The 135,377-nt window shown below is 53.8% G+C and overlaps 38 protein-coding genes and 2 non-coding genes across 40 annotated transcripts; 19 read left to right on the forward strand and 21 right to left on the reverse strand.

Annotated features, from left to right (window-relative positions):
• Window positions 1–5,103: 5,103 nt before the first annotated feature.
• On the forward strand, window positions 5,104–6,612 carry J4E92_007937 (uncharacterized protein; the record flags this gene model as incomplete). Its single annotated transcript, XM_051499297.1, has 2 exons — window positions 5,104–6,432; window positions 6,481–6,612. 2 exons carry the CDS (start codon window positions 5,104–5,106, stop codon window positions 6,610–6,612), a joined length of 1,461 nt encoding a protein of 486 aa, XP_051350546.1.
• Window positions 6,613–7,367: 755 nt separating this feature from the next.
• J4E92_007938 (uncharacterized protein) lies at window positions 7,368–10,571 on the forward strand (the record flags this gene model as incomplete). The annotated part of the gene is made up of 1 exon (XM_051499298.1): window positions 7,368–10,571. One exon carries the CDS (start codon window positions 7,368–7,370, stop codon window positions 10,569–10,571), a length of 3,204 nt encoding a protein of 1,067 aa, XP_051350547.1.
• Window positions 10,572–15,514: 4,943 nt separating this feature from the next.
• Window positions 15,515–17,786, reverse strand: J4E92_007939 (uncharacterized protein; the record flags this gene model as incomplete). The annotated part of the gene is made up of 2 exons (XM_051499299.1): window positions 15,515–16,800; window positions 16,859–17,786. The coding sequence occupies 2 exons, from the start codon at window positions 17,784–17,786 to the stop codon at window positions 15,515–15,517; spliced, it is 2,214 nt and encodes a 737-aa protein (XP_051350548.1).
• Window positions 17,787–18,722: 936 nt separating this feature from the next.
• On the reverse strand, window positions 18,723–21,675 carry J4E92_007940 (uncharacterized protein; the record flags this gene model as incomplete). Its single annotated transcript, XM_051499300.1, has 6 exons — window positions 18,723–19,603; window positions 19,651–19,835; window positions 19,883–20,787; window positions 20,834–21,101; window positions 21,152–21,392; window positions 21,567–21,675. 6 exons carry the CDS (start codon window positions 21,673–21,675, stop codon window positions 18,723–18,725), a joined length of 2,589 nt encoding a protein of 862 aa, XP_051350549.1.
• A 1,540-nt stretch (window positions 21,676–23,215) lies between these two features.
• Window positions 23,216–24,719, reverse strand: GSK1 (Glycogen synthase kinase 1; the record flags this gene model as incomplete). The annotated part of the gene is made up of 7 exons (XM_051499301.1): window positions 23,216–23,355; window positions 23,403–23,607; window positions 23,662–23,855; window positions 23,904–24,258; window positions 24,313–24,396; window positions 24,445–24,617; window positions 24,674–24,719. 7 exons carry the CDS (start codon window positions 24,717–24,719, stop codon window positions 23,216–23,218), a joined length of 1,197 nt encoding a protein of 398 aa, XP_051350550.1.
• Window positions 24,720–28,443: 3,724 nt separating this feature from the next.
• J4E92_007942 (uncharacterized protein) lies at window positions 28,444–29,789 on the reverse strand (the record flags this gene model as incomplete). Its single annotated transcript, XM_051499302.1, has 2 exons — window positions 28,444–29,625; window positions 29,748–29,789. 2 exons carry the CDS (start codon window positions 29,787–29,789, stop codon window positions 28,444–28,446), a joined length of 1,224 nt encoding a protein of 407 aa, XP_051350551.1.
• A 2,675-nt stretch (window positions 29,790–32,464) lies between these two features.
• On the reverse strand, window positions 32,465–34,287 carry J4E92_007943 (uncharacterized protein; the record flags this gene model as incomplete). The annotated part of the gene is made up of 2 exons (XM_051499303.1): window positions 32,465–33,384; window positions 34,158–34,287. 2 exons carry the CDS (start codon window positions 34,285–34,287, stop codon window positions 32,465–32,467), a joined length of 1,050 nt encoding a protein of 349 aa, XP_051350552.1.
• Window positions 34,288–37,290: 3,003 nt separating this feature from the next.
• J4E92_007944 (uncharacterized protein) lies at window positions 37,291–38,394 on the forward strand (the record flags this gene model as incomplete). The annotated part of the gene is made up of 1 exon (XM_051499304.1): window positions 37,291–38,394. The coding sequence occupies one exon, from the start codon at window positions 37,291–37,293 to the stop codon at window positions 38,392–38,394; it is 1,104 nt and encodes a 367-aa protein (XP_051350553.1).
• Window positions 38,395–38,830: 436 nt separating this feature from the next.
• On the forward strand, window positions 38,831–40,288 carry J4E92_007945 (uncharacterized protein; the record flags this gene model as incomplete). Its single annotated transcript, XM_051499305.1, has 2 exons — window positions 38,831–39,440; window positions 39,489–40,288. 2 exons carry the CDS (start codon window positions 38,831–38,833, stop codon window positions 40,286–40,288), a joined length of 1,410 nt encoding a protein of 469 aa, XP_051350554.1.
• Window positions 40,289–40,689: 401 nt separating this feature from the next.
• On the reverse strand, window positions 40,690–42,255 carry J4E92_007946 (uncharacterized protein; the record flags this gene model as incomplete). The annotated part of the gene is made up of 2 exons (XM_051499306.1): window positions 40,690–42,181; window positions 42,236–42,255. The coding sequence occupies 2 exons, from the start codon at window positions 42,253–42,255 to the stop codon at window positions 40,690–40,692; spliced, it is 1,512 nt and encodes a 503-aa protein (XP_051350555.1).
• Window positions 42,256–42,490: 235 nt separating this feature from the next.
• J4E92_007947 (uncharacterized protein) lies at window positions 42,491–44,628 on the forward strand (the record flags this gene model as incomplete). The annotated part of the gene is made up of 2 exons (XM_051499307.1): window positions 42,491–42,631; window positions 42,745–44,628. 2 exons carry the CDS (start codon window positions 42,491–42,493, stop codon window positions 44,626–44,628), a joined length of 2,025 nt encoding a protein of 674 aa, XP_051350556.1.
• Window positions 44,629–46,736: 2,108 nt separating this feature from the next.
• Window positions 46,737–47,070, reverse strand: J4E92_007948 (uncharacterized protein; the record flags this gene model as incomplete). Its single annotated transcript, XM_051499308.1, has 2 exons — window positions 46,737–46,781; window positions 46,843–47,070. 2 exons carry the CDS (start codon window positions 47,068–47,070, stop codon window positions 46,737–46,739), a joined length of 273 nt encoding a protein of 90 aa, XP_051350557.1.
• Window positions 47,071–48,924: 1,854 nt separating this feature from the next.
• J4E92_007949 (uncharacterized protein) lies at window positions 48,925–50,265 on the reverse strand (the record flags this gene model as incomplete). The annotated part of the gene is made up of 1 exon (XM_051499309.1): window positions 48,925–50,265. The coding sequence occupies one exon, from the start codon at window positions 50,263–50,265 to the stop codon at window positions 48,925–48,927; it is 1,341 nt and encodes a 446-aa protein (XP_051350558.1).
• Window positions 50,266–56,595: 6,330 nt separating this feature from the next.
• J4E92_007950 (uncharacterized protein) lies at window positions 56,596–58,458 on the reverse strand (the record flags this gene model as incomplete). The annotated part of the gene is made up of 3 exons (XM_051499310.1): window positions 56,596–57,195; window positions 57,247–57,830; window positions 57,909–58,458. 3 exons carry the CDS (start codon window positions 58,456–58,458, stop codon window positions 56,596–56,598), a joined length of 1,734 nt encoding a protein of 577 aa, XP_051350559.1.
• A 3,329-nt stretch (window positions 58,459–61,787) lies between these two features.
• On the reverse strand, window positions 61,788–62,957 carry J4E92_007951 (uncharacterized protein; the record flags this gene model as incomplete). The annotated part of the gene is made up of 4 exons (XM_051499311.1): window positions 61,788–61,935; window positions 62,000–62,125; window positions 62,173–62,682; window positions 62,731–62,957. The coding sequence occupies 4 exons, from the start codon at window positions 62,955–62,957 to the stop codon at window positions 61,788–61,790; spliced, it is 1,011 nt and encodes a 336-aa protein (XP_051350560.1).
• A 263-nt stretch (window positions 62,958–63,220) lies between these two features.
• On the forward strand, window positions 63,221–64,107 carry PRE3 (Proteasome subunit beta type-1; the record flags this gene model as incomplete). The annotated part of the gene is made up of 4 exons (XM_051499312.1): window positions 63,221–63,251; window positions 63,302–63,347; window positions 63,462–63,737; window positions 63,786–64,107. 4 exons carry the CDS (start codon window positions 63,221–63,223, stop codon window positions 64,105–64,107), a joined length of 675 nt encoding a protein of 224 aa, XP_051350561.1.
• Window positions 64,108–64,869: 762 nt separating this feature from the next.
• On the forward strand, window positions 64,870–66,239 carry J4E92_007953 (uncharacterized protein; the record flags this gene model as incomplete). The annotated part of the gene is made up of 2 exons (XM_051499313.1): window positions 64,870–66,012; window positions 66,063–66,239. 2 exons carry the CDS (start codon window positions 64,870–64,872, stop codon window positions 66,237–66,239), a joined length of 1,320 nt encoding a protein of 439 aa, XP_051350562.1.
• Window positions 66,240–69,057: 2,818 nt separating this feature from the next.
• J4E92_007954 (uncharacterized protein) lies at window positions 69,058–73,789 on the reverse strand (the record flags this gene model as incomplete). Its single annotated transcript, XM_051499314.1, has 2 exons — window positions 69,058–73,489; window positions 73,542–73,789. The coding sequence occupies 2 exons, from the start codon at window positions 73,787–73,789 to the stop codon at window positions 69,058–69,060; spliced, it is 4,680 nt and encodes a 1,559-aa protein (XP_051350563.1).
• An 821-nt stretch (window positions 73,790–74,610) lies between these two features.
• J4E92_007955 (uncharacterized protein) lies at window positions 74,611–76,888 on the reverse strand (the record flags this gene model as incomplete). Its single annotated transcript, XM_051499315.1, has 2 exons — window positions 74,611–75,739; window positions 75,792–76,888. 2 exons carry the CDS (start codon window positions 76,886–76,888, stop codon window positions 74,611–74,613), a joined length of 2,226 nt encoding a protein of 741 aa, XP_051350564.1.
• Window positions 76,889–78,228: 1,340 nt separating this feature from the next.
• J4E92_007956 (uncharacterized protein) lies at window positions 78,229–79,370 on the forward strand (the record flags this gene model as incomplete). Its single annotated transcript, XM_051499316.1, has 4 exons — window positions 78,229–78,336; window positions 78,410–78,695; window positions 78,742–79,193; window positions 79,245–79,370. The coding sequence occupies 4 exons, from the start codon at window positions 78,229–78,231 to the stop codon at window positions 79,368–79,370; spliced, it is 972 nt and encodes a 323-aa protein (XP_051350565.1).
• A 660-nt stretch (window positions 79,371–80,030) lies between these two features.
• J4E92_007957 (uncharacterized protein) lies at window positions 80,031–81,530 on the forward strand (the record flags this gene model as incomplete). The annotated part of the gene is made up of 2 exons (XM_051499317.1): window positions 80,031–80,289; window positions 80,350–81,530. 2 exons carry the CDS (start codon window positions 80,031–80,033, stop codon window positions 81,528–81,530), a joined length of 1,440 nt encoding a protein of 479 aa, XP_051350566.1.
• Window positions 81,531–82,100: 570 nt separating this feature from the next.
• On the reverse strand, window positions 82,101–83,319 carry J4E92_007958 (uncharacterized protein; the record flags this gene model as incomplete). The annotated part of the gene is made up of 6 exons (XM_051499318.1): window positions 82,101–82,322; window positions 82,388–82,568; window positions 82,654–82,925; window positions 83,036–83,060; window positions 83,108–83,145; window positions 83,212–83,319. The coding sequence occupies 6 exons, from the start codon at window positions 83,317–83,319 to the stop codon at window positions 82,101–82,103; spliced, it is 846 nt and encodes a 281-aa protein (XP_051350567.1).
• A 1,308-nt stretch (window positions 83,320–84,627) lies between these two features.
• On the forward strand, window positions 84,628–86,893 carry J4E92_007959 (uncharacterized protein; the record flags this gene model as incomplete). Its single annotated transcript, XM_051499319.1, has 2 exons — window positions 84,628–85,708; window positions 85,773–86,893. 2 exons carry the CDS (start codon window positions 84,628–84,630, stop codon window positions 86,891–86,893), a joined length of 2,202 nt encoding a protein of 733 aa, XP_051350568.1.
• A 12,174-nt stretch (window positions 86,894–99,067) lies between these two features.
• On the reverse strand, window positions 99,068–99,487 carry J4E92_007960 (uncharacterized protein; the record flags this gene model as incomplete). The annotated part of the gene is made up of 1 exon (XM_051499320.1): window positions 99,068–99,487. The coding sequence occupies one exon, from the start codon at window positions 99,485–99,487 to the stop codon at window positions 99,068–99,070; it is 420 nt and encodes a 139-aa protein (XP_051350569.1).
• Window positions 99,488–102,834: 3,347 nt separating this feature from the next.
• On the forward strand, window positions 102,835–105,360 carry J4E92_007961 (uncharacterized protein; the record flags this gene model as incomplete). The annotated part of the gene is made up of 1 exon (XM_051499321.1): window positions 102,835–105,360. One exon carries the CDS (start codon window positions 102,835–102,837, stop codon window positions 105,358–105,360), a length of 2,526 nt encoding a protein of 841 aa, XP_051350570.1.
• A 263-nt stretch (window positions 105,361–105,623) lies between these two features.
• J4E92_007962 (uncharacterized protein) lies at window positions 105,624–106,835 on the reverse strand (the record flags this gene model as incomplete). The annotated part of the gene is made up of 4 exons (XM_051499322.1): window positions 105,624–106,242; window positions 106,302–106,466; window positions 106,522–106,721; window positions 106,782–106,835. 4 exons carry the CDS (start codon window positions 106,833–106,835, stop codon window positions 105,624–105,626), a joined length of 1,038 nt encoding a protein of 345 aa, XP_051350571.1.
• Window positions 106,836–107,078: 243 nt separating this feature from the next.
• On the forward strand, window positions 107,079–108,359 carry J4E92_007963 (uncharacterized protein; the record flags this gene model as incomplete). The annotated part of the gene is made up of 7 exons (XM_051499323.1): window positions 107,079–107,295; window positions 107,382–107,463; window positions 107,522–107,601; window positions 107,653–107,717; window positions 107,765–107,967; window positions 108,038–108,093; window positions 108,151–108,359. The coding sequence occupies 7 exons, from the start codon at window positions 107,079–107,081 to the stop codon at window positions 108,357–108,359; spliced, it is 912 nt and encodes a 303-aa protein (XP_051350572.1).
• Window positions 108,360–108,553: 194 nt separating this feature from the next.
• On the reverse strand, window positions 108,554–109,461 carry J4E92_007964 (uncharacterized protein; the record flags this gene model as incomplete). Its single annotated transcript, XM_051499324.1, has 2 exons — window positions 108,554–108,940; window positions 109,141–109,461. The coding sequence occupies 2 exons, from the start codon at window positions 109,459–109,461 to the stop codon at window positions 108,554–108,556; spliced, it is 708 nt and encodes a 235-aa protein (XP_051350573.1).
• A 1,304-nt stretch (window positions 109,462–110,765) lies between these two features.
• J4E92_007965 (uncharacterized protein) lies at window positions 110,766–111,904 on the forward strand (the record flags this gene model as incomplete). The annotated part of the gene is made up of 4 exons (XM_051499325.1): window positions 110,766–110,895; window positions 110,985–110,998; window positions 111,059–111,115; window positions 111,167–111,904. 4 exons carry the CDS (start codon window positions 110,766–110,768, stop codon window positions 111,902–111,904), a joined length of 939 nt encoding a protein of 312 aa, XP_051350574.1.
• Window positions 111,905–113,031: 1,127 nt separating this feature from the next.
• J4E92_007966 (uncharacterized protein) lies at window positions 113,032–114,249 on the forward strand (the record flags this gene model as incomplete). The annotated part of the gene is made up of 5 exons (XM_051499326.1): window positions 113,032–113,076; window positions 113,151–113,261; window positions 113,314–113,401; window positions 113,454–113,916; window positions 113,964–114,249. 5 exons carry the CDS (start codon window positions 113,032–113,034, stop codon window positions 114,247–114,249), a joined length of 993 nt encoding a protein of 330 aa, XP_051350575.1.
• A 667-nt stretch (window positions 114,250–114,916) lies between these two features.
• Window positions 114,917–115,752, forward strand: J4E92_007967 (uncharacterized protein; the record flags this gene model as incomplete). Its single annotated transcript, XM_051499327.1, has 2 exons — window positions 114,917–115,287; window positions 115,347–115,752. The coding sequence occupies 2 exons, from the start codon at window positions 114,917–114,919 to the stop codon at window positions 115,750–115,752; spliced, it is 777 nt and encodes a 258-aa protein (XP_051350576.1).
• Window positions 115,753–116,843: 1,091 nt separating this feature from the next.
• On the forward strand, window positions 116,844–119,029 carry J4E92_007968 (uncharacterized protein; the record flags this gene model as incomplete). Its single annotated transcript, XM_051499328.1, has 4 exons — window positions 116,844–116,889; window positions 116,939–117,427; window positions 117,476–118,238; window positions 118,288–119,029. 4 exons carry the CDS (start codon window positions 116,844–116,846, stop codon window positions 119,027–119,029), a joined length of 2,040 nt encoding a protein of 679 aa, XP_051350577.1.
• Window positions 119,030–119,244: 215 nt separating this feature from the next.
• J4E92_007969 (uncharacterized protein) lies at window positions 119,245–120,799 on the reverse strand (the record flags this gene model as incomplete). The annotated part of the gene is made up of 4 exons (XM_051499329.1): window positions 119,245–119,999; window positions 120,057–120,321; window positions 120,379–120,729; window positions 120,788–120,799. The coding sequence occupies 4 exons, from the start codon at window positions 120,797–120,799 to the stop codon at window positions 119,245–119,247; spliced, it is 1,383 nt and encodes a 460-aa protein (XP_051350578.1).
• Window positions 120,800–122,617: 1,818 nt separating this feature from the next.
• Window positions 122,618–122,691, forward strand: J4E92_007970. Its single transcript has one exon. It is a non-coding gene; the product is annotated as a tRNA-Ile (tRNA).
• A 451-nt stretch (window positions 122,692–123,142) lies between these two features.
• J4E92_007971 (uncharacterized protein) lies at window positions 123,143–124,888 on the reverse strand (the record flags this gene model as incomplete). The annotated part of the gene is made up of 1 exon (XM_051499330.1): window positions 123,143–124,888. One exon carries the CDS (start codon window positions 124,886–124,888, stop codon window positions 123,143–123,145), a length of 1,746 nt encoding a protein of 581 aa, XP_051350579.1.
• Window positions 124,889–125,700: 812 nt separating this feature from the next.
• Window positions 125,701–126,713, forward strand: J4E92_007972 (uncharacterized protein; the record flags this gene model as incomplete). The annotated part of the gene is made up of 3 exons (XM_051499331.1): window positions 125,701–126,046; window positions 126,161–126,469; window positions 126,517–126,713. 3 exons carry the CDS (start codon window positions 125,701–125,703, stop codon window positions 126,711–126,713), a joined length of 852 nt encoding a protein of 283 aa, XP_051350580.1.
• A 571-nt stretch (window positions 126,714–127,284) lies between these two features.
• Window positions 127,285–128,835, reverse strand: J4E92_007973 (uncharacterized protein; the record flags this gene model as incomplete). The annotated part of the gene is made up of 1 exon (XM_051499332.1): window positions 127,285–128,835. One exon carries the CDS (start codon window positions 128,833–128,835, stop codon window positions 127,285–127,287), a length of 1,551 nt encoding a protein of 516 aa, XP_051350581.1.
• Window positions 128,836–129,252: 417 nt separating this feature from the next.
• On the reverse strand, window positions 129,253–129,340 carry J4E92_007974. Its single transcript has one exon. It is a non-coding gene; the product is annotated as a tRNA-Gly (tRNA).
• A 1,195-nt stretch (window positions 129,341–130,535) lies between these two features.
• Window positions 130,536–132,725, forward strand: J4E92_007975 (uncharacterized protein; the record flags this gene model as incomplete). Its single annotated transcript, XM_051499333.1, has 4 exons — window positions 130,536–130,981; window positions 131,030–131,724; window positions 131,775–132,023; window positions 132,085–132,725. The coding sequence occupies 4 exons, from the start codon at window positions 130,536–130,538 to the stop codon at window positions 132,723–132,725; spliced, it is 2,031 nt and encodes a 676-aa protein (XP_051350582.1).
• A 242-nt stretch (window positions 132,726–132,967) lies between these two features.
• Window positions 132,968–134,533, reverse strand: J4E92_007976 (uncharacterized protein; the record flags this gene model as incomplete). The annotated part of the gene is made up of 1 exon (XM_051499334.1): window positions 132,968–134,533. One exon carries the CDS (start codon window positions 134,531–134,533, stop codon window positions 132,968–132,970), a length of 1,566 nt encoding a protein of 521 aa, XP_051350583.1.
• Between the last annotated feature and the right edge of the window lie 844 nt (window positions 134,534–135,377).

Below are 135,377 nucleotides of genomic sequence, written 5' to 3' on the forward strand. Positions count from 1 at the left end.
TTCCCATTATGTTTTCTGGCAAATGAAGGAAGCGTTGTGGGAGAAGGAAGCGACGGTCGAGGTGGTATTTATATGCATTGCAAGACCAGAGGAACCTTGCACGTGCCAGGCCTCGAGTGGAGTTTCTTGGAGGAGAGACCAGCATAAGACGCGATGATTTGTCATTTTGAGGAACGCAAACATGTAGAGCTCGATGTGTCGTATTTATGGTAGACGGAATTGCTGTTGATGAATACTACAAGAAGCTGGATGGTAGCTTTGTATCGACAGCAGAGCCCGGAGAACACCACATACGTGGATACGTGGCTGCGTTGTAGTTTCGAAAGGAAGACACATGGTATATCCTGGCCGAGTTTTGGAAACATAGACATGAGCGTACTTGGTATTGATTTTTGGTAAATGGGAAATGCTTTGTTGAAGAAAGCGATATTGAATGTCGTGACTTTGTACCCAGAACAGCGCCAAGAGGGCACCGTATCAAGGGCTGGGTATCTGTCTTGAAAGACAGGATCATTTCGAAGCCATATTCAGCTTTCGAGAAGCAGACATGCAACAGTTCGTCTCTATATTTGGTTATAAGAGCGTGCTTTGTTGAAGGATGAAGAAAGGTTCGCGACTGTTGCTGTATATCGACAGCAGAGCTATGAAAGCGCCGTCATGGCTCTGGTTCCCGTGGTCTTTGGAAAAGAGGAATATCCCATAGGAGTGAGGCGATTTTGGAAGCACAGGCATGTGCCAATATCATCATGATTTTTGGTAACGCGCAAAAAGGTGTGTTGAGGAAGGAAGTATCGTTCGAGGTCAAAGCTTTATATGGAGGTCCAGCATAGCCAGGAGAGCGCCGCATCGAGGGTTGTCATGTTGATTTGGAGAAGAGATTCATCCTACAAAAGTACCAAATCTTTGGCGTCACAGACATAGCTTGGTGAGGTTTGCATTTTGGTAATCGTGAACGATAGGTGTTGGCTTGGTAAGGAACCGACCAACCGACACATTCTATGCACCTGCGGCGATTTTGGAAAGGCGAAGAACATAACCATAGTGAGTGGGGATTTTGGAAGGCCGCACACATGCCCAAAACCGGCGCCATTTTGATAAGACACGGCGTGTGTGTTGATGTAGGAAGCAGGGTGCTGAAACCGTAGCTTTATAGAGATTATGGAACTAGACCAGCAGTCCATAGTTGGGTTTACCACCATTTCCGGAAGGGCGAAAGACATGGTCGAGCGTGACACATGTTTCAGAGACTGCAGACATGTTCCGATGTCTCACGATTTTTGAAGAAAGACGAAGTGCGTGTTGAGGCAGGAAGAAGAGTACTGGAGCAGTGGTTTTATACTGATCGCCATGCCGAGGAGAGGTCCATGACGATGAATGCCAGGGACTTTGGAAGAGGCAACAGCGAGATCATCCCGACATCAGCGAGTGTTTTTGAAAGGTAGAGCCATCAATGAGGCATAGCCCAGTTTTGGTGAAACTGCAGGAATCAGTGGTGATGAGAAGGAGTGGTCCGCAAGCCCCGGCATATTTATAGCTGTCGGAACACCGGGAAGGCGGCGCATCAGAGCCCAATTAAGGCCTTTTGGCAAGAGGGAAGAACATTCATCCGAATTCCACGTGTTTTGAGCTTACGCCAACATGGGTTGAGAGCATCTAACTTTTGGTAAAGTGTGAAGTGTATGTTGATAAGAAGCAGCGCTGTGCCGAAGTGGAGCGACCATATATGTTAAAAGACTCAGAAGCGAGTCATGTAGTCGGCAAGGCAGTCTTTTGGAAGTGGAAGCGACATTTGCTTTGCTTCAAAGCCTTTTGGACGGACAGAGATTTGTCATATTCGGAACTGTTTTCGGAGAAGGCAGACATTATAAACCAGATCTTTGTTTTGGTAAATGGAGGAGAAGTAAGTATCGATGAGGAATACGCGCCCAAGCGGCAGGTTTATATATGTCGCAAGACGAGCGAGAGCGGGTCATGTTTCCGATTTTGCCCAAATTTCCAGACGGCCATTGATTAGCGGCCAACATCTTTTGTTTTGAAGCCACGGCTGCGGAGGTACTCAGCCAGGGAAAGACATGGGAGGGGGAATATGCAACTTTGATTTGGAAGATACAGGGCTATTCAATGATAGAACATGAGTCACAAAACACTCGAAACCACCCATGGCGATTGAATACGTCGATTTTTCGAAACAGACAAAACATCGGGCGGACCCGAAAGATTTTTGGAAAAAGTGAAAGATTTTCAGGCGCTCAGCCAGGAAAAGACATGAGATTCACCACGAGTGATTTTTGGAGTTCCCGACGGCTGAGAGAGGTATTTGGAAGATGTGTGGAGTAGAAGACGCAAGGTTTTATATCTACTAGATTCTACGCTAACCCTGAAGCTGTGCAAGCGTCAGGATCGTCGTTCATAACTGATACATGTATATGGCCATGTGTAGAGTATCGCTGTGCTGGATGACGGGGGAAAGGAAGTAGCTGCACATGGCGCTTCCATCAGCTCTTTTGAAGTTAAAGAACTTGACGATGCGAACGGAGTAGTCGTTTGCTATCATGAGGTCATGTTCCATAGAATCTGAATGGGGTACTTTTGGAAGAACATCTGTTGGTATGAGTTGATCATACAACACGTCGTACTTCATCGCCTCGTCCCGGTGTCTGTTTATGATGCTCGTCAGACTGGAATAGCATGAAAGGTAACTACCAAACTACGCAACAGAGTGTGCTGAAGGCTGCAATCAAACCGTGAAAGACGATGAGAATATGCCAAAAGCTGTGTTGTTTGCTTCTTCACCGACCTCCATGATTGTCGATCGCTTTCTCCCAAACGTGGTCGTTGTCTCTACCACCAGCCACGGCACGTGGAGCAATCCATCCCTCTCGAGGTACCGGCCCTATGTCAGGGCACTACCCGCTCAGCCGGATCCGAAGTTCGCGTAACTCGCGGTCAGTGTGATGAACCAGCATCTAACGAACGTGCGGGTACTTGCGTCGCGTGTGAGAAATCTATCCCTAGAGCCAGATCAACCAATCACCGCGAGTTCAGCCGCCACGAGCAGCAGACGTCGTTTCGAGTCGCGCAGCAAGTCAGGAACGCGGTCGCAAATCGCCCGCTTACCCGGGCCGAGTCAATCCACACAAGAGCCTGGTCGTGTGTTACCTGACGGCAGCGGGTGAAGTGCCAACTGGTGCTTGCTGACCGTTGAGCGCTCAGCATGGGGCGAAGATCTTGGCCCGATCATTGCCACGAAGGTCGATTTGAGCGCATTATTGTTCCGAGCAGTGTGCCTGAGACTGCAGGGCGAAGGAACAGCAAGACACGTTACGAAGCCGATCACGCGCATGCCAACCGCAGCCCAAGATTACGGCAGAGAAATGACGAGTGCGCGGTAATCCGCGTAGCGTGGCCTCTAGGAAGGGCAGTTGAGACGACTCCAGAATATACGCCGCGACCAATGAAAAGGGTTCTGGCTAGATGCAACCTTGTATTGTGTAGATCCGAGTGAATGGTTCCTTCCGTCGTAGAGGGCAATAAGAGGTCAGTGCGAGGATGGAGCAGCTGTAGCCGTTGGTGCATAATGGCTTGCAGGATGCAGCGATGTTGCTGCACGACAGCTCGCCCTTTGACTTGGAGCGGCAGCTGCGGTATTTGTTAGTGGTCGGGAGGGGTACCAGGAGTGTTGTGATGCATGGGGCTGGTGTAGCGAGTTGCGGTGTGCATGGTGAAGTGGATTGGGAGTGGTGGGGAGGAGACGATGAGGGGCGCCATCTCAGGTTGCTGCATGGCTGCAATGCGGGGCACAAGGTTTGAGGAAGTGCCCCTCTCCTTGTGTATCGCGGAACGTAAATAATAGTTGGTGAGATGTAAACAAAGGTTTCCAGGCTCTGTAATTCGTGCGGTCCTTGGAAATTGCTGCATGAGATGACCTCTCCCCATTGACCAGTGTCGAGAGTGGCTGACCAAGCATTTGTGAAGCTGTGCGGGACAGGACCGAGGTGCAGCAGCGCTTGATGGAATTAGCTTGGGCTCGACGATAGTATTTGCCGGCGCATGTTTCGGCGGACCTCGGGAATGGAGAAATGGTGACAAACGGGATCATGGAAGGGGCCCTGGTGGTGCGTCACAGTGCTTGGTGGAAGCAGAAACCAGTCAGATGGTAGTGGGAAGATGTCATGCTCCGGATTGGGAATATGTCTCAGGACGGGTTTGATGGTAGCCCTACGTCAGCGGAGGAAGGCAAGCTGGCAGCGCTCCACTGTATAGCTCTGTGTGAGCTCATGGATGGGATGGATTCTATTGTTGAAGCAATTATTAAATCCAGTATTGTTTAGTAGAGACAATAAAGACAGCTAAGCATGTGCCGTTTCTTGTCATTGCTAGGACAAGGCTTCTTCGCCGATGGCCCGCACACTTGTGAGATTGCAGCGGTCAACTGCGACGACTGGCGTACATGAAGAAGATGAAAATCGCGCAAGCCAGGCCTGTTGCGTCAAGACGTACACGGCTTCGAGGCAGTGCACACTGACCCATGGGTTACCCCTCGCACACCTGAATATTAGTTGAATATTAGACGTCAGGCCTCGTGAAGAGATTCCGAGATTCCTAGTCCCCAAGCCCGCCGCGCTCGCTGTCGTGCTGCCCATCGCGGATACCGGCCACGCAGCCCTCGCCCAGCCCAGCCCACGACATCATCTGCCGCTGATCCGCATTTGCTCGGCACGCGTGCACAGCCACTCTGCTGTGGCTCCGGATCCCGTGGTGGACGCAATTTGAAGCCGCCCCAGACCTCACCGCGACGGCGTTTGTCAGCCCGCCCACGCCTTTCACACTGCGCGCGCCTGCCCGACCTGCCCGCTCGCGCCTGGCGACGACTCCTTCACAGTCACCGTGTTTCTGCACTACAAATCGCCCCACGCGCGCCTTCCGAACCTCATCTCCACCACCACCCGCCGACGCAGATACGCCGTTTTGACCGCCGTACAATAACAGCACCTGGGCTTTTTGCCCGCGAGACACCTGCGTCTCCAAACCCATATTCCCCATAGAAAAGACCCACACCACTTCCTAGCCGCGCCGGCCAGCGAGAGACGAAAAGCAGGGAACATGGCGGCTCCCACGACCAACAACCCACCCAGCACGGCGCTCAAATCTGCGGGCTCGCCGTCCGCCTCCGCCTCGACGGCCTCTTCAGTGCACTCGCAGCCCGACACCACCGTCGTCCTCCCCCAGCCCGTCGTCAACCAGTCTGGCGCCAGCAGCGTGCAAGCCGCCGCCGAAGCGCTGCTCAAGCCCAAGAAGCCCACCATGACGTCGCGCCTCAGCAGCATGATGGGCATCAAGACCGCCCACATGGACAAGAACGGCGACGTCAAGGCCACCAACGGCACCTCGCCCAACGGCCGCCCCCAGCCTGTGCGCCAGGGCTCCGTCACGCGGAAGGAGGGGCCCGGCGCGCCCTACAAGCGCTTCTGGCTCAACGACGACGGCTCCCACGAGCACGTCCTCAAGGTCGCCAAGCGCCAGGAGAAGCTGTCCGACATGTTCCAGAGTCTCATGCTCGGCAAGAAGAAGGGCGACAATGCCGAGGACCAGCCCCTCAGTCTCATGTCAAATTGGGTCGACGTCATGCGCAACGAGAAGGAGAAGCTCGCCGAGCAGAAGAACGCCGTCAACGCCCTCCCGCAGACGCTGGTCCAGAAGTACGGCAAGTGCCAGGAGGTCGTCGGGCGCGGTGCCTTTGGTATCGTCCGCGTCGCACACAAGCAGGACCCCAAGGACTCGAAACGAGAGCAGCTCTACGCCGTCAAGGAGTTCAAGCAAAGACCCGGCGAGTCGGCCAAGCGATACCAGAAGCGCCTCACATCCGAATTCTGCATATCCTCTTCGATGCAACATCCCAACGTCATCACCACGCTCGACCTGCTCCAGGACGAAAAGGGCACATACTGCGAAGTAATGGAATACTGCTCTGGGGGTGATCTGTACACGCTCGTCCTCGCAGCGGGCCAGCTCGAGGTGGCCGAGGCAGACTGCTTCTTCAAGCAGCTGATGCGCGGTGTAGAGTACATGCACGAGATGGGAGTCGCACATCGTGACCTGAAGCCCGAGAACCTGCTCCTCACCACCCACGGGTCGATCAAAATCACAGACTTTGGCAATGGCGAGTGCTTCCGTATGGCCTGGGAGAAGGAGGCACACATGACAGCCGGTCTCTGCGGCTCGGCCCCCTACATTGCGCCTGAAGAGTACGTGGACAAGGAGTTCGACCCCCGTGCCGTCGATGTGTGGGCTTGCGGTATCATCTACATGGCCATGAGGACCGGGCGCCACCTCTGGCGTGTGGCTCAAAAAGGCGAAGATGAATTCTTCGACCGCTACCTCGAGGACCGGAAAGAGGAGGAGGGTTATCGACCCATTGAGGTTTTGCGAAGAGTGAGTCTTAGCCTAGATCATTTCTGGGATTTTGCTAACAACTCCCAGCGACAATGTCGTAATGTCATCTACTCAATCCTCGATCCTATACCTGCCCGCCGCCTGACTGCGCACCAAGTGCTCGCTTCTGAATGGGTCTCCGAGGCCAAGGTCTGCCGTGCAGGCAACGAAGGCTTTTAGGCCCCTTGATTACGGCTGGACCTCCATATTCTTAGCCTTCGTCCTCGCTCACACGACACGGATCTTGAGCCATTTGTCTGGATGTTTGCGTTCGTTTCTTGACTTGGATTTCTTATTTTGGACATACCCCCTTTACGCCCGATGCCACAGCATAGCGAGATTTTGGGCATCGGCAGCTTGTTGCACTCTCGTATGGCGTTTTCTCCTCTCGGCATCAACGGATCACCATAACGATACACACGAGTACTAGATGATGGCGTATGACGTTGCAGAGCGATGGTGGCGGACTGTACGGTTTGGGTGTAGACCTTCGCTCGCTTGTTAATGGGTACTGCGGCTGCATAGGGTAGAGCAGCTTCATGAAATTCTATACGAAAAGCACGCATCTTGTATATGAGCGTGCCGCGTGCCACGCTATCAGTCATGACCCTGCATACGTCTACCATGCATTTACACATCTGAGCAACTTTAAAACATGACGTGCAGAGTGACATGCAGATGCAAACATTCCAGATAGCATGTGATGGACGTGAGTCAAGTATGGCGGATGTCTCTATCTCTTGGCAACGTCATCGCTTAAACATTCCAAGGTTGGAGGCGCCGCAGCCATTCACTAGGCAAGCGGTGAAACAATCAAACGTGTCTTGAGGAACGCGAACGCCTGTTCACGCCGCGCCTGCAACCCCAGCTCCTCCTGGCCTACCCCATGTTCCTCCTCGACTTCACTGGGCGGCTCGAAGAAATGCAACCAAGCAATGCTCACGACTGGCACTCCGCTCCGTAATTGGGCTCTCTTCCTGCTGCTATGCAGCGCACCCGCGTCCACCCTCGCTGAGGCAGCGAATGAGGCGTCTACCGTCGAATCGAGCGCTACTGCACACTCAGGTGCCACGACGCAGCATACCTCTGCCCCCGCGCCTTCGCCCACGCCCTCGTCGTCGCCGTCGTCGTCACCGTCATTCGTCCGGAGATATACCTCGAGTCACAGCACGTGTCCGTATCGCACTATAAACTACATCACGCATACGCTCCCGCAGCAATGCGCAAAGACGAGCTGGTCAGCGCCCGCCGAGGCAGCTGCGACCAATGGCACGGGCGCTGAGGAAGGAGCTCTAGCTGGTCTACAGACTCCAATACCTGGTTTAGATGGAGGAATAGAGGGCATTGCAGGAGATAAAGGCGCGACCCCAGTAGCCACCCAGGCCGATCCAACTGGCGCAACCTCAACTGCACCCAGCAGCGACACAGCAAGCGCAGAGCCGGAGCTTGACTTGGAGGCCGACTCGCCATTCGACAACGCCAACTTCCTCTCCTTTGACGAGTGGAAGAAGAGGAACCTGGCCAAGGTCGGTCAATCGCCAGAAAACGTCGGACAGGGACGGGCAGCAGGCACAGACCAAGCCGCACGGCGACGACCCGTAAACGTCAACGCCCTAGACTCGCTCGGTGACGAGGGCGAGATATCTATCGACTTTAGTGGCTTTGGGTCACCGGACGACGAGAACATAGCGAACAACTTCCAGCACGGCAAACAAAGCGCTGATACCTCAAAAGCTGCTGGTGGAGAGGGCAAAGTCGCACCAAACTCGTTCGCCCTCAGCAAAGATGCGGGCAAGACGTGCAAGGAGCGCTTCAACTACGCCTCGTTCGACTGCGCAGCTACAGTGTTGAAGACTAACAAGCAGGCGAAGAGCTCGTCTTCCATCCTAGTCGAGAACAAGGACAGCTACATGCTGAACATATGCTCCGTAGACAACAAGTTTCTCATAGTAGAGCTCTGTGACGATATCCTGGTGGACACCATCGTTCTCGCTAACTACGAGTTCTTCTCCTCCATGTTCCGCCATTTCAGGGTGAGCGTGTCAGATCGCTATCCTGTGAAGATGGAAAAGTGGCGCACACTGGGCACGTTCGAGGCACGGAATTCCAGGGACATTCAGCCTTTCCTCATTACCGAGCCGCAGATCTGGGCGCGGTATCTGCGTGTGGAGTTTCTGACTCAGTTTGGGAATGAGTACTATTGCCCGCTTAGCGTTTTGCGTGTCCATGGTACGACGATGATGGAGCAGTTCAGGCAAGAGGAAGAGGAGGCGAGAGGGATAGACGATGACGAAAACCTGGAGGCGGAGGGCGTTGAGGTCAAGAAGGCGGCTGAGGATAGTGGGCCCTTGCCGCCAGAGGAGATACCGATCGAAGCGGTGAAGGAGCTCAGCACTAATTCGGAGGCCTCAGCGGCGAGCGACGTTGCTCAGCGAGATATCGCTCCAGATGTCAAGTCTGAGTCGCCTCGTAACGACGTGCCATATGGGAGTCCTCCGTCGCCTACTGCCATGGTAGAGCCAGTGATCGATGATCCCCAGCATCAGCCTGTGCCAGACTCGACGACCATCTCATCTCCGTCGGTGACAAGCAATCACGAAGTCACCAACGACAACAGTACAGCTAGTGGAGAGACAAAGTCACTGGAAGTTCCTTCGCCAAGTCCGACAGATTCCACCCCGCAGGCTCAGAGCCCTACTTCTGAAGCCTCTACGATCAACCCTTCAAGTTCTTCGTCTCGAGTTGACAGCGCTGCAACGCAGACCGCGAACACCGTAGGCTCTTCTTCGAGCAGTCCAGCAGCAAAGTCATCGAACAACGGCACTGTTGCAAATCTGCCATCGCAAGGACGAGGATCATCTACACAGCCAAATGCTCCAGCACCCTCAACGCAAGAATCGTTCTTCAAGTCGATACACAAACGTCTCCAATACCTCGAAGCTAACAGCACGCTCTCATTACAATACATCGAAGAGCAGTCTCGCGCTCTCAGAGATGCATTTGTGAAAGTGGAAAAGAGGCAACTGGCAAAGACAGAGAAGTTCTTGGACCATCTCAATAGTACGGTCATGTTAGAGCTCAAGAGTTTCCGCAACATGTACGACCAGCTGTGGCAGAGCACAGTCATCGAGATAGAAAGCATGAAAGAGCGTCAGCAGTCTGAGATCGGCGAGATAGGCACTCGTCTAAGTCTAATGGCGGACGAACTTGTCTGGCAGAAGAGAATGGCTGTCGTGCAATCTACCCTTCTACTCCTCTGCCTGGGTCTGGTCCTCTTCGTCAGATCGGGAACTCTAGGATCCACAGCCGATGTACCAATCGTACAGCAGCTAGGCAACAGGTACACCAGTTTCTTCGAGTCCTCGCCTCCGCGCAGCCCACCAGATACATCAGGCATGTCGAGACAACGCCGTACTTTCCGCAACATGTGGAAGAGTGACGCGACTACACACCTCAGCGACCACCACCACAATGACAGTGACGGCGGCGGTCAACACAATCTGTCCGACGCCGAAACCGATGGTCTGAGAAGTCCGGTACAGATTGAGTATAGTCCACCTACGCCCACGACACCTACCATTCATTCTACCATACACAGAAACGGCGACCATCGAGACGAAGACATATCAAGTCCACCTATCCGCGTAAACGGTATCCACAATGACCAAGACAATCCTGAACACGACGATAGAAAAGAGAATATCCCTCCAACACCTACCTCGGCAGTATCAACAGCAGAAGACCAAGCCGCTCGAATCCAAGTCCTAGAGACACAATCCGGGCCTGCGACACCGAACGGAACAAGGGATAGTAGACCGAGTTGGGAAGAGGTGGATCGTGCGATGGACTTGTTGAAGGCTGAGGAAGCAGGGCAGCAAGATAATGCGCAGGGACGAGGAAAGGCGGAGGAGATGGTGTCGCGAGGTTCCTTAGATTCGCCACGCTCGCCGGGTTCACCGGGGAGTATAGGGAGTCCGGGGAAGAAGAGGAAGAAGAAGGGTGGGAGCAACGGGAACGCGCATGGCGGTGGAGGTGGGCTGGGGAATGGAGGTGCGAGCAGTGGACAGGGGAAGAAGAAGAGGAGTCCGCTGAGGAGGAGTCATAGTAACTTTGATGGGGCAGGTGGGAGTGGGGAGTGATGTCTGGAACCTGACGGGTGCACGATATTCTTTGGTTTTCAAGAAGAGCGAGTTGGTTTTGCATCGTTGGCGCATAGGGATGATGGCGTTTGTAATAGCATTGCGATACTTCACTCGAAGCAGAGAATGAGGTGGCGTATATCGTGGTGTTCGGATATAGGCATCGTCGCACACTTACACCTCGAACATGCTCATGATACATCATTACATGTCTCTCGCGGCTTGACAACATTTTCCATCCCATCTCACATGAAACTCCTTCCTAATCTAGTAACTTGTCAAGAACCGTGGATCACGGTTTCACTCTCCTGTACTCCAACCACTCCGTACGCCTTCTCCTATTTACTTTCCAACGCAGATGCGCATGTCTATACTTCTGGTATGTGTACATCTGATACTCTATATTTATTGACTATTCACGAGAGTTAGAGCTTAAAGTCCCGCGGGAATGGGATTGTTATAGCGCTGAGCGGTTGAGATGGTAGATAGAAGGGAGTTCGCGGTCGTGGTGGAGGTTTGAGATGCTGCCTAATCGGGTAAGTTGGAGAAAGGTGTGGATGACGGTGAGCTCCCACGGGCGCACTGGGCGGGCTGGGAGCGAGATGGGAGCGACCTGGGCGTGCTGGGGCGAGCCGGGCGGGTGGTGCGAACGGTGCAAACGGTGCAAACGGTGCGTATCTGGCGAACCGCGCGAATTGTGCGAATTTCGCGGACGCCGCGTCTTGAGCGAACCGCGCGAACATCGCAGATTTGGCGACCATGGCGGCCAGCGCTGCCATGGCAAACCTCGCGTTGGCGACGGCAAGGTCGAGCAGGGCGTCGAGGGCGCGCAGCAGCACGAAGACACTTTGCCATAATCCACACTTGATCCAAACCTTCCTAATCGGGTAATTTGGATGAGGTTCGCAGGGGATGGGAGGTTTGTTGCGCTGGAGGGTTAGGGTGATGTCCTTGAATTTGATGTTCTGTGTCTTTGAACGGATAGGCAACGTAATCGTAGAGGTAGTGGGAAGCTGGAATAGGTAGGTGTCGATTGTAGGTGTATATTGTCTACCAAGATGTCGCCGCGCCTACGACCTCCAGATACATTACCATCTACAGTCCCGATCAGGCAGGTTCTCTAGAGCGTGGATCACAGCAACTTTCACAACCCTCCTACCACCAGCACCGTTGTCATCTGAACATGGTTTTGTGCGGCACTAGAAGTTGGTGTTGCGCGCTGTCTGACGTACAAGCCGCATTAGGCAGGTTTTCAAAAGCCGTCGATTGCGGCGTCTGCAGAGTTACCACAGGCCCTCGTCGTCTGAACTTGCCAAGACATCAACAGGTCTTCCGCGCTAGAGATTGCAGTGCAATTTCGACATGTGTTGGCTCTAACCTACCAGGTAAAGTCTGCAAAGAGCCGCTTCCGCGCATACGTCTGCCCTGTCTGCTGTCGCACAACAAGGCTAAGATCCGCCCTCGTCGTTCCACCTGCTCTTCCGCGCTAGAGATTGCAGTGCACCTGCACACTGCCCCGCTCAGTACCCATGTTCCTCATACGGCACTGTTCGCTTACCTCGTCCATCACGCTAGACATTGCAGTGCAATTCCCAAAGTAGATGACCGGGCACGTCTTCGTCCCATCCCCCGCTGGGCAGTCTTTCTCCCACTTCTTCCTTCGTTGCGTGAGGCTGGTTTCCAGTCCTGCTTCTAGCAGAACTTCTGCGCTAGAAATCGCAGTGCTGTACCAGATATGGTTTCACCAGGAACAAGGTCTGTACCTAAGTATACTTAAGCCGTTCGCTTACTTCCCTCTCTACGCTAGGAATTGCAGTACTCACCAGTTGCCATGCACTGTTGCCTATCGAGCTGCTCTTCAGCGCTAAGAATTGCAGTGCATGAAAGCTGTCGTCCAATTGCTCATGTATGAGCCCAGCACTCGGGTACCATCCAACTAAACGAGCTAGCTCAGGACCTTCTCATCTTCTATCATGCATACTGCCCCGTTTTTGACTGCTCTTCCGCGCTAGAGATTGCAGTGCAAAATGATGTTTCAGACCCCACGGAAACACAGCTGGCACATGTATAGCCTTCCAGTCTCGTCTCTCTGGCATCCGGGCTACACTGAATATCGCAGCACAATTACTACGTGCCACAAAGAGAAGAGAAACCTGAAAGCGTTCTCCGAAATTTAGCGTCGAACACTCCACTACACAACTGCTGCAGAGACTATTATGAAATGCATAGCCATGTACAAACAACCTCGCAGCGATTTCCGGCAGCTATATCGGTGACACTCGTCCGGATGTTTCTGAAGCTCTGGTCGCATTCAAAATTCAATTCTCAAGGTCCATGGCGATTTCCTGGCACTGAGTATGCAATGTGGAATCTCACATGTGGGTTTCACATGTATTTCCAGACTTGGTCTTTCAGCCTCGTCCGTTCAGCTTTTCCTCCACGTTAAAGACTGCAGTGCAGCCCATATCTCACATCCCTTCCGCAGATTACAGTGATGAAGCGCTCACTATCGGCTACAGCCATATACACAGCCTGGTGTGTATACCCTCAGACTGGTTGCCTGCGCTAGAGATTGCAGTGCTGCTCCATGCGTCTCGGAACACTCAAGCCTACTAGCTCGCTAAGGATGCTTCATCTTCTCTCATACACGATTCCCTGTTCTCGGCTGCGCTTCCGCGCTAGAAATTGCAGTGCAACACCGGGCTGAGTGGGGTACCCATAAGACATGCGTGATTGGTCACCTCCTTCATTACTCCTCATCCATTCAGCCTGGTATAAAATCCCCATGACTACTCGTCCGCACTACCTAGGTAAGAATTGCAGTGCAGTGCTAGGCTTATGCCTAGCAGAGAAAGCGCGGTATCCAACCACATACAACATCAGCCTCGCGTGAACTGCTCTTCGGCGCTAGGAATTGCAGTGCAGTGCGCGAGGCTGGGGTTTAGATCGCGACAGCATTCCGGTGAGAAGGCTTCAGCGAGACCTCGAGAGCGTTCCAAGGTTGTTATTGGTCACATGCCCACATGTCCGCATGCGCATAGCCAATGATAAGCATACATCTTAACAGCTCGTTCACGCTAGAGATAGCAGTGCACTCGTTTTTTGTCCACCCTCTGCACAGCCCCAATTCTGGACTGCTCGTCCGCGCTAGAGATTGCAGTGCAAATTCGAGTAAAGGGGCCAGAAGTATGGGGGCCGGAAGTGTCATAGGATTTCTTATTCATCGTTGCCTTCATCTGATAGTCTGACTCCCCTTCATCTTTCGTCCACACAACATATCAAAATGGAACAGTATAGATGGCTGAACAAAGCGCTTCCGACCTCCACACGTCTCTAGAAGACGCTTACGTGAAGTCTCTGTTGACCACCCGCCGCATACGAATAGGTCCGTTTCAACATGACGACGTCTACGCGAATTATGACAGGCTCTCGAGATGTCTTGAGGCATGATATGGACTTCAAATCAGAGCGGTCAACAAACTCACCTGATCGGTATCATTTCCAGAACATTGCCGCCAATTCGCCAGGGAACGGGTACAACTTAGAGTGACAAGGCCGCGGATTTGCACGACTGAAACATGCAGTACGAGCGTAGCATTCTCAGCCCTGTGGCCTCGTCTAGTCAACTCCTTATCCGCGCTAAGGATTGCAGTGCAATTTCACCGACCTTTGAGACATAGCGGCCGGTCTACCAGTCTACCGGTCATGAAGCGTTAGCTATTGGTCACCCAATATGCACAGCCTGGTGTGAATGTCTTCGGGCAGCTCGCTCACGCTAAAGATTGCAGTGCAATTGCCTTACCGATGGAGGTAGATATTTTATCATGGTCTTCCACTCCCACGCATTGTGTCTTAATGCAGCCACATCTGATGAAGTCATACTAATTTGCGCCAAACTTCAAAGTGTTTTTGAACGTCTTAGCTTTTTCTTTATCTGTTTCAGAAAAGCCGTGTACTGTACTGTCCAGCACACCAGTATACGCTGCAGGAACAGCCGACGCACAAGTTTTTCATGCAGTCCGTTTCTACCGTTGCGAATGTCTCTTCTTCGTGAAACAGTCCACCAAAAAACCTTCCCATCACAACACTTTCCATCACGCTACAACGTGACGTCCAGACCTTCTGAAAAGACGTCGTCCGCACTGGAGATCGCAGTGCACAATTGCAAGGATGGCAAGTCCAACGTCTTTCCAGCCTCTCCGATTCTTCCGCATAAAGGCATCCGCGATTAGTCACATTCCTGCTGTCCTTCCTCCAGAAAACCTGATGTAGAGTCTCTGAGACTGCTCTGCCCGCGCTAGGAATTGCAGTGCAAACTGAAGGACTGTCTGCTAATGTTGCTGACACTAAAAAGTGGGTATCGAATTACATACAGGATCAGCCTTGTGTGAACGGCTCTTCAGTGCTAAGAATTGCAGTGCAAAAGCCACGGAATCCCAGTGCACATCAATGCATATAGCCAATGATAGGCATACATGGTGACAGCTCGTCCACGCTAGTGATTGCAGTGCAATGTAGGTACGTGTCTTCCACACAGAAAACCCAAGGTTTGGGTGGCCTGTCATTCGTCCACATTGCTCCCGGTGTACCCGTCGGTCACCATCTGTCCGCTCTGATGCACATAGCCCCAATTCTGACATCTCTTCTGCGCTAGAGATTGCAGTGCAGACTGTGGCTTGGATGGAATTTGTCGTATTCTGTACATCCATGTCCATCCATACACCCTAGTCATTAACCCTCTCGTCCGCGCTAGAGATTGCAGTGCAAAATATGGGGGCCACGTTTGCCAAGTTTGCGACCTGTGCGAACCATCACTAGCGCAATCGCCTTCAATCAGGCATTCGTCCAGTCTGCAAAACTTGTAGTAAAGAATAATCCGCATGGATATTTCAACATTCAATCATTACCACCGTCTACACCCTCCCACCCCTCTTCCGTTATGATCACCTCTCCACCTCACTCTCCCGTCTTCCCTCCTCAGCCCTCATATCCTCCCGACTCCCCTGTCCCCTAATCCCCCTCCAAAGCCCACTCAGCGTACTAAGCGCACTCAAACTCCTTCCTCTACCCACTCTCCTCCCACCACCCGGCGTCCTCGCCCCAGCATTACCACCTGCACCATCCTCACCATTAGCACTATCCCTCGTCCGTCTTCTACTCAACGGCTCACCAACAACCAATCCCGCACCCATCATACCATCCTCTCCATCTCTAACATCTCTATCCCTCGCAGCCAACGCAAGCAAACTCTCCCTCCTCCTAACACCACTCCCCCTCTTCAAATCCTGAACCATAGTACTCAGACTCGTACTCAGTGGACTCGCTAGCAGCGGACCCCCCGCAATACTATTCCTCGCACTTTGAACCCTATCACTCGTTCTCAATCTCCTGAGCCCCATACCCGATCCCGGCGTCGTGGGGACTTCATTCGACGATTTCCCGCGCGTAGGCGTGCTGGGCGGTGGGAGATGCGTGTCGGAGACTGAGACTAAGGGCGCGGGTGCGGCTTCAGAGGGGAGGACGGGGGTGGATGTGTGCCGGTTTAGGGGTGGGGTGCGGTGGGTGGGTTCGTTGGGGTGGGACCAGGGGTTTGCGACGAGGGAGGAGATTATGTCGGCGGTGGCGGGGCGGGTGGGGTTTGGTGGGGTGGAGGGATCGGTGGTGGGGGTGAATGTGATGTTTGGGGTTGAGGGGCGGGTGTCTTCTTCGGTGTCGTCTTGGTAGCGGCGTTGGACGGATGCGGGTGGGGAGAGGGCTCGTGTTGTTGAGGAACGGCGTGTACTTCCAGTGACTTCTTCGCTGGGCTCGTTGATAACGTCTGTGTAGGTTTCGCCGGCTAGATGGATGGCGTCTTCGGGTTCTGGGTCGTGGTCGGAGTCGGAATCGTCATGGTTTGATGGGCGGCCGCTGGTGATGAGCCAGACGCCGAAGAAGGTTAGGGCGCATCCGCCGACGAATTTTCCAGCGTCTTCTCCTGAGGTGCGCTCGAAGTCGCGGTAGAGGACTGCTGAGCCGCCGATGACGGAAAGAGTGAAGAGGACGAATTGGACGGGGATGACCTGCGTCGCGTCGAAGCGCTGGAGAGCTCGGTTGACGTATTTGATCTGCATTACTGCTGTGCCGACGAGGATGGCAACCAGTAGATAAAAGACTGGGAAGGTGATGGCGCGCCAAAGCGTGTATGAAAGCAGCGAAGCAACACCTTTCGTAGACAACGCTGTGTATCCGCCTAGAAACCGTTAGCTTTCAATCCCAAGAACGTCCCCATGTCTGTTCCGTATACATACCAAATAACCCCACAAGTCCCAAATCAATCAAAATATTCTTCTCCCCATACCGATTACTCGCAACCATCAGCATCGCAATAACCCCCACCGTAATCCCCAAATACGTCTCAAACTCCCATCTTCTGATCAAATCCCAGATCTCTCCCGGACCCAACTTGGGATTATTGTCATTCGCCGAAAGTACAACGGTGACCGCGCCCCCAACAGCAATAACAACACCCAACGCATCTCTCTTGCGGAAAGGCTCCTTGAGCATAAACGGCGCGATGATGCAATTCGAGATGAGCGCAACAACGCCGAGCGGGGAAACGATAGACGCAGGCGCGAACCCGTAGGCGAGGAAGTTCCCCGCTTCGCCGATTGTCATGAGGATGATGCCGAACCACCAATACGGCGATTTGAGATACGACGTCTGCTTGAACACCTCCTGCTTGCCCGACTCAGCGCTATCTTCTCTTCCCACAGCCGGTCTCGTATCCCGTGGTATCAACGGATCGCTCTCCGAGGCCTCAAAGATATCGTCTTCCTCGCCATTACTCCTCCTCCTATGTTCAACCATGCCCTCGCTCCTCCTGCTCCTCAACCCCATCTTCTGCACCTCCTCTGCCAATCTCCCCGCATCGTGCATCCCCGCCTTCCGCCTCTTCCTCTGCCGTTCTTTCTCGTGGAATTCGCGATCTAACCGTATGTGCGCGTATCGCTGCATGTTAAGCGCAAACGAGATGAGCACGTTGCCTATTATGGCGGTGATGATGCCGATTAGACTGCTCCAGTTCTCTGTGTATCCGCCGCCTCCTCCTCCGCCTCCGTGGGCGTCTTTCGATATCCATGATAGCGCGGCGTAGGGTGTGGGTGTGGGTGTTGGTATTAAGTTCTGTAGTGCTGTCGCTGGGCCTGCAGCGACGGGGTGGCTGGGTGGTATATGCATCGTTATCGCTGTGGGATAGGAATTCTCGAGGGAGCTCGTCGTCTAAGCAATAGATTCGTCCGCGCGTCGTCACGTATCGCCGCTCGTCCTCGTGGAAGCTCGTTCGTTGGGGGTGCTTCTTCTCCGTTCCCTCGGTTCTATTCGTTGCGTATCGTAGATTGCGACAAAGAAGCTATGTACAACGAAGGCGGTCCAACGAAGGTAGTACAACGAAGGCACAAGAAATGGAGACAACAATAATTATATGCGACCAAGGATACAGGGCGGTGACAACATGTTGTTTTTGCCCAGAAGTTTCGGCGGTGCTACAGAGTCGCGGCCCGTGGCTGCAAAGTTGGGCGGGCTTGCTTGCTTGGGTGGTCGGTCGGCTTGGAGCTGGTGCCGTATGCCGCGCGACATTTTGCAGGGTTCACTGATGCTGGCCCACGCTAGCCGTTACCGTGCATGGTGGATCCGTCGACTCCGGACGGCGCGCAACAGTATCATGGGGATGAACGTCGTCTGGAGTAGTCAAGAAACGAAGGTGTCCATGTTTGAACGATCCTATCAGCTGCAATTCTCTTACCCCTTACACCACGAGGCTAACATGCGACAACACTTCTTCTCGCAGTTCTGCAGCGCGATAAGCAAAAAGCGCCTCTGCTCCCTACACTGGTCAAACTGTAATCACCAACACTCGTCATAGAACGATCTCGAAACCGCAACGCAAAAGTTCCACGGATTTTCCATGAAGATATTCATTTTGAGATATAATGTACAATATCACACGAACTAGATGTCCATCTGGAATAAAGAATCCTCATGCAGAGATCATCTCGCCAGCCGACGTGCAAATTGATACCCATTAGCACTTGGCCTGATACGCCACCGATGAATGCAAACGCTATCCCTATGCTTTTGTAGAATCCGATACCGTGGCCTTCAGTCTGGAATGCTTCAGGCAAGAGACATCTGCGCCTCTCCGTTGGTTGCCTCTGCAACACCATCGGCATCCTGCTCCATGCTCTCAGCGACCTCGTCAGGCTCAGCAGCAAGAAGTCTGATGCGAGCTTCGACCGCCTCTTCGCCGACAACAGACTCTTCGACCTGCGCTTTGCGGATGAAGACAGTCTGCCAGCGCTTGCCCCAAGCCTTGATGAGCTCGACTTCTTCTTCGGTGAGCGAGCCATTGGAGGACTTCTCAATCAGAGTGTCAGCGGAACCCTCTGCGACACCACGCATCGAGTCTTCAATGTACTTGAACAGCTCGCGAGCGTTGTCACGGTCCTTGGCAAGGGTGGCCTCAACCATCTCAATCTGCTCTTGGGGAAGACCCTTCTGGAGACGGGCTGACGCGATCTGACGGTTACGGTTGGTGACCTTGGCGACTGTGTTGCTAACCATCTCAAAGACCCAGCTCTCGGTTAGAGCCTCGCCAGCTCCCATGTGGCTACCGAATACCCACTGAACGACAGTCATCGGCGCAAGAATAGTATAGTTGAGCAGAATATCGATGATGCGGACCGCAACACCAGGCTGGTCTTTCCAGTACTCGACGACGCTTGCAACGATCTGGCGACGTGCGACCTCGTTCTGCGAGAGCTCCAGTAGCCTGTCCTTGCCGCGTTCAATGCAAGACAGAACGTGGGACAATGATTTCGCTCCCAGTCGGCAGATGGCGGTGACGAAGGCGTCAGTCGAAGGCACGAGGACTTCGGTAATGCCTTGTTCAAGAGCCTTCTCGTGAATGCTGTCGATAGTGACTTGGATCTCTTCGGCGGTAGCCTTCTTCCTGAGTTGACTCAGGAGCATCTGACCTTCAGCAGCGTAGGGGGTTTCTGTGGTGTTGTTAGCGGGATGCATGTTACATGCAGAGTATACATACGTTGGTTGTCGTATTTGAAGTCAGGGCTGTTGTCTGCGTCTAGACGCTCAGGAATCATGGTGTGCATCGGCTCTGGCAGCGTTGATCGAATGCGCTTGGCAAAGGACAACCTTATCTCCTTGTCCAAAGTCGCAAGAATGAAAGCCTTCTTCGGGTGCAGGTTGGACAGCTCGAGATCCTCAAGCCTAAAGTTGGGTTAGCGTAGTTCCAAAGAAAAGAGAGATCAACATACCACTCAGTCCATCTCCATCGGAACTCGAAGTTGCTGAGATGATGGGAGAACCAATCGAGGAATCGGTAGCCTAGCTCAAGATCCATCATGGGCAGGTTCTTGTAAATGGTACGGATGGCACGTCCAAGAGACGGGGCAATAGCAGCAGGTGCGACCTTGCAGCATTGTGTAATGAGCGCATGGTAGTAAACAAGCTTGTGCTCGGCGCTAGGGAGCTTGAACAGTTGCGAGAAGATGGCATCGATGATCATATCTTCTGACTTGTACTGAATCTTGTCGCCGACCAGTTCACGGAATTTGTCGAAAGGTGAGCCGCGCTTAGCGAAGATGTCGACGGACCAGTAGCAGTCAACATCCACGAGGAACTTGGCCACCATTTCACGGTTAAAGTCGAGCTGGTTGATGGTGTCAACAATGGCATCCCGAACAAGCGACGAGGCAATGTCGGTGGTCTTGGGGACGGTGTCGACTTCTTGATCAGCGAACAGGGAGAAGTACGCCTCCGGGAAGACAGGCCGTGGGCCAGGATTGACTGGTGACGGGATGGTGAAAGTCGGGAAGGCGTGAGTCTGAGGAGCCGTGGGGAGGGCGTCTTCTTCCTTGGCATCCGCCCTACGCAAAGCCTCGAGGTCGATGCGTGGAAGGCATCTCAGCTCGAAACCAGACTCGGCTTCGGCTGACAACTGTGCTTGAAGAAGGCCAATGACGCTGTGGTGGTCTACCGGCTTCGACTCGAAATCGCCGACATAGGAATGAATGAGGCTCTCGATAGGAACCGCATTGCTCGCCACGATGCCGGTGTTCTTCAGTAGTTGTTGCGCTTGTTCGTGGAAACGCTCTCCTCCAGCGACGATGGCGTAGGGAATGGTGAGTAGGATGATCTTGACGAGTTCGATACCGACAACCTAGCATTGTTAGTAAATATTCCCCTTCACTGCAGGGAGATCTTACATCGTTCTCGTTGGCACTCTGAAGGTCAACGACTGTGTCGAAGAGTTGTCCAAGGAAAGTGAAGACACCATCATCCTCGTAGAGCGACTGCAGGCACGCGAAGAACCTCAGAAGCAACTTGAACTCTTTCCATTCGCCCGCATTCAGCGCCTCCTGTGCCCGGTCTCCGACGCGCTTCATGGCCTCGATGGTGATTTGTGGCTTGACATCGTTGGCGTAGTAAGCGACGGCTGCGACGAACGGGATCTTGAAGGGTTGCTCGATGATCCTAAGACAGTTAGTGAAAGTTGAATTGATGGGGGTATTGTCTCTACTTACAATTGTACCAAGACATCGAAGAAGTCGGATCGGAGACGCTCATCGTCAAAGTGCTCTCCAAAGTACTTTGCGATCTCGATAGCCTCGTCCTGTGGGAGCTTGGTGGAGCTGGCAATGTTCAAGAGCAGTCTGCGCAGCTTGGGGAACGGCGGCTCTTCGTATCGGCGACGTGGACCTCCATCATCGTTACGGCGGCGCTGGGGTCCGCGACGGTCATCACCACGGTAATGGTTGTCGTCATCTGCGCGACGCTGTTAGTACAGTGGAAATGCCAGAAACACAAGCCAGTCTATGGGGTAGGGAGCATAGTCTCGGCCTTGATTTGATGCCCATTACAGCCATCGAATCAGAGAAGCTATCCAGCCCACCCGTGCAGCTTGCGCAATCGTTTGTAATAGGACCTGTGCAGACTCACCATCACGGCGGCGCTTGTTGTTTCCTCGATAGTTTCCACGATCGCGCCTGTCATCACGTCGGTCCTCGCGCCTATCATCGCGCTCTTCTCTGACGTCTGCATCCGCCATGGTTGCGACCAAGACTGCGCGTGCCTTCTCTTCTAACGTCTCCGGAGAATCTTCCCTCAAGTGCGACGGGATTCGTGTAGAGTTGGCGCCGAGGTCGTCGTGATCGTAATATACGGGCTGCCGTGGGGGATAGAAGTCGCCGTGTCGATGATTATACACACGGTCGCGGAATGGGGTGGTTCGGGTGCGATGTTGGCGGATGGTTCGCGATAGTGAATCGTCGAGTTGGCGCGGAAGTCGCACTGGAGCTTGCGCATCGAAAGGGTTAGCGGCATTTGCTCCCGTTCCAGGCGTATCTTGGCGCTCGGTCCATGCTCTCTCGACGTCAACGTCCATTGCCAAATCATTGAACGGTGAACTGTCCCGAAAGAGATGTTGCTGCGCTTCCTCATCGGTTAACTTGAGTAGGGCCATGCGATCTGCTGACATGAATGTGCAATCCATATCTAGGTTATTGATATTGCTGCTTTTACCGTGACGTTGTTAACTGTTGGTTTGCACCTGACTACCTCTTCGATCAAATGATTTGGTCTGTTAAGAGAATAGATGTAGACGACAAGATAGAGGCTTTATATACAGCTCCATCACGCATACTGAAGCTAGCAAGGTGAGGCTGTCAGTAAAGGTAGGCCATGTTCACTTGAAAACCCTATGGTTATCTCCAGGTGAAGGCAAATGGTGATTAGTATGGATCCAGATCGAACATCCTGACGTCCCAAACGAAGGTTCAAATGCACTGGTAAAAGTGTGGCTATTGCGAATCCTGCAAAGAACCCGGAAAATCTCTTAGATCTCATCACGACGTTTCACAAGACCCAGAACATGTAAAATGTGAAAGGAATCTCCGTTATAGAAAGTATGCTGAGAGGTGGGCGAATAGCAGGATAGTCATTGTCCATTGGACATTCGTTCCGCTGCAAATGCGCAGTGCCTCGCTCTAGTACTTGTCCGAAGCTAGCCATCCATTGACCAGCCCGTATGATCCCATCCTAGGGATAGCATTCCCAAGTTCATAAAAGCCTCATCGCCCGATGCGCAGCCCGCCGAACTCATCTTAACAGAAAGAAAACTCCCGCATGCAACCCAGGTGACGCATAGTAACCGTTGTTGAAGCATCGGAATCGGATGAGCGAGACCCTTCCTTCGTATCCCATACTCAATACATCCCGAATTTTGCCCGTTCCTCATTTCCTTCATAGTTGCAACCAGCTGCACCCATTCGTCATCTCAAAGGGGATCGAAGGAACATCATTTGCCGTGCCGGTCCATTGATCATTTCGCGTAAACGGGGATGCCAACAGTCCCCAAAGAAAAGCAAGCCAGGTCATTCTTTGTAAAGGTGAATGTCGGTATCATTTCAGACGCGCTCATATAAAGCAGGAAAGGGTGTGCTCCTCGTAGTATACACCTGATAAAACCGACGCCCAATTGAGACTCCATTTTGCATCTCTCCGGACGGAAAAGCTTTGTGCTCCGGTCCAGAGAGGATCAGAAGCCGCCGCATGAATGAATGGTATCGTGTCGTGTGATAGCAGAGGGCTTAATCCAGCCTGGCTATCATCTGATCCCGCGTTAATGGCTTGAAGTTCGGCGATTCGAAGTCGAGGCCACGGGCGGCTAGTGTCGCGCGGATGTGCTGCGGTACCAGCTGGTTGTTGAGGTGAGGAGCGATGGACAATTCTGGAAACATTAGACTTTGCATCTCGTAGGGCTCGAAACAAACTTACCGTGGTGAGTGAAGTTGTACAGCTCAGGCATATCACGAGTGGCTCCGTTGGGGTGACGCGAGTCTGGGAGACGCGTGTTCGGGTCCCTCAGCTCGTCAAAGAAGGGGTGTACCATGGCATCGATGGCCGAAAGACGCTGAGTTGGCGTGTACTCGAGGAGTTTGGAGATCAAATCGATCGCGTTGGGATCAGCCTTCCGGAACACCTGGTCCATGTAAGTAAAAATCACGCGGCTACCGGGACGCATCGCTAAACATACCTTACTGAACGGGTGAGGCTTAATCTGGGGGAACTTGTGCTCCATGTAGTTCGGGTTCATGGTGCGGATCTGGTCGCGGGTGGGCGTTCCTAGAACCTTGATGATCTCCACCAGCTGGTCAATACCTGACTCTCCCGGGAACAATGGCTGTCCAAGCATGAGCTCCGCCATGACGCAACCCGTAGACCAGACATCTGTACAGTATTAGCACGGGCTCCCGCTTATTACAGCACAACACATACCGATCTTGGTAGTGTAGTTTGTCGCTCCGAAAATCAGCTCAGGCGCACGGTAGTACCTGGAGCAGATGTACGAAACGTTGGGCTCGTTCTCGACCAAGATCTTGGCGCTTCCGAAATCGCACAGCTTCAGGACACCGGTTGAAGGGTCTAGCAGGAGGTTCTGGGGCTTGATGTCCCTGTGGCAGATACCCTGCGAGTGAATGTAGGCGAGCGAGCGGAAGAGCTGGTAGATGTACAGCTTGACTTCGAGGATGGGCATAACCGACTTCATCTTGTTGAAGTAGCGCGAAGCACGGTACACGGTCTCGGGAACGAACTCAAGCACGAGATTCAGGTACACCTCGTCTTTCTGTGGCTGAAACGGTTAGCTACACGAAATGCACGCACGCGCTTGCTTGCAGACACGTACCCGCTCGCCGTTGTTGTAGAAGAAGGCCTTGAGCTCGACAATGTTGGGATGTCGGACAATGCGCATAATCTGGAGTTCGCGGTTCTGCGGGGGTCAGCTGGGGCTGCATGTCATGATGGCGCGCAGACGCACCTTGAAGCGCTTGTCTTGCAGGACACGCTTGATGGCCGCATCTTCACCACTAGGCGACAGCTTGGTCTGGAAGACGACGCCGAAAGAGCCGTTGCCGACAATCTTGCACTGCGTGTATGCGAGGTCCTTGTAGTCGCCGGTCAGGCCGTCCTGGACCTTTTCGCGGATAACTTCTGCGGGAGGGTGAGCATGAGGCCAATTACGCGGCGGGATGACGGGGGGCACTTACCACCCATTCTTAGCGATGAGAAGGCCGATGGCCGGTTCTGGCTCATTGTTTGGTGTTATGCGTGTGGGAGGGGGTCCGGCAGCGCTGCGCGGATTGCTGGGGAACTGGAGGGCGGGCGGCAGGGGAGTTGAGTGTGGGCGAGGAGTGGTGTCGGGCGGGCTGAGGCGGAGCAGATAGGGTTGTAGGCGCGAGGTCGAGTGTCAAGAGGGCGTGGTCCCGCGTGCCGTCTGTGCAGTACCAGGTGACGCTTGTTGTGGCTGACGGAGCTAAGGAACAAGGAAGGCGCAGGTCGACCCCTCAGCAACGATGCTCGGGCGGCAGTCACAGCAGGTGGTGGGAAGGGGGTGAAGGAGAATTGAGGGCGGAGATGGAGAGCTTGTGAAGGTGCGAGGAAAGGCGACGATGGGGTTGAGTGACGGCAGTGCTGGGGATTAAGGGCGGGGCACTGCTAGTGCGAAATTGGGTGCCAACGTGATCAGAAGGCCTGCAATTCACCTACTTGTCAGCGCAGACCAGCCCAGCGGCGTCTAAGCTGCTCGAGGGAGCAGCGTACAGTAATCGCCCGGTGCAGGAATCACGGACCTGCAGGAAACGGGGGGATGGGATGCAGATGATAGCTTCTCGTGGAGCCTTATAGTAATGTCATACACAGGGCTGCTCTGGCGGCGGCAGGAGCATGCGAGCGCGCCTGCTTGAAACAGACGTCAGCACACGACAGTGAGTGTGCTCTGCCAGCCGTCGCCAGCGGCCTCACATACGACATCGCCAACATTCAACATGACCATTGCGTCTGCAGCTGCGGACGCCGGCCTGCACGTGAGGCATCAGATTTCTTCCCAGCACGCCGTCATGCCGCCTGAAATGAGCTGCACCCACTTGCTCGCTGGCGCGTGGCTGAGACGCACTCCAATCATGGCCGGGCCTTGCTGTGCTTATACTAACCTGGCCGTACGAGCTGTGAATACCTGCCCGGCGATAGGCTGCGCGGCTCTAGCAGGCAGTGAGTAGCTGCTATTCTGCGTTTGACATGCGACGACCGTTCCCATTGAGACGTTATGGCCTGAACAAGACCCTCTTTCCTCTCCAGGGCCCACGACGCCTCTGCCCTTAGCGAGCGTCGCTCAACACTGTGCGAATGCTCGACTCCGTCAGCCAATTCCATGCTGCGGACGCCTGAGCGCCCGCGGCAGCAATTTCATGCACCGCGCTGTTCGAGCAACCACAACCTTGTCTTTGTTTGCACCACCGCCCGTCAATCAAAGCCGCCGCCGCCGCACTTTCGTGTCGACGACGTACCAGGACACTCGCGAGAGTACAGGGGTCGGTAGCCGCAGAAAAGTCTTCCGACTGGCGTTGAAGAAGCTGATATCCGACTCAACAATATGGCTTTTTCCAAACTCTGACCGCACCCTTGCGGCCTGCTGCAAAACCAAGTCCCCCTGCACGCCGCCCTGTCGCCTCGTCCTGCTGCATCGTCATGCTGCTCGAGGCCCCGGCCACGCCCTCGTGGCCTGCAGCTCCACTTGGAGGGCAGCTGATGTTCTCTCGCGCCCTGGTCCTGGCGCCCCCCTCTTCGTCTACAGCCGAATGCCCGGGCGACCCAGAGGCGTGGCGTGTTATTGTGGTGCATATCCTTTCACAGCCGCCCAGCCCAGCGACTCACTATGCCCTTCTGGTCTCGTGAAATGCCACTCCACCGTTTGTGCACGCTTCCATCTTGACCGGCAGCCAGCTGCACCAAGCGGATGCGCATCAAGTCAACGACACTGCTGCTCTCGGATGTCCAGGGCCCACTGGCCGGTGTGAACCACTGCTCGGTGCGGGTTACACACGCGCACCTTTAAACCCGAATCGGCCGCACTTGCAGCAACCGACATCGTTGCAAACTATTCATGACGCTTGTGTTCCCCTCTTCGCCTTTCCCGCACTTGGTGCTGCAAGGCACGTGCAAATCGCGCGCGCAACATGTTCCAGGCGCCGCCAACAGCCATGCCTCGAACGACGATGGACATCACGTACAAGTCCATCTGCAGGCTACTGAGATAGATCGGGCTGAAACAATTCCTACAGATTTTGCATTCGGCGCTTGCTGTGTGGGTAGGCTAGTCGAGCTACACTATCGATGCCCGACTGCCGCTCATACGTCAACATGCAGTGAGCATGCCGTTCGGAAATCCGACCCACCCTATTGGCTTTGGTCATGTGACTTAAGGGCTCTTGACGGCGATATTCCCAGCCGCTGCAGACGACCGCTCGACCGTGAGAATGGCCAAAACCAGTGTGATGAGCCCCACTATTGCCGTCATTACTACCCATCCTCACCCGTTCCACTCACCAACAGTCCAGGTCCTCTTCGAGCCCGAGCTGGGCGCAAGCACCATCTCTCTGAATCCGTCACTTGACGTTTGCTCAAGTTCACTACGACCCGAACCGTTCCTAACATGAAAATAGATTACTGGTCCCGAGGAATCGTAGATCAAGCCCATGAAGCACCACCTCGCTCCACAGCGACACTGTGTGACGAAGCCTCCCGCTCTGTCTCAGATCTGGTGGCGGGAGTCTATATGTAAAGCGACGAACAAGAATACGCAGGCCTAGACATCTGGACTTGTCAGGCAGTCGAACTTAGATACGATACGATCTGCGCAACCACGATATGTACCCCCAATCCACTTCAAGTAGAGCACGCATATGGACCTCAGCCTTACGGAGTACCCGGCCGACTTGTCATACCCGACGATCGGACTATGCCGGTCCACCTATATGGTTGAATACTCGGAGATTTCATCGCTGATAGCGCGCAACCATGCGGTACAGGATGAGCATCTATTTTAAATGAAGACAATAGAGTATGCACGATGGTTGTACCACGAGCTGTATTCGGCTACCGACATCGGCCGGAGACCTTGCCACGCTCGTCTGCAGCTGTCATGTCGGATCCGTAACAGCCCACTCAACATCGTGGTTACATCGTCACGGTTGAGCGCACACATCTCATGCATTCATCCGGTTCTGCACCAGAATAGCGACACGCAGCTGCCCGGGCGGATGATACCATTCTGTCAGTTAACTCGTACGCCCAAGACTATTATTGGCTCTATCTGGTGTCTGTGTACGCCACAAGCAGGCGGGACGACCTTCTCAGACACCTTTTGGTCGTTGTAGGAAGCATTTCGCGGGTACACATCCGCGCTCACCGACAGAAGTGTAACCTTCATCTTCCAGATTCTAACCATTCTTTACCAGGCTACTGGCACTGCTATTGCATCAATTGACTCACGGTCTGGTGTCTTGGCACTAAGTACAGTTACACAATACGTTTTACTCGTTTCCTACAACATACCCGTTTGATCCGGTCTGCGACAAGCAACCCTTCCGAGATTGAAGCCCAGCAACGAGGGCCGAGCAACGTTATAGCCTTGCGATTCATGTCACCGTTACAGGTCTATCCTCATCACAAGCTGTACGAGGTAGCACCCTTCACATTTCACTACTACGTTGCTATGAGAGCTATACAACGTATATCTGACTTCAGCTACGTCTCAAAACTGCGATGTGGAATCAGAATAGAGTCGCTCACGGTTCTCTCCGACCCAACGACTAGTGACTGCTGACTACCAAAATTCATTGGGTCAGGTTACACTTCAAGTCGTGATATTCTGAGAGTTTCCGATGGAATGTCAGCATTCACTCAAACCTCAACCAAAGTACATCGTAACATAGATAAGACAGCGTGGGAAGAACCACAAAGGACTCCCGGAACCCCTTCACTACTGGTATGGAAACCATTCATTGGCTGGTCTTGAAATCCAGAACTCCTCTGGATCCAGCTTCTCGGCTCTCAAACGCTCCTCAAGCACCTCATCACTGACTGTCCTTCTTCCCTCCATAACCTCGAATAGATCCTTGTAATAAAACTCCCAATAGTCCTCCAACTGAACATCACGGTATCCAAACCATATATCCGTCAACTGCCGTTCCTCAATCATCTCTTCATAAACACGCATGCGCCCTAAATCCCCTACGTCCCACGTCTCCCAACCGGGGACTTGGAACACCATGCTCTCCTCGTCCTCGAGGATATGGAACTCGCTGTTAAGAGACACACCAAGCTCCTCTCTGCCTTGATGAACGAAACGTGAGAGGTCAAAGGGACCTTTGGAAGAATACGCTTTGTAGCAGCGACCCTCAGTATGTTGTTCGCGATAACGACGTCGACAGTATTCTTCATCCCACAGAAGAGGATAATTATACTTCCGATAAGCCGCCAACACAGCCCTCCGCTGCCAGTGAAAATGTTTACGCAAGTAATGGTATACAGCTGCCATCTCCACCCTCGGCTCTACATCCCCTCCCAAAGTGGGTACAAACCACCCAAGAAGCTTGTCCCGGAATGTCCGCATCACCATTTCCTCGGTAAAGAGCCTGGTGAAGAGTTCTTTCCAAGCGAAAGAAAACTCCCACGGCGAGGCATCTGTGTTGATGGATAGATTGGGGATGACGACATCGCTCCTTATACCGCCTTTTGAGTAGCCTTTGTTCAGCGTGCCGTTGCCGAAGTGCACGATGATGTTGGAATCGAATTGCTCCCAGGGATGTCTTTTGATGTTTCCTGTGGCGTGTTCGTGCCAGCGGTTGGGCATGTCGGTGAGACGGAGACCGGTACGTTCAGTAAATACCACGATATCTGCACCGTTGTTCCCTGAGTCATCTTTCTGGAGTGTGCGAGGTGGCGTGGGGGCTGTGAAATTCACGAGTGGGCATGAGCCATAGTCATGTGGGATTTCGAACACTAGCTTGGGGACCCAGTGGGTGAGGAAATGTTGCTCGAGGTGCGCTTTGTGGTGGCGGGTTATGTGGCGCAGGTTTGTCCATTGGTAGGCTGGGTCGTGGGAATGGAGGGTGATGAGGGTGGTGATGATTTGGTCGATGAGCTCGCGGGGGAGGGCTGGCTGCGATGTCATTGCTGGTGATCATGGATTGGAGATGTGGCTGCTGGGTGGATTTATGGTAGGTGTTCGACTAGTAGGCTTGTAGCTGCTGGAGCACGATGAGTCACCTAGTCGATGCATACTCGTGTTAAGATCATGGAGTCAAGGAATTCTCTAACGGTCATTGTATGAGTGCTGCGATGGCCCGTATGAATTCCCATAACCACGTTGATGTACACATGCGATTCCATAGCCTCTTGCGGAGGTTGGACTGTGCGTCACGCGTAATGGTGGCGTCGCGTCCATTGCAGCTATCGCCAACTCCAACTGCAGCCTCTACCACGACATGACTATCATCAATGCCTCGGCCAACGATACCCTTCTCTAAGATACGTTTGCTATCGGACACCTTGGCATCACGTCTGCGTGGTGTGAGACAGCCAAGTTACGAGGTCCAAAGCGGAGGTGGTGCATGGCGTACCTCGGCAACTCTTAGCTCCCAACATCAATGACCGAAGCAGTAGCCACGGACGAGTCGTCTCTCCGCATCTTTTGTTAAACTACCCCGGATTTCCTCCCTGAACCCTTCTCCCCTACCTCATTCTCTCTCCACAGCACGCAATCATGTCTGTACCGTACGACCGCGCCTACGATCTGCTTAGCAACAGCAAGGATGGTCATATCTCCGCCTCTCAGCGCATTCCCGTCATCGCACGGCCGTTTGTCAGCGAAAGGGCGGCGAAGACACTCGATCTTGTAGGTGGCTTGGCAAGCTCTGGATAACTACATGCTAACATATTCATAGGTAGAGAAGTTCGTCGAAGAAGAATGCATCCCCGCCGACGCCGTATACGTTCGCCAGATCGGCCAGACCGTCCAAGAGCGCTTCTCGTCACATCCGTCCATCATCGAAGACCTGAAGAAGAGGGCACAAGAGCTTGGACTATGGAACATGTTCCTGCCCAAGGCACACTTCAAGGAGGGTGCTGGCTTCAGCAACTTGGAGTACGGCCTCATGGCTGAGTACCTGGGCAAGAGCCGGACAGCTTCCGAGGCTGTCAACTGCGCTGCTCCTGATACTGGCAACATGGAGGTCATTGCCAAGTACGGTACCGAGGCACAGAAGAGGCAGTGGCTGGATCCCCTGCTGAAGGGCGAGATTCGCTCTGCGTTCTTGATGACGGAGCCTCAGGTTGCGTCGAGTGATGCTACCAACATTGAGATGACTATCAAGAAGGATGGTGACCATTATGTACTGAACGGTCAGGTACGTTAACCTCAATTTCACTCGCACACATCGCCTTACTAATAACCTCCTAGAAATGGTGGTCATCCGGCATTGGCGACCCTCGCTGCAAGATCTTCATCGTCCTCGGAAAGACCGACCCCAACAACTCCGACAAGTACAAGCAACAATCCGTCATCCTCGTCCCCAACACCACCCCCGGTGTAACAGTCCACCGCATGCTCTCGGTCATGGGTTTCGACGACGCACCCCACGGCCACGGCCACGTGACCTTCGAGAACGTCCGCGTCCCCGCCAGCAACATGGTGCTCGGCGAAGGCCGCGGATTCGAAATCATCCAAGGCCGTCTCGGACCCGGACGTATCCACCACGCCATGCGCAGCATCGGGTCCGCCGAGAAGGCACTAGAATGGTTCCTCGCCCGCATCAACGACGAGCGCAAGAAGCCGTTCGGCGAGCTCCTCAACAAACACGGCATCATGCTCGAGCGCGTCGCGCGCTCCCGTATTGAAATCGACGCCGCCCGCCTCTCCGTCCTCAACGCCGCCATCAAGATCGACGAAACAAACGCCAAGGGCGCGCTCAAGGAAATCGCCGAAGTCAAGGTGCTCGTTCCTGAAGTCAACCTCAAGGTCATCGACTGGGCTATGCAGGCCTACGGCGGTGCGGGTGTGAGTCAAGATACTCCGCTTGCGCAGATGTGGTCGAGTGGCCGTACCATGAGGATTGTAGATGGGCCGGACGAGGTGCATCTGCTGCAGCTGGGCAAGAATGAGAATAAGAGGGGTCTTGCGCATAAGGCTAGGATTGAGGCGCAGCAGAAGAAGGGAGAGGAGCTGTGTAGGCAGTATGGGATTGAGCCGAGGGATCCTTTGTACCTTAACAGGACGAGTGGGGAGGCTAGTAAGCTGTAGATGACTGTTCTGGTTGTTTAGACAGTGTCGTAGCAATGATGAATTTGCACGCGAAACTGCTGGGGTGTTGTGCATATTGCCTGTGATGCAGGTGCTGAATGTTGAGTGATTGGTTTGTTGCCCATTATGTAGATTCGAGCTTCTCAATTGAGAAGTCTCATGCAGATTGATCGAGTGAACGCCATGTTGTTGCAGACATGGTGCAAAAAGCCCGCGTTTGGTCGTTTGGTTAGTGGTAGTTGTTAGACGGGACAACTAGTCAGAGGCGCTGGTGATGACTACTCAGGGTTATTCCTTACGGTGATTGCATGGGTTTGTTAGTGATGCTCGGTCAGGGTGATTCTATGGAGTCATTGCTAAATGTCGGTGGTGATGATCAGTGTCGAACGCTGTTCAGAAGTGTCAGCGAGACTGTTTCTCAAAAAGATTGTCGGGGTTTGTTGGGGTATAGCTATTGGACTTTAGGTTCGAATAAATAGGTGCATGGCAACGATCAACGGCAGGCTGTATATTGAGATTACTACTTAGCACGGAGAGATTATGTTATAAACAATGTTGGTTTGATTGAAGGAAGTGCTCCGGAACGCCTGCGAGAAGGACTTTCGACGTACTAATTCGTCTGACGTCAGACGATCGATTACAAAAGCCATACAAAGAAAGAAAGAAAGAAAGAAAAACTGTCTAAAGGAAAACCTTGTGTTCATGGGAACAGAGTCCCAAAGTCTGGCATCTCAGCCCCAGCCCACGGCTCACCCATACCAAGGAAGCCCGCTTGTTGGCTCGCTAGAGCTCTTGCAAATAGCTTATCTGCGAGATCTTTCGCAGCATATTGGCGGTTGTCTTCTGCAAGTACAACAGCGCGTCGATATTGTACGTTGCCATTGGCAAGGAGATCGGCGCCTTCATCGACGAGAAAGATCATCATCGCGATACGTCCGTGCTCCGTGGCGCCTTCGAACGCGGTTCTGCCATCGCCAAAGGCTGGTGGCGCGTTAATTTCGGCGCCCGCCTCGAGCAAGAGTTTTGCAATGGCGATGTTACCCGTGATTGCCGCTAGCTGGAGGGCCGTTGCTCCTGCGCGGATGGATGGAGGTTCGTTCGCGTTGGCGCCTTGGCTGAGGAGATATTCTACTGTGTCTCTGCTTCCGGCCTGTGCTGCTGCTTGCAATGGCGTCCGATTGATGCTCCGTGGGATCGGCCGAGATTCCTGTGTGCATGCTTTGTATAGCTTCTTCACTGTCTTCAGCGAATCAAGCGAGATTGCGTAGAGTAAGACTGTCATATCGCCGCGCTCTAAGTCTCGATAAACGACAGTATTGTAGTTCTTGACTAGGGTTAAAAGGTAGTCAAGTGTACCACCATCAGCACCGTTGCTTTCAGCGTGGAGACGTATTGCTTCACCGAGTGGACTCGTGAATATACAATTAGATGGGGCTCGTCGATCGGGGAAAGGTCTTGGTCCGCGGTCTTTCTCAACAGGCCCAGTGATGTTGATTTCGGCTGCAAGAAGCCTGAATAGCCGCAGATCCTTACGTCGTATGATCTGGTATAGGGCGTCGTATCCGAAAGATGGTTCGCTCTCTGGGTATCGACTCTTGAAAGCAGAGAGCAGCAATGTGGCTATGTCTGTCATGCCGAGTACAGCACATATATAAAAGGCACTGTTGTCGAAAGGATTTGCCCCTATTGTCAACAACTCTTGTATCAGACGAACATCATTTCTGATTACGCCAGCAGCAAGAGGAGTCAAAATCGTCATGTTCTGCCAACTCTCAGTCAGAAACAGATTTTGGTAAGATGTACGTTGTGAGTTGAAGGACACGGCTTGTAGACCATAGGCTATCAAGATGTTCACAACATTTTTGTTACCTTTCAAGATTGCGGCGCTGAGGGGTGTCAGATGCCAGCACGAATTGTAGCCAGGTGGGCACAATAGTGGTGTCATGTTCCAGTCTGAGAGCTTGTGGTGATCCAGCACAAAGATTGTGTCGACGGGATACTCCATGGAGAGTATACAACCTATGGCTGTTATGTTGTCCCACCGAAGGGCTCCAAAGATGGCAAAGTTTTCATAAGCTCTCCCTTGGAAACGACCGAAGCTCCTGGAATAATGACCATACAACTCTAGCATACGAAATGCATCCATAGAATTCGTGAGAATCCTGACAGCGTCTAGCTGCTTATTCTCGACTGCTAGTTCCAGGCACCGCATCGTCGGCGTAATCCCCACAGACAACAGCTTCTCGACGGCATGCGATTGACCTTCTCTAACGGAAGCCTCTAGAGCTTTTTGCATGCCTGCTAGCTTCTGTGGGAAGCTTTGCAGTGACAAAAGATGATCGATGAGAACAACATCACCAACCTCGCACGCAGCTACAAAGGCCGAGACAAACCCGTCCGGCTGGTGGGAGAGCTCAGAGATGAAGTCGCGCGCTTGAAGTACTTGAAATGCTCCACGGGAATGGTTCTTGATTGACTCGCCCAATGCAGTAGAATCCTGATAGCGTTCGCAATTGTCGTCATATTTTCGGTAGTATGTGTGTCTCTGATTATAAGGTGGTATCGACCAACGAGCATTAGGGTCCAAACCGCGATCCAGAAAGGCTTCGAGCATCCTCACGTTGTTACACTGGGCAGCGCTTATCAAGCAGTTGACGTTGGGTTTCGCACCTTCCGCAAGCAGAATGTCGACCGCGGATACATGGCTGCGTAGGACTGCACCTGACAATGATGCCGACAACACCGACTCCCAAAGCTCTTGGTTACCCGTATGAGCGGACGAAGCTCGCTCCATGATCACACTGATTGTGTTCGATAATGAGTCGTCCCAGTCTTCTCGTAGTAGGGCTATTGGCAGCCCTTGGTGATTGAAGAATACCTCAAAGCTCTTGCCCAAGGAATATTCGACTAATAACTTCAGTTCATCTTTGCTGCATTGTTCCATATGCATCACTAATGATGCGGGCTCTATTTCTAGACCGCGAGGTATTAAAAGCCGTATGATCTGGAATCGTGCTTCGGCGTTGGGATCTTGGGTGCGTGGGAAGGCGCAGATCTCGTTAAGGAAATAGATGTTCCTTCCCCAATTAGGGTCAGCATTATGATCAAGGAGAACTCGCGTTGCGTCAATATGCCCATAATGGCTTGTGTACTGCAATGGATAGTAATGTTGGTCTCCAAGTAACACAGATCGATTCGCAAGACCCCCAGGATTCATGCTCAGGATGGCGTTCAAAATCGGTCCATCCCCTAAGAATAGCGCTGCTCGGAGCACGCTCTGTGTCAATGCCAGACCGAATGGCGATGGAGTGGATTTGATAACACTGCTCATAAATTCTGGTCCAAGCGAGAAGCAGTACGTTATTCCTGCCTCGAAGATGTGGTCGAGCTTTGTCTTCGGCTTTTCGAGAGTACGGACAACATCATCGTGGTTGATCAAATGGTTCATGATCATATAAATGAGCTGATGATCGATGCTCAGTCCGCGCACAAGGGGCAGCGCGCCCGGACGAGACATCCCTACTATTGCAGATTCAACCGCAGTACTGTCACCGAGAAGAATGATATGACCATTTGATGAAGCCTTTGGGAACAAGCGCAAGATAACGGGTATCATTGAAGTCGCGAAATCCGGTATAGCAAGGTCGCTCAACAGGTCCGTCGTACGTGATGGAAAGTTGTCCAGGACGCTCCAGGCGGAGTCGCACACCCCATATACGCTTGAAGTCGCATGCCGAGGTGATCCATGATTCTGGGGGAACAATGATCCAGCTCCGCGGCGAGACACTGGGGATGGCAACGTAACGCTAGTCATTGAGACCGACGAGATGTCGTGCCATAGGCTGCTTGATGTCGATGGGACGATTCTGGGCGCTCGGGGGCTGATTCGAGTGGGCGGCAGGTTATGGTGTTGTGAAGAAGAGGTCCTTATCGCAAGGCTGCGAGGGCTGTTGTTAGGCGCTATGAATTGCCGCTCCATATTGAGACCACCCATTTCCTGGTCGTTGAGCATCGAAGCGTGACGACGACGATCATGTGCTGCTCCATATTTATGAACTCTCCATCTTTTCAGCTTCGTTTCGTATTGTGCTTTGCTATCGATGAGTCAACATGTGCCACTGCCACCTAGGAAATACTTTATTATGCACATACGTTGCCGAGAAACCGTACTGAGAGGTCAATATATCCTGAACTCCACCTGGAGCCGTTAAAGGCTTGTTCTCCGAGCAATACAAGTGCAAAATGATCGCTTTGTGGAGGTCCCATGTATGCTCTGCGATGCGTGGTGAGTATCTGTTCTCCGGCATGGTTACGTTCAGTGAAGTGAAGTTTCAGAGAGTGTGGAGCATCGAAGTCCGAGGAAGTATCATAACAAGTGTAAACATGAGGATAAGAAGAGTTATGTTTCGAGGACCAGGCTGATAGCGGGGCACTTGCCCGTTCAGTGAGTGACGACATCACGTGAATGACGCCTGCCAACCCTGTTGGCGAAATCTGAACTCAGCCCCCACCTCGTGAATGCATGCCGGACCAATGGCGTCTGCATTACTTACCGATGTATGCAATGTGTAAAGCAGAATCTGGTTTGAAGCTCACGCTGGTGGTTGATTCGACGAAATTGCAACGACTGCGCCTGCTCAGTTCAGATTCCGGCACATGCAGTCTCTTTCAAATCAGAGTCCGGCGTGCCGAGCCTCATCAATTCGAGATTCTAACGCGTGTAGCCTCTTGCATTGAGGTTTCCGGCACGCTCAGCCTCTGCCACATAGGATTGCTCCACACCTAGCCTGATCTGTATCACAACGCGAAGCTGAAATCCTAAACACCAGCTGCTCTGGCCAAATCTGAACATGAGGACTATGGCAGAAATCTGCTTTCCCAGCATATATGATAGACCGGCGAAGACGTCGATACACTCACCAACGCGCACATCTAATGATGACCTGGTCAAAAGATAACACAATCTCCGTTCTCGCTCTTCTCGCAGCATGTATACCGATGTTCATCCTCATTGTTACGTGTCTGCTTCGTCAGAGAAGACGACGCGCTTTGCAGCGATGTAGGTGACTGGACGAGGAAGCCGCGATAGTAGCGATGCTGACAAAGACAGCCCGAACAGACGTTGAAGCACCGTCTGTATTGCATCCCTTGCAGTCTTTCCATTGTGGGCCGGTTCGCAGGGAGTCTGCGCTCATGGCATTGATTCTCGTCCAGAGGGAGGTGCAGTTTGCGGATCGTGGGTCATATCAGGCGATGGGGGTTTGTTGAAAGGAGCAAATGTCGCATCTCCTTAGTTTCACTGGCTGCAGAGTCTTTGGAAAAGCCGTCGTCGGGGGTTTTGGAGCCATCTGTGTAGTTGATGTTGTGCTGGAGATGAGATGGTTTTGTGATACGGGGCTGATAGCTGCCAACCTCCAGGGCAGGGCAGGTGCGGGATGGTTCCGCTAGCGCAAACGCGTAATTGAGAGGCTCAAGCACGCGATCAATGCATGAGGTTCACTTCGCGCCAAACCACACTTCAACGACATGCCACCCCACAGTAGAGGGGAATCCCTTCCTTCGGGATTCTACTCAAAATCTACGCCGAATCTCCCTACCCTGACGTCATTCGATGGCCAGAGTCGCGAAGACAGCACGGTAACATCCCCTCCACGCTCCGCGACTCGTCCAGGAGCAACTCCTCTATCGCCAATATCGAATAGCGCTCTCTCCGAGGCGGCGTCTGTAGAGGACAACCAAGATGAAGACGAGGATCCTTTCATGGTGGAGGACGTAGTCAGCGAAGATGAAGAGGACGAAGAGGAGCCAGCGCCTACGTCTCGACCATTACAGACCTCTAAATCGTATAGTCACCTCCCGCGACACACTGCGACAGCGCTGTTCCCGCCCTTCTACAACAGGCCTCCGACCCCGCTACCGCCGTCTCCATCATTGACCTCGCTACTTCGCCCCGCCTTCAGCCGCCCAACCTCGAGACCTACAACCCCAGACTCGTCGGATGTTGAAGGATATACTAGAGCAGGCTCGCATACCACAGGCACCAGCACACCCACGAACCTTGCGAGCTCGGCACGGCATGCGCCGACAGTACCCCGGGCCTCGCCGAAAGTGCCTACATACGAATACTATGGCTTTGCTCTGTACCTAGGCAGCTCTGCCGCATTCCTGATGTACATCCTCTGGGCCTATGTGCCAGCTCCGATGCTGCATCAGATGGGCATACACTACTACCCGAACCGGTGGTGGGCGCTCGCGGTGCCATGCTGGTTGGTGGTGCTAGTCATCTACATCTACGTTGCCCTGGCAAGCTACAACACGCGCTACCTAACACTACCGCTAAGCAGCTGCGAGAACCTCGTCGATGAATGCGCACAGATAGCCGTTGTCGATCGCATGACTGGGCAGATAGTACGCGACCCGGTGCTAGTCACAGACAAGCTACACGACAAAGACAAGGAAAAAGGCACTAGAGCCAGTGCACCTCCCAGCCGACGAAGCTCTTTCTCGGCATATCAATTTAGCGCACAAGATGAAGTGGACTGGAAGGGTTTCTGGAGCACGGGAACAGATGCCGTGATGGATGTGCCAATTGGCGGCGTCTGCGAGATACTCTACGGCCGCGACAGATGAATAACGTATCGTCATTCTGACTACTACTTATTCAGCGCGACTGTCATTCTCGGCCAAAGATACCTTGTGCGCGGAAAAAGCTTGTCGCGGGCAGTGGGTCGCTCTAACCCCCACTTACACCTGCCCCTCCCGGAATGCGAGATTCGGAAAGAACCATGCTTGTCAGGCAAGCGCCCCGCTACATCATGAGCTATTTACTCTTCGGATTGGGCGGATGGCTCCTGCTATCTAGCTGCTGTAGCTTAATCCCGAGCCTGGTTTACTTACTCAGCGGGGCATGCAGCGAGATAGCTGGTATAAGTCCTTCCTGACGTCCGCCTTTACTCTTTCCCCATCCCACCTCTGCTCGTCAGATTCGCCGCTTTGCCCTGGGTTCAATTGCTTCACTCGCTTTCCTGAACAGCTTCCTTCGTTGACAAGCGTTCAATTGCCCACCATGAAGTCCGTTGTCGCGCTTTCCGTTCTCTGTATGCTCGCTGGTGCCGAGGCAGCTGAGACCGTACTTGGAGCTTACATCTTCCACCGCCATGGTGACCGTACACCAAAGGCTCTTGCTCCCACCAACTTGACTGCTCTTGGTTATGAACAGGTCTACACATCCGGCCAGTACTACCGCTCACGCTACCTGTCCGGCGAGTCCAAGATCCACGGCATCAACGAGGATGAAGTCAAGCTGTCCCAGCTTCAGGTCCAAGCACCCGTCGACAATGTCCTCCAGAACTCAGCCATGGGTTTCCTCCAGGGACTCTACCCTCCTGTCCAGACGGTTCAGACTCTTGCCAATGGCCAGAGCGTACAAGCGCCAATGGATGGCTACCAGCTCATCCCAGTCAACACCATCGAGACCGGCTCCGGCTCTGAGGACAATGGCTGGCTGCAGGATGCGTCGAGCTGCCAGAACGCAAAGACCAGCTCAAACTCCTACTTTGACAGTGAGGCGTACAAGAGCCTTGCATCCAGCTCCAAGGACTTCTACTCTTCCATTGTTCCCTCAATGAACGGCGTGGTCAGCGATGAGCAGGTGTCTTTCAAGAACGCCTACGTCGGTATGTCTCGTCCCAATCCTCATGCACAAGCCAAACTAACATGAACAGTCTACGACACCATCCACGTAGCCGAGATCCACAACTCCAGCATCCCCAACTCCGACGCCCTGACCAACACCACCCTTACCCAACTCCGCACCCTCGCCGACGCCCACGAGTGGGGTCTCGCCTACAACGCCAGCGACAACATGCGCGCAGTCGCCGGCATGCAACTCGCAGGAGAAATCCTCGAGTACATGAACAACATCATCAGCACCTCCGGCTCCAAGAAGTTCGGCATCCAGTTCGGCGCCTACGCAACCTTCATGTCCTTCTTCGGTCTTGCCGACCTGCAGAAGGTCAGCGACGACTTCACCGGCGTAGTCGACTACGCTAGCTCCATGGCCTTCGAGCTCTTCACCAACGCAAATGTTGACTCTGGTTTCCCCAACGGAGATGACCTGCAAGTCCGCTTCTTGTTCCACAACGGTACGGCTAGCAACACCAGTGAACCTACTGTCTTCCCTCTCTTCGGCGGAAGCGAGAACGCTGTCTCGTGGACTACCTTCCAGGACAAGCTGAATGAGTTTGCTATTACTACTACGGAGCAATGGTGCACTAAGTGTGGTAACACTGCTGGTTCTTGCGCTGCATTTGTCAAGGATGGCGGCGCTACTACTGCGCAGCAGAGTGGAAACGGTAGCAGCGATATCTCGCCTGCGGTTGGTGGTGTCATCGGTGCTTTTGTCACGCTGGCTGTTGTTTTGGGCTCGCTGGCTGCGCTTATGCTGGTTGGTGGGTTCAGGCTTGTTAGCAAGAAGGCGCTGCAGAGGGGTGTTGCGCAGAGCAGTGTTGAGCCTAAGGCTTAGAGTCTGCTTGGGTGCGACGGCGTGTTTTATGGTAGTGAAGCCAAGGATTGAGAATTTCACATCAGTATCTGGACGTGGTATGGTATGAAAAAGGAACGAACAAGAGGTGTCACGATGTGTATGAGATCAACGAATATATGAGAACGCTGAAGGGTATATTGTCAAAGTCTTAGTCTAGGTCCTTCAAGAGATAGATGGTCGGCATTCACTGTCTGTCTATGTCCTCAAGAACCTAGGCTAAGCATTTGGCAATGTATTTTCCGTTCATCTCTTCATTCCACTGTATACTTGTAATACGGGTATAACATGTCCCAGATCCCTTTTACCCACCCTCCCAAACGCCAGCAAATGCATGAAGTCATCTATATCATAACGCGAAGTGAAAAGAAGATCCCTCCTCCCTAGACCTTCAACACACTAAACCTATCCTGCGGCTTAACCTTCGGCGCACCCAACCCCTTCCTAACCTCATCCAACTGCTCCATGCCACTCTGCTGCTTCCCCTTCTTAACCCTCCTTCCACTCTTACCGGCAGTATGGTGGCTCCCTAGGAAGTCATCCATGATACTATCGAAATCGCCACGCAGCGGAGGTGCCTCACTGCTCGACCACCCGCTCATACCACTCATCTTGCTCATGCCTGACATCTTAGACATACCACTAACCATGGAAGCAGAGTCGTCGTAGCCGTAGTCATCTTCAGGGAAACCGTCGTCGTCAGCGTATTCCTCTTCGATCTTGTCGAAGCGTTGATCGAGCAGTGTGAGGCCTTCTGTGCGGTGTAGTGCGGAGGAGGACATGGAGTATCCTGATGTGGATGTTTTGGCGCCTTTGCGCTTCTTGTGGCGGCCGCCGGCTGTGAGCGCTGAGGCGCCTGTTATGAAAGATTGGTTGTCTGTTGCGGCAGCGGCGCCGTTTCTAGGGTTACCGGGAGTGGGTTTAGCGGCTTTGACGTCTTGTTTGAACTTTTTGAATTCATCCAGGTATGCCATGTCTGCTGCGTCGGCGGGGGCGGGCGCTTCATCGGGAGCGGGGAGGGAGGATGGGTCTGTGGGGTCGTTGCTCGAAGGTTTCTGAGCGCGCAGCTTGGGCGATGAGGCTTTGATTGTGTCGTCGGTTTCCCAACCTGGGTCTTCTTCCGAGAGGAAACGGTCCATGGGATCTCTATCGTCGGTCTCGTCGTCGAAGAGGTCCGCGCTGTCCCACTCTCGTTGGTCGACTTCGAAGCCGTCTTGGGCGAGTTCGTTGAAGATGTCCTCGTCGTCCTCCACGTAGGCTTCGTCTTCGAGCGCTTCGAGCACTTCGCGTAGGCGCGGGTCCATGTCAGGTTGGAAACCCTTGAGGGCATCGGGGATGTTCTGCTGGTCTTGGTAGGTTGTCTTGCGTACGAACTCTGAGGGTGCCATGTCTTCTCCGAATAGTTCGCTCGCACTGCTGATGTTGCTGCTCACGCTGAGGTCGGCCTGGCTTCTGCTGTCGTTCAGCGATGCATCGCGCAACATGTCTGCTAAGTCCATCTTTTGCTTTCCCTTCTTCTCCGCCTTGGGCTCAATGAAGTATGAATCGCCGCTGCCAGAGCCCAGGTCGCGCATGTGCTGCATGTAGTCGTACTCGGTGTCGTCGTAGTAGATGCCGTAATTGGCGGCTTCACCCTCGTTCTTCCGTACTTGGGCGCCATATTCGCTTTCTAGTTCGCGTCTCGACTTGATCTTGCTGCGTCCTGTCGCGGCTGAGTATTGCGACGCACGCGAACTTCCTGCAGGCTCGTCGGTTTCGCGTTGGTTGGGTGCGGCCCTCTCGGCAAAGACCATCTGCGGGGCATCTTCGTCGTGGATTCGGGGGTCATTTTGGGCGCGGTGGACGAGACGGAAGTTCGTCGCGTTCTTCTTATCGCTGTCGCGGGGTTAGCGGGGTACTTCAGACGCGTTTTCACAATTCTCGACTCACATGAACTTTCGGCGAGGCATCTTGGCGGCTTATGTGAGAGTTGAGGTTGATTGCTACGGCAGTGGCGAGTGTGCTGTCGTGGAAGTCTGGGGAAGGCGCGCTTACAAAAGGGTCTTCTCAGAAAAAGAATTTAGCGAGGCACTCGGTGAATGACGTGGTGGGGCAACTTCCGTCGCAACTTTCTCTTTCCACCCACCCCTCTATTTGGGCCAAAAACACCACAAACCACGCGATACACCACTTCCAACCGCAAACATGGTGCTCGCGAAATCCAAGAAGAGCGTCGGGCTGGGTAACAGCTTGATGAACGACAGGTTCAGCAAGGGAAAGGGCGACAACCTGCGCAAGGGCAACTTCAACGCCGGTATCGAGCGAACCGGTCAGAATGGCGAGAAGGTACGTCGTCTCCAACATGAATATGCTCGGAGTATCTGCGCAATGTTTGGCACATTGCGCATTGGCCTGGGCATCATCCGGCAGAGCACGCGACTCATACTAACACCCTCCAGTACATCACCAACGAGAAGAAGGAGGCGTCGTACATGAAGATGCGCTCCGTCACCGAACAAGGCGCCCTCGACGACTTCCTCTCCACAGCAGAGTTGGCCGGAACCGACTTCACTGCCGAGAAGATGAACAACGTCAAGATTATCCACAAGGACCAGAAGAACCCATACCTCCTCTCGCCGCTTGAAGAGCGCAACGTCACCAAGAAGCACAAAGAAAACAGGAATCGACTGACTGTACCGAGGCGACCTCACTGGGACAAAGACACTACACCACAAGAGTTGGACGAGAAGGAGAGGGCGTCGTTGCTACAGTGGCGAAGAGGCTTGGCGGAGCTGCAAGAGAACAACGATCTTCTCCTCACACCGTTCGAGCGCAATCTCGAAGTCTGGAGGCAATTGTGGCGTGTTATTGAACGGTCAGATCTGGTCGTGCAGATTGTGGACGCCCGTAACCCGCTCATGTTCCGATCAGAGGATTTGGAGGACTACGTCAAAGAGGTGGACCCAAAGAAGAACAACTTGCTGCTGGTCAACAAGGCGGATATGATGACGCTGGAGCAACGGAAAGCATGGGCCGACTACTTCACCGAAGCTGGCATCAACTACAAGTTCTTCTCGGCTGAACTCGCCAAAGAGATGAACGAGGCTCGTGCTGAATTGGAGGCAAGCGACGACGAGTCGGACGATGCCGGCGACTCTGACGAGCTTGTGACTGACGAAGGCGAAGACTTCGAGGAAGAAGACGACAAGCTCGCAAAAGAAGCCAAGAAGATTGACCTGCAAGACAAGCAGGAGGAGAAGGAAAAGTGGGTGGACGAAGAGACAGTCGACGTACCGGGCGCGAGCCAAGCAGATGCGGATGGCGACGAGCGCACGCGGATACTAACAACAGAGGACCTTGAAGCCCTGTTCCTCCAACATGCGCCTGATGTTGATACCGGACCAAACGGCGAGCCGCGAAAGACGTCGATTGGTCTTGTCGGTTACCCCAACGTCGGAAAGTCGTCCACGATCAACGCGTTGATTGGCGCAAAGAAGGTGTCCGTTTCTGCAACACCCGGAAAGACCAAGCACTTCCAGACCATCCATCTCAGCGACAAGGTCATGCTCTGCGATTGTCCTGGTCTAGTGTTCCCCAACTTCGCCACAACCAAAGCCGAGCTCGTGTGTGCTGGTGTGCTCCCGATCGACCAACTTCGCGAATACACTGGTCCCGCAGGTCTCGTCGCACGTCGCATCCCGCAACCCTTCCTCGAGGCGCTATATGGAATGAAGATTCATCCCCGACCGATGGAAGAGGGCGGAACTGGTATTCTGACATCCGAGGAAATCCTACGTGCCTATGCCATCGCCAGAGGCTTCTCCACCCAGGGTCTTGGTCAGCCAGACGAGTCTCGAGCGGCGCGATACATCCTCAAGGACTACGTCAAGGGCAAGATTCTCTTCTGCCACCCTCCACCCACCGACCCACCGCTAGACCCGAAGCACTTCAACCGCGAACTCTACGACGTCGACCATCTTCCCGCTAAGCGCCGACATCACCCTCTCGCCTCTCTCCCTGGCAACACATCCCTCGCGGGTGCACTAGACGATGACATGTCGCTGATGGACGACGAGCTCGACGCCGGCGTGCCCGTCCAAGGAGAGAAGACACAACGCATGGACAAGCGCTTCTTCGGTCCCGGACAGGGTATGGGCAGAGTCAACCAACCCTTCCACTACAAGTATAGTGAGCAGGGTAAGGAGCTGAGTGGTAGGAAAGCTAAGATGGTTGCGGCGCTTGAGGCAGATGTCGACCCCACTGAGATGAAGATGAACAGCAAGAAGCACTTCAAGGCCAACAAGAGGAGGGCGAAGAAGGTGCGATCTGAGTATGTGGACTAGATGCCGATGGTAATAGGACAGGGAAAAGAGAAAAGGGATGGGAGGTTATGAATGCATGATCGGCGTTTGGATCTGTTTCTTGGGATGATATACCGGGAATTCAATGCATAGAATATAAAAGTCATCTTATCACACGTCTATGAATGCTCATGCTGCGCGCGATCTATGTGATAGCCTCTTCATTCGGGATGCTGTGCATTGTCTGTACTCTTGGTGTGGTGCATGTAACGGGAAGGCGAGCACTGGCTGACTAGGGTGCAGCTGCACGAAAGTCTATCAAGTCATTGGCCGTAATCCACACCTGTCAAGACTTGCCTAATCGGGACTGGTGTCACGTTTCCCTCAAGACTTGGTACAAAAGTCGCCAGAACACGTGGAAATTTACATGGTGCGCTGTAATGTTTAGATGTCACTGTAATCCATGGTATACCTGCAAATTACCAAACTGAGACAGGGTCCGGGGGTGTGAATGGGTGGTGTTCGTAGCAGCGTCAGCCTCCCGAGGTCGCAGCCTCTTCACATCTTCTCCCTTCTTTCCATCGTCTCAAAACACCAAGCACTCATTTTCCGCTGGTCTATTACATTTCATCCTTGTCCTCTTCTTGGGGGAAGGGCGAGCCATCACTGTCAAGTTGGTCCATCTAGCAATCTCGGATGCGACGAGTCGTATCCGTGCCTTCAACTTCAGTATGATTGTTACCTCGCTCAGTGTCGTCCGCGTGCCTCGAGCCGTTCACCCACCTCTTCCAAGCCGCAAAACCCCAGCACACAACACTACTAATACCCCAGACACCACCCAGAACGATAGGCGCACCATATCCCGCCATCGCCGCGCTAGTCAGAGTCGCGAACACAGATCCAGCCGCGACGCTTCCAATACCAGCTTGAATACCCGCTGCAATACTCCCTAGGCGAATGTCAGTCACGGCGTGACGGATAAAGAGTGACTCTCAAAAGTGCCGTACCTGCGGTGACACCACCGGCTGTAAACCCAATGAGCCCCAAGAAGGCAGGCGTACATGCCATGAGAACTACAGGAACAATGAGTGCAGCAGTTTCCCAGGGGTACTGCTTTATCCATTCCATTGCCGCTTTCATGAGTGTTGCGATCTTCAGATTCTTGAGAGCTGCGATCGCTATTTCCAATGCATCACCAGCTTGTAGTTTGGCAGCACGAATTGCTATTGTGAGGTGGACGACAGCAGCATCAATAGTACCAGGAAGGATGGGAGTTCTGCGAATCGAATCGATCGCGCGCACGTCTCTGAGTGAGCCTCTCAGCTGCCGGTTGCGGATCTCGGAAGAGAGCGAGATGTTTGAGCCGGATGCATGCCCTTCATCCATGCTGACGAGATCTAATCGCTTGCGAGTGCAGGTCTGAAGGCTTGTTGGGATCGCGGGACTGCTGCGGTCTTGTTACTCCGACTGCGGTGCTGCTTGTTCAGGCAGTAATTCAGCCTTACCTCCTGATTGAGTGGCAATCTTTCTTTGCCAGAATGCTATTTAGATGTCTTTTCTGTAGATGCCTTAACATTTGACTACTTTGTGAGATTTCGGCGGGTGAGTGTATATGTACAGCAGCGAATGTCACTTCAGTGATAGATAAGCGCTTGCCGCGCCGCAACAGTGAAGTGCGGGGTTTGTGTAACCTTGCACGCTGTCATCGTTGCCAGCATTGTATGACGCAAACACCGTTTCAAAAAGGACTTCTGCTGCACTGACTCATCGTTGACATTGAGTTAGGCATCTCCTCAATCCTCAAGGTTGGTTCGATGTCTATTGACCAGCCATCATTAGCTGTGTATACTTGTGAATGAGGCACTGAGCTCTTGAGCGCAGGAACAGATTTGTGGTTTGATCATGAATCGCATTTTCTACTAAACACCAAAACATCTAGCCCATGTCTAAAATTGAACGCCCAAGAGTTGAGACACCACTTCATAAAGCGATCCTCCAAAGAAAGAGAAGAAATCATCGGAAGACCCAGAATGAGCGAAGTAGAAATCCAGAAAAGCCCCTGCGAACTGATTGGTGACATATCCTCCTGTAGCTCCCATCCCCGTTTCCTGCGAAATTGTTCCATGCCTCGAAATGTGAAAGCGGATCGTTTATGCGACGCTGGCGCAGTTGAGGGCGTTGACATTGACGATACCCTGTTGGTGTTGCAGATTAGTATGAGTTGATGGAGGCGAGCGCGAAAGGGGATGGACTTACATCCTCTTGGTCACCAATGTCGCAGCAGCGGATGCTGCCATCGCAGCCGGGCTGCTGGACGCTGATAGGGAGAGTGACGCACTCAAGGGCGCCGACGAGCGCATCCTTGGAAGCGCAGCAGACTGCCCTCTCGTTTCCGCCCTTGCAGATGGTGTTTCCGTTGCCGTTGCCTTGGGGAACAGCGGAGACGGCGACAGCCAGGGAGAGGATGGTGATGAAGAACTGCATGTTGAAGTTGTTGTTGGGATCGAAAGAACGATTGGGAGTTGTAAGAGTGAGTGGTGTTGTGGAAGTGAAGATGCTTGTTGTAGTGATTGTTGTGATGAGCTGATGATTAAACTTGGAGTCGAGGGTGTCAGATCTTATATACACATCTTCCGTGTGCTGAACATCGTGTCTCTTCTGCTCTGAGGTCTTCTTTCTTGTTTCTTTTTCGCGCTGGTCTCATACAGTCCGGTGAGGATACAGGAGATCGTCCAATGGAACGTGCAAGAATGCCAGACCGACAGTTGCTGAGAGCATGTTGAGTGCCAAGCGCAAGCTTTCACGAGACCACTTTGTCTTTTGCATAGTGTCAGAAGCGTTGGGGTAGTAGGGTGAGGTACGACACACTGTAGCGAACCGTGCTTCGATGTTTCGCACATTCGGTACCTGATTCTCCTAAGGGTGCACTGGCCCCTCTAGCCTCATCAGGGAAAAGAACTACAGCGGATATGGTGATAATCCGCAACCAGAGAGCGGTCAATCTGCTGCATTCTGGAGCTGTCTGTGTTAGTCGCTGCTGTAAGTAACGGATCTACCCTGGGGTGGTGTGGTGGGGGTAGATGTCACGGTGGGGTGCAGCCGTTGTTGCCGCCTCCCGCATGCCACTCGGCTTCTGTGCTAAGCTCGATGAGGAATCGCCTTCCCACACCACGTACCTACCTACCTAGGTAAGCAGCGTCAACCTCATCGACCGCCCGAAAGAAGCAATCTCTGAAGTTTCCCGAGTGGCACGGGAGAGACTCAGCGAAACGACAGCCTCGTCGACCAGCCTCACCGACAGCATCCCCACCACCTTGGCGCCTCCCCGACCGCCTGAAAGAAGCAAAAGTCCTCCAGTACAAGCGCATGTTTTCACGGTTGGCAGATGAACTTTGTATAGCTCTGACACGACGCGCTATTGAGATTTGAACACATCTGGGAGCTATTGACGAGCATCGCAATTAAATTTACAATAGATGGCATTGTCTACCAGAACCATTTGATGTAGACCTGCTCCTTCTAGATTAGCCTCTACCCCTGCACGACTGGCTAATCGACTTTCGGCTATCTCCAGGTGTCGATCAGACATGGGAAATTCGTGGGGCCGCAAATCCCCATATTGAGATGTTAAACACAAGGGTGAGTCGTGAATGAAGGATGTCTGGGCAGATAGATGACACTCCTCTAACAAAATGCACTATTTCGGAACTTCAACAAAGATGGGAACAAAATCCAAGGCGCACTCTGTTCTCGGTTGAAAAGAAGCAAAGCTCTACGCTTGCTCACTGGACGCCACCAAACGGATGCTATCTTCCGACGATTGTTCGGTCGCGCGCGTCGTTGGGAAAAGGACTGTAAGCGAAGGCTACCTGGACATGTTTCCGGTGAGTACATCTTTGCGGTGTGTTCATCTTTGCGGTGAGTGTCGTACTATTCTTCCACGTCACGCTCAATCTGATCTATCCACACTGTTCACTGCTAAAGCGTTCCCAACGCATACCTAGTACTCTGATAACGCATACCGACTGTCTAACGATTGAAGATCTGTCTTCGTACCGGCCCCAGTGTCTTCCAAACGCCGATCTGAATCTGGCCGACCAATTCTCTCAGCACATCCACCTTGCCATTCCCGTAGCAAAACATCATAAGCGCCCTTCGGATCATTCCGCTTCGATAGTGACTATTCGTCATATTGGTCTACCGGATGGAGTGTGGGACGTAATTTGACACTCTGCGGTACAATGGCTCTTGGATCTTGCACACCATCCGTCGGAAGAGCAGCAATCGTGGAAGGCCGTTTCGGTATACTTTGCAGCCATTTGTGCTAAGTACTGAGCGTTAAGTCCGCTCTACTTCAAGCGATTCGATATATTTCTTCTCCTTCTGAACATGGTCCGCTTCAATTTGACTGCTTGAGTACCAGATATTGGACGTGAATCCGACAAGGAACAAGATATCTGGATCTTCGGCATCCTTCCGTTTCGGTCCAAATGCCGCATCGAACCAAAGACACGCGCCCTCGGACCCCGACAGAGCGCGACCCTCGCATTCGAAAATCGTCTCCCGCAAGCTTTGAGCGTATTGGGAGACCTTGACGATGAGCTGCTCGATAGTGATGGCTTTCCCATCGGAATTCTCGATGAGCAGAGGCGGTGGGGGTGGATTGTCATCGTACCTCTCCCAGCACTCCCAAGCTTCGACCATATCAAATGCAATACACATCCGTGAACGCGGTACTTCGGTAACAGCTTCATCAGCTAGAGGGTGCTTTGGATCCACCAGCATTGGCCGCCAGCTCGGCTCGCCCTCTTCATTGGAGTCGATGATTAGAACGGTAGATGGTGGGGCGAGTAGGTCCCAACGTAGGCGGTCTAGAGCACTTGTGTGCAAGAGGCTCTCCTCCTCACGAGGAACCTCTTCAGAAAGGAGGCGGAAATTTCTACTTGCCTCGGCGAAATCTATCGACCCTGGCGCCATGTGGACTGTATTTGTAGGGTCACTTAACAGATGATCTTTGAACAGCCGTTCTCTCCTCACCCAATGTTCCCTGAACTCTTCCGCTGAACTCGAGACGGAGGACATGAAGTTGAGAGGAAAGACGTCTTCCGTCCCTCCCCCATTCCAGCCCCGCAATCCATGATTGGAATAATAGTAGAGGCAACGGCTCTCCTTCTCCGCCGCCAAGCTCACATCTTCGATCTCGTCAATCATCTCTCGCAAGCTTTCCGCGTACGCTGAAACTTGAGTGACAAATTGCTCGACAGTGATTGCTCGTCCGTCTGTGTTGTGAATGTGTAGAGGTGGTGGGCTCTCGTCCATCATGCCCAAGCACTTCCAGTAGTGAATCATGACGAAAATGACACGGATATCAAAAGTCGGTCGTGCGGTCACTGGTTCTTCGGCAAGAGGATGCTTAGGGTTAATTAACAGGGTTTTCCAGCATAGCTCGCCGGCTTCGTTGAGGTCGACGACTTCCACTGTCGATAGCGGGGCGAGGACGTTCCATCTCAGACGGTCTAAAACTTCTGTCCTCAGGCTAACATCGTCGTCTTTGGGTATGCTTTGCAAAGGCAGTGTATCAGAAGAGCTTCTGCTCTCATCAGCTGCGTCGTGGTAGGCTTGCGATACTGCCTGGCCTGGATCGAAGGTTCCCTCGCCGGAAGTGACTGGTGAATTCATCCCGAACTCGCAGCGTCTTACTAGAGGTTTTCGGACAGAATCCTGTGTTGAGAGGGGAGGTTGACGAAGAAGCATGGGACATGCGAGTGCGTCCACGAGATTGCGTCCCTTAATCTAAATTCCGGCAGAATATCGTCCTTCGCCAAGGTGGCGTGGTCGGAAGAATGCCGCCCGCGCAATACCTACGACATGTGACCTTCGATGGTACCATCGACAATCGTACCTCGGGACCGACTGCCAAAGCAGGTTCCAGGGTGCTACATGTACCCTAGCTTGACATCGGCGTCAGCTTTGCGGATGCCTGAGGAACTCTGCACCACGCCCAAAACGAGGTCACTGCGCATACTTGAAATACTCACAATGCAATATCTGTTTCATTTCGAAAGGGTGACGAAAACCGGGGCGGTAGAATTGATCTCATGTTACTCAAGGTCATCGCAAATTGGATGGAGACCTCTCAATGCCGGGAGCGCTGCTAACATCACTGGCTGGTGATGCCGAACTTTTGTTTCATAGTCGCCCAAGGACTTGGCTTCTTCCCAACACGTGTCAAAAACACTGCAACACAGAAAGTGGGAAATCGCTGTTGCGACGCATACTCTTCTGAGACTACAACTAAACGAAAAGGATAATAGAACAGACGGAGAATTGGGCTTAAACTCCGTATCTTCATCAACGAATGCAACGACTTGCGTTGATTAGCTCCAATCCCATTGTGTGCACATAATGAGACACTTTACAGAGGCTACAAACAGCTACAGCAATGTATAAGCGAGGCTCCAGATGGATGAGAGGTCCCTCACACGCAACCAACGAAGCTTTTGCCGGCAAATGTGGAGCTTAAGCCTAAAGTCTGGCGTCTCCTAGCCACGCGAATGTGCTATATGTCCCAGTTGACAGGATGGCGAATGCTGCTTGATGCAGGCTCGATGAGTTCCTTTGGCACCCACTCCGTCTGTCGGTCTTCGCGAAACGCGTCGGCAATTAGGTACTGCGGCCTGGTAACGTGTCCGCAAACCGAAAGCGGCATCGGGATGGCTGCGACGGCTTCATGGGCTTCAGTGGAAGGCTCCAAGTACGCCGCTCTGAGGACCCGTTCTTGATGAGCTCGATCATTGACCCAATCTTGCCCCATCGTCTTACTGTCCAACAGCATGACAAAACGTGGGCTCCCCGGAACACGCCATATGTCTTCCTGCCAGTGGCCACTTGAAACTTTAGCCTTCAGACTCGCGGCCTGTGCTAGCCATGCCGAAAGAACACGAGGTGCATACTTGATCAAGGCAGCTAAGACCTGGCCAACCTTGACACCCTCATCGTTTCGTAAGCGCACTAGGAGCTCCTTCTTTGAAGTCTCGCAATGTTCTCTATACCCTCGATATCCTAGAGTAGTGTTTGCGCAGTGATATATTCCCACAACCTGACACGGAGGTTGAATGAGAAACATGGATCCCAGGAAATCTGTGAGGCCCCTGGAAAATGGTGGGTCTAGAACATGCGCAGTTTCGTGAGAATTGCACTGCCGAAGCCCGATCTCAATTCGACCGCTCACATAGCTGAGGCGTGACGGGAACAAAGCAGAAGTGTGGATTCAGATCAAATTGACTGAAGTCGAGCCAGTATCAATCTAGATTGCGTGAGGTCGGCTGGTCTTGTATCATGTAATATGTGGATGTAATGGCGACGTGTTGGGCATCATCTAGGTGGTCGAGGACAGTGGAGAACGCTGGCGGTAAACTGGGGGCCTGCGTGTAACGAGCTGGAAAATACAGTATCTTTTTGTTGACATGCTCTTGGGGCCATTTGTCCCGTGGAGCGCAGCCACGCTCCACACGCTGCATGGTCTGGCTGACGATGTGGCTGAATGCATCGAGTTCTTGCTGCGTTGGCGCGATCCAAGTCTCTGCGGAGTCATCCACTTTACTGCCGTATTCGACAGGGACATGACCCGGCTGTACATTCCAGAAGGTGGGACCATTCCAACTTCCAATGACTGACTTTGCTGAACGTCGCCAACCAGAAGAAACGTACCATGCTGATAATTGCGATGCGGGACCCACGAACATTAAGATCTTATCGAGAAGCTCGGGTATGCGCAGCGCTCGGTGTCCAGAAGCGGCCGACGTGGGGCGATGCACTCGTGCAATTTGCGTGCTCCATGCCCCCGGCTTGAACTGCGAGATGCGAGCATCAATATGCTTTATAACGTCGCTTCTCCATTGCGCAAGTATTCGTTGTTCATCATCAGGATAATCTGGTTGGATCTTCGCCCGGGTGTTGTGTCTTTCTCGGCCACCCGCCAGCCGTCCTAGATGGCGTAGATATTGACTGCCACGACCTGGCGATGAGTCTGGGAAGTGGATAGCGGACAGGAGCTGTTGGTCGAATTCAGCGCTCATGACTCGGGAGGTTGTGTGCATATAGCGAGTTGCGTCTCTGTAGAAGGTACAATACTATCGGTTAGGGTGGAAGAGTCAAATAGCGCAATATTTAGAGGACTTTATCATAAGGCCAGGTCTCTGTTGCCTAAAGTTGATTGCCCAGTGGGTCTTTGTGCCACACAAGACAGACCAGGTGTCTGATTTGGGTTGTACAACTTGTAATTCGATGGGTGTGTTCAGTGTGGTAATGAAGGCAGCTGTACCTAGGTACCATGAGTGCGTCACAAGACAGAATCCGAACAGACCTTTTTCGGACGTGTCAAGGCGCCAACACCATAGATCCACGGGCGGTTCGCGGACTCTCCACACTTCCCAACGCCCCGCAAAGCACTCGTCTACTCCGTGAATCAACTCCACTGCGGCGCCAGAACCTTCTCAAAAACTCGTCTGTAACCTGCAGATTATTGTCTACACCCCATCATCGCCTATCACACCGCCAGAAATCCATAGAGCAGACGTTCTGGGCGGCGCGTCGTGAGCACAACCCCCCTTTCTCATGTCGATGATCTGCTGGGGTCTCTGTTGCGATGCTCCCGGAGGAAACGGACCTGGGTTTAGGATGGGGCCGAGAGGGTTATCTTTGAAAGCTAGAGACTCGATCTCACAGCCTCGCGCAATGTCGGTGTCGGAGACCTCCCGCAGAATGATTGTCATACTAATGAGTATTGATGGAAAAGGAGGATATCGTTGCAGGTGATGTGAAGAGTGGATGCTCTGGTTGCGCGGCTGACTGAGCGCCTTAATAGGGCAGGTGCCTCTTGAGTGTCGCCCTTACGCCCTTTTCGTGTCACGTTGCGGAGCGAGCGATACGGCAGCTCAAGTCTGCTGCACTGAGTCTGACACGAGTGGTACACCGCGGAGGAAAGCAGGACGCATGGATGCGCTCCACACGAAAATGGCCTTGGTTGTGTCTTTCTACAGAAGACAGTTTCGTCGAAGCTACTCCATGTCAGATCAACTCCTCACAGGAGTGCACACTTCTACTTGCGAGACCAGAGGGGGGTTACAGCTTTGCCGGGCGGCAGCTGAGCGTGTTGAAGAGGTCTATCCGATCATGAAAGGGGCTCTTACTCACATAGGGCCTCTTCAGCGGCTTAATGTCTGTGTAGAAAGGCAGCAAGAGGTCGCTTCACCCTGCGCGATCGAATCGGCTGTGCTGTAACCTGTTGCGGCTGCCGTGCTGCCGATGGCCTTCCTTGCTCCTTCGACCCGTGATCAGAGTCGGCCTCAATGCCACTACGGAGTTCACTGTCGTGTGAGAGAGTCACACTGGAAAATGAGATTTTTGCTCCCGACCTAATCAGTGAACAGAGCTGCAGGCGTTTTGGAATGATGGCTTGTGTAACGACGTTTGGCAGCGGCATGTGCAGTCTCGGAAGGGGCGACCGACTGTGCTGATTACATAACATGATTATTGCATCATGATGGATTATAGCTATCCATGACCTAGGTACACCTACGTGTACGATTCTTTCCTCGTACCTATTTATAGTAAACCCCTAGCCCTCTACAAGACGTAGCAGCTTTGTGCCTTTAGCGACAGACAGCTTGCTTCCATATACCGAATGAGGGCAATCGCTACTTCGAATATCTTTTCTGATCTTGCAGTCCGATCATTTGACTGCATATGGACCGTTCGGAATCATGATGAGTTGTCTTCCATGTCTAGGTACTCCGCGAGCCAAGTAAGGTCACGTGATGGTACTAACGGCACGGCTCCGGTCTAGTGACTAGAGAAGATGCTGATAAAGGGCTCCCATCAGTGCATTCGTGAATACCAGAAGAGAATACAAGCCATGTCAACATAGAAAAATAGCCCCACTAGAAAAGCTACACGTAAAGCGGGAAATGCCGTTAGCGAGCCGTGCACATCGGGTACATCAACCGCGAGCGAGCAGAAACGAGGAAAGCCGAATGCAAAAAACCGATGACGAGATCCTGCACAATTTACCCAAGATATAGTTCAGATAAGCCTCATGGAAACAAGACCTAGCTAGCTACATGTAAGTCCCACTAAACCCAGTCTCGGTACAAACAGACCGAGGAAGCAAGTAACGACAATGAAAGAAGCAACGTTACGAACCCCCTGTTCCCCCTTTTGTTCTTTCCCACCTCCCTCTTCAGGTGTATGTAGCCATCACCACTATTACCAAGAGCTAGGTACCAAACATTACATATCCTACACACCGCCGAACTCGGAGCGACCGAACAAAAAGAAGGAAGTTGATCAAAACGCCGGAGCGTGTCAAATCTCACACCAACAGCACCAAAGCAATCGCGATCCAGCATACCGCCATTACTCATCAGCCTGCACTACGGGTACTAGCGCGAGGCCCGAGCTTACCCTTCCGCGGACCTCTCTCTCCCTCTTTCCTCCCCACTCAAATATCGTGAGAAAGAGAACCGGCACACCGGCGTTTTGGCAGCGAAAAGTAACGCACAGACGCTCATGGGCAAAACTGTGAAATGGCATGGCAGCGGATGACGCGGATCGAGGATGGTTGATCTAGATTTGCGATGCTTGCTGTGTAACTTTGAGGCTTGTGTGTCGTGTGCGAGACGGGAAGGGTTCTAGAATTTCGCGAGGGGCATGGGTTGCAGGTTTTTTGCTTGGACTGGTTATAGTGAAGGATATGCATATGTGGCTATGTGGGTGGGAAAGTTTGTGCCTTTTTGCACTGTCCTTTTGCATTCTGCGTTTCCGCTTGTTTAGCTAGCTGTCTGTTGCTCTCGGGTATAACGGCGTTGCCAGAGTTTGGTCCATGTGCGTGTGTGTGTGGGTGTGCAGAAAGCGTTGGGGCTACTATGGCAAGCTCGGAAGCGATGGATGGGGATGAGGCTTTTCAGAATTTCGTCCGGAGATGCGCGGGTTGCTGGGCTTGGCTTTGGGCGCGATCCTTGTTCTACGTACCTGGGTGCTCTGCAAAATCTGAGAGGACTACCGAGGGAGCTTGGGATGCTGCTCACTTGAGCATGTGCAAGGACACGTGGAGGTAGCGTAAAGTTTACGTTTTACCATGACGATTCTTGGAGGCATGTCGCAGATGTCTAGCGTCGGTCGTTTTGTACGGACCTTGAACCTTGTAGTCGTGATGGCGACTTTCCTACCTGAGCATTGATTGTGGCCAGGGCCTTCTACTACCGACGGAGGAGTGGGCTGATCATGGTGCTCCTCCACGTTGTGTCTGCCCAGCAGCCGTTTTATAGGTTGCGGCCAGGTAACCCGTCAAGGTGGGTATCCCTACCCGGAGACACTAGACGCAAGTAAGGGCCAGAACGAGAACGAAGAGGTCGAGAACCTCCGTGCGACGACCCTGCCAGCCCCGAAAGGGCCGATCAAGATAAAGTCAAGTTCTGCATGTACGAAATATGGACAAATTGAAAAGACCATGAGCAGGGGCTGCGGTTCAAGTACAACCGGGGTTTGCGCGCAAAACACAGGACAAGTCCGAGCGAGATGATGCAGGAGAGTATGTTACATTACGAATGAGAGTAATAAGAATACAGAAATGGATAACTCCAATGAAACTACGGTGACAAGAGAACGATGTGGGAAGGAGAGCATACTCAATTACCCACACGGATCCAAGCACTAGCTTCGTATCCTACGTGTTTCTTGATCTCGTCTTGCCTATTAGAAGATCATGTCATCGTCAAGTTTTCGTTCCTCGGTGATAAAAGATGGCAGAAGCGAATGGATGTAGAAGAGCTCAATCTAGCGCCCACTGCCCGGCAGTGGAGGGCCCGACAAAATTCTTCCAATTGTAACAAAGAGGCGCATCGTTACCTCTCAAGCTCCAAGTCGTCCTAACCGAGTTCAACGGTAAACGAGCGTCGGGTACGTACATCAAGTGCTATGCAATGAGCCCGATTGAGGCCTGACACATGCCTAGAATGTTCGCATCTGGGGCATCATGCCGGTGGCTACACCGGGCGGCATTACCGGTGCACCGGCAGCCGACGGGCCCATTCGATGAAACATCTGGACCAGGCGCTCTCCAACACTGGGTTCGAGTTCTGTGCCATCCCTCGCAATCTTGACTTCGCGATTCGCATTCCATGGGTTGCGGAGGCCACGAGTGCGGTAAAATGGTAGGCGGTTCGTAGAGACCCACTCAATTTTGAAAGGCTTGCCCCAGCTCTGCGGAACGGCTGAGGTGTCGGCTTCAGTTTGTTGCGGCGCATCGTCTCTCTCAGTCTTGTCGTCATTGTCTTGTGCTTCTTCTTCGCCGTCTGTTTCGGGTAGCTCTGCCTCCCAGAAAATTGTGCCGCGCGCAGAATCGTCAATGATCCTTCCTCGCGGCGCCCATTCCGTTGCCGGAGTAGCGATCGCCTTTGGCACATCCGTCGCGTCTACGATGGCTTCGGACTTTGGTGCCGAGCCTATGGTGGGAGACCCATCTTCAAGGATTTGCGACGCCATGCGTGCGTAGCCGAAGTACTCGCCCGACTTGTTCGCGGAGAAGATGAGGTAAACATTTTCAGCAGACTAGATTCTGTCAGTCAACGGTCTTGAATGTGGAGAGGATTGTGCGCTCACCTGGAAAGCCTTGTTCAAGACATCTTCGTTGTGAGACTGTGTGGCCCAGATACCGTTCCGAACACTGAGCTCCAGGTCTTGTAGCGTGAGGCTTTTCACGATGAAGTATTTTGTGGCAATGTCCGCAGATGATTTAACATCTTCAACGCTTTTGTGCGATGGCGAGTCAACTGCGTCTTCGGTGGGAGCATCGGTGACATTGTCCGGTGTCGGTGTCGTCGCTCGAGAAGCATTCTTTTGCTGGCCTATCATGGCTGAAGGCGCCGTGGGCACCCCTGATGCCGGAGCAGAGCTGCGTCGAAGGCGGCAGACTAAACGTACGCCGCTGAAGCGTGAGTCGTGGAATCTGTGCATTGCGGCCGTGCAAGATGCTTCTGTGCGGTAGTTGACGAATGCACAGTTGCTCTTAGAAATCAAGAACAGACTTTCAATATCCTTGGTAGCATCGCGGGAGAAGTGGTCCTTCAAAGCGACTATCGTAGTCCCAGGTGGGAGGTTACCAACCCAAAGTGCGTGCCCAGATTGTTTGGGTTTGCGAGGCGGTCCACGAGGTATGGAGCTCACTGGCCCGGGACGAGGCATGCCTATAATGTCATCAGTAGCTGTACGCACCATTTTGCGACGTAAGACCTGCACAATAGCAGGTCGCGGACTTTGCTTACCTGAAGACTGCGCGAACTGTACGCCGTATGGAGACATGATTGAGCTTGAGTCGCCCATGTAGTTTCCAGTAGCCATTCGAACACCAGGGAAGCCTCCATCACCATGCGAATAATCCGCAACATGACCTTGCATACCCGTGTTCGTCGAGCTGGCTTTCCTTTCGTACATTTGGCTCTGAGCACCAAACCCAGGATTGAATTGCCCCTGTTGTCCGTATGGTGCCGGATAATACATGTACTGCGAAGCCTGCTGATAGTTTTGGTAGGGCGACTGCATTGGCGCCACGCCTGCTAGACGAGGCTGGTTTGTCGGGTAGGAAGGATAGGCGTTGTACTGTGAGCCTTGTTGAGACATAAAGTGTTGTTGAGGGAGACCTGTAGCGAACCCAGGTCCATAGGAGGCATGAGCGGGCATGTTACCGGGCATTTGTAGGTTCTGCCCAAGCTGGTATGCCACAGCTGAGGTGGATGCGCCGGACAGGGAGCGTGGTACTTGCGGGTTCATCGGAGTATTGTCGTTTGCGCCGTAGTTGGGCAATGCGCCTGTCATTGCGCCCATATTAAGTGGTGAAGTACCGTGTTCTTGGGATTGATAGGTTCCGTTCGCGTGCGTTGATGAGCGATGGTCGGGTCGCAATTGACCTTGGGGTAGACTGCTAAGTTGAGAGTAGAACGGATCGTTGCTGTCGGGAGATTTGAGAGACGTGGGAAACGAATTCGAATTGTTTCCGTCACGCGCGAGGCTGGCTGTCGTGTTGTCCATGGTTTGAGACCGTGGACCGGGAGGTAGATCGCCCATGTGTGGCTCGTAAACGACAGGAAGTGGCACCCACTGTTGGACCCAAACGAAAGCCATGTTAGTCCATGTTACAACTAATACAACGAGTCCTAGAAAAACGAATGTGTAAAGGCCCGACTCAACCAAATTTTCCGAACATAGGAGAATACAACGTACCTAATTCTATATCAACGTATCCTTGAAGGGATGTGGCAAGCCGGAAAGGACGATACCCGAAAGTAAGTCGCTTCGTAGGAGAGACAACGATCAAGGTTTGCCAGTGGGTAAGGGAGGCTGTGAGGTGATCGCATGTAAAAAAAGATGCCGGCAGTAGGAGAAACCGTTTGAGGGAAGATGAACGGCTTCGGTTGATGTACTACCTGGAGAAGGAGCTCGCTTAAGGCGGAACGAAGATGATGGTCAGAATTACACGACCACTCAGACGGCAGAAGCGAGCTTTCAAAGCCTTATGAGGTTGGGGACGGCGCAACGGCAGGGACCGCAATGGGCAAGCGTACGTGCGGCAGATAGTAAGAGCTAGGGTCGCAGAGATGGGCTCATTGACTAGCTTAGTAGAAACGGGAAGGCCGCCAGAGGGTTCTCGCGAGCTTTCTGCTTCACTCGCCGCTGGCCGCAGATGCTAGCACGAGCCTGATTGGCTGTCGGCAGGCTGCCCGTGGCTGACAGGATCGATGTGGAGTGACAGGGCCTGAACCGATGCTTTGGAGGCGAAGTGATCACCAAAAGCCCAGCAAGGAGAAGATTGGGTGCCTGAGTCAAGGGAATGTTAGAAAACAAGTGTTGCGGACGTGGTATATCATCGGACGTGGCGAGTGATACCGTTTCTAGAATGCTATGGGCCGATGGCGCTGATCCTAGACTATCTTACCAAAGCTTAGCGGGCCCTTCCTAGCAATCTCCGGCAGGCGCAAATTTAGTGTTTGTTCTGTATACCGAAACGCAAGCTGGTGCTGGCGCCAATTTGTCGAGTGAAAACCTGCGTGGAAAGTAGAAGAAAGTATTGAACTACGAAAGTGCTGAGAGACCATGGTACCAGGGGGTCTGCTAGCACCGGCTTGTATAGTGACAGCATCGCCTAGATCAAGATCATGAAGTAATTCGGCGCCGTCCATAGGAACGGGCCCAACATGCATGCGAGTTGGCGGACCAATCGAGGAGGCTGTATGGATAGTGGAGCAGACGCGACATGCACGAACTGAGCCGCCCAGAAGACTCCGGCCCTCTAGGAAGCAGGGTGAAGCCATGGATGCCGCGTGGACGTGATTAGGGCGTCACGATAATGACCAGGCATGGAGCCAGCCCAGGGAGCTGACAGGGGACCCGGTAAAAGCATCTTGCGGCGTTGTTGAGTGGTGGTAGGCTGGCTCGGCGGTGGTACTCCCCTGGTGACCCTGCGGCGGGAGTGCGTCGAAACGAGGATGGAAGAAAGATGGAGCGGGCAGCTATGGCTGTGGGACCTATACAGGCCTAGCGCCACAGCGCCTGGACAGTGGGCCTCGAGATGACAGCGTTCGCTTCCATGAACGCGAACACGCCGGCGCAAGCCAAAGCTTGACAAGTCTGCACTTGGTTTGGTTCGGCACGCTGCTCGGCAGACGGCTGAAATGAATGGCCCGAAAACCGTTTGCTCAAACATGCAAAGTGGTTCTGGCCTGCGAGTGAGGCCGGTTCGCCACAGTCGGAGTGACCGCTCCATGTCAGTGATCTTCCGCCACAGCACAGCCACCACACTTGTTCCCGCGTGGTCATGATCGACACCCGGGCGAGCAATGAATCGAACGTCTGTCCCGTCCGCCGGGGTGCAAGAATGACGGTGGCGTTACAAGAATAGATCCGCAGATCATGAGCTTATTCAATTCATCTCAACTGACGTCTGCTCACTTGGAGAGTTGTTGTCTTGCTCGCATCGGCTGGGTAGCTACGAATGCTGAGATGGGACAGAACTTTGGCCTAATGCAAGATTGCCATGCCAAAATTGCCATGTTCCGTGCAGCCGATGCATGCATTTCCGGCCGCAAGCAGCATGGGAAATGTTAAGCCTTCGCGATACTGCCCACATTACCGCAGTGGCGCTGGTAGCATCCGTTGCAGGGTCCAGCACAGATCCATCACCATCGAATCAGCGGCCGGTCGCAAACGCGGACGTTGGCACTACCCTACATGGAGCCTCTTCGTATTCAAGAACCCGGCTGGAACCTTGCGGGGCTCCAAGTGCGTGGTGCATAGCAGCTCTGTTGCGAGTACACGTCGGATACAGGCGGTAGGTCCGAATAACGTCGTTCCCGTGGCCACTCGTTACGCATTGCATCGCGTAGCATGCAGCAACGAAGCGACTGAGGCTGTGAATGATGATCCTTCAATAATGTATCCCCTGTGTCAAGAAATCTTGTACCGATAAACTGCCCAGGACACATGTGCCTCGCCCCTGGCGATCCGTCATCACCCCACATCTCGGGTCTTGCACGTGGTCGGTAAAGCTGGACCCTTGCGAGCGCAAAAATCAATTGCTCCGTCATGAATAGTCTAAGAACAGCTGACACGGCTTGTAAACACAAATCACAACTAGCTTACGGAGATGCACACGTTGCTGCAGGGTCATGCATACGATCGCGATCTCTACATTCGCGAGCCCTGCACGGCGACGCAATCTCGAAACTATGTGGTGTCATTTTGCCACACAAAGTACGTTTTCGTAGTCAATGTTGGCGCAAAAAGGTGAGCCCCAGGGGATTTGCGCACATGCACCTACGTTTCAGAACGCTGGAAGATGCAAAGTACACATCGGCTGCTCCGAGATGCTCATGCTCACAGCGCGTAGACATGCTGCCTGCGCAGTCGACACAAACCGCACACCTCTAATGCACGTCTCGGAACAAAAGCCAATGAGGGTATAAACCACGGAACCCAATCGGATGTCCCTCCAATAGCAAAACCCCAGTGACATATCGAATGCTTGCACTTGGCCATTCCCCTGTCTGCGCACAGCCTGTGGTTCGCGCTATTCAAGTGAAGCAGTAGCGTGGGGCTGGCTCAGCATATTTGTCAACCCTCCAACAACTAATGGGTATCCAGCGAAAGCTTCAACGGGCTACAAATTCGCTGAGGAACTCTTCGATGTACTGGAAGTAGCGCGGTTCTGCGACGGTGTCGTTGTGGCTTCCGTTGGGTAGCTCCTTCCAGACTTTTGGCGCTTTGCAGACGTCGAATAACTTGGTCATATGCGAAGGTCTGTCGAACAGTTAGCAAAAAAAACCCAACCGGAACACCATGTCTATGGGAATACGCGGCTTACGGGATGATTTCATCCTTGAGACCGCTGAGGAACAGGATAGGTATCTTGGAAATCTTGGGAAGTGTCTCTTCAGTCGGCCAGATCTGGTGGCAGAGCGGAGTCAGGAAGCGGGCGGGAGGGAAGGCACTACTCCAAGTTAGTGATGGTATGTACAGCCGATTGAAGGTACCCACGTCGGTATGAGTTTCTTGATCGAAGTAAAGGTGTTCTCCAGGATGATGCCGGAGATGTCGCCTTCCCTCTGGTTACGAGCAGCCAATCCGACGGCAACTGCACCGCCAATACTTTGACCGTAGACGACAATCTTGGTGTCCCGAAGTTCGTGTCTCTGCCGGATGTAATCCAAGCCAGTCTGCGCATCGATCATGAGCCCCTTTTCGTTGGGATTGCCAGAGGATAGACCGTAGCCGCGGTATTGCAACATCAACACATTGCACCGGAGTTCGTTCTCGAGTATCTTTGCGATGGGAAGTCGGTAGCCAATGTTGCCAGCGTTGCCGTGGAACATGAGGACCGTTACGTTGCGCGCATGCTGCTTGTTGGCTCGGATGAAGAAGGCGCTCAGAGATTCGCCATCGGGTGTGGGGATGAACAGCTCCTCATAGTCTGTTATGGCGAACTGGGAAGGCCTGGGGACGTTGGTGCGGGCGTCAGGAGGGAAGGCTCGGGGGTATATGATTTCACTGCCAGAGTTAGCCAAACGCAAGATGGGGATTGCAAGGATGACGTACTTTTGTTTGAAGTAGAGGAGGCCACTGAGCAGCGCGGCGACACCAGAGGACGCTAGAATCGGCACTTTCAGGTAGGAGATGAAGGTGTCGAGAGCCGAAGCCATGCTCCCTGGTCGCACTTCGGGATCGGTGGGGCGTAGGATTGATCTGGGTTCAGGGGCCGAGCGACTTCGTGGGAACAGCTGCCTAGGTGAGGGAGAGCGAGAAGGAATAGAAGACTCGACCATTCGGAGCGACAGTCGCGACAAGGCAGTTGAGGTTCCAGCGCGCAACCGCCTGAACGCGAGCCCTCGAGGGTGTCGCATGGTGCAGCCGGCCACTAAGACCAGTAGCGTAATGCCAAGGAATATCAGCCGCGTAGAGTCGAGCTGCCTGCACCACCACTATAGCAACAACCCACCCCACAGCTTCTCTCGCCCGCCCCATACGCCGCTCCCACCTATCGTCTCCCCGGAACTTCTTTCTGCCTCACCAACCAGCTCACCTCGCAATGATGATGTCAACGGGCATGTTGGGAGAAGGTACATTCGCCGCTACAAACAAGTCGACTACGGAAGCTCACACCGCGCAGATGGCATTCACGTCGACATGAACCACCTCAAGAAGGGAGAGGTCAAGTAAGACACCACACTTATCAGAGCGCTGCAGGATTGCTAACAACCATTGTAGCCTCGGAACATCCATGTTTGTCTTTCCTGAACCGCTGCCTCTCGGTCTCTAACAGTGCTCAGCATGGCCATCAACTTCAAGGACGGTGTCATATTAGCCGCCGACAGCAGAACAACGACCGGAGCCTACATCGCGAACCGAGTCACCGACAAGCTCACACAAGTCCACGACACCATCTGGTGTTGCAGATCTGGATCCGCAGCAGACACACAGGCCGTCGCAGACATTGTTCAATACCACCTCGGCATGTACGGTACCACCAACGACGAGCCACCCACGACGCAGACGGCGGCAGCCATCTTCCAAGAACTGTGCTACTCCAACAAGGACCAACTCTCGTGAGTAAGTGATGACCGCGCGACCATCAGTCACTGACGTACATGCAGCGCTGGACTCATCATTGCCGGATGGGACCACCGACACGGCGGCCAAGTATACTCGATCCCTCTCGGCGGCTCCCTGCACAAGCAATCATACGCGATTGGTGGCTCGGGTTCGACGTACATCTACGGATACTGCGACGCGAACTGGAAGGAGAACATGAGCGAGGAGGAAGGCATCAAGTTCGTCAAGGGCGCACTCTCAGAAGCTATCAAGTGGGACGGCAGCTCGGGCGGTGTGATTCGCATGGTGGTGCTCACAGGCAAGGGTGCGCAGAGGCATCTATACCTGCCAGACCAGAACTACGAGGGGCCAGGCAAGCAGTAGGACTCGTCATGACATGATACCTGAACGATCTGTATGAATTAAAAGAAAGCAAGTTAGCTAGCATCATCTACACAGGAACTTGGGCCACGAGCGTGGGATGGACCGCAGCCACGGGCCAATCAACTGTCAGCATTGCCCCATTCGTCACCGGCCTTTTCTTGGCTCCTCTCCCTCTGGTTCTGTGCAGCATTTTACGTGGCGCGACGTGCCGAGGTGGCAGAATTACCATCTTGTGATTATTTAGTTGGATGCAACGAGTGCTGAAACGGCTCTTGGTGGCTGCACAGTGTCGTCACATGCGTCTGGGACTGTGCAGGTGAATTGCGGCCAGGGTCTCGTTGATCTCGCCAGTCGTTGGTCTGTGACGTCCGGTCCCCACGCCCTTCTCCAACAACACCTCATCACTCACCACGCTGGGCCCCGACTCGGCGCGCATCTTGCCCTTCACCTTGACACGACGCGTGCCGTCCAATTTGCTTTGGGTACGGCAGAGTAGAGCAGGCTCGCACGCGGTATCTGCGCCCCTTTAAGCTGCGTCCACGTTCGGGCTCTCTACGATAAGGCTCAACAACACGACCGACGCCTCTCACCGATCCACTGCGCCCACGAACCACGCTCCTTGGTGCACCCAGCACAGCCCTTGTGTCGCGCCTACCTCCATTCTAAGACTATCGTGACCCCAGACACCTGCACCGCCTGGCTTCGCGCGGAATGACTTCGCTTCTGGTGAGCGACTTCGGTGGGAACCACTTTCACACCAACATGTTTGGCGGCGGCAGTACGCACCAGGCGCAAGAGTCTCCTGCCGGCCATCACACGCCTGTACGCCCGTCGCCGTCTTCGAGCGCCAATGCGCCGCGGCCAGTAGCTTCGTCTGCTGATGTTCCCATGGCGGACTCGGGAGCCCCGCAGTCGAGCTCAACACCAAGCCAGCGATCGCAGCAGCACAACAGCTCAGAGCCAAACTCCACCGCACCCGCTGCTGACCAAGCAGTACCGACACCGCCCAGTCCTACTTTCCGCCCCCGCTCGCAGCAGCCAACGCCTTCGGGCACAGACCCCGCCGTCGCAAACACGCGAACCGTTCCCCAGCCTTCCCCAGCACAGTCCCTACGATCGCCGGAAGCTTCTCCTACGCGCATCAAAGTTAAGAGCCTGTCACACATCCAGAGTTTTGCCATCGATGAGTCCAGTCCCTTCTCTCAGTCGCGCTCGCTCGCACGGCGGCAGCGACGAGACCCCGCAGAGGTTGGGCCTCAATATGAAATCAGCGAGATGCCTGTCTCAGACATAATCGAAATGGTTGCCGGACTCTTAACCAAGATCACAACAACCAACGATCGCCAGCATGACCATCTACACCGCCAAATCCCACCATCAGACGGCACAGCGGGGTTGAGCCAACAGACCACCAGCGTCCTGGCCTTCCACGGCAAGAACGTCCCCAGCATCTCAATCCTCAGCTATCTGAGTAGAATTCACAAATACTGCCCCACTACGTACGAGGTCTTCTTGAGTTTACTCGTCTACTTCGACAGAATGACAGAGAGGGTAAATGCTGGCCCTATATCTGGTCTTCGCAAGGCTAATGAGCAGTCTGTTGAACACTCAAAGTCTACAATGTCAGCAACTCCGGCCCCGGCAGAAAACGCACGACCTGCATCAGCTTCCGCTCAGGCGGCGACCCCTCCTCCGTCAGGCTCCTTAGGCAAGCCATCGCAAACGCCAGGGGACAATGCCCAGCCGCCCTCCCCACCACAACAAGATCTCGGCGCGGATGCGCTGAATCTATCCCACTTCTTTGTCGTCGACAGCTTCAACATACATCGTCTCGTCATAGCCGGCGTTACATGCGCCAGCAAATTCTTCTCCGACGTCTTCTATACAAACTCGAGATACGCAAAGGTATGTGCTGGCCGATAAACATTATGAAAACGCATGCTAACTGGTTCAAGGTCGGCGGTCTCCCCTTGGTCGAACTGAACCACCTGGAGTTGCAATTCCTGCTATTAAATGACTTCCGCCTCGCCGTACCTTTAGAAGAGATGGAGGCGTATGGAACGATGCTAGTCGAGTTCTACGCGCGTGAAGTTGCCGAGCAGCATGAACGAGAAAACAGTGGAAAACAGTAATCTCATCGCCGATCTACACAAATACTGCTACGGTCCGTTCAAATGAGCGAAGTCAGCATAACGAAACAGGGCAAGGAAAGATTGCGGATCAATCCCGAACAAACAGAAGGATTCTCCGCGTCCAGTAGAGACCAGAGGATACCACTATTGCGCAAACTATATGCCACGGCATATTTTTGACATCCAGAGTCTTTGTATTCTGGCATAATTTGAGAAAGGCAGACATGATGCCAGAACCCACGAGGTGACGACTTTGGTCCCAGCATGCGAGCGAGTGTTCTTCTTCCTTGGGTGTGTGAGTGTGTGCGTAGATTCTGGGATACCAACTGCTTGTTCTTTTATTTTCAAGAGAGATTGATGACATTACGACAAAGTCTCATTCATCTGAGCTTCGTTATCATGCTCTGCCCTTTTGTATTCTTTGTTTTGATACCTTTTTGTGCACCATTAGGGTGGCGTTTATAGAGGTGCAATTCGAGGATATTGTTTCAATATTATGCATTGGTAACCTGAGGAGCTTTGCATATGATGATGACCTGGGTCCTGGTCGCAGCAACTGAAAAACGAACAGCCTTGCAAACCACAGGATGAGTATACAAGTAGATACGTATGAGGGGTAGCTTGGCCCGCCCCTCCATTCTAGATCTCTACCTCCAACCAGGATGCCAGTCTCACCCAAAAAAAAACAGAAACCCCTCCGACCCAACCCCCTGGATGCCAAATCGCCGCCGCCGCGAAAACCAAGCGCCATCCCTGAATCATGCCACCACCACTACACGCAGATTAACGCCCGAACCCGCCATCCCTGTTCCTTCGCGCCCAGCCCAGATTCCACCCGCAAGTTACCTAAGCCAGGGGTAAACAACTCTCGGAACAAAATATACCCACGGTGCCACTTTGCTCAGGTAAAATACCTAGGTCATGCACGTACCACCTAGCGGCCTAGGGAGAAGTAGGTCGTGTCGTGTGTCCCGAGCATTAATCTGACGCGCAGAGTCCACTCCGCGCGATAAAGCATACATGACACGTGAGACCTGAGATGAGACTAGGCGGGCGCGCGCCCGCGGAAAAGGAAGGACCCTTGATAGCGGTAAGCGGTAATTGCAGATGAAATCATTTGGGCGGAGTGTGTGCGCTGTGCGGCGGGCGGTGGGCGGTGGGTAGGGGGATTGTGCTTGGGTTTGTTTCCTTTTGAAGGGGGTGGGTTTGTAGACTTTCCCATCGTCACTGTTTTACAAATCTTTCGGTCTCTTTTCTCTTGTGTTTTGCGCTGTCGAGCATCCGGGTTATTGCCTGTCGTTATTCTTTGTTTCCTTGGGGCTTGCGCTCAGGTCGTCGTTTCGTGTTGCGTGGTTTTGCGATGCTTCGTTCCTCTTCCGCGCCTGCATCGTCGTCGACCGGTACCTCGTATTCGTCCTCGCTATCGATAACGTCGGTCTTTCAGTATGGGTTTCTCGCTGCGCTAGCATACATACTCGCCGGTGCGCCTTTGTCGTCGTTGCTTACTTCGAATGCGGGTGGCGATACGGTGTCGTCCAGCAGCGTCGGTGCGAGAGGTGGTGGTGATGTAACAGCAAATCTAGAGAATTTGGTGATTCCAGAGCGAAATTTGAGTTGCGCAGCGCATACATACAAGGGTGTATATGTGTTGAGTCGGGAGCCGTTGGTGGTGTATATTGAGGGGTTTGTTGGTGAGGAGGAAGGGAAGGAGGTTGTTGCTTTGAGGTACGTCTATTCTTGGTTGCTACTGCTTCGAGATATCCCACGGTATAGAAAGGGACTCTATTCCCAATCGGACATGTCTTGAAATAGTGATGCTGCATACTGGTGGATGAAGCGAACGCGACTAACAGTACAACCACAGCAACCCACACTTCACTCCCTCAACAGTATGGACCTCCGGAACCGAATCCTTCAAACCCTCGATCCGCAACTCGGAAAAGGCACCCTTACCCCGCAGTCAAACAGTCAAATGCATCGAAGAGCGCGCTCGCGTGTTCCAGGGCTGGCGGCCTTATACGTTCATCGAGAAACTCTGGAGCCAGAGATACGGTGTAGGAGGTCACTACACATACCACTACGACTGGAGCACTGCGACCAAGAAAAGCGGGCGCGTGAGTTCCTTCATGGTGTACCTGGAAGCAAACTGCACGGGTGGAGGCACGCATTTCCCGCGCTTGGAGAGGCCGGAGGATAAGAGTTGGTGTCGGTTTATTGAGTGTGGGGCGGATGGTCATGCGAGTGCCTCTGCGAATGGTGCTAGGCAAGAAGGAGGGCCCAAGGAAGATCTAAGCAAAGGAATTATTTTCAAGCCGATTGCTGGGAATGCCGTGTTTTGGGAGAATATGCGGAGCGATGGGACTGGATATGCCGAGAGTTGGCATGCTGGATTGCCAGTTACGAAGGGAGTCAAGATTGGACTCAATATATGGAGTTGGTTGGCTGAGGGGTATGTGCCGAGGGATGAAGATGTTTGAAGAAGGTTTAGACGAACGGGTGAAGAAGATGAAGGATAAAGAAGAGTATCGATATTTTCAAAAGACAGAGACAAGGAAGAAACCATGTACATGGGCTGGTGCACAAAGTCTCGAGAGCATTTTACTGACCACGACAATCCAATTGGCAGCATGCGGAAATGCAAAGAAGCACTGTCGGACGCAAAGGTCATGGTGAAGAAGAGATATGAATTCAAGGTTGATTAGGAGACTACTCTAGGTATCTACAACAAAAGTCTCTCGCCACTCTACACCACCGCACCACGTATAAACACCTTTCAGCTCATCTTCGCAACGAGGCTCATGAAACCAAACTCATCAGCCTACGACGAAGGTTGCTGCCCCTCCGTCTCGTACTCGCGCGCATCCTGGAACAAGTCGATAATGCAGCTAGCACTCCAACTCTGCGTAGGGCATGAGTCGCCGCAGAAGGCGCCATCCTTCTGGGTGAGCTCCGTGAGACCAGCCCACGGCGACTCTTGGATAGCCTTCATGCAGCCGGCGAGGCGGCGCGTGACTTGTTGGTAGCTCTCGACACGTTCGTCGGGCGTCTTGCGGCGCTTGAGATCGAACTTGAGCAGAGCTCGCAGGAAGAAGCCTGTGGGCCAGAGCCACTCGGGTCCTTGGTGGTAGTTGCGGCCCTTGGATGTGGCGAAATCAGTCGAATCTTCGCTGTTGATGTAGTAGCCACGGTAGTTGAGGTCAGAGGGGTCGAGTGTCTTCATGCCCTGGGGACCAAGCAATACCCTGTCGGCCATCTGGAGGGCATACAAGGCATGCTCAGGATCGCAGAGGTCCGGTGCAACCGTCATCATAATAGGGAAGTTTGGCCTTAGCTGGTAGTCCTCATACTCCTTGCCTGAGCGGTACAAGTCCTTGTAGATACCACGACGGTTGACGATGCTCGAGTTGACGTCGTAATTGCTGTCCTCTTCTGCCGAACGAGGAACGTAGAAGCAGCGTTCAAAGTTGGCCTTGATCAGGTCGGCCCACTCCTTGTAGGTAACGGTCTTCTTGCCATCATCCAGGGTGACGCCCTGGTACTTGAACTGGCCTGCGTCGTACATGTCGGCGCACCAGCGTACTGTGCTGTAGAGCATGCCGATGATCTCAACCGGAGCACCGTCTCGTGGTGTACCAGGGACACCCTTACTGCCGGCCTTTTCACTTTCACCCATCTTGTCCATCCATGTACCACAATTCCATTGGTTACCACCGAAGATCATACCAGTCTCCCAGTCTGTCCAGATCTTGATGTTGAAGCCTTCGGACTTCATTTGGCTGTCAATGTTCGGGCCCGCGTCATACTCCCGGAACTCTATGCCGGAGGCGTGTCGCTGGAGAGCTTCCTGGATGACTTCCGCGATAGAGGAGGACTGAGAGTACGCTTTTTCGTCGGTGTGAGCAAACCATGTGTCATCGTACGGCAAGAATCGGCGCTGGACCTTCTCTTGAAGAAGCTCCATGCCATTAGGTACGATCTTGCAGTAATCTTGGCAATTTTGGAGGAAGAACCAGACTGAGTCACGGGAGTTGTAACGTGGGTTCTTGCCACCACCGAGGAGATTGGGGACCATGCCATGCTTCAAGACGCTGGCAAAGGCAAAGATATGCTCCTTGGCGTCGGCATATCTGCCAGTTCCCATGTAAAGACCACGGGCTGAAATGGTAATGTCACGGCCCCAGCATCGCGCCCAGTCGTAGGCAAAGTGAGGGAGACCAGCGGCCATGCTGGGTACGCTCTTCTCGGGCCACAACGAGGCACTGTTCATGTAACCAGTGACTTGGCAGCTGACAAGGGCAAGACTCTTGAGGAACTGGTTACCCTCGCGGACGTTCTCGCCCATGAGCTCAATGGCTCGCTCGACTGCAGCGTTGTATGCAGTCTGGATGACGAGAGCAAAGTAGCGCGGAAGCATGTAGCTGGGGACCTTGCGAATGGCATCGAACTTCGCTTCCAACCACTCGGCGGGGCCCTTGATGTTGACGTACTCCGGCTTCTTGGAGATATTTTGAAGGCGACCAAGGCAGTAGTCAAGCGCCCATTGACCCTCACGCAGATGGTTGCAGAGTGGGTGGCCAAGGTTGTTTTCGTTCACAATATCGCGTAGGACACTCCACCAGCCTTGCAGACCAGCGTATACCAAGTTGCCATGACCTGGGACGTTGTATGTTCCGTCCTTGTGGTCTGTAGCGTCCCTCTCTTCTTCCTCACATCTGTATAGGATGTAGTTAAGGTCGATGAGGTTGACACCACTGAAAGCCGAACGCGCACCGCTAGTGACGAACTTGTCAAGGCCTTCAGCATGCTCTGCGCTGGGTACCCAGGTCTCAAAGAGAGCGATACTGCCCGGTGGGAACTTGTCAGGGATACTAATCGTGGTATCATCGCCAGCAGCCTCGATGTTGACGCCTTGAAGTTCGTTTGTCTTGCTGGGCAAGCCGCGCAGTGTCGTCTCGTCGCCGATGATACGCGCTCTTGTCTCGGGACTGTTATCGACTTCGAGATTCCAGGCGCCGACAAGCTTTGCTTGAGTGCCTGGTAGCTTGGTCTTGCCGAAGCCTCCATTGCCGTTGCCGTAGCCGGGGAATGCAGTGTGCGCAATAAGGAAGTAACCTTTCCTGGTGTGAGGGTTGACCCGATGGACGGTGATGTACTCGTTGTCGTGGTGGATGTAGGTCTCATTGTACTCCTCCTTGCCCATTTTTACGTGGATCTCGTTGATAATCTTGCGGATGCCACCAATACCACCTTCTCCAGCTTGCGCTTTGATTTCGCCTCCAGTGGAGTTTGCAGAGGAATACAGTCTCTTCTCGTGCACCAGCTCAATCAGTTCAGGGTAACACTCGTCGTAACCGAAGACGCTACCAGTCGCGCAGTCGCACATGGCAACGAGCGCGGCACTGGGCAGCGTGTCGCGTGCATCGCGCTTCTGAGCTGGCGTCTCGTTGTCGTGCGTGCAATCCATGAACAGCGCGTGAACAGGGCTGCGCTTGATCTTCTTGATGATGGGCTTCGTCTGGTCAGCTCCATCAGTCGCCTGTGCAGCATTGAGCACTTCGTCGGTCTCGAAACTGCCGATGGGAACACCACCGTGACGGTGAACAAGTCTGCTCAGCTCTTGAGTACTCCATGACTGCATGGCTTCTCGAATCAAGGCGCAGATTCCGAGCTTCATGCAAAACTTGTAATCCATCTCTTCGGACCCAGTGAAGAGCTCGGCGCAGACCATAACGTTTGAGTTGACGCTACGTGCTTGATCAAGCATGTATTCGGCGAGATGCAGAGGAGTGGAATGGCAGTTGTCGATGCGGAAGCCTTGGAAATATTTGGCCATGAGGCGGGTGTACTTCGCCATGTGATCCCAAAGGAAAGGGTTGTCCTCTGGGCCATCTCCGTATCGGAGCTTGACGCAGTCGCCCCAGACGATGACCTCTCTTCGCAGGTATGCTCTTGACTTGGGCCCAGCGTTGTCTCGCATCGCATCTGCAGCCCATACCCATCCGTTGTTCACCAGCGCGAGAGCTTCGGGGTTGTGCTTCTTCGTGGTCTCGTTGAGTGGTAGGCGCGTGAAGTAGGTCTCGATGAGTGGGTTCGCGTCGTTGACTTCACCAAGCTTAGGACCATGGGCGTCCATTCGGACGTACTTGGTCCGGTTGAAGAGTTGCTCCATGATCTCTGCTTGGTCTTGGTCATACTCGCGGTAGAAGGGAAGGTTGACCTCGTTGAGCATAGCCGTCATGGTGCCTTGAGCAGCCCGGTCGTCGGGCGTATTGCTAGTACGAGTGTCGTAGCGACCGAATAAGGCGCACAGTAGGCTAGCAGCGATGTTCGGGTCCATTGTTCGTCGGTAGCGCTCGCCCATGCGGTCACCGCCGCGCAGAGCATGCTCGACCAACCAGTCTGCCTTCTGCTTCAGTGGCCAGTTCCTGACAGCATCGAGCCCGCGAAGACCAGCTTCACTAAAGCTGCCATCAACAAACTTGGCTTGGCCAGAGGTCCAAGCCTCCATGATGGCCTTGGTGTCTCTTTCGACGTCAATGACGTAGAACTGCCAGAGCTTGACCTTGCTAAGGACGTGGTCCTTGACACCTTGCATGACCTTGAGGAGGTCTTCTTCAGTGTTGAAAGTGGTGGGTAGACCGTGCTTGGGGAGGTCTTTGCTGAACTGCAACAACTCTGTATCGAGCTCGAAAGCAGGTCGCAGGTGTGGAGCGGTGTCGACGTTGTAGCCGGATTCTGGATGCTCTTCGAGCCATGGGCTGTTGTTGGCCGTGTGGTTCCAGACGACATCGGTCATGGCAAGCAGATTGAACTCGTTCTGCATCTTCCGGATCATGTTCGCAATGTCCTTCTCGCCTTCTTTGAAGATGGCCTTGTCGAACTCCAGTTGATTGTAAATACTGTAGGGCGAGTTTGAAGAGCCGCGCATCATCAAGGGTGTGAAGTGCACCATGTTGAAGCCACGCTGGCTCATGCCCTGCAGGTGGTTGTCCCAGTCTGTCGGGTAGTTGCCCATGAATTTGGACAGGCAAGAGATGATGCAGACGGCCTCGACCGGCAAGTGCTCGCCCTGCAGCTTGAGATTTGGACATATGTCGATGTAGTAGGTGTCCGTCCGCGTGGGTTCAGGCGACGCAACGTCTGTGAAGGACCACTGCGGCAGCGGTGTGTAGGTCGTGTAGAAGGAAAAGGCATTGGCCTCGTGGACGGGGATTTCAATCTCACACATGCCAGTAAAGTTGGGCTGCAGTCTGCGTGATTGTCAGTGACATGTGACCGGGTGAGGCATGGCAGGCTGCTTACTTGTACTCGCGGTACTGGCTGCGCTTGAACTTCTCGCCCTCAGCGGGGATGTTCACCCAGAGACTGCCCTCGCGACATATCGAGCTGGTACCCTGGATCTGAAAGCAAATCGAGTATGCTGGGTTGGTGGGGGGAGGCAGGTAGATGTAAGTGCCAGCGACGTCTGGGACGCCGTAGTCGGTCAATGGCAGCAGGTAGACGACCTTGCGGTCCGAAGACTTGGGGTGTGTTGGCAGTGCTACAGACATGATGGTGTCGAGAGACTGAACGATTGCGGGAGAGTTATGCGGTAGTAAACAATAATAGTAGGTGGATAGCGGTACTCTAGGATATCTATCTTTGACGTAGCAATGGCGGCGATGCAGTCAGAGAGTGTGGTAGTAATGCAGTGTAGGAGCAGCGCGGTAGACGGATGTAATAAACAGGCCAAAAGCCGTTTGCGCAGTCGCTTCTGAGGGTCAATTGCCCTCTGTGTGGAGAGAAGGAAGCAGCGCCTGGAGACGTGTGAGATCGGCGGTGGGCGGTCGCGAAGCATACGAGCCGCAAGCGCAACCCGCGGGAAACGTCATTGCCCCAAGCTCCAACCCCAGCTGGCGCCCCGTGTGGCCCCGTCCTCGACGAGTTCTACTCCAATAGCGCGGGGGCTAGGCATGCGTCCCAACTCGATCCAGTTGGTACGAGGGAAATTGTTGAACACGTTGAAACTGCCATGGAAACGCTTTCTGCCATGCGACGATATCCACATATGATACAAATGAACCCGCTCAAAATGCTACTTCTTCCTGCCCCGCTCTTCCAACGCCCGTATGCAACATAATGCAGAATGCAGGGTTAAATAAGCAGCTAATCAATACGCGGCCAAAACTCCAGCGCTGGCTACTAAACAATTATCGGGCAATACTGCTGCCACGAGCTCAGAGTGGTCAAACGACGGGTATCGCGACCTCGTGGCAGCCCACACGGGACGAAGCGAACATGCGAAAACCAAGCAGTCAAATCCAACCTTCTTCTATCGTCACCTCAGCCAGAGGCGCTCAACACATGGTCCGCTGTCTTCTCAGCTTCCGCGTCAAAATTTAATGTTGAAGGGGGAGCCCGGTGGATCGCGCAGGTCCAATCGAAATTGCGTCGATTCAGACGGCCCGCGACTATGTTGTGCTTGAGTCGGCGTGGCATTCTCATCTAGGTCGATTGAGGACGCTTCGGTGCTGACCGACGGGGGCGCACGCGGTGTGCTTCTCGCATGCTGAACGCCCTCTCGACTGTCTGAAGACGACGTGACTCGCTCAGGCGACGTCTCGCGCTCGCTATAGCCGCCGCCCCGCATACGTAAAACGGGGTTGCTTGAGGGTTCCGACAAGACCAGTGAAGGGTTCGGCGGTGTGGCACGTCCATTCCTCTCAGATGAAAGTCCTCGTGAGGATGACTTGACATGGTCAGTAGACTGACTGCGCATCGTCGCCGGCTTCTTCGGAGGCGGCACCTGGGGCGAATTCGTGCCTTTACTTCTCCCAGCGCTTTGAGGTGGTCCGTTTCTGGACGGCGTCTGTTGTTGTTGCTGTAGGTGGTGCTGTGATTGTTGCTGCTGTTGCTGTTCCTGTTGTTGTTGCTGCTGCTGGGACTCAACTTCTTGTACATGGTTCAGGAAGTTGATTTCGTCTGTCAAAAAGTCCTTCTCCGTCCAACAACCCTGCCAGCAGTTTCGCCAGTCCAGAATAAGGAATTGGAAGCAAAAGGCGTCGATCTTGATAGCCGGCTGGAAACAGATGCACAGGTTGTTGTAGTTCATCTTGTTGAATTCGGAACATGAGTGCAACAGGCTGATGTGGCAGGTAATCGCGAACAATAGGTAGTAGTTAAATGGTGGGAGCTTGGAGAGCTCATCCTTGAGCATTTGCGGCGTCGTCTTGGCGCCCTGGCATTCTTGCTGGATTGCCGTCTGGACCGCTTTTGGAAAGATTTCGTCTGGCAGTTGTCGGAGCCAGTTCTTGAAGAGTGAGCCGATGACGTTGGGGTCGTTCAGGTTGGGATCGCTGATCAAGTCGATGTCTCGGTCTGTGGCTTGGTGAGCAACTGTCGTGGAAATGACTGAGATAGTCCTACCTTCATCGAATTTGCGTTCGTAATATCGGACCTGCTGGGCTGACCCAGGAACGCGGTACAAGCCTTCCTCTTCACAGCCCCGCATGTTCAGGTAGCTAAAGTGGTTATTAGCCTCACAGGTGGAGAACGAATCGAAGCATGACCTACTCTATGCACCGCCAAGGTAAAGCTGGCATCCAGAACTCAGTCTTGTCGCGTGACTGTTCCAAACGGGTCGATATCCGTGTCAGCCTCGTCTGTTCGATCAGGGGCTTGTGAATGATTTTGCACACGTAAGGTTCATTCGATATCGGCGTCTGGCTCTCGTGGTTGCTTGAGCTTCGTCCAAGTTTGCCGAATACGCCCTTGCGGGCAGAGTCCATCTTCTCCCCCATGTTGCGAGCACCTGAACCAAGTTTCGAGATGAAGCCGTGTCCCTTGGTCTCGTTGTACGAGCTGGAGGCTAGCGATATCTGCTCCGACTTGTCTCTTCGTGGCCCATTGTCGACATCCCGTGGGATCTGCTTGGAGCTATCCTGACGATCTGCCGAGTGTGTTCGTGGCTTGCCTATGCCTCGCCAAGATTGACCTTTGTCCATGGGTGCCGGCTTCAATGGCGGCCCATCACCATTCGTCGTCCACGAACCTCCAATATCTGGTGACAGTTGCCCTGGCGGCGCCTTGTTCAGTTTTGCACGGGTACCTGAGCTCTCGCCGTCTTTGATGGATTTCGACCTGTTCAGAATGCCCTTCTTCGGTTTGATAGTGTTGCGCTTTGAGGAGTCGGCGTGGGGATCGGAGGAGTCGTTGGAGTTGCCTGAGCCTGTCCGTAATACCTCGGAGCGGTTGTCTGTGGCAGTTAGCGACACGCTGTTTGTCTGGGCTACTGTAGCCATACCATCCGAGTTGGGGGTGCGCACGGGGCGGCCGAGGTCTGGTGTCGAAGCCCCGCTGCGCCCGTTGGAGTATAGACTGGGCGAGTGTTGTTGTTCAGGAAGCTGCCGTATCGAGTTTCCCTGGCTGTTAAGGCGTGACGACGATTTGTTGGCGCTGAAGTTGGAGAAGATGCTCTTGGAGTCTTTGCGAGGCTTCGGTGAGGCTGGTGACTGTGGCATGCTATGAAACGAGGCATTGGGAGCGGCATAGTCCAGGTCCTCAGGCATATCTGGCGACCTTGGACTTTTGGGACTCATAGGGCCGTTGGCGTCGTCCTTGTTCTTTGGCTTGCCCCGCATAGCCAGCGACAGTGTCGAGGACTTGGGCATCTTTCGTATTGTTTTGCGTGGAGGGTCGCAGGGCTACTGACTCCTTAGCACGGCTCCCTTAAAAAGCAATGGCTGCTGCCAAGCGTGCAGGTCGAGGGCCGCAATACCTCGATGGGTGTTGGTGGGACGAGGGCGCCGATGTGCAGGCAGTCGAGCGAGGGTGTGAAGAGACGGTGCGGCGCGTGTAGAGAAGAGAGCGGTGGCAGGCTCAGTGGTTGCGGCACATGGGCGGTTGCGCGGTCAACGAGTCTGTATTTCATGACTGTCAGCAGCGGACTCATAGCTGGCGCAGAGAGGTGAAAGCCAGCGGGCGGTATTAGACGGCGCGCGGGGTGGTACGAACCGTGAGAGCCTGGTCGGCGCTGGCTGCGGGCGTGCCTCGAAGCGTCGGCAGCGGGTGTCGAGTCTATATCACCGCCGGCAGGACGTTGCTCCCATGCAGCAAGCCGGGAGGACAGGCGATGCCGAGCGCGTGCTACGGCAGTCTTTGGCGGGCACAGAGGTCGTCGAGTATGGCGGTCGCGGGCAGGTGAGGCGGTCATGCAACGTCTGGGATGTGGTCAGCAAGCGCTGCGGAACGTGAAAGGGGCCGGCGGCGCTATGGCGAGTGTTGACGGTGGTACAACATGGCGAGGGCACGAGTGGCAGCGGCGAGCGAGGTGTCGCAGCGCCGTGGTTGGGCATTACTCACCCACTTTCACACACAGGACTCGAGGGTCGAGGGGTCTACGGGGCGCCGCGACGAGGGAGAGGCGCTGGGGTGAAGGGAGCGAGTGGAGCGTGGAGCGCAGGCTGGGCGGCCGTTGCTTCGAGTGCGGTGAGCGGCGCCTTGGTCAGCAAAAGGACACAATTCACGTGTCTCTGTGGTGAGTGCGATGGAGGGGCCCAAGGCACAGACAGGCTCTGCTGCAATCAAGAGCAAAGGGCACCAAGGGCTGCGAGAGGATGGCGGCAACGACTTCAGCACCGTGCACGGCCCCAGGTACAGTACGAGGGCGCGACGCTGCCACCACCTGCACCCCCCAATTCGGCCCACCAGCGCTATCGCAAACGGCTGTCCACGGCGGGCGTAGTGCCGTCTACCTAAGTAACATGCATGTGTGCTCACCGCCAGGCGACGGACTATCGACGGCAGACTATCGACGCTGCACAGGAGCACCCTCTGCATCGTCGTTGTTGCGAGTGCGAGGCTGTCGCGGCTGCCAGACCGAAATGCTTCATGTGCCAAGTCTCGTTTCAGAAATTATGAGACCCTGTCGGCGCCATCCATGCTGCCTCGACTAGACCCTCCCGCGCCGCCAGCTCCCACCAACTCCTCCCACATCTGACACCCGTCTAACATGTCTCTCGTTTCCGGGCCCGGGCGCGCTGCTGGGATGGCCAGCCTGCCCAGCGAGATGCACCTCTTCGTCGACAGGCACGTCGCCTACATCCAGAGCCTCGACACTGTGCGTAGCCCGTCCCCAGTCCCAGCGGCCGCGCAAGCTCCCGGCCATCCAATCCCGCGCTGACCCGCTGCAGCGCAAAGATGAGCTCGAGTACTGGCTCACCGAACATCTGCGCCTCAACGGCCTCTACTGGGGACTGACGGCCCTGCATCTCCTGGGCCGCCCAGACGCCCTTCCACGCGCTCCCATCCTCGACTTTGTCATCTCGTGTCTGCATGATAATGGCGGCCTCGGTGCTGCGCCGGGCCATGATGCCCATATGCTCTATACCGTTAGTGGCGTGCAGATACTCGCGACGCTTGACGCTTTCGGTGAGCTTGAGGAGCGCATCCCCGGCGCTCGTCTGAAAATTGCAAAATGTAAGTCATCTGCAGCTTCGCCGTGATAGTCTACTCATAAAGGTAGTCATCGCCGATTTGCAAGATCGCGAGACGGGCACCTTTGCAGGCGATGAGTGGGGCGAGCAGGATACCCGCTTTCTCTACGGCGCCCTAAATGCCCTGTCTCTCATGGGCCTGCTTGAACTCGTAGATGTCGACAAGGCCGCTCAATACGTCAACTCGTGCGCCAACTTTGACGGCGGATACGGTACCAGCCCCGGTGCCGAGTCGCACTCTGGTCAGGTGTTCACGTGTGTTGGCGCACTGACCATCGCGGGGAGACTCGACCTTGTCAACCAAGAAAAGTTGGGCGCCTGGCTAAGCGAACGACAACTCAAGAACGGAGGCCTCAACGGCCGGCCAGAGAAGAAGGAAGACGTCTGCTACAGCTGGTGGGTCATGAGCAGCATGGCCATGCTAGACAAGCTGCACTGGATAGACGGTCAGAAATTGACGAGCTTCATCCTGCAGTGCCAGGTGGGTAGTGTCTTCTCTTCAGCATCATCGCCATCTGACCATGAACGATAGGACCCGGATCTGGGTGGTCTCGCAGACCGACCTGGCGACATGGTCGACGTTTTCCACACCGTCTTTGGAATTGCTGGTCTCAGTCTGCTCAAGTATCCCGGTCTGGAAGAGGTAGACCCCGTGTAGTATGTGACCACTGCTCTCGCATCTCAACGCGTATACTGACCAACGCGCAGCTGCATGCCTCGCTCAGTGACCCGTAGATGCTTAGGTAAGTAAGCGAGAATGGCATCAACAAATGCTAGTTGTGTCGCATCGTGCTTGTATATTTCATGACCATTCACTTGCATTCGTATCTGTGTATGATCCGTCTAAAGCCTATTCTCTCGCTATCTAATACCTCGCGTCTCTCTCATAGGCGTCGAGACACAAAGCGGGAGGAAAGTGAGGGTGGCTTCCTCTTTCGTCAGTGCCGAGCCTCCACGTGCTCTGCCTGCTAGAACACCACCAGCAGACCTCTTCTTGCTGCAATCCCTCCACTGCGATACTGCACCTGCCTCTCTCCTCCTTACCCGTGCTGGCGCCTCTCCTGCTTTCCATTTATTCGCTCAGGAAATGGGCTAGGAGCTACCGCGGTGACCGGCAGCCATCTCTGTACTAGGTCTCTCATGAGCACCTCTCCCACCATCACTTCGCCTTCTCCACCTTCAGTCCGCTCCTTTCGCAACGCTCTTTGCTTTCACTACTGTGCTGCTCTTGTGCTTGTTTCACTTACGCTCCTTACAAACACCGCATCCACACTGCAGCTTTCGCCTGGATACAGTGCAGCCTCGTCAGGCTTTCGGCATGGCCAACATTCCGCTGCACTGCAACATTTGCCCCAAGAAGCCAAACTTCAGCGATGTCTCGCATCTACTCACCCACATCGCCAGCAAAGGCCACTTATCCAACTACTACAAGGTCAAGGTCCGCTCCACCAACGAGGATGCATCCCGCCGGCTCATTGAGACGTACGACCAGTGGTATGCCGAATGGGCTGTCGAAGAGCTCATGTCGGACCGGATGAACCAGAAGGACAAACGCCGTACCCGCGCGAGACCCTCTGGTACAGCTACCATCTGCATCTGATTGTACTTGAGACTGATACTGACTCCATCTGATGCAGCCCGGCCGACGCCTCCGGTCAAGATCGAGGCCCCCGCGCCACGTCCTCTACGTCGCGCCGCCGCAAGCACTCTCCTCGATCCACGCCTGTCGGAGCAGCAGCACACGATGATCAAGCTAGAGCAATCACCTTCTCCGACGCCGCAACCTCACGGCCCGGTCCTCCGCAATCGCAATACCTTCGCACCTCATATGCAGTACTGGCCTACAGAGTCTCGCGCCAGCTCTCGCAGCTATACAAACCCAGACTATGATACTTCCAGTGAATACTCCGATCCGAGCGAGCAGCGTCGGAGGTCATACCGGTACAACGCTGCGGCTTCGTGTGCCGTTGAAGATGAACCTGCTGAGGTCGCAGATCCGATGGCTGTCAGCGAGTCGACCAAACTCAAAGGTGTCTACTGGCCTGGCATGGACATCTTCGACTCTGCTACCCCAGAGATGCGGCGTAAGAGGAACCAAAAGAAGGACAGCTCTGTCGTCGAACAGCTGGAGCTCAACTCACAAGTAGTCGAAGCAACTGAGCTCATCTTCACACCGTTGGGATCTTTCAAACGCCAGCGCAGGATCTCTTGCTCGGAGTCTGACGAAGAGGATGAGGTCGAGATTAAGACTGAGAGCCCCCAGCCTGTACGTCGGCGACCTGCACTCGCCAGTCTTGATGCAAACACTACTCGCCGCTCTACTAGACAGTCCAAGCGGCCCGTGTTTCCTATTCTCAGCCGCAACCAATACGATGATGATCGCGGCCGTCCTGGCTACGACCATAGTCGCAACAACCGTGCTCCGAAGCGGAAGCAGTTCGACGTTTACCAAGACGAGGATGACGTTCCATTCTCGCAGCCCAATGGCATGAACTATCTTACATCGGGCTTCACTCACCAAGCATCTCCATCTCCTGCACCTGCATTCAACTCTTACAAACCCTTCAACGACCCATTCCAGTATGATAACAAGGAGAACGTTCTGCCTTCGTTCCACCAAACGGCTTATGGTAACTTTCATGGCCATCAGAACAATGCCTACCAGTATCCCACCTACTCCTATGGCATTGGGCCTGATCAACAGGCCTTCCAGTACACCAGTCATCTCTACAACACTGCAAGCGCGTACCAGCAACAGGACCAAGATGACGATGACCAACGTACCATCACAGCTCCACCTTCGCCGTCTACAAGCTAAGCGCTTGAAGACTGTGCCCTCTTTCCCTTCCCAACGCGACACCTACGCTCGGCTTCGCCGTGCTGTAGCAGATAGCCGACTGTTCACGCTCGTTCCATCTACCGACTTATGCATGCGACTTACTTTCCCGCGTTTCTTTCTGGTTCATATCTTTTACACGGTGATATATGATATACGCTGCAACGAGTAGCGACATGCGACATGATTTAATACGATATCTTCAGAGAGGCGCGCTATGGGGATCGCTGGACAGATACTCAGGCATGTTCTTCTTATCTCTATGCCACACCCTACTGTACACTTTGCTCGCAAGCATGGGACTGCTGGTTAGAAGCTGGTGGGCATGTATAGTATCGCTGTTTTCTCCCTTATATGTTTAATGCAGAGAGTTTGTTGTCTTCCGATCACGTAAAATCATAACTTCTAGATCTGATCCATGACTTCCACCGCCGCTCTAATACCCACCTGCAGTGTTCCTGTCTACACCATCCACCTCCATTTCACGCTTCCATAGCTTCCGCGCATCATAACATCATCTAGTCGTATGCCAATGTTCGTACCTTCCCCTTCTTACTCCCATTTCCCACTACCGCCCATGACCTTATTCCGTCGTACCTTCTCCAAATGCTCCACACTCTCATAGCCATTAATCCTCGCATACAGAACCCTCAACAACCCACCTACCACCCACATAATCACGCCACTCACAACGAACAACCCGATTCGCTGATTCGTCGTGAGCATCGCAAAGATGGGATAAGGGTAGAAGCCATTTTGCAAAAAGCAGATTTCCTAGAAGATGGTGTGTGTGGTTAGCTGAGTGTACTTGAGCGTTTTGAGAAAGTGGGTAATCTTACGATCCAGATCCAATATGTAAACGCAGTGATGGTGGAGAGAGCGAGGGTGATCATAGGCGCAGACTCATTCATCGGCGTGGTAGGCCATGGCGGCGAAAGCAAGATGTAATCTAATGCCAAGACGACAGCAGGGACGAGATGGAATCCTATATCGTAGATTGCTGGTGGTAGCGGTATTTCCCTATCATCCTCCTGTTAGCAAAAACGAACGTCACGGGAACAACACCAAATCTCGGATATCGAGGGTAGGGAAAGAGACGACATACGGCTGCACCAAAAGCTTCCCATCAATAGCCTTCAACGTCCAGTACAGAATGCTGATGGTGGCTTCAATCGGCGCTGCTACGAGCGCGAGGTAGTTCTTTAGCCGGAATAGGTGGTCTGAGAGGGCGACGGCTGGCGGGTTTGAAGGCAGCGTGGAAGAGGCGGAGAGGGCGGTGGAGGTCAGGTCTGCGATGAGGCCAAAGAGGAAGGTTATTGTTGAGAGGGAGAGGCCGATTATGGTTAGGAATTGGAGGTGCCAGCCGAATGATGAGTTCTGGGATTGTTTGTTAGAGCGTGGGTGGAAGGGTGGTGAGGATTGAGATTTTGTGTGCAACAACTATTATGGCATGTGAAGATATGTTTTCGAGAATGGTCTGTACATACAAAGACATTTGGGTTATCAATTAAGCTGGACTCATGTTAGCTGGTTGCAAAGTTGGCGGGATGCAGACATACAACTTGAAGGAACTGTAGAAGCTAATCAGACCAGCAACCTGTGATACAAATACTCGTCAACATTTGGCCTTGTCTAACGTTTTCCAAGGTTCTCTGTTACTTACGTGCAACGCACCCGAAAATCCCTTGGATGGAGAGTCAAATCGCTGAAGCGGATGCCGCCGGCTCGCCGTGGGCTCGACCTCGCCAGATTTCTTCGACGAAACAGCCATGTTGTGCGCCTCGAAAGCGGTTAAATGTACAAGAAATCAACACCTGGAAATGCCGAATTAGGTGGGATATCAGACGGTCGTCTTGCAGAGAAGTTTTGAGGCTGTAGAGGTATGCAATGCCCATCAGAAACACAACATGACGTATAGTTTTCTCAAAAAGCTTCACCTGGCACCACAGCGGCGCCAGCCAAGCCAACGTGGGTCCCCCTGCGACTGCCGTTTGAGCCTCGGAAGTTTGCCGCATCGAGATCTGACTCAGCAAGCAGCGCAACCAGCAACCAGCAACACCATCAGCAGTCTGTCATCGAACGTCCAGTGCGTTCAGCGACCTCACAAGTTTACTCATCACTCCTGCAATACAGACCCGTCCGTATTTAAACGACATCCCACGTATCATCTGACGTCTTGTGGATAAACTCCGTGCCTACCCTCACGGCTAAACTTCGGCGAAAGCGCTGCCGACGGCTCGCCAACGGGAAAGGTACGAATCAGAGCACGATCAGGCCGTCCGCCATGGCAAAACCTCGGCACGCTTACGAGTGCCACTACGGTAGATCTCGAGACGCGCCAATGATGCGCGAATGTGTTCCCCCAATTCTCCACAAGGAAGCGTCTCGAGATGCTCCGATGCGGTCGACTATGGTGTGCTTTTCCCGGAGAGACGGTCAGGATTCCCGTGTGGGATTGGAGGCGAGCGCGGAGGAGCGGCGTTGGAGTACTTATATCGAGGGTCGTGCGCGGTGGAGGGGGGGTTGTAGAGCGGTGATACCCTTTTTGTTGCAAGGTCCTTTTTGTTGAGTATATCTGTCACTACGGGCGCATAGACGGTAGCGCGTGATTCATCTCACACCTTTGTTGAGTTTTCTTGGGTGATTGCTCCTCTACGACATTGCTGAGAAGATGGGTTCAAAAGTTGAGACTGTCCTCCAGTCTCTGACGCTGGAAGAGAAGATATCGCTGCTTGCCGGGAAGGACTTTTGGGAAACTGTACCTGTACCGGATAAGGGCGTCCCTGCTATCAAGGTAGGACTTGGCTCTGTAACTTTGGACTTACTTCACAGTGACTGACGCGCAGTAGACTAGCGATGGACCGAACGGCGCACGTGGCGAAGTGTTCACAGGAGGAACACGAGCTGCATGTTTCCCTGCTGCCGTGTGTTCAGCCGCGACGTGGAATCCTGAGAACGCAAAGCATATAGGCCATGCGTTGGCTGAAGAGACTAAGACGAAGAGTGCGCGAGTGCTGTATGTCTGCTGATCTACGACGCACATATCAACTGCTAATGAAACCTCAGTCTGGCGCCCACCATGTGCAACCATAGACATCCCCTCGGTGGCCGCAACTTCGAATCCTTCTCCGAAGATCCGTATCTTGCTGGCAAGATGGCCGCCAATGTGGTCAGCGGGCTACAAGAGAAAGGCATCGCAGCGACCATCAAGCACTTTGTAGCCAACGAGCAGGAGACGGATCGCCTGAAGGTCAACGAGATTGTGTCTGAGCGTGCGCTGAGGGAAATCTACATGAAGCCCTTTGAGATCACTATCAAGGAAGCGAATCCCCTCGCTGTTATGACATCTTACAACAAAGTCAACGGAACACATGCGGATTCGAACGAGTTCCTCCTCAAGCAGGTCTTGCGTGGTGAATGGAGGTGGGAAGGACTTGTCATGAGCGACTGGGGTGGTACCAATTCCACGGCCGACTCGCTGAACGCTGGATTGGATCTAGAAATGCCTGGTCCGACGAGGTGGCGCAGTACCGATGCTGTCCTTGAGGCTGTCAAGAAGGGCCATGTCACCGAAGCCACCATCACTGAGCGAGCTAGAAATGTCCTGAATCTCATCGAGAAGGTCGGCGCGTTCGAGAACCCGGAGATTCCGCCTGAGCAGTCCATCGTCGACCCGAAGCATAGCAAACTCATTCGGGATGTTGCTGGACAGGGCATTACTCTACTAAAGAATGACGGCGTTCTGCCGCTCAGGAAAGAAGAGGTCAAGGGTAAGACGATCGGGCTGTTCGGTCTGGCTAAGGAGGCTCTGATCCATGGTGGCGGAAGTGCTTCGTTGAACGCCCACTACCGCATCACTCCCGAAGAAGGCCTCAAAGCTGCCTACGGAAACGACGTAGAATTCAAGTTCGCCAAGGGAGCCGCCACGTATCGACTCATCCCACCCCTATCAAAAGGCTGCAAAGATCTTGAGGGGAAAGACGGTTGGAAAATGGAACTCTTCAACCAGGGCAACACCAGTAAACCCATCAAGACAAAGCATGGCTACAAGGAAGCCGCGTTTTCTCCACTGCTCGAACAGAGTGCCAAGGACAGCGAAGTCAGGTTTAGCACCGTGTTTACTCCCAGCGAGTCTGGCTCACACTACCTGGGATGCTCAGGTAAGTCCTGGCTGTACGAAATGCACGTGAGACATATACTGACTTCGTACCTCTACCACTGCAGGCATCGGCCCCACCGTCGTCCACGTAAACGGCGAGCTCGTCTACGAGCAAAAGCACAACTCACCAGATGCCATGGGCTTCCTCTTCGGCGGCAACCCCGAAAAAGAGTTCCGCGTCCCATTCACAGCAGGCAAGCCCTGCGAAATCCAGGTCCACTCCAAGCCGCCCGCCGGCGACTCAAAAGGAGACATTCTCGCCGGTCTCCCCGGATTTAGACTAGGCTTCATGTATGCCTCCGAGCACGATCTCGACATGGCCGCGGAAGCCAAAGCCCTCGCAGAAGAATGCGACATAGCCATCGTTTTCACAGGCCACACCCCCGTCTGGGAAACCGAAGGCCAAGACCAAGTCGGCTTCCACCTGCCCCGCGAAGGCTCCCAGGACAAGCTCGTCGAAACAGTCGCATCCGTAAACCCGCGAACCATTGTCGTAAACTCGACCGGTGTAGCTGTCGCCCTTCCCTGGCTCGACAACGTCTCCGCACTCATTCAAGCCTGGTTCCCGGGTCAAGAAGCCGGAAACGCCATTGCTGATGTCATATCTGGTGCCGTGAACCCTTCTGGCCACTTACCCATTTCATGGCCTAAACGCATCGAAGACGCGCCTGCGCATGGCCATTTCCCTGGTACGCGCGACGAAACGGGGCAGCTTACTGTCAAGTACGAAGAAGGCGTTTTTGTGGGCTACAGACACTACGATCGTATCGCTGCGGATAAGATTCATTTCCCCTTTGGTTTCGGATTGTCGTACACGACGTTCTCTTTTGCTGAGGCGAGCGTGGAGCAGTCGTCGCCTGGACACTTTTCTACGAGCGTTGTGGTCAAGAATACGGGAAGTGTTGCTGGTGCTGCGGTGGTTCAGTTGTATGTGGGTAGGAAGGAGAAGGCTGCAGAGCATCCGGTGAAGACTCTTGTGGCTTTCCGGAAAGTGGCTCTTGATGCTGGTGCGCAGGAGACTGTGTGGTTGGATGTCAAGAATAAGGACTTCGCATACTTTGATGAGGGGAGGGGGAAGTGGGCGGTGGATCGGGGCCAGTATGACTTTTTGTTTGGACACAGCGCCGGGGAGATTGAGGGCGTTGTGACGGTGGATGTTGAGGCTGTAAGGGAATTGAAGTTGTAGGGAGGCTTTGCCTGATTTCTATTGCTCTGCCGTTTCGAAGACTGCGAGTATATCGATCAAGCCGGTGCCTATACTATTGATGATGGACAACCAGTAGTCGGCGCCTGAGCATATTCGACGAAGCACTGAACTACCCAATAAAGTGGTGTCGAGTACCACTACGAGTCATTTCACAAGAGAAGAACATACATTCATACATCAGCAGCTGAACATAACATTTGTTCTCCCACCGCCATTATGCCAATGCACCCTCCGCGGTAAAAGCGGCTCATCCTTTTCTTTTACCCGCTTACCCCCTTCACCCATTCATCCCATTCCCGTACGCGAGACGCACTATTTCTCCTCGCCTCGTCCCTTCTCGGTTCGCGTCGCACGGAGTGCTTTCGTCACACCACGTCGGACGGAGCATTCATGACGACTGTCCATGTCTTCGCATCGGCCTTTGTGCTCTTCTTGGATTGGGGGTACCTAGGTAATGTGGAGCGTTCTACAAGTTGGGACGAGGGTGCGGGTACGCACAAATGATGGAGGTGGATACAGAGGTACCTGGACCGCCTACTTACATAGGTACCTTGTGGACGGATGCCTCCCGACAGGATTCCCACGTGATTCCCAACGAGGCAAACCTGCATACACTGTCACACGAAGAAAGCAACGGACCGCTCCCTTGATTCGCAACGACTTCCCAAATCGGACCTATTTTACTCTGTCATGCCTCAGTCTCGCATATGCCACTTAGTCGTCCGTCGCAGTTTGCGGTGTGTGAAACAATGAATCAAGCGCAAGTGTCCTCGGCAGGAGGTGGTGATCATCATCGGAATGTGGAGGAGACAACGCGGAAATAATAACCTTTCAGCATTGATACTTTATGCCAACTTGTCCCAGACACAAAAACGGGGAGGGGGAGGCTATGTTGTGGCTTTAACGTTGAGCACATACACCATCCACACCCATCTACACGCACGTACGCACGCACGCATGCGCGCGAGTCGCAGTGCGCACAAACGTCCATCAACGCCTCTCGTAACCGCCATGTCCAAGCCACGAAGGGAGGGAGGTCAAGAACGACAAACCAGATAGATAAGCGAGAAGCGAGACCTCCGGAGGCGAGATGGGCAATTGCACACCCTTACATGAGATGGCGATCCAGGAAAACCGCAAGAGGGCACTGAATCGCCACCCAGACAACGTCATTCCGCCAATCCGGGCAGCGGCAAAAAGTGCCGAAAGCACGAGGACCAACGTCTTGCGTCCACGGTACCGCGGGTGTGGGTAGCAGCGCTTTCCATCCCAGACCTCCCTTGCTGATTCCAAAATAACAACATTGATGGTGGTGATAATGTGAGATGGGTGGTGGTGATATAGTTTATTGATTCATCGTCATTTGTACAACAAGCCACCCTACAAGCCACAAGCCAGCTTCTTCTCAACGCTCACAATCCCTGCTAAGCGAAGACAACCTACATGCGTGTCCCACCAACGGACGGGACAAGTAAAAGGTTAAAGTTGAAAAAAGGGGGATGGAAAAAAGTAAAGTAAGCAAGGGAGGTGTAGCGAGCGACCTGCGCAAAAGCAAACAGAAACATGGCATTCCTGCACTTTCCCGATGGTAACAAAGACGGGAATTTAGAGTTTGGGCGTTAGGAGAACAAGGGATTTTGTGGGATGCAGGATTTGGGAACGCCAGCTGGCTGCATGCAGGATTATCCGAGATTGGGGTTTGGTGATGCACGGTAGAGGGCGCGAGGCGACGGCTGGGTTTTTGCGTGGCGTGCCCCAGGTGAAAGTGGCGTTTGTTTGCCTAGGTATTCTGATGACATGGCAATTTTAACTTTGAGCTTTTCTTAGGCTAATGCTAATCATCGTTGTTTGTGCCATGTGAGAGCCGCGGAAGGAGGAGGAGGCCGGAGGCTGAAGGGCTAGCGTGAGGGGTCCGAAAGCGGGGGTGGGTGGTGATAGTCGGTGGTGGTGGATGGCGAAAAGAAACGAAAGAGGGGGGGTCAGAATCTTAGTGTTGGTGGGTGGTGGTGGTGGTGTGTTTACATCAGAGTATGGTACGATATCCCATGTGATTTGCGAGAATAGGGAAAAAAGACGAGATCTCAATCTCATCATCCTCCCGATCATCTGATGGATCTATCTGCTGTAGGATTTTCCCGCCCGAACCGAATACAAGATACTGGATATACAACACGGCGTGCGGCGCATGTTGCATACATGGATCTATACTTCTATGCATTATTACCACTCGACTTCCCCTTGGTCTGTGTACCATACTCCCTTCCCTCATGTTTGTGTGCGCATGTGTGTGTGTGACACCACGGAATCCAGTACCGCGCCTCTCTCCGTTGAAAGCGAAAGTACGCGCTGTAACTTCAGTCGGAGGAGGTGAGAGAAAAGGATGAGAAGCAAGGACCACAAAAGCGGGTAACGGACATGCTCCTGCATGATTGTCAGAGCAAGAGAAAAGCAAACCTGCAGCTTGGGTCCGCCGCAAGGTGCAAGACCAAGATGAGCATCGTGCAACGAGCTGTGTGATATGTGTATGGGTAGACATGCAGGGTGTCTCGAGCCAACACCAACACCAAGACAAGAGAAACGCAGGGGCTGGATCGATCTTCAAATCCGCCTCTGCTACCTTGCCCTGGCAGCTGGCAGCTGGCGCCGCGTGGTTGCGCAATGTGATACAAATGTCATCTTTCGGCCTTGTAGTCCAGCCATTCACAGCGAAGCAGCATGCTTCGCACTTTGCCTAGTTTGTGCTGCTCTCTCCGAACCATCGGGGGGCGAGGGAGCGTTGGGATCCGCTGGTTCGGCGCGCGCTACCTATTCCTACACCGGTATATCGTGAGTGGGTGGTACCGATGGTACCCTGCACTGTAGTCGCCCATCCTACAGTTGCTATATCGGTGTCGGTAAATCAAATCTTTGCCGTCCGTCGCAGAATGGGCTGTTTGGAGAAAGCCCCTTGCATAATGGAAGCGCGGGAGTATCTAGGTGTATAATCGCCTGCGAGGTTCCTATATCAGGATGGGATCTTCTCTTGGATTCGGGTCCTACTACCGCATTTTGATTAAATCTACGTCTTGTGTGGTGTGCGCGGTCATCCGTCTGACGAGGCTTCTGTGAGCGTATCTCCTTTGTGGCACAGTCGCTGGAATGGCATGGCGGAAGATGGCGGCTGAAGATGATGGGTTTCACAGCCGATGTGGATGTGTGCACGGGATGGATGAATGTGTTTGGAGAGTGGGTACTGCCGTCGGGCCTAAGCTTTCTTTATCTCCGCAGCCGTCTGGCTGGCCGTTTCTATGGAGCATTGGCTGGAAGGTACGACCCGACCAATTACGTCCTGCGCATCGAAATGAGGTAATTGCAGCATTGTCGCTGTTGGTATGCTGTCTCACAAGCTCACGATATCGGGTGCACGTGCTTTCAAGTTCAATTGCCCACATGCTCGAGTGTGGAGTATCTGCCGACTTGCGAAGAAATGCTTCGCTGCCGCCAGTTCCGATTCGCTGCGCATCCCCGTTAATGACATGTATTTCTCGACCCTGCTTGGCTTGTTGGCGGCGCATATTGCCTTTATCAGCCGCAAGCGAGGCACCGCGCTTGCAGACGACGTGCTGCGATGCAATCTTGGGAGCTATACCGAGTGTCACATATAGACAATATATCGTGATGACAACGAAGAAGGATCCTTCCGCGCTTGATCCACTTTACGAGAATGACCGCCGTTCGGCCCAATGCAACCGCGACCCGTCTCTTGCCTGTTCCGACCTGGCTGCATAGTAGGCCCTGGCTTTTGACAGCTGTCATTGCCACGGTTGTGATGAGAAGCGTAGTCTTGCAGACGCGGCTTATCCTGTGATCACGGCAGGGGGTTCAATTCCAGGTCCCTCAATTCGCTCCACTGCTGACTGTGAGGGGGCGGTTTCGCTGCGCCACGAGTCAGCGGCTACGCGCGCAGGAGGCAACGGGGGAAATTCGCCGGCACGCCTGAACGGCAGTTTCTTACGTGAGGTGAGGTGCGCACAAGACATCCCAGTGATCCCGCAACGGATGGCGAGTCAGACTTAATGTGAGTTTGCGCGCGAAGCGAAAGAACTGGAGTGTTTGGTTCTGGCCCGTGGTGGCTGATGCGCCAATCAAACAGTGGGATGGGTCGAGCTTCAGGGAGAGCCCGCGACTCAACTCCAAGGGGGGCTTGTGCTTGTTGGTCTGCAGCGCCAGTCGGGGCTACTCCACCCAAGGCTACGCTCTTGCGGCTAGCGTTTCGCTGGGACTGACGGAACTGGGAGGACGGTTACGATTACTGTCTGTGCATTCCCGCGGTCGATGAGGTATCGCCAAGCTGGGGAAGCGGAAATGGACATGAATGGCATCTGTATGCTGCTACTGTATCAGGAAGGAATGGATCGCGTGGGTACAATAAAGCGTCTAGAGCGTCCAGGTTCATGCATAGAAGATTGACTTGTGCAGAAAACTTGCTAAGAACTGGAGCCGTAATTCTGGGTCAGTTTCCGATGGCTACGTGGCTTCAGTTGCGACTCCGCATCGTCGGGCGGACAGTTTCCATGCGGCGTAAATGGGAAAGTTTTGCTGTTCAAACAGCCCCTTGCACATGCTATGACGTAGGCGCGCAGCCGTCTTGATGCCGTATGGTGCCGAAGTATACCCAACGGCACTTAAGCATTGCCTTCGGCAGTGCAGCCAGGATGCAAGACCGGGTACAGCAGGTTTGCATTCACATCGCGGGCCGATTGTATACCCACATTCTCAAACAACCGTCCAGGCGTTGTGACTCGATGAGCGCGCCCGCGGCCTCGCGTTCCCAGCCAACGACGCAAACCGTTAGCACCCACCGAGAGAGTTTTGCCTGCGCTAGAGCCCAGATCTGCAATCGACACCCAGCGTTTCCCGAAGGCGCTGTGTGCTCCGAGCGATCGACGCCGACTATTTATACAAGAACGTTGCAAGGGCAGTGCGAGGTCTTTGAACCCGGTGATTCGGATGTGTTGCGGGTGCATTTCGTTCAGTTTGGTGAATTCTAAGCGACCGATTGGGTTTGCATGGTCAAATCGTGAGGCTAACAAGAAAAGATCAGCAGGCAGTCGCGTGAGATGCGTGGCGAAGCCCATCAGAACGGTATCGAAACGGTGATGATTGGCGAGGCTGATGACGCTGCTTGATGAGGTCATTGTCTATTGCTAGATCTGTGGGTGTCGAACTCTGGCTTTTCATTTGTTTCCCCCAACCAGGAACACCATGCTTACTTTACTGCACAACGAAAGGCGCACCAGCTGCTCACCCTCAAGGTGTGCACAATAATTGCCCATGTGATATTCCAGTTTCCGACAGTCTGATTACATAGATGCGTTCCAGCCACATCTCAGATCCACGATGATCCAGCTCAAAAATCGATATTCGAGCGCATACCGGACTCGGCCAAACTCGAGCGGCGCCGAAAGACTCCGCTGTACCGGAATGGGGAAGTTGAGCGACGAATTATGATTAGCCGCGATAGCGAGTTCAACAGCGTTGGTGATTCGGGAAGCCCCGCTCGGCAGCCGTCAGCCGTGTCACTCTATACCGTTTCTGCCGACAGCAATGTAAGGGTGTGGCTAGTCATGCAGGTAATTCGGATAGCGTGACTTGTAACAAGTCCCTCAGCTATGATTCGTTGATTCGCCAAGTATGAGGCGTTGAATGATGTCGATACGGTAGAGCTTTGCCAGATGTGAATGAGCCAGCCGTTGTACAGTTGAGGAACGAGACCATGTCAAAAAACCCGCATCCATGTGCAAGGCTGAAGGGATCGATCGTGGTACCGGAACTCTGTTTCAGCGGATCCATATTGGTTGATACTTTGGGTTTCGTACCGAACCGCTTTGACGCTCTTCGCTTGGGCGGGGCTCGTGCATCCATGTCGAAGCACGGAATGCTGGGCCCCTAATGAGAGAATAAGGTTTGTGAGTTTCGCGCTTTGGTAACAGGGTCGTTAGTGGAGACCCGACTCGTGCAGTAGTCCAACAGTTGTGAAGAGATCAAATTGGGTATAGGAGCAACATCGTCGAGTAATAGCTGGTGTGATAGGTACATGCTGCCGACGTCGCGTATGGGACGCCGGCGGAGGAGGTGTGAAACGTAGATGCGAAGGCGTCCCATGCACGGTGTGATACATGGCTTCATGACGCGCAGAAGATATGAGCAGCAACATGACAAATCCCGCTCATCATGGAGCGCCGTGGTGGCATGGCAGCCATAACGCCAGAGGGAGTGGCTCTCTCGAAAACAATAACGCCAATTCTTTTCCTTTCCACCTCTTTCAGGCGGTGAGATCTTACAGTAACAAATACCAAGGATAGCACCTAAGTCAAAAGCAAGAAGAGGACCGGATGTGGGTATAGCGGAGGCTCTTCTTTTGCTGTCATGGAACACCAACCCCAATGCAAATGCGAACGTGAATCGAATGAGAACTTTCGTGTGCTGAAGCGTAATCGTGAACGAGATGGCGTAGACATTACGACCTATGCTGGAGCGGTCGGGCGGACAGGTGGCGTCGAGTTGGAATTAGAGTCGAATGTGACCACTTTCCGATACTTGGAGGCCTCGTGGGGTATCTCGGACTTTCGCTTGGCGGAAACGGGATAGGCTGGAGCATTAGGTGGCGAAGGGTCTTCTATGCTCCTGCTTCGTGACTTGGGCGGGGCTTCCGTGTCGGGCGGGCTGGTTACGGCTGCTGGACACATTTGATGTTGGCGTACCCAGTGTGCGTAGGCTTCATCAGCATACTTGGTGTGGTTCTCCAGTCGTTTGATGTAGTCCTGGGTAAGTCTTGTCTGCTCGTGAATATTCTGTGCTGGTGAACTCAGACGAAACTGGTTCTCTCCGGGTAGAGGCCGCTTCCAGCGGACACCGCAGTTCTTGCATCGCTCCACTTAGGGCGTATTTTGCTGCTGAAGCTGGGCTAGATCCTCAGGAGGAGGGGGCGCAGAGCTGATAGCCAAGATGGCCTGTTCCACAGAGGGTGCGATGGTGTGCTCAGGCGATGGCTGTTCTTCGGGAGTCTCCACTGGCACAGGGACTGCAGGAAGGGGGTCTGGCCGGGGTCTCTGATTTGGCGGCATGTTTTCCGAGGTGTAGACGGTGTTGAATCTTACGTTGTAGCGTTGATGTCGCCCGCCACCGTTTGTTTGGTCTAATGTCGGAGATGGGAGTGGTCTCCTGGATCCAGATTCCGGGTTAACGTCTCGAGCCTGCTCTGGCGACCTGGACGATTCCGTAAAAGCGTGAGGGCCTGAGGATAACGATGGGGAGGGTGCCCCGTTTGGATGGCGGATTCCTGTCTCCACGGGTACCTGATTTAAGCGATTGTCGCTTGCTGGAGAGCGTGGCGAGGAAGGCGCAGCTGGATGTGAGATGGGGCGGGACGTGTTAGATTGACGACCATTACCCGCAGCAGGGTGGAAATAAGAAAAGGCCAGCACAGAGGAGGGGAGAGTCGGTTCGGTTTCCTTTGAGTTTTCGAAGCGATGGGAGATGGCCGAGTCTTGGCGGACGCTGGCGGACGGATGTGGTGGTGGATGCGAAGATGCAGAGGAAGAGACAGGCGGACTGTAGGCAGCAATTGGGCCCTGGGGCAGAGAGAGAGAAAATGGTTGATGTTCGGGGCCCAGTGGTGGAATTCTGGTGTTGGTGGGGCTGGCCAGCAGGTCAGCACGCTTGCGGCAGGCTCTGTCACTTGTCGGAACTTACCTGACGTGCGGGCTCGCGTGATTGACTGCGGTGAAGGAGCTGGAATGCGAGTTTGGATGCGCAAAGTCGAGGGCAGCGAGCGTGGCCGGCGGCGTCTGGTGCGAGACAGGACGATCTTGGGGCGTCGGCGGCGGCGGCACGTTGTCACGCGGGCGGTGCAGGACTGAGTCGGACGACGAGGTCAGCTCAGCAAAGCTGGGGAGGGTCCGCTGGGGGAAGTGGTTGGGGTCGGGCTGCGGGTGCCTGCGTGGATGCCAGTCGCTTCCCATCATGGCATTCGGGCGCTGTATTTGAGTCTGGCGGTCTGGCGACGCGGTGAGGAAGTTGTGCGTGAGGAAGAAGGGCAGGGTCGCACAAGGAGTAGGGTCTCACGGGAAGGGTGGAAAGGGTCTAGCGATGCAGCAGCTCGAGTGCAGTGCTGGGCCCGCACTGGAAGAAGCGGCTGGCGGCCCTAGTTGAGGGACAGGGCATGTCACTGGTTTGCGCGCGCTGCGGGGGAAGGCGCTGCTGCTGCACTGTGAAAGAGCGCGCTGGGGCCCACTTGAGATGGCATGCAGCGGGGACCTGATGCCGTCGACGAACCCATGCCCCCATGTCGCCCGCCCACCGCCACCCTGCCACCCATGCTGGACATGGGCCTCGCACGGCGGGACGCCAGACGCGGAAGCGTGCGAAGCGCTAAGGGGCTCGGGGCTGACGGCTGGAGATCCGCTTGTGGCATGCCAATCTTGCCAGACTCGAGCTGCCGCCCGCCCCCGAGCGCACGACATGACGAGGCGCGACGAGGCGCGACGAGAACATGCCTCGCGAGTGACCACAGTGACCACAGTGACCCTCAGTGACCTTCAGCCTGTGCTTCCATCTAGACGGTGTACTGCCCGCTGACTGGCTGTGGGAAACACCCCCGTGTCCTCAGGCTTCCGCGTTCTGTTCTGTTCCCTACGTCCTCCCGGCTGTGCGCCCACTGCGGCTAGCTGCTTACCTAGCCCGGCCCCACGTGACCGTCCCATGCCCGTCCCATATTCGTCCTCCAATCTGCCTCTCCGCCAGGGTGTCCCTTTGCTTCTTTGGACGACTGCGGCTGCAGCCGAATGAACGCAACTGTGGGCTTCCCGTCTCGGCCACCGACGCGCCGCGACAACGACGCGCTGCAACGGGAGATGCGATGCTGCAAACACCGTAGCCTGCTCTAGAAACGACGCTGGAAACGCTGACGTCGCTTACTCCGGAGTACCTCTGACTGATGACTGTGCCGCCCTCAGCCGCCCGCCCCTCCAAACCACTCCGCCAAGTGCCTCACCTCACGAGTGGCAGCACCTCAACACGCCCGCCATGATACCGCCATATCAGAACCTCCTCCTCGGCCTCCCAAAACCGTTAGTCGCTAGCTCTCATCTCGCCATTTGCTGTTTCGGCTAGCACTCAACGGTGCTTGTGGCGCCAGGCGGCAAGCTACAGCTGCACCCTCCTGACGCATCCAACGGCCATGTTAGTGCCCTGCAACATCTCTCGCCCCATTGCCTTCACCGATGCGACATGGGCGACTCTCAATTACCGGACCGAATAGGAATCCTCCCGCGCGCGCTTTTCCAAACAAGTCCCTATCTTGGTATCTCGACCCCCTCTGATTGGCTCGTGACCCGCCCCTGCCTCCTGCCTGACCGATGACTACCTTCGAGGGACCTCGTCTACGAGAACGTCAAAACGCGGACATTTTCAACCAGACACTAAACGGTGTGCAAGAGCTGGAATAAAGTTAAGCTACTGTCCATCACCTTGTACGCCGAAATGACCTGATCAGTGATCAGACCTGCCTGTCGTCGTGACCTTCGGGTAACTGCATGGCGATCCTACAGAGCTGTCGGTCTGCCACGCCGCAAAGGAAGATCCTTCTGCTCCCAGTATCAAAATAACTCTTCATGTGGGGGGCGTATTCGCCCGCTACTATACTATCGTGTCTGGGCGACTCAAACAACATGCGTCCCCTAAACCTGCAAGCGATAATGCAAGTCTTTCACGGCTCTAGCCAGATTGACTGTGCAGCGCATTCGACGATGCGCACAGAAAGTCGTCGTCTGCTTTCCCGAGCATCGAGAGCCCTACGGGATGCCGCGAAATCACCAGCGGGCCGAGTTCCTGACTCTGTTATCTTCCTGACCAGCTTTCCCGCAAGTTTCACGAGTGTTTCCTGTCGTGGTACAAGGTCATTATCCTGAGTGTTACACCACAAGCCAAGGCACTCATCATCAGCCCAAGCCTAGGCCCGAGACGATTGCTCCATCTGCAGATCGATGAATTGATGCCTTCCTTGCATTCCTCCTCTGCTTGCATAGCAGCACGTCTGTTCACGGTCGGATCCACCTGGCGGACTTAATCATCCGGCCTACCATGGTTATCACGGACGCCCGTATAGAACACGTATGTTGCTCGCATGGGCACGTCGTAGCTAGCGAGTCCATCCATGCGGTTGAGCCATGCGAGTGCTAAGCCCTAGGTTTACATTCGCACATCCCTGTCACCGGGAGTCCTTCCCCGCCTCGCCTGCATCACCAAAACGACGCTAATAATCTCTCAAAGACCGACCACGGACTTTGAAGAGACGTTGCGCCAATCAAGCTCAGACACCGCAGGATGAATGTTTGGCTCACACCGGCAGTACAGACCCACCCTCTAGCAAACTTCCTCATGTCTGTGTGGCGAGCTTGGCCGTCAATCATTCGCTTAGGCATGTATGCGTGCCTGCACGACATCGCAGCATCGAACCTTGAGATGCACGACGCCCCCGTCCAGGTTAGCTTGAAGCAATCCGTGCGAGAGAAAGCTGAAGCCCATGCCTATTTCTTGTAAATGAGCAACAGTCCCTGCTTTGCAAACCCTTCTGGTGCGACTGACTCACGCATCGCATGCTCAGCAACGTGATAAGGCTGAGATGGCGCAATCGTGAGCTCGCAATCATGTTCAGGTCACGCCTGTTCGTGCCTGGCGATGCCTCGCATGCGTTATCTGGCAGACAGAGCAGCTAGCCTCGTTCTCACGACTATCCATACCTCATTTGCCAGTCAGCATATTTACAGTGGATTGCCAACGCGTGCATATACGCGAACAGCACCATGCTCAGCCATAAGCAATGCGATTGGTCTGCAGTACTTTCCAAATCCCAGCGTCCTGGGCCCCAGCCAAGTGACTGCCGACTAGTCGCTGCAGCCTTGGACCGCAAACAGTTGAAAGACTGTCACTCTATCCACCATCGGCCCTTCTTTTGGGGGACGCCCCTTTCGCTGTTCCTTTTCAAGTGATGACCCTCATGCCTCGGTTCGTTGCCGGGTGAGAAAGACGTTGGAGACATGATCACGCTGTGCCGCTTACGCGAGTATGCTGACCTCCAAGGATGATCCACGCCCTGCACTTCCCGCGCAAGAAATTTTTGGCACTCACACCGATATCTCACAGAGTGCAACGCCATCAGAACAAACGCCTCGCCGCGAAGGCCTGGTCAACTCTTTCTTAACGGCGACTGCTTCACCCGGAGCATTGACCAAGCGTTTCATGGCAATTATCCTGAACTGTGGGGCACCATCCGGGCCGCATCCGTACCTTAAACCAACATCTAAACTTCATGCGAGAGGCAATGTTGCGCATCGTTCCTAGCACTGCGCAGGGCCGTGGCAAAGATGAAGGGGAGATGATTCGCGGCCGGGTGTGCTGACTCGAACTTTGCCGCAGGAAGCCGACGTTCCAGATAATGGATGCACACCCAGCAGCGTGGTAGTACGATCCACGAATTATTGTGCGGACGATCGTACGGACGATAAGCATCCAAATGAGGCAGTTGTCGCAAAAATGAACTCGCTGATGGAGAGGACTAACACCGTTCAGTATATGGATTTTGCTTTTCCACTGACTGGAGCCGGCGTGCACAGCCGCTCGTCCCGAAAGAGTCAAGGTACGGGTAGCTACAGTGCTTCTTCATGCACGACATTCTGATCGGTAGGAGGAAAAGCAAGCGCGCCTTTGTGAGCAGCCATCCGACAGCCTCTTCCTCAGCGAACAATGGCGCAATTGAACCCTTTTCTTTGAGAACCGAAGAGGCTGATAACGCCAGAGGATTCCAGAAGAAGCAATAAACTTTGTGTAGGCTATTGGCACTACAGCGCCAGAAGGCAAATCTAACCGACCCCTAGAACGAGAATGCTGTATGTCGAGATGGGCCTGCGACTACCACACAATCGTTTCTCTCTATACTCAATACTGCGCAGGATGAGCGCTTACAGCCAGGTTTTGCCGGGAAGACCTTGTCTACACGACACACAATCTACCCACCTGACCTCCCTTTGATGCGGCAACTTCATTCAACGGAGAAACCCCGAAAACCCTGGAGCCTACGTTGACGTTGGGTCACCCACTTTGCATGTCTCCATTTTAATTCAGGCTGTAGTAGACCTGTCCAATTCCTTTCTTGCATGAGGTAACGCGGCGCATCTCCTCTTCCAAGTGCTGGATTCGGTTTCGCATCCAATCCATTTCGCCGTGATTCGCCTCGACCTCCTGCTCGTGCAGCTGTTTCAGAAATAGACAGTCTTGGTTTCGGCTCTCTGCAACCGACAGGAGACGGTGGAACTCTTGTTGCATGGCCCTAGTGTCGCAATTCATGGCGGCCGTCAGGAAGCGCCCGTGGATGTCGTCCTGTGACATGCTGGTGGCTGGTGCGATGACGCTTGTGGATGATGGCTGCGAGGGAGTGGTCTGTTGGGGCGTCGTGGTGGCGTGCCTACGGAAAGCGACTTGGTAACAGCGCATCAGTGGGTCGTTCGGATCGTAGGATGGGAAGTGATTGGCCATTGGTTGTATTTGATGGGTGATTCTCGGCTCTGTTTGGCTGGGGGGAGTTGTTGTTGAGGCTGTGTGGTTTAGCAGCGATGTCGCGATGAGGCTAGTAGGTGTGAGATTTGATGTAGGGTGGAGGGAGTGAAAATCCACCATTAGATGCGCAGCGACAGCACTGTGTACCCTTGGCAGTCATGATTGCTCGCTTTGCTCTTTGCAACTCATACCTTCATCAGTGATAGTCTGTCTGCTTTCACAGCTGCTGCCTTATCAGAATGTCAGCGATGATCCCTACATGTGCCATCTGAACTCGCCACCACCATCTGTTCCTATCGCGATCCCATTCTGTCAGGGTCTTCGGTGCCTCTCGACGAGAAACGCAGTAAGCTGACATGCTAACCGCGAGCACAGTGGCGACTTACTATCTTCGAGGGCCCGTCCACTGTCACCCAAGCTCACTACCATCAGCGCACTCACCACGGCAGCGTGAATCGCATTCCAGACCTCTACACCCATCGCATTTACTCCCATCGCAACGCGCCCCTTCATTCGAGCAGTCTCCTCTTCCTCCTCTCTACGCATCCTGCACGAATACGAACACACATCCTGTAACCCACATAAGGACAAGTCGTATTGAACCACCCCAAAAAGACGTACACACATCACCGTAGCGATCAGTACTCCCGCTAGATCCAGCGCTCTGTGCTCTGCTAAGCATGAGTTATCGATCGGATACACCGCCTCGTCTTCGCTTCGGAATGTCGTAGCTGGCACTAGGGAAAGGCTTGATATCATTCCGGACTGTGCATACACATACTCAGCATGGCGGTCAAAGGAGCGAGGTCGTAGTCCAACAATCAACTCTGTGAGGCTCGGCGTCATGTATTGATCTACTGCTTTGTGAGCTATTTGGGAGTGATCTGTGATACTAGTCCCTGATGTTGCTATTTATTACTTAGCTTGTAGGTCTGGGAAAGTATTTTCGTACCATGGATAAGATCGAGACGACTGTAGGAGATGATTATGGTGACGACTTCGAGACATGGCGGGGGTTGTGACGATAGTTGTTCTGGAGATGCTTGTCTGCGCGACTTGCGGGGCGATGAGCGACGGGCATGAAGATGAGTATTGACAGCCGCGCCTTAGGATTGTCTGGTAGGGAGGAATATATATATCGGTTGGTTTGTGTACTATGAGAGTTCCTGTGGCTAGTGAGACTAACCTAGTTGTTGATGAGGGAGTCGATATAGTCGTGAATGTGGAGTTTGGGTGTGTAAGTAGTGTTCCTTCCCCGCTGAACACAACGGGCATGAGAAACATCTGGAGGTATTCCTCGTCCCTTCGACATGTATATAATTCACCCTAGAACAGGCCTACGAGGTAGCGTGCTACCGCTATAATCTCTTGGCGGTGCCTGCTAGAATGCCCTCTAGGAGGTTACATATAGGCGTTAAACCAATATTAATCAACCCAGCAGTGTTCCTTTAGATGGCTTATTATATTGCTGTCTTCTATTTGTCTGTTCTTGTTTCTGCTAGTCGTGCCGAGTGTTATCTAGTTTCACATATCTGTTAGTCTATTCTCTTAGTGCTTCAATCGGTGTCTCCGCGACAGTAATCTAAAGCTAGGATTGGTCGTGCATGGCCCGGGAACACCGTGTGAACGAATGAAAGTGAACGTGATGGTAAGTCCATCAGGACGTTATCGCAGCCAATACACGTCCCTATGTTCGGAGTTTTCCTGCGAACCATGGTAGAGAGATAGCTGAAGCCAAGGTCGACAACGAATTCAGCACACATAAGATTCGATCTTCAAATTTTACCATCTTACACCTCAATGTCCCTCCCTCTGCTACTTACAACTACATCCACCGAGATGTCCGAACCCTCTTTCCGATTCCTGGACCTTCCACCAGAGTTGCGATGTATGGTCTACGAGCAGCTCGAAACGACAACGAAGCATTACACACTCGCCGACATGCCAGACCCATCTTCCACGATCACACTTGTCTGCAAAAGGTTGCCCGTCCAAATACTGGCGACATCCAAGTTGATCAATACCGAAGCCATGACAATCTTCCGGCCCAGAATGCTGCAACTGAAGGCGCAACCAATGCGCTTCTGTATCAGCGTGAACCCCAGTAAACCTCTGTCCGTCTTGCGTCGTTCGCTCTCGCGCTGCTTCCGATACAATCCTCGTCCCGATGGCTCACCACCATTAAGCGAGGCGGCTGAAGCCTTCATCGACCGCTGTGTTAAAACCCGTCGCCTAGCGAGCAGCTGCCGCCATGTTGAGATAATGGTGACCGACAAGGACGCGCCAAGTCTCACACAATTCATATGCTTGTTATACATCAGCAACAAGTTCGCAAGGCGATACCACTTGAAAATCACTCTGCTACGCAAGGAGCTAGCAACCGGAATAAATTATGCCAATTGGTGTGCATCGACAAGTCTTGGGCGTTATTTGTCGATGGACAAGAGTGTGCATCTGCATCTCGCAGATGAGCCAGATGCTGAGCGATGGAGGTGGGACTGGGAAGAGACGACAAGTGTGCCGGAGGTATGAAGAGTACAGAAGTGTGTGTTTAACCAAGCGTGGAAGTCTTCAAGATCTCTTGTTCGAATACGAATGGGAATTGCGAGAGAATCTAGGAAGCCTTCCTCGTGGTTGCAGTCAAGGAAATAACAGGGAGCATAGCCGGTACGCTGGGATGCCGAAATCTTGCTGGGAACGTCAGTCTTACGTGAACATACGCACAGGACGTTTGGAGCGATGAATGGAGTAAATCTGATTGTATGGCATTAATCGAAGAATGCGACGCTGAGAGAACCTCCAGGTTGCGATAGGGTGTGATGCAGTGTTTCTGGGGTTGAGCGGAAGTCATCCGACAAGCTCGTATTCAATACATGCATGCTCGTATGCGGTGCGATGTCGTTGCAGCTACGTTGTGGTTACTTGCAGCAGTCCTGCAGGGACTCTTTGTCATTCTGAGCTCAACTGACGCCGTCGCGTGTCCACTCCTGCCCTCGATCTTGCAACACCATCTATTGATTTCTTCTTCCCCAGTCGTTCGCCATGACCTTAGTATGCTGTCTAGAGGCAGCAGGGCCGATTTGGAGCCGTCGCCTGACTTACCTCGCATGGCGGTTTGGTTTTGACAGGTCGAGCTCCCCCTCAACCGAGGTCACGCGCATCGATCATGATGCTAGTCAGGCACACCGTCCGAGCTTCCTTTCCCCGGACGTGCTTAAGATGAATGACGCCGTCCGTGTCTGACCGCGCCGGGCAATGCCACGACAACCCTCGAGGGCCTACACGAGAGGAATTACCTGATCTCGTCTTGTTTCATTACTCAAGCTATGACGAAAGCTCGCTACGACTTCAAGACGCGCCCGGTCGCGCACCCGGACGCTATTGTCGCAGGCGACAAGTACCGCTTTACCATCCTCACAGATGGCCTGCTCCGCTTCGAGTGGGCCGAGGATGGACGATTCGAAGACCGCGCGAGCACCTTTGCCATCAACCGCAAGCTAGCTGTGCCCGACTTCTATGTCTGGGACCGCGGCCACGGCATCGAGATCGTAACGAAGCGCTTCCACGTTGTGTACGACAAGAAGAAGTTTAGCGCCGATGGCTTCAAGATTCATCTCAAGGGCGACGTGACGGGCACATGGACATACGGACAACAAGTCTCCAACTTGGGCGGAACAACTCGTACACTAGACGGTGTGAACGGCAGGGCCAACCTAGGTCCTGGTGTGCTGTCGAGAGAGGGCATGGCTCCTTTGGATGACACCAAGTCCATGCTCTTCGAAGACAATGGGTGGATTGCTGGACGCAGGGGTGGCGACAGGACCGATCAGTACATCTTCATGTATGGTCGCGACTACCGGGAGGCCATGCGTGCATACTACGCTGTCTCAGGAAGCCAGCCCCTCCTTCCACGATACGCCATGGGCAACTGGTGGAGTCGATACCACGCATACGACGAGAAGGAATATCTCGATTTGCACGATCATTTCGACCGCGACGATGTACCCATGAACGTGGCGGTTGTGGATATGGACTGGCATCTGGTATGGGATCTGCCTGGCGGTGTCAATGGCTGGACCGGATACACATGGAACAAGAAACTGTTCCCTGACCCAGACGCTTTCATGAAGAAGCTGCATGATCGTGGCATGAGGCTGACGCTCAACCTGCATCCAGCGGACGGATTCAGGCCTCACGAAGAGCAGTACCCTGAAGTCGCCAAATACCTTGGTATCGACCCGCAGTCTAAACAGACGATTCCTTTCGACTGCACGGATAAGAAGTTCATGGACGCATACTTCGACATCGTACACCACGAGCACGAGGAGCGAGGCGTAGACTTCTGGTGGGTGGATTGGCAGCAAGGCAACACATCCAAGATCCCTGGAGTAGACCCTCTCTGGGTGCTCAACCACTTCCACTTCCTCGATAATGGCCGTGGGTCCCAGCGTCCTTTGATCCTCTCTCGATTCGGCGGCCCTGGAGCACAGCGCTACCAGATCGGCTTTTCTGGCGATGCTATCATCACCTGGGACAGTCTGCACTTCCAGCCTGAGTTCACAGCTACCGCATCGAACATCGGGTACGGCTGGTGGAGCAACGACATTGGTGGTCATACACATGGCTACAAGAACGACGAGCTTTATACTCGCTGGGTACAACTTGGCTGCTGGTCGCCCATTCTGCGTCTTCATTCAGACAACAACCCTTTCAACACGCGCGAGCCCTGGCGGTTCAACGAAGAAGCGTGCACGATCGTCGAAGATACACTGCGTTTCCGCCACCGCCTCATCCCATACTTGTACACCATGAACGCGAGAAGTGCCTCCGACGACGAGCCGCTCGTTCAGCCCATGTACTGGGACTACCCAGAGTCTGACGAAGCGTACAATGTGCCCAACCAGTTCCGCTTCGGCTCAGAAATGATCGTGGCACCTATCACCCAGCCTCGCGACGGGACTACGCATCTCGGCGCAGAGAAGCTCTGGCTCCCAGAAGGCCGCTACGTCGACATCTTCACCGGCATCGTATACAACCGCGCCGGCGAGCTCACTGTCCACCGCCCTCTAAACTTCGTCCCCGTCTTCGCAAAAGAAGGATCCATAATCCCGCTCGACGCAGCCTACCGTCCCAAATCCGGTTCTCCAAACCCAGAGGGTCTTGAGATCTTGCTTGCCGTAGGCGCAGACGGTTCCTTCACTCTAATCGAAGACGACGGCACCGGCCACCTCGTCGACGACGGCGGCTTCTCAATCATCTCAGACGAAGGCCACGAGGAATCCGCCGACGACACCGTGCGCTTCGCACACACACCCATCACGTACAAGCAATCCACCGGCGTCATCAAGATCGGTCCTACAACGCCTGAAAACCCCGCCATCCCCAAGAACCGGTCTTGGAAGATCCGCCTCCTGGCTCACACACTCAAGAAGGGCGCTGAGATCCGATGCGTCACCACCTCCTCCAGCACAAAGAAACATGCAAAGACGCTTTCACACAAGATCACCCAGGAAAGCAACGGCACGCTCATCACGCTCGATGCGGTGCCAACTTCGCACACCATCCACATCGAATTACTCTCTTCATCTTCTCATTCTGCGGGTTCTTCCTCGTCGGGGCCGCAACTCGATGTTATCGACCCGAACCCCAAGCTTTGGGATATCATCGATAAAGCGTGGATCGAACTGGACAAGAAGTGGGATTACTGGAACTGCGTCAACAACGGGGAGCCAGTGTTGAATAAAGTGCGGGCGTTGCAGGGGAGGGGTATGAACCAGGCGTTGTTGGATGCGATGTTGGAGTTGTTGCTTGCGGATGAGAGGTATGCTGGAGAAGAGAAGGATGGGTGGTGAGATGGTAGTTGGGTAGTATAGTTTGGCGTGCATAGTCGTTTCTCGACACCGTACATGCTGATAAAATTGAATGACCGTCCTGCAGTGAATCTGTTGCAGGACGGTCATTCAATTTTATCAGCATGTACGGTGTCGAGAAATGACGTAAATGCTTTCTTACGCGGGATATGTTTCTATACACATATTTATACATAGCGTTCGAAATCCATGGCTCTTCCACGCAATGCTGCCGCTGCCTTCCATCGTCCAACGTACCCAGCTTCTTACGGCCTCATCTCAACCTTCCCCTCATGCCCCTTCATCGCCTCCTTAAACCCATCCCTCTGCAGAATCTCCGCCACCTTATCCATAACCTTGCCCTCTCTCCTCCTACTATAATCACCCTCCTTCATCTCATACCCAGCCCTCGTCGCATCCTCCAAACTCTCATACTCCCAGATATTCGCCTTCATACCCACCCCATGGTACTGATGTTTCTGCAGGAAAGCCAACCACGCCTTCACCACATCCGGATGCCCGTCTTGAATCTGTATCAGCCGCCGCATGGTAATGCGCTCAAAGTTCTCTTGGGATTTCTTGAAAATGAAGTTGGAGCGTGGGACTGTCCAGCGTTCGGTTATGCGGGGGAGGGGGATGGGGCCGCGGGCGCAGAGACCCATGTAGTAGGCTGCGCGGACGGCGAAGTCGGCAAAGAGGAGGAGATTGCGGATGTTGTAGGTGCGCAGTTGGAGGTCGCAGGTGGGCACGCCGTGTTCGGGCGTGCGGCGCAGGGGGCGCATGTGTACGGCCCGGACATTGATGGGGGTGCGGAGGGCTTCGAGGGCTTCGGCGGTTTTGGCGTCGAGCGGGGGTTGGTCGGTGGGGAGGGTGATGTTGTGTTCCCTGGTGTTGTTGTTAGAGGAATGCGGATTGGGAATTGAGAACTAGAGAGGGAGATTTACTTTGCCAGTTTGATAGGTTCCAGACCAGCGCGTTTGTACACCTTGAGTAGACCCAAGTGATCAGGTGTGTTTTGTAGTTCTTTCCACCTCTGCGCTGCCTCTTCGCGTGTCTTGGGCTCCCATTCTTCCTGACGTTGGTTGACTTTCTGTTGACTTGCGTATAGACTAATTTGTTGTCAGCAACTTCTTCTGTTGTTCTTGTCCATTCAGCATATCGTACGTCTTGTATTCCTCCCGACTGATACCAAGATCCTCCAACCGCTGGTCGAGTGGCATGGTACTGTTCTCCAGCTCCAGCTTCAACCGACCCATAAGCTTGGCATCTTTGTCTTCTCTCGAGTCCCTCTCATTGCTCTCCTCTGATCGTGAGCTCTTCGCCCGCGAGAAAGTCTGTGTGTGTGGTCGGGGGGCGTGGGTAATCTGTACCGCGCATTAGCAATTGATAGACTCCCACAAGCAGTTCAATTGAAGTAGAAATACCTTTGCCCTCTTCGCCGGCCCCAAGAAGGAGCGCATACATCGTGGCGCTGCCATGCTTGATATCGTCGCACTCGCCCACGTCCAACATCGAACTTCTTCCAGAGAGCCGACGGCGCTAGTCGCGATTGCAGCTAGAGTCTTGGCGGCATCGGAATTGGCCGCGCCTTCCCTCTGCACCCTAGTCGTACCGTCTCAAATTGTCACATGTACAAGATAACTTGTTCCCCTTGATACAAGATCGAACCTCTGCGATTCCTCGTTTTTCACCTGTTCCTGAAGAAGCACCAATTAATCAAAATGGAAACAGTTTCAGATATGGCTGCGGCACCGAACGCCTACGCCCGCGCTATGCAAACGGCCATGTACGTGCGCCAACAGCTGCCAGAGGCTCTGCAGTACCCCAAGGTAGCCATTGTGTGCGGCTCTGGACTTGGTGGACTGGCCGACACAATCGAGGCGGAACCGAAAGTCGAACTGGCTTATGGCACCATTCCAAACTTTCCCAAGAGTACTGGTGAGTGCAGACATAGAAGCATTATTTCGCTACAGAGTTGATCTTGCGGATTACACAGGATGCGGGGTACTGACACCTTTGTTTAGTTGTGGGACATGCTGGAAAGTTTGTGTTCGGTCAGATTGGGCCTCAGAAGACGCCTGTAGCGCTTCTTGTTGGACGGGCACAGTGAGTCACGGAGAAATCAGAGGCTCTTTTACAAAGATCATGGGATTAATGGATGCAGTTTCTATGAAGGACACTCGATGGACCTTGTCACATTCGCTACTCGAGTGTGCAAATTGCTCGGTGTCGAGACTATGATCGGTATGTCAAGAGAGCAGATGATCAAAGTCAACTGGCTAACCGTGGATGAAGTCACGAACGCAGCCGGTGGGCTCAACCAGACTTACCGCGTAGGAGACATCGTATGCTTGAACGACGTAGGTCGACCCTTTTCAAACGTCGAGCTCAATCTGACTCTGCCTAGCATCTCAATATGGCTGGACTGGTGGGCATCCATCCTCTGCGCGGACCCAATATCGAGGAGTTTGGCACACGGTTCCCACCTCTGTCAGATGCGTACGACCTCGACTTGAGGGTGCGGACGCACAAGGCCTGGGCAAAACTAGGACTGGATAAACAGGAGCGACGGCTACACGAGGGTGTGTACGCGTTTGTGGCAGGACCAACGTATGTCATTCAAGTCCTTCTCCTCCCTCTACTTCGCTATGGCATCAAACATATGCTGACCGTGTTCAAGTTACGAAACTCGTGCAGAATGCCGAATGCTCAGCACGCTAGGAGCTGATGTAGTGGGTATGTCCACTGTACCGGAGATTATCGTTGCCAGACATGCTGGAATGCGTATTCTAGCATTCAGTCTAGTTACCAATGTGGCTGTGCTTGAGGCAGGCGCCCGTGGCAACGATGCGGAGATCCAGACCATGAACAGGGCGGAACTGACTGAGCATTTGAGCCAAGGTAAGGCAAACCACGAGGAGGTACTGGAGGCCGGACGGGAGGCAGCGAAGGACATGCAAGCCCTGGTCAAGCAGATCTTGTCCGATCTTCACGGCCAATGATCAAGGGCTGTGGTAACGGCGGGCCAATGCGGCAACCGCCAGTGTGTCCTTTCAGATGCGCATCGCAGGCAGGCATATTTTCACAAGAGTGAGGCCTGAATCCAGAATAGAATATACCATCCACACGGTCCAGAACAAACAAGGTCCCGGTGTAGAATCGTCCTGGCATGTGGCCAGAAGCGACCAAGCAAGTCTCAAGGCTTGACGACCTTGCCCTTGTTTCGCTTCGCCTTCATCGCCTTGTAGTGCGCCTTCTTGCCGCTCTGCTTCGATGTCTGGATATCCTCGTACTTGCGCTTGAAACGGCCGCTGTCCTGTTCCTGGGCGACAATCTCCTCCAGCATGGTCTGCTTGCGCTCCTTGTTCTTCAAACGGCTGCTGTAGAACTCAGTAGCGCCTTCGATGATAGTGCCGACTTGGGAGAATGCAGGAACATCGCCCTTCTTGTTGTCCTTCTTGTAGTGGCGGTGGGGGTCAAGGACGTTCCTCATCTTGAGTAACTGGAGATCTCGGCGCAGCTCTGGGGTAAGGTCGGTCTTGGGCATGTTGAACCACTGTGCGCCAGCGGTGGCCTTCTTCTCCTGTGGAAAGCTGTTAGCATCGTGACTGACAACTTCAAAAGTAAAACTTGAGTGTGGTAATGCCTCAGTGTAACTATGAACTAATGGAGCCTCAGTGGTGCAGGAAGGCAACCAAGACGGCGCCCGAGTCTGCTCAGCTAAAAGTTTGGGATAATTTTCATCACGGGCATGCGGATGCGAATAGTGTGGCTTGAACGTACCTCTTGCTTCTGCTTCTTGATTTGAAGCGGATCCTCAATCTTCTTGATGCCGTTAGCCAAAGCCTGTTGCTTCTTGTCGACGAGCTTCGAGTGATCTAGGCGCGTGATGTTGCCGTCAGTCTTTTCGTAAGTATCGGCAATATGGCCGGGCTGCAGCTTCGGTAGCCTGAATGGAGCATCCGACTTGTTCGCGGGCTGCGCTGTGGCTGCCTTTGCGCGCATACGGACTGCAGCTTCATTAAGCAGCTCCCGTATCTGCTCATCCGAGAGTTCCTCATCGGTGTCCTCAGCGAGGAGCGGCTGGTGCGTTGGCAACTCCATGTTGGCGTTGTCCGGGAAGAAAGTGTTGGAAAATTTGAGGAACTTTTTGAGAAGCTCCGGCGCGCTAGCCAGTTCGGCCCGTGCGGCAGCGCTAACCGTTCTGGTCGCGATGCGCTCGCGGCGACATTACGTTCGCAGTCTCTCATACCATTTCCAATTCAAGGCAGCTGGATTGACAGTGATCCACCTCTGCTGCTACGCTAGGATTGCCCTGCTCCAAGGCTTTCTTCGTGTCTCTCGTGCACTCGAAAATGGTCCCGATGGTTGGGATCCGCCACGTCAAGCCCGCTGATGAAGCTCCAGAGTCAGCTTCACTCCTGGGCCGTCGCCTTGTCATATTGTCTTATGACGCGTGCTCGCATATTCTGGCGCGCTCGAGAGAATCGGACGGTGAACAACTCATCACTGGCATAGCCCTGGTGTCTACGGGGCCAATGAGAACGCGTCATCCTGACCAACAGCGCTCACATCCCGCATGCTACTCCAGCTGGGGCGGGATCAAGTTCGTCTCTCTAGCGTGGTGCCTCGATGTGAAGTGTGCTGCCATGGGCCACGATCGGTTCGAGTCTTGCGCCGGATGGAGATTGAATTGTGATAGAGGCGGCAGGAACATTGCGTCGCTACTGTGCTGTCACCTTGTCGGGCCTTGTAGAGAGATGTGGTGCGACGTGCATATCGCGCATATAAGCATGGCTGAAGCGACGATCGCAGCATCTTCTTCTGAAGAGACTCTAGTATGAGAAATACTACGTCAGAACATTGAGCGAATCCTGCACCCGCCCTATACTGCAGCCCGTCTTCGCCCACAGTTCTACATAATTGTCCGCGTCGTGAGTAACGTTGGGGCCCTTGCTTAGCTGTGGTTCGTTGACTCGTTAGAAACCCACCAACCAAGCATCAAACTCCGCGAATATATTCTCGTACTGGAATTTGATTCGTCGAACCAGAGCATAGGTCAGTTGCGCATTTGATACAACCTCACGAGTGTTGGTGCGATTGAGAAATAGAGTAATGCTCATCTACCATGGCAGGCCGCACACAGCAACGCCGCGGGAGCCTAAAGACAGGTACCTGCGCCTTCCCCGCCCACCTCTCCCGACCACTCAGACCGCATCTTCGACGGAATCACGACCTCGCCCTCCTCTCACAACACGCCCACCGCGAGACCCCGAGCAGCCATTGGACGTCGCGCGTCCCTTTCTGCACCGTCCCGCGACCGAGGAACAAGTATTGCCATCCAGACACGCCGCGGACTGACGCAGACCCTGTCCACCGCGTAACACTTGCGCAACCACGCCCAAGCCATGGACCAAGTCAACCTCCAGGGCCACGGCCAGCAGAAGATGCGCCAGCAGCCCCAGCAAGCTGCGCCGCGCAAATACGACGGCCAGCAGGGCAACCCCCTCTATGATCCCACCAACGGTGGCCACTATGGTACGTCTTCCCGCCCCAGCTGCATGCCACGCGACGCGGCGCTGGCTGTCGCATTCACCATGACATCCTGTGCTAACACTATACCGCAGGCGCATCTGCAGCAGTACGTTATATTCGCGCATCCGCGCCTATGCCTACTTCCAGTCGCTGATATTTGGTCCAGATTGCCGCACAGAACCACGCGCCTGATCCACAGCTGTTCACCGGTTCGTGGCAGAACGTACGCGCTCGCATCTGTCATAGCCACGATCGCACAAACTAACGCCTACAGGTCAACCAAGGACTCACCGGCAACTACCGCGACATTCTCAATACCTACTGGCAGCAGCAGGTCACGAAGCTCGAGACGGACGAACATGACTACAAGCTGCACCAGCTCCCGCTCGCCCGGATCAAGAAGGTCATGAAGGCCGACCCAGAGGTCAAGATGATCTCAGCGGAAGCTCCCATCCTTTTCGCCAAGGGTTGCGACATCTTCATCACCGAGCTCACAATGCGCGCCTGGATCCACGCCGAGGAAAACAAGCGTCGCACTCTCCAGCGCTCCGACATCGCCTCGGCTTTGTCAAAGTCGGACATGTTCGACTTCCTCATCGACATCGTGCCCCGCGAGGAGGCTCATCCCCACAAGAGAAGTGCCGGCCAGAACGCAGCTGTACAGTCATCAGCAGCTGTGGTCCCTCCCGGGGCTATGCCTCAGCCAGTACATGCTCAACATTCCATGCCACCTCCCGACTATGGCCTGCAGGAGCATCTGGGACAGCAGCAGGAGTACCAGCAACCGCCCATGTACCCGGGTCCGATGCAAGGCGACCCCCGCGCCTATGCACAGCAGCCGATGTTCGACCCCAGCGTCTACACCCAATACCAGGTGAGCGGTCAGCAGCCGCAAATGTACGCAGTTGGTGGTCAGCGTGGGCCTGACCCGAATGCCGATCCCCAGAGCTATGGCCGGTATGAGGCTGACCCCGACGACGCCGAAGGCGAGAGGGTCGACGCTGAGAGTTAGGAACGACGGCGTTATCCTAGGCTCTGGAGCCTACTTCGACGTTAGCTCACTCACTTTGCATGTTATCATGTTGATGTAGTCTCCAGACCTGTCGGGGTTTTTACTTGTATAGGATGGTTCTATCAAGGCACAGGGGAGGTGATGGAGGCAGGCAATGAGTATGATCCCAGTGTTTACGAGGCGTTGAGGGAGTTTGGGGATTTCTTGGGCACGGCCGCGGATGCGGATCGGTTAGCTTGTGGCAGCCTTATGAGCAGATATCCATTGATAGAGTAACAGCTTGCACCACCACCATGTTTGCCCATCAACAGTGCAATGAGGTGTGCTTGGGCCGCTTGAGCGCGGAGCTGGAAACAGCGTTGGCAGCATCCCGATCCGCTCCGGCAACTAAACTGGCTGAATATGACGAAGATCAGTCAGGGTCCAAGGTCCACATCGCATCAATTCCTGGAGATCTTCACAGAAAGAGGTGGTACCGAGACAATCCAGGGGTCTAGGAAGCCTATTGGGTGGACTGCTGTCGATGATCAGACAGCCTTGCCAATTATCCCTCATTACTGACAAGAGTGCCCTAGACAGTTCGTCAGCGGCCGAAGTACTAGTTACCGCACGCGGGCTAAAAAACATCTTCTCCAGTCTATGGATCCGTACCTGCGTCACAACTAGTGGGCATCCGACCTGCTCCGACTGCTCATGGCACCGAGGCTCGCTGCACATGCTTGGCTAACACAGCGAGCGCATGAGAATGCATCTTTTCTCCAAAGCCCATTATACAAGCCATCTACTTTGTATATGGAACAGCCTGGATTCCACTACCAAGACCCTCAACAAGCACTCACGAAACTAATATCGTCACAAAGCTAGCCAGACTGTACTGGGGGGCATTAGACGGCCATTAGCTTGAAGCGTTTCCCAGACATACTCCCGCCGGTACCCCGCCAGGTCCGTGCTCCACCCCACCTTCCTGGATCCAACAGAACGGGCGCGTGGTGCAGCTCCTACCCTACTTTACTTCAAGCCACCTCCTCCTGCTTTCTTTTCTCTCACCGACTCTTCAACTCCTCTCTCAATCTCTATTCTCAGCTACCACTTTTCAACGCGTCTCCCTTTTACAAACTCACATCACAATGGTCAAAGCCGTAGTAGCCGGGGCCGCAGGAGGCATTGGACAGGTACGAGCTCGAGAGTACCTCCGGGACTTTTCCCTCTACGATGCATCCGGAACTGACTGACATGACCTCGACAGCCCCTCTCTCTGCTCCTCAAGTCCTGCCAGCACGTCACTGAGCTCGCCCTCTACGATGTCGTCAACACACCAGGTGTCGCTGCCGATCTCTCGCACATCTCGACCCCAGCAGTATGAGCTAACCCTAGCCCCGCATATGCATGGAGATACTGAAGGTGGACAGGCTGTCACAGGTTTCCTGCCAAAGGAGGACGGTATGCAAAAGGCCCTGACCGGCGCTGATGTCGTTGTCATCCCTGCTGGTATTCCCCGTAAGTCGAACTCATACTGTTGTTATGGTACCACTACCTAACAAATGCTCAGGCAAGCCGGGTATGACCCGTGATGATCTCTTCAAGATCAACGCCGGTATCGTTCAGGGCCTCATCGAGGGTGTTGCCAAGTACTGCCCCAAGGCGTTCGTACTTGTCATCTCCAACCCCGTCAACTCGACCGTTCCCATCGCCGCCGAGGTCCTCAAGAAGGCAGGCGTCTTCGACCCCAAGAGGCTCTTCGGTGTCACCACCCTCGATGTCGTCCGCGCTGAGACCTTTGTCGCTGAGATCACCGGCGAGAAGAACCCCGGCAACCTGAACATCCCCGTCATTGGCGGCCACTCCGGCGAGACTATCGTACCTCTGTTCAGCCAGTCAAAGCCGAGCGTAAACATCCCGGCCGACAAGATGGAGGCTCTTATCAAGCGCGTCCAATTCGGTGGCGACGAGGTTGTTCAGGCAAAGGAGGGCGCTGGATCCGCTACTCTTTCCATGGCCTATGCGGGATACCGGTATGTTGCATACTTGCTACCAAAGTGCACTAGCTAACTGCGAACAGCTTCGCCGAGAAGGTCATCAAGGCCTCCAAGGGCGAGAAGGGCATCGTAGAGCCCAGCTACGTCTACCTCCCTGGTGTTGAGGGCGGAGATGCTATCTCCAAGGCCACCGGTCTTGAGTTCTTCTCCGTGCCCATCGAGCTTGGCCCCAACGGTGCCGAGAAGGCCATCGACGTTGTCAGCAGCGCCAACGACCAAGAGAAGAAGCTTCTCCAGGCCTGCTACGACGGCCTGAAGGGCAACATCAGCAAGGGCGTCGAGTTCGTCGCCAACCCTCCCGCTAAGTGAGTGTACCCGGATGTCGGTACAGCTCCTACACAAACTCGCATGCGCCTGTCTGTATATAGACTATGAGCCGTCATGTTGAGCATGAGAGATGACACTATGAGAACGTGCCTCGGGATATGCATGAATCTATGCTGATCTGAGCTAAAATAACAATGTTCGCACGATACAATACCATGACCCGTTATAAGTGACCTGCGTCGTTGCCATCATCACTTTCGTATGTATTAAGTCGCATCGAAATATGTTTCGTATCTATAGATTCCGGCATAACAACAGTTCAGCTGCCGAATTGGCATAGAAATGGCCCAGGAGTAGCTGTAGCGTTGGTCAGAAGTCACAGCGCATGTCGAGCTATGACTTCGTGGACCCTTGCAGAAGAATGATCGGCCGCGGCTCCAGCAGCCCACATCTGGGACTCGAACATCAACACCACCACCACCAACACACCGCAATAAACTCCACTCCACACCGACACCTACCACTGTAAATCCCCGACCCTGTACTGAGCAGCAGACGACGACAAGATTCAAGCTACCATAGACGCAAACACCCACCCGCACATTTCACATCGCATCGGAGCGCGCATCTTTGTCGCGCACAAACTCACAACCACTATCATCGCCTGTAGCACGACTGAGGACGCAGATACCCTAAACCTTCGCCGAATATGGCGCAAGCCAACCCATCTGCACCAAACGAACCCACCACATCCTACGTCGACCCCACGTTCTCGTTAGTGAACACATCATGTCTTGATCTCCTGCTTATAGAACTTGTACCCATGGCATATCGCATAACAGCCGATCTCGCCGCCCGGGAAGAGGAGTGGATACATGGATCATCAGCCACAAAGCCAAAGCGACTTTCGGGTGCAAGCAATGATGCGTCAAGTACAGCGGCGGGCACAGCAAGAGGAACAGAAGGAGGGCCAGTGGGTGGAGGAGGCACTGCGACAGTCGACGAGGAAGAAGCACGAGAGGCCGTATTCCATCGATTAGAGAATCTCGGGTATAGGGTCGGACTGGGGGTTGTCGAACGGTACGTCTACTCTCGACGCATGGTAGAACCCCAAAGACCATGGCTAACATTTGACACAGATTCTCCCGAGACGCGCCCCGACCCACCACGCCTCTCGACTGCATAAAGTTTCTATGCAAAGACCTATGGACACTCCTCTTCAGAAAGCAGATCGACAACCTCAAGACCAACCACCGCGGCATCTACGTCCTTACAGACAACACGTTCAAACCTCTCGGCCGCATGTCATTCGATACGAAGAAATACGACGCCGCTATGCAAGCCGCGCTGGTAGCACAAACAGGCGATGTAGCGCTCGGACGGGACGCAAATAGTCAGGCAAGGGTCCAGCCCTTTCTATACTTCCCAGCCGGTCTGATAAGAGGATGTCTTGCAAGTTTGGGCATACAAGCAACCGTCACAGCGGAAAGCGCTGCACTGCCTGGAGCTACGTTCCAGATCAGAACTGCTGGGGCGAAGACTTGAAGGGAAGAAGATGGTACATAACTCGAATGTTAACGGAATTGCGCGGCGTTTCTGGAACGAAAAGATGGTGGTCGTCGCACATATACAGAGAAATCGCGTGTCTTTATTCGGAGGGCAAAGACGCAGATTGCGTCAGCAAATCTTTACCCACAGTGCGCGAAGGACACCGGTCTATTGATCGTAGAGTATGGACAACGGGACTATGTCGCGTCGTTCCTTACAGTACCCAGACGACTGGTCCACTATATCACCGGCTGCCTCTTCCCAACAACCTGGGGTCTGAAAGTTTAATAAGACGGCTCGATAGTAAGATAGTATGCTCCCGCTAGGTTCGTCAAAGCCACCTAGGACTTGGTCTCAGATACGATTACCTTTCTACATCAACGAGCCCATTTAACTTTACCGACCATGACACCCTGCGATCTCCAATTTCACTTATCGCAACTCCAATTGGAGCCGTCGATTATCTCCAACTCTTCACCCCGGTTGATTGTCGTTCGCGGGGTAGATTGCTAACCGAGCAGGGGGTTTATCAACCGTTGAACAGGCCGTTTTCGGCAGCTGCGTCCTTACCTTGAACATGACATCACGGCCTTAGCAACAAGCCTCTCTCAGCGGCTGACCTACTACTAGTGTATCTCTTATCTGAACTTGAGGAATACTAGTGGTGAGGTAGAACTACAGCACCAAATGTACCCTATGATCAGGCGCAACTACGCTTAAACGTACGCGCAACCCATTGATCATGCATCAGTACATGTGGAGATTCATCAACCCTAGCTTATCGCACGAGGCGCCCATGTCATACCGTCAGATCGTCGCTGCACTTACCATCCCGTGTAACGACTTTCTCCTATCACACCAATGGACTCTCCGTATCGCGTCGTGCAATCGCCGCGGAAACGCCGTGGGCCCGCGACGGCGAACTACTCCTTGAGGATCACAGTAGTATCTCGACTTGCCCTGCTCGGTAATTGGAGTCGGAGCCGTAGTCGGAGTCTTCACAACATATGTTAATATAACCGACTGACCTTCTCGCAAAGAATGGGTCTGAGAACTTTCAACTTTTGACGAGTCTGTTAGATCTCACCATGTCAGAGACAGCGAAAGTACCTCTCCCAGTGGGAGCCGGTTATGGTATGTTTATTCTACACTCCTAATCAATTCTCGTAGCTAAATGATCTAGGCGTCGTCGTCGGCATCGGTTTCTTCTTCGCCTTCCTTATGATGGGAATCTCATACCTCCAAAACCGGTACACACGCTACTCGACCCAGTCATCCGAGGAATTCAACACAGCATCCCGCTCCGTCAAACCCGGTCTAATCGCCTCCGGTATCGTCTCAGCATGGACGTGGGCAGCCACGCTCCTTCAATCCTCAACAGTCGCTTATCAATACGGCGTCGCTGGGCCGTTCTGGTATGCTGCCGGTGCTACGGTGCAGATCCTCATGTTCTCGATCCTGGCATGCAAAGTCAAGCAGAACGCACCGAGGTGTCACACGTACCTTGAGATTATCAAAGCGCGATATGGCACGTTCGCGCATTTGGTGTTTATGGTGTTTGCGATGGTGACGAACATTCTGGTTGGCAGTCAGCTTTTGCTGGGTGGAAGTGCGGTTGTCACGAGCTTGACGGGTATGCCGGTGTATGCTGCTGTCTTCTTGATTCCAGTTGGTAAGTAAGATGTGAAAATGATGAGCGGTGGTATACTGACCATAGTAGGTGTGTGTGCCTATGTTATCCTCGGTGGTCTGCGAGCGACTTTCATCTGCGATTACAGCCACACTTTGATCCTGATGATCATTATCCTTTACTTCATGTTCAACGCGTACGCCGTCAGCCCTTTGATCGGGTCGCCTGGCGAAATGTATGAGTTGCTCAAGAAAGCTGGGGCTCAGCGCCCAGTCGCAGGAAACGAGGACGGTTCATATGTTACGCTAAAGTCAAACTTTGGGCTGATCTTCGGTGTTATCCAGTTATGCTCTGGATCCGGAACTGTCTTTCTCGACCAGGCCTACTGGCAGCGCGCGATCGCTTCGAAGCCTTCGACTGCCGTACGCGCGTATCTACTGGGAGGAATCGCTTGGTTCGCTATTCCATTTGGCTTTTCGACAACGCTTGGTCTGGCGGCTGTGGCACTGACCGATAACCCTCGATTCCCGACATACCCCGAGGTGCCTACTTCTGGACAGATCTCGTCTGGTTTGGCTGCCGCGTTTGCTGCGGAGACATTGATGGGCCAAGGAGGTGCCGTCGCGCTACTGGTGGTTCTCTTCATGGCAGTCACATCCTGCGCATCTGCAGAGTTGATCGCCGTCTCCTCGCTACTGACCTTCGACGTTTACAAGGCCTACATATCGCCCAAGGCAACACCAAAGCAGTTGGTGTTTGTTTCGCACATCATGATTTGCGTCTTCGGATTGACCATGTCTGTATTTGCGTGTATTTGGAACGCGGCTTCGATCGATCTGGGATGGTTATTCCTGTGAGTCCTACTTCACATCATTACATTGCTACTTACTAATCATTCGAAGTGTCATGGGTCTGCTAATCGGCGGCGCTGTCTTCCCCACGGCATTTTCCATACTATGGCGAAAGCAAACTAAAGTCGCCGCTATATCAGGCTGTCTGTCTGGCCTTGCCGCAGGTCTCACGGCGTGGCTCAGTACGGCAAAGAGTTACTATGGCGAGATCACGGTAGAAACGACCGGCATGTCGTATCCGACACTCGCCGGTAACCTAGCAGCCATTATGACCGGTCTCATCGTAACAACAACAATCACCCTGATCAAACCCGACAACTTTGACTGGGAAATCACCCGCGCCATCAACGCCGTCGAGCTGGATGGCGTAAACGACGACAACACCCCCAGAGAAAGTTCGACACCCGAATTATCCGACTCTGGTGAAAAGAAGATCGCGACAGACGCCCCAACGCAACCGGAAGCAGTCGTAGCAACATCCGAGCTCCCACCCCATCTCGCCCCGACACAAGAAGAACCCGACGACCCATCCACACTCCGCCGCGCTTTTAAACTCGCCTGCATCTCCGCCTTCCTCTTGACCTTCATCCTCGACTTCCTTCTTCCGATGCCCATGTTCTTCTCACATTACATCTTTTCCAAAGGCTTCTTTACGGCATGGGTGGTTGTGAGCTTTATTTGGGTATTTGCTAGTAGCGCGATCAGTTGTCTGCTGCCGATTTGGGAGACGAGGGGCAGTTTTGGGACGTTGTTTAGGAAGATGGGTGCGGATTTTAGGGGGGTAAAATCCTGACGATGACATCGGAAGCAATTCAGTCTTGAGCGCTACGAGGTATCGGCTGCCTTATCGGAGAAGCATCACCATTAAGCAGTTAGCGTCGAGATGACCACGACTCGATTCATTATGTACGGGAACGCTAAACAAAATCACTGCAGCAAACCGCGCTATGTTACTTTGAGGGTATCCAGTCGTGCTTCTTAATTTTACTCATTGCCATACTCTTATCATCATGCAAAGCTCGATGGCGTCCTGTTGACTCGTTGCCTAGGCTCAGTCTCGAGGACAGCACCTCCAAGAGGTACGTCAGCGCCGTGTTGCAGGGGAGCATAAAGCTCGTCGTTCGTCGTCATAGCAGGGCTATCTTGTCTGCTCTCTCTTCTCAGAGCGTTGATCTGGGCAGAGTTGCCTGGTACAGCACCGCGACTACCTAGGTAGCTGAACCTCCCAACCTGGCTACCTGTGGTCACAGCGGTTGGACGTTGCGGCGATGGTAACACCCCTGATTCTGAGCTACCAGACCCGCGTTTGTTGCTGATATCAGAGTTCGAACGGAATTGCGTTCCGTACATGCCAACATGAGGAACGTACTGGGGGGCACGTTGACCTTGGCCATTGGCAACAACTCCACCATCCGGACCCCCGGCATCGGCAACAGCAGCCTTTTCGGTAAGCTCTGTAGCCACCTGGTGAGCGTCGTACTCGTTGATACCAGCGGCGAGCAGCAAATTCTTCTTCTTCTCGATCTTGGCAGCGTGGTCCATATCTTGGCCTGGGTTGGCAGTCTCGTATTCGAGAATCTTGATGAATTTGTAGAACCCGGCCGCGATAATGGATCCGAGAATAGGCCCCAGCCAATAAATCCAGTGGTAGGACGTGAACTCGAGGTTGACGACGGCAGGGCCGAATGAGCGTGCGGGATTTAGCGATCCACCTGTGAAGTATACTCCGGACAGCTCTGTGACGAACAGAGCAAGACCGATACCTGTTCAAGACGTTAGCATCCACCACAGGAGTCAACCAAAGGCTATTTATTACATACCCACGGGCGCGATAAAGGTTCCCTTGTGCTTCTCAGCTGCCAACATAAAGATGGTGAAGACCAACTGGGCAGTAAGAAACATCTCAATGAAAAGACCTTGCACAATGGAGGTACCTCCACCAAGTTTTGTTCGAACGTTCAGATCACCCGGGAACATGCACTGGACGAGACCAGCTGCCGCCATGCCTCCGAGGATCTGAGTGACGAACAACAAGGCACCGCGTACCCAGGGGAGAGCACCGATCAAGCACATGCCGAATGTGACCTACATTGTCGTCAGCAAACTGGTTGAGTAAGAGCGCACGAGAGAGGAGTTTCTTACGGCCGGATTGAACAAGCCTCCACTGATTCTGAAGAAGACCCAAGCGTTCACAGCAAGCGAGAAGCCAAAGCAAAGCGCAATATACTGCAACTGTTGGGGATTGCTGCCAGCCTCCGCTACCGTCTGGCCTCCCGACGACGGTATACTGTTTGCGACTTGTGCGCCGGACAGAGCAAAGTATAGAAACAGGACAGTTCCGACAAATTCTCCGCACATGGCGATGAAGTGGTTACGAATATTGTCAGGCACTCGGCTTAACAACGGCAAACGCATCTCTGAATCGGTAAGGTTGGCATTGGGATCTGCGGCCTTTGTGAAGGGCAGCGCAAAGGCTTTGCCTTGGACGGGTTCCTGTAACGAACTTGTTAGTATGTATTGCACAACGATGTTCCGATTCGATGCAACTTACGTTGATATTCATGACGACGGTATGGCTCCTGAGCCAAAGACAAGAAGAATGTGAAAATCCAGAACTGAGAGCAAGGCTCCAAGCACGCCGAAGAGAAGAAAAGATGGAAATGTCAAGAAGTGGAGAGTCGACCTACTTGTCGATGAGAATACAGGTTCACATCACGACCAAAGTAGTCGTTTGGTGATGCTACAGCTAACGGCTACTCAGACGGTCAAAGCGAAGTGTCGTCATGCTTCAGCCGTTGACGCGACGGCCACACGCCTGGATCTCGAACTACCTCAGCTATACTGAAGATTTACTGGTAAGATCTGGACTTAGGTCAACGTCGAACCTAAAGCAGTAAAAAGGTGGCTGACACAGCATCATAGTCGTCTCAAAAGAGCGACGGATCGTGATCACAGCTGGGATCTGCCACGGGAAGGTGGCGCGCTAACGCCGGGGCGGGCTCCGCATGCTGATCCAGGCCACGATGGAGGGAACTATTTCCCGGTAATCTGTCTACCAGCGTACCAGCCATTCAACCGCAGTTTTGCTCATGAAGACGTCATGCGGAGATGACTGCGGGTTGCCCCGGTGTTGTTGTGCCATCGCAGCCTCAAGCAAAGCAAACAACAAAGAATCTTCGACTGCAACACGATCGCCTGCTCATGGTAACCACATCACAGCAGGCTCTGTCAATTTCGAATGGATATGCCCACAAGCGGAATATCCGACCATAATTCTAGGTGGCTGACCCGAAAACACGCTTTCGGCCGTGGGCGCTACTAAGCGCAGACCTTGCCTTGACAGATGGATCGCATCGCAATTCTATTCGGGCGATCGAGTTCTCAATATGGCACCACTGCAAGGCTTACAGCGCATGACTTGGATGAATAGGGTCGGCTTGTGGGAGTGGCAACGAGGGGTCCTGGTGACCTATCTAGACAGCGCCACATGCTCATGTTTGGTATGCACACGAGCCGCTAGTGCAGTCTGGAGTCCGCGAGGGAATGCCACTTGGAGGTCTAGATCCATTTTGAGCGGCTTGTTTGTTGTGTAAATGCTGCGGTGTCTTTGTATATTTGTATTGGAGGAGCGGAATTTACTTTCTTAGTGGATGAAGTATCTCGACATTGATTCAGTACTTCAAGAGATGAGAGACATGTCTCGTTGAGCTACGGTAATCATGACAGTGGCGAGAGGTAGGTGACAAAGTAGCTATACATTTCAGTGCTTGGCCTCTTGTCTATCGCTCATAAATCCTGTCAAGATAAACATAGATGTGACGTAGGGAAGAGAGAATGCCCATACCCGCATCCCGTGGCTTCAAAACATCCAACCACCACATGGGCATAGTCAAGGAAGAAACCGGACGACTGCTAAAAGTCGATGACCTAGAAGTCTATATTGCCTCTAGCTTTAACTGAACCTCTGTTTTGAGATTCATGTAGACTGCAGGCACCTGTTCACCTCGGCAATTTCTTCCTGGTGTGAAGCGCCGCAAGTAGTATCTTCACAGGTGCGCTCACTTCTCTGCTCAGAGATACAGCAAAGGAAACTACAACCAAGAGCCTTACTGCCGCAACAAGTTGTGTAGCTCATCAGCTGTGTTCACAAACGACGTTCCGTTTCTATAAGTATCGAGAAGTCGCAATGCGCTCTTGCTCTATCGCGAAGGTGGGGCAGAGAAAATCTGCCAAATGAATTATAGTTTTCAGCGAGGAAGCTGCAAACTTGCTTCGACCCCGCGTCTAGCAACTGCCCTGTTGATTTCTGCCGATGCCACCAATTTTGCCGCATTTATGAGCGCTGCATTTTTTCAACCTTCCATCAATCATCCGATAACACGGTCGCTTAGCTCAGTTGGTTAGAGCGTGGTGCTAATAACGCCAAGGTCGCGAGTTCGACCCTCGTAGTGACCATTGACAGTCCTTTCTTTTTGCCTTTTGCTGGAATACTATGTCAAAATTAACCTCGAGATGGAAGAGAAAGATCCACAGGACGACGGTGGCGGATCGCGGGTTCAAACTTCGTAGTGACCACCAACATTCTTTTGTGTCTTTGACAAACTTTTGCTGTCTATGAAACGTCCTCGCTCTTTTTGCTTCAAATTTGTTCCTGTCTTGAGCCCAGCAAGGCCGCTAGAAGGGAGAAGAATGGCATCAGAATATTATGAAAATATGTTGTACAGTGTAATTAAGGATATACGCCCACCACATTCCACGGGCAGATTAAACGCTATGCAGTCTACATTGGTCTCAAAACGAAAATTGGCAAGCTTTCGTCGCAATGTAGACTCCCGGATGGTTGACCTCCCTCACTCTTTGTAGGTGGGTGGTGTAGGTGTTTTCTTCGTCGAACGGGGTGCGTGTATCAAAACGCCTCTCCAGCGAGATCTTCCGCGAGACCCTCCAGCTCTTCCTGTCTGAAAGGTACCCACAGTCTCTCCGTACCCATACCATCCTTCTTACTCTCTATCATCTGATGGTCGTGGAACTCCTTGAGCAGCGTCCTGAAACTGACCTCACTTGTGCAAACGAAGGCCTCGACAGCCTTGTGATACAACACACGATACTCAACACCCTGGGTAGACTCTGGCAGAACGTTCTTGACTTGTGCGACCTTCTTCGACCTCGGCGTAGCAGTAACCTCGTCCTCTTCATCCATATCAACCCCTTCCATGAGTGAGAGAGCTAGCTGCTCCATGACGAGGATGCGGAACAGTTCTCGAGCTTGCTCCGGTAGAGAGCGTAAGACGAAGCCGACACCATCTCTTCCGCCTACTCGTCTTCCGCTGCGTCCGAGGAGCTCATTCACAGTCTCTACCGCGTCTATCTCCGCGTCGTAGGGCGCAAAGGTTGTTGCGTCGTGGAAGAGGAATTTGTATTGTGTCTTCATGCCCACATCCCACAGAAGAGGGAAGTTCGGTGTATCCGCTGTACACACAAGGTTGATTGATGGGTGTGCAGCTAGGCGGGCGAGCATGGAAGGTACGGGAGACTTTCGAAGGTAGGGCGAGTCGATGGAGTTCAGAATGACGGGTACTGGATGCGGCGGCGGGTTGCTGGTGAGGTGTTCGAGGATGAATTCGAGTAGCAGAGCGGGCTGATTGGGCAACTTTGGTCCGGCTGGTATGACTGCCGATGCTAAAGTTAACAGCAAGTCTTTTACGGTTGTGCCAGCTGTGTATCCGTTGATAACCACAATCTTCGGTGTCTTCTTTGTCCCTCTGTACGGCGCAGCGTCTAGGAGAGACTGATAGAGGCGTGCGGTGAATCGTTCGGTGATGATGCGCTTCGATCCGTACCCATAGAGGCATATGTTGAAGCCTTCCTCCAGCTCGAAGATCCATTGATCGTATGCTCGACCGTGCAATTCGAGCAAGAACTCTCTTTCAGACTGATGGCGGCCCTTGTACGTTTGCATTGCTGAGAAGTATTCATCGTGATTCAACAGGCTCTGCGCAGAGAGAGTGTTGTTGGAGGTTTTGGTGCCGCCTGGGCGATTCTGCCAGAAATACTCCTCGTGTGGTGGCAGTTCAGTCGGAGGTGTTGGCGAGCGCTGCTTTCGCGGCCGCCCTACTTTTCCGGACCCCTTAGGTCGGCCTCTCCCACGCTTCGAGGGTGTCTCTGGTACAGGTGCTTCGTCTTGTACCGCTCCCTCCTCGGCCTGCTCCGCGTCCTCTGTGTCCTCCCCTAAGATGTGTTCGGCGAGGTCCTCCTCCTCATCCAGCGCATCTTCATCGCTTTCGTCGCCATTCAGTGTGCGTTCCAGTATACGACGATTGCTCTTTCTGCGCGCGCTGCGATCGGCGTTGCGAACGATGGTGGGCGTGCCATTCGGAGAGTCTCGTTTTGCGGATTTGGTCGGTGTCTCAAAGACCAGCTTCCGGGTAGACTTGGGCGTCGCGGTGATGCCGTTTACCAGACCAGTCTTTTTCAAGATGGATCGGGGCGTCCCATGCTCGGCCAGATGTTGTGTCCTCCCCTTTCTGGATGGTGTCTGCGCCTCGAGCGGTTCTAGCTCGTCGTGAGCCTCTTCAGCGAATCGTGCGCGGGATTTCTGCGGTGTGCCCTCGTCGACATCGTCTTCGTCGCGTCTGCGCTTTGTGCCAACCATGTTCGGTTCGTTGGGTTGTTGGTCGGGCAGGAGGGTGACGCGACTTGCGCGACTTGGGCTTGGCGCGATGGTTGAGGCTCAACCTTAAAGCTTATTTCCGAAGGGTCGAGGACTCGATTTCTTCACGCCAGCAGTGGGCTCATAGTGACTTTTTGCATTTCTAGTCTTTGCTACTTGCGTTTGATTCTGGTATTCACTAGAGGCAGCCATACTGTCGACAAGGCGACAGGAAGCCACAACCATGCATTCTGGGCAATCGCATTGACATGTGATCGTGCCTGACAACCCCGGGCCTTGGACGCTTGGAAGCATCGTACACCAGGTGCACGCTCTCGTCTCCTCCACTGGCAACCCCGTCGCATGCATGTGTGCACACTACCACGACACGCAGCATGCAAACTGGTGGTCCAGGCTATATGCATGCGAGACATTTCTTCGCTTCGACGACTAGATTTGGTCATGCAGGATTATGTCAAGCAGCCTTGCCGACTATGCTAGCGCCCCTGGAACCTGGAACCTGAGGGATGTTCGCGGCCCGTTCGTAAGCGGACACTTGCTGCCTCCCCGTGCCAGTCACGCCGCGGTGGTCTGTCAGACGTGACGAGGTGGTGATTCAGACGGCCAAGGCAGATGACACTTTCATGTGCGAATCTTGACAACGTGTCTCAGAGGGTGTCATGTTGGGCTGTGGCTGAGACGGGCTACAAATAGCTGTAGGGCTCCATGGGCTATGCAGTCAACAGGCGCTGATAGGCGTGGGTTAGGCGAAAATGGTGCCCAGCCAGGATTGTGCTTCTTTGATGATCTCACGCATGCCGGCCGCTCCTTCTCAGTTTCCGTCGTCGTGTTCGTCCGCTCCTGCCCCGCACAACCCCAAATCTTCAGCTCCGTACTTCTTGCACCCACGACGAACCCGCCAGCAAAGCCCCGCCTACCGCCACGAGACTGCTACTGCGACGCCAGCACCGCCGACGGCCACAGCCTTTGAGCGCCTCGTTGCGACACGCTCGCCCCAGAACGCCGCGCGGCGCATTACCCGGTCTTCAGCACGCGCTTCGGGCTTCCGGACTGTTGATGCCAGCATGGAACCTAGGAGGCGGCCAGAGTACAACCTCGAGATCTTCGCCGACGCGGCGTGCGTGAAGGATGTCGTCAAGGGTGAGTCTATTCTCTTCCACCGTGTCTCTGGCGTGGAGATCGGCGCAACTTTCTCCCCCACTACACGTCTCCCCGCCCCGAATACCCCGTAGACCATAGTTGACCTGGCCCCAGCGATACTGCACACGATATTCTTCCACCGCTACTTTACGTCCATCTCTCCCTTGACCCGCGACCTCCTCGACCTGACCCTTCCCGCCATCGACGATGTTGATCTCGAGACACTTATCGAACAGAAGACGTTTGCGCTAGTTCGGGCCATAGACAGCACGCACCAGCCGAGAGGAAGGGGGCAGATTGTCGTGCAGTTCTTTGAGAAGAAGCGAAAAAAGACATCGTACTTCTTCAGCAAGGCGGACGAGGACGTTTGCTGGGAGCAGTGGACGCTGGACGTTACCCTTGCCCAGCCACGCACAGAAACTGGTATGTCTCTCCGCTTGTTGCCACGCACGCCACTAACAAAGTGTCAGATGTGCTCAAGGTCCGCCGTGCCATGACCAAGTCTCTGGAAAAGGCAGCGCATAAGATCATCGCCATTGTGAACCGAGAAAAAGACCACATCCCACCCATCACAACCACCGACGCCAACCCCTTCCCTTACCAGATCGTCGTCAACCCAAAGTCTGTCAACGAGAACGACTGGCGGCCGCGCATCGGCCTTTTCTGATACCAACACCACGGCACCGAGTGCAGTAATAAACCCACTGTATATACACCCATGGACGATGTCACGAGTAAGAGGAGGTTCAACACCGCTGGGGGACACCAATCGTCACTGAATGCGACGAAAAGGATGGAAAAGTTATGGATTCGCACACCTGAAAGACCGACCGCGCTTCACCCCCTTATCCCTCGCCACCACTACCACTGCCAAAAGCTCCGCTGTACAGTGTCCGCTATGTCGGGCAACCCCCATAACTGTGTCGCATTCTGAACCCGCGGATATCGGGAAGTTTAGCGAAGAAGACGAGCCTCTGTTGCTCCTGATTGTTTGATTGCTGCGATAGCTACACAAGATACCCAATTCCCCAATGAAATTTTCCTCATTCTACATAATCACACAATGTTGTCGGTGATGTCATTTCTGGCTAAAGTTGTTCTCGAGGAAGCGTCTGGGATACACACCCACGTGCAATCAAGCGGCTTTACTACTTCTATCTCTTGGTAGTCTAAAAGTTTACGTCTAACTGGGCTCTGTAATCATCATTCAGCGTCCCAACTCTCTAGCAATATCCCGCTCATCCTTCATTGTTGTTCTCAGCCCACTCAACCCACCGCTTAACAACCTCGTCCACCTTCTTAACCCCCTCCTTCGTAGCCTCGACTTCAAACCACTCTTTATGCGACTTGCCACAAGCATCGCACTGCTTGATGACACGCTGATCCGCAAGCTCGAGATGAATCAGGCGCTCCACACGATGCGCATGCGGCACTTTCCTCACGCCATCAGAGGCAGCCCCGGCATTCACACCTGATTGGCGCCGAGACTGTGCAGGCGAAGGCTGGGGAGAGGACGTAGAAGAAGAAACGTAGGGATAGTACCGTACGAGGGATAGACTGTATCCGCACTGGCGAGTCCATTCATTCATGCGGCGGTGGACGTTGTTTGCGCGCCCGATTTTGAGGAGGATGGTGTCTTTGTCTGGTGGGGGGTTTGCGGATCCGGATCTTGAGCGGGTCGTGTTGGGCTGTCCGCCTTTGACGGAGAATTGGCGCATGACGTCTGAAGTTCGCCTGCTTTGATCTGCACGCGATGGTGGTGAGAGAAGTGTCGATGCAGCGGAGGATGGTGCAGGGCCGGCGGCTTCGGGGGTCAGCCAGAAGATGTAGATGTAGCCTTCTTCGTCGTGGGGTGAGATGGGCTTTGAGAGTTGGGCGAGCAGGGTCGACGCGAGTTGTGGTGGTACTGTATTTGGGATGTAGCGGAGTAGCTTGGCTGTTTCTGACTCTTCGCGTGTGGTCCGATTGACAGGTCGAGCGGGCTTTTCTCCCAGTGGTTTGCGGGCAGGTTGGTCACTCGGTGGTCGAGATGTGGGAGGTGGTCGCGAGGAAGACGAAGGTCTCGAGGTCTGACCGCTCGGCCTTCGGTGGTCTGGTCGTACTCGAGGCGGTTGCTGTGGTACTTGCTGCATAGGCGTCTCTTGTGCATCGTCCTCCGATACGGGCTTTTCGTCTGTCCTTCTCTTGTGCCGCACGACCTCCGTGTATTCGTCGTCGTCTGCAGACCCACAACATAATGAAGCCCAAAAACTCTTCTTTTTCCTCTGTGGAGGTGGCTTCGGCGGCCGGTGGTCTCTGCGCTTTCTTGCTGCCATGACATCGCTCGGTACAGACATCAACGGCCCTTCTACGTTGTCCCAGGTAGCTGGTCGATTGATGCGCCGCGGCGGACGAGATCCAGATGTTCTTCTCCTTCCACTTTTCTTGGGCGCGGCTTCATCCGGCTCTCCAAAATCAAGGACACCCAGTCGTTCCACGAGCGTGTCGATACTGTTCCTCTCTTTCAACGGGTAGAGCTGAGTTGCCGGCCCGCTCGATGCTTGCGCGGCCAAGTGCTCGGCTTGGTCTTTGTGTTGCCAGCAGAAGTAGGCGGCGGCGCCAATCTCGTCATCGTCGCTGTCGTCGCTAACAACGGATACTACAGCGATCACACCGTCGTCATTAGATGCTTTCGCATCAATAGGACGTCTGCATGGTCGCCCCGATTTAGTAATGCCTTTGCATGTTGTAGCCGGGTTGCGCGAATCCGAGCGCGGGATGAGCGATTCTGGTGTCGTTCCCGTGAACATGTTGGTGTATTTGTAGGAGGGCGATCCGTGACTGCTGGGCAGACAGTAGGACTAAAGTCAAAGCCAAATTGCAGATACAAAGCCCAGACTGGTGTGAATCTCGCGCCCGTTCACAGCCTCACCGCCACGTGAAGCGAAAGTTATTTGAGGAGCGGCGCCGGCCAGTGAATCTCGATTGTCGAGACCAACGCTGCGCACGCGGTGTGCCAACGCATTATGAGCCATCGCCGCGAGGTGGGCGCGTAGCTGAAAAGAGATGGCGGGTCTCAAACGCGAGGTGGGCGCGTGGCGGTGCATGTGGCGCAGTGAGGCAAAAAGAAGGTTTGCTGGCTTGCGAAGGCGCACGGGTCGCATGTTCCAAGGTCGCTCAGCGTCAACCACGACATCTGGAAAGGCAAAAAGAAACATGCTAAACAATGCATCGGCCGGGAATCGAACCCGGGGCTAGCCGAAACTGTCCTGTGAAGGATGGCAACGGCTAATTTTACCACTAAACCACCGATGCGTGAATCACTGAGATGGATGATTTGATGGAAAGCTGACCAAATTGATTGTACATACCGCAAATGACAATGAGAGATACACAGCGTGCTATGCGACAGGCTCTGGGTCGATAGGCTGGGTGCGGTATAGCTTGATGCACGAGTCGAGGACGATCCACCAACGATATGGATCTCCACTTACGGCGTCTAGAAGATGGTGTGTTAGTCTTCTCCATCACGTACTAACAATCAGTGGATAGGGAAGTCTAGCAAATACTTTGTTACTGAGCATTGATTCATATAGTAAACACGTTCCTAGAATCAAAAACTAACCTGTCTTGCAAAAGCTATCACTGTTTTTGCAATACTAAACAAGAAATCCCAACTGCAAGGCTTCGCATTCTGCCTGATCTCGCGCGACTTCCATCGATTCATACCTAGGTAGCAATCGAAACGGCAAACTATTCGGCAACATGACTCCTCGCGGCAATCGTACACGGAGTAAGAACGAAGCTGGAGAGCCCTTTCCAATCTTGCTATCGCGCCAAGCCGGTGTGTTATTGTTGTACCTACCTAGGTGGGTAGTGCATAGATCTCGCACTACATCGCGGAACAAAGCTTGGTATCCGTTTCCCAGCGTGCTCCAGATCGTCGACTTACATAACGTGACTACCGAGATACCCAGACTCGCTGTCTTTATCGCTGCAGCGCAATGTTCCGTCCTGTGGTAGCTCGAGCCAGACCAGTCCTGGAGTAATCCGACCCACAGCGGAGGTAATTCCGGTGGAGGATTCGACTTCTTCACACGCGACATTCCGCGAAGAACAGCACAATAGCTCCGTCTCCCTGGTACATATCCTGGAGTAGCAGGGGCTGGGATAGATAACGCTTCTGTATCTGTGTGTCGCTCGACAGAGCGTGCAGCACATGGTCATCAACATCTCGCGCTAACCGAACTTAGAAGGTACATGCGACGTTCCGCCAGAGGGCATGACGGCGGTACTGCTTCGCGTGTTTGAACGTATCACCATGGTCTATCATCTCATATCCCCGCTTCTACGCTTAGAGATACGGGCTCGGCAGAATATGTACGTCTGTAGATAAATTGGATTGTGTCCCTCCCGACTTGACGACTTCTCTTCCACTCCATCTACGCCACACAGCTCCGGGTGAAGACAATATCATACCGCCTTCCTTCCTTCAAGCATATACTACACCATGGCACCTCACCCGTTCAGTATCCTCAGCATAGAGGAGACACGCGTTGCGCGTGACACCGTCCTCTCCCTCCACAAAGACTGCGTTGTCGACTTTCGAGAGATCTTCCTCCAAGAACCAGCAAAGGAGCTCATGAAACAGTACCTTGAGCTCGAACATGCAGCAAAGCCAGGACAGTCACCGGCTTCCAAGCGGCCACCGCGGTTGGCAAAGTGCCAGTACGACGTCATCGGCTCAGACAAGATACCAGAGTACCACGAGTCTGTTATTGATGTGGAGCAGAGGAAGAGAGTCCGGCACGAGATTGTGGGAAAGGAGAAGCAGGCTGCGTTGACCTTGTGGGAGTTCCAACACCTTGTCAAAGCGTGTGAGGAGAGTGATATGTTCAAGGAAGCTATGGCTGAGATCAAGCTGCCTGATGGGTTTGAGTTGGTCGTTGAGCCTTGGTAGGTACCTATGTGGACTTCAGTAGACCACGTTACTAACGATCATAGGCCATACGGTGGTCTTGATATTGGTGCCGAGAACCGAAGATACTTCCAAGGACTATGCTTCGCCCAGGACATGAGGAACGGGAACGCCGACTCAAACTTCTACGCCTACCCCTTACCACTAATTCCTGTTATGGATGCACAAACAAGAAAGATCATCCGCGTTGATCGTCTAGCCACTGGTGGCAAGGGCGATAGCCTCACAGGCCAGACACACTCCGAGCGCGTTCTGGACCACTGCGAAGGTGCAGAATATGTTCCCGAGCTACTGCAAGGCGGTCTTCGACAAGACGTGAAACCCATCAATATCACACAGCCAGAGGGGCCTTCCTTCAGCGTCACAGACGAGTCACTGGTTGAGTGGCAGAAGTGGAGCTTCAGGGTCTCGTTCAACCCCCGTGAAGGAGCCGTGCTGCACGACGTCAAGTACGATGGCAGGAGTATCATGTACCGGATGAGCATCTCAGAGATGTCGGTCCCGTATGCTGATGCTCGTCCACCATTCCACCGCAAGCAAGCTTTCGACTTCGGTGACGGAGGCGCTGGCAACTGTGCCAACAACCTTTCCTTGGGCTGTGACTGCCTCGGTGTGATCAAGTACTTCGACGCCGTCGTCGTTGGTAACGATGGCGAACCAAAGGTTCATCCCAACGTAGTCTGTCTTCACGAGCAAGACAACGGTATTGGCTGGAAGCACAGTATGTATACCCATCCCAACTTCTCATCCCAGACTAACCCACCAATCCAGCCAACTGGCGGACTGGCCGTGCAGTAGTCACCCGACTACGCGAACTTGTCATCCAATTCATCATCACCCTCGCAAACTACGAATACGTCTTCGCCTACAAGCTCGACACCGCCGGCGGCATAACCCTCGAAGTCCGCGCCACCGGCATCGTCTCCGTCGTAAACATCGACCCAGGCAAGACCTCCGACTACGGAAACGTAGTCTCAGGCGGCGTCCTCGCCCAAAACCACCAACACATCTTCGCAGCCCGTACGTCCCCATCCTCCCTCAACACATCCACCCATCCCACTAACCACCAACTCCCCAACAGGTTTCGACCCCGCAATCGACGGCCACAAAAACACCGTCGTATACGAAGAATCGCACTCAACCCCCATCAACGCAACCACAAACCCCGCCGGCAACTTCTACGAGATCCGCAAAACCGTCGTCGACAAATCCGGCGGCGTAGACGCAAATCCCTTCGACCACCGTGTGTTCAAGATAATAAACCCGTCCAAGACAAACCCCAAATCAGGGAACCCCGTTGGTTACAAATTCGCGCCGCTGCCCACGCAGAAGATACTCGCCGCACCGGGTAGCATTCAAGCGCAGCGCGCACTCTTCACGAACCACCATGTCTGGGTGACCAAGTACCAGGACGACGAGCTGTATGCTGCAGGACGGTTTACGATGCAGAGTCAGTTGGAGGAGGGAGGTGTGCACGATATGGCGGCCCGCAAAGACGGTGTTGAGAACGAGGATTTGGTGGTTTGGAATGTGTTTGGACTGACGCACAACCCGCGGGTGGAGGATTGGCCTGTTATGCCGGTGGAGATTTACCAGGTGCATTTCAAGCCGAGTGATTTCTTTGAGAGGAACCCGGCGATTGATGTGCCGAGTACGAAGAATACTGCGAGTGTGCTGGTGGAGAAGGAGAAGGGTTGTTGTGGTGGGGAGCAGAAGCTCTAGTGGTGCTGAGGGGGGTTTTGTTACTTGTTAGTTGGATGTATGGAGCATATTCAATGTATACTGCACTCTTGCATCATTGCCTTGATGGTTACGAAAAGGTAAAGCGTGATTCATGCTATACTATACTACGATGCGCTGCATCTTTCAAAAGACTAAACCAATCTGATAGTCATCCAATCGTCAAGCAGTGGTATACCAAACGCCAATATACTCCAAAGTCATGTATGTTTGTACACGGGTATTTACACGCCCCAAGCGCCAGCGACGGCATTGAGAGCACCGTCAACAGCCTCCTCCAGGGTCTCGACCCTCAGTCTGAGCGAGCGGTTCTCCTCTCGCTCCTTTGCCAGACGACCCCAAACAGCGGATTGTGCACCACCCTGGCAGTTGGCGCATCCCCATCCGCCTTTCGCGATGTCGACTTTGCCCTCTTGCCTCTGCTCGTAAGTGCTTCCGCGTTTCAAGGGTTGCGGCTTGCGTCCCTTGGGTGTGATGTCGTGGATGTCGGTGTCGAGAATGGAGGAGCGGTCGGTACCGGTGGGGCTGAGGCAGCTTCTTGAGAAGACGCTGGCGGCATCGGTCTCGGCTTCAGACTCGAAGCCGGAATCGACGCTGATCTCCGAGCCGGACACGCGGTTGTGGCGGCGGGCGTTCTCCTGGCATGGGGCGTGGTCGCACTGAGGTGCTCCTCTGATAAGGGCTAGACTCCTCTTACGAGCCGCCTCTTCCTCTTGACGGGCTTTACGCTCAAACGCAAGGTCCTCCATGAGGCTTCGCATCTGCTCGTCTTGCTCAGCTGCCTTTGCCGCCATTGTCTCTAGCTGCATCTTCAAATGCCTTGCTCGTGTCTCGGCCTCGTCAAGCTCATCGTCCTGCGCACTTTGTTCGGCATGGGCATCTCCCAACGCGGTAGAGAGTTGGCGGTATGCGGTCTGGTAGCGAGAGAGGAGCGCTTCGGCGTTGGTGAGGAGGTCGTGGAAGGACGAGGGCGCCAGTGGATCGGCAGGTCCGTGTGGGAAGAGCGACTGCGAGATGCTCAAGTTGAGGAGCTCATCGTCGGGGTTGTGGTATGTGGGAGACTGCTGCGGAGGGGGTACAGCGGCGTTCTTTTGTGTGGACAGCAGCCATGCGAACTTGCTGCTAGTGGTGGGCTGGCTCGGGGCCTTGCTCGGGGTCTGGGTGTCGTCTGATCGTCTCGGGCTCTGCGATGTGCCCCTCGTAAGGGAAGAGCCGCGGTTGAAGAGGTTGGTCATCATGTTGCTGCCTCTCTGCTCTTCCTCCTCCTCAGACTCAGAGTCGTATTCCTCTCCCGACTCCGAACCAGAATCCGAGTATTCGTCTTGCTGTCCGACACCCAGCGTCACGGGTGCAGAGGAGCCGTTGAACCAGTTTTGGAGTGCCCTAATCTTAGGCTGGCTAGCGCTGGACTCGATAGCGCCTCTGGAGGGGATGAAGCTTGCCAAGGACTTTGTAGGTGAAGATGCTCTTGAAGTATGTTGCTGGATTGTCGATGTTGCGCGATTGAAGTTGTCGAAGATGGTACCAGTCAATGTCCGCTGATGTGTTCGGCCAGATCGAGGGAAGTCTTCTAGTGGGGAAGGTGCATGTGGGTCATATGCCGTTGCAGTAGTGGGTGTTAAAGCGGAAGGAGGTGGTTGAAGGCCGGTAATGTCCACGTCGTCGAAGCTGTGCACTTGATCGCCGACCACGGGACTCGAGATTTTTCGACTGTGGTTCGAGCGGTGCGTCGCATAAGGGGCCTGAGGCGGCTGTTGGAGCTCCACGTTGTGAGGGGCGTTGCGGCTCATTCCAAACTACAGCCGCTAAAGGACGTCCGGTGCCGGGATTGCAAGAAGGCACGCTGGTCAGCGGGCGAGGAATGCGTCAGTCGCCCAAGGATCGTCGAGCAGATGGATGTTTACGTATGAAACGCGAAAGCAACGGTTTCAATGCTGCTGCTAGTTGTGTTGAGGGTAACCCGGCCAACACTGTCAATCTATCGATAACAAGGCGGAACGAGAGTCGTGGGAAGGTAAAGCGGCGGTCAACGGATGTTTGGCGGTAGAAGTGGTAAGAGACGCAGTAAAATGTGTCACTGCCGGTATAGTGTACCAGAGAGCAAAAAGAGGGTTCAATGTTTCGTGAGCAAAGGGCGAGGTTTTGTCCTCGAGGGCTGTTTCGCGTGGTTGGCAGGAAACAGCGTGGCAGGGAACTAGATTTTGTGAGGCTGGGAGGGCTAGCTCGCCCCATCACGTACGCAACGCACACCGCAACACGTAGCTGTCGCTTAGAGAGTCCAATGACGCCTTGCCAGCCAGAATGCTCTAATGCAAGACAGCCTGTAAGCTGCCTTCGTCCCTGTTTGCAAGCCGTTCGGTCTGCGTTCGCGTTTCGAAACATTTCATCGTGCAACAGTTAGCGCACGGCCCAGTACGCGTTGAAATGAGCAGGGAAGGCCTATCTGAAGACGCTCACTCAACAACAGGACATTCAGCGACTGAGACACTGGTCGCGGCATCCTGTAATTGCGGCATCACACATCTGTCTCCCATCAGTGGAGGTACTCCCACTCGCCCACTGCACTTACCCCACAAATCTTCACACCGAATAATCACGTACCCTTAAAAGTTCACCGCATGTTCTTGTAGCTAC

Source organism: Alternaria infectoria (assembly GCF_024043175.1).
Source record: "Alternaria infectoria strain BMP 0036 chromosome Unknown scaffold_14, whole genome shotgun sequence".
Taxonomy (NCBI): domain Eukaryota; kingdom Fungi; phylum Ascomycota; class Dothideomycetes; order Pleosporales; family Pleosporaceae; genus Alternaria; species Alternaria infectoria.